General features: G+C 43.9%; 2 protein-coding genes across 7 annotated transcripts in view; one reads left to right on the plus strand and one right to left on the minus strand.

The window, feature by feature from the left end:
- Window positions 1–2,122: 2,122 nt before the first annotated feature.
- ccdc57 (coiled-coil domain containing 57) lies at window positions 2,123–101,767 on the minus strand. Of its 5 annotated transcripts, XM_055654178.1 has the most exons (21): window positions 101,609–101,767; window positions 83,423–83,838; window positions 83,052–83,160; window positions 73,514–73,615; window positions 70,544–70,701; window positions 66,382–66,456; window positions 62,939–63,139; window positions 53,156–53,314; window positions 50,474–50,636; window positions 46,739–46,873; window positions 38,506–38,734; window positions 37,250–37,432; window positions 35,593–35,693; window positions 31,330–31,530; window positions 30,967–31,023; window positions 24,679–24,907; window positions 24,346–24,470; window positions 23,580–23,705; window positions 16,424–16,452; window positions 16,203–16,384; window positions 2,124–4,298 (listed from the first exon to the last, which is right to left on the minus strand). In XM_055654178.1, exons 2-21 carry the CDS (start codon window positions 83,821–83,823, stop codon window positions 4,231–4,233), a joined length of 3,033 nt encoding a protein of 1,010 aa, XP_055510153.1. In that variant the 5' UTR covers window positions 83,824–83,838; window positions 101,609–101,767; the 3' UTR covers window positions 2,124–4,230. The 5 variants fall into 5 exon arrangements, with proteins under 5 accessions (XP_055510151.1, XP_055510150.1, XP_055510153.1 ...); XM_055654176.1 differs by having other exon boundaries at window positions 2,123–4,298; window positions 16,203–16,452; window positions 24,346–24,449; XM_055654175.1 differs by lacking the exon at window positions 101,609–101,767 and adding an exon at window positions 87,115–90,130 and having other exon boundaries at window positions 2,123–4,298; window positions 16,203–16,452.
- A 33,591-nt stretch (window positions 101,768–135,358) lies between these two features.
- The window catches only part of LOC129708431 (monocarboxylate transporter 4-like), a 26,828-nt gene continuing 18,007 nt past the window's right edge, over window positions 135,359–144,179 (plus strand). The window contains exon 1 of one of the 2 annotated variants that reach the window (XM_055654180.1): window positions 135,359–135,384. The gene's annotated coding sequence lies outside the window, so the exon portion shown is untranslated. Of the gene's footprint in view, window positions 135,385–137,188; window positions 137,218–144,179 lie in introns of those variants that run through there. The other variant, XM_055654181.1, reaches the window with a different exon arrangement.

The raw sequence follows: 144,179 nt of genomic DNA on the forward strand, positions 1-144,179 counted from the left end.
TTTAACATTGTTCGGTCTAAATACGACAATCTATTTAAGAATGAAACAAAAATCCCAATGTTATTTTAAAATACATGAATGCTATTCTAGATACATTAAATATTGTTGCATAAATATTTCTCCCTCCAACACGACAATTATATAAATCCAACAGTTATAATTAAAAACCCATTTAAAAAAGTTATTCATATGATAACATTTAAATATTAAGACAGGGTCACATGCTCATGTTGATACTGCCTGATTCACCTCCACTCCATTGTGGACAATGGACTTTGTCTGTAGAATTGATGCGGCATAATGCTGAGCACTAGATTTTACACTCTATCTTTCCCATTGCCCTATCTATTACATTTGTGTTTGACTTGTCTTTATGTATAGTATTATCTGATCTGTTTGGATCGCATTCAAAGCATGTGATCCGTACACGTGACAATAATAAACCTAAGCCCTTAGGGGGCAAAGAGTTTAGGTTTAGCTTCTCCAATACCACAGGGCGGAGAGAAGCACCGAGTGAAAATGAGGAACTTGAGTTGGAAGAGGGGCAGGTGGATGTAGGCAGACAAGGATAAATGATCATCCTTGCCTAGATCAGATCCACCCTCACACAGCGCAATGGTTTGAAGTGAGCTGATTGTTGCAATCACAGGACATTCTCACAAAACAATTCTGAGGATTGATCAATAAAATGCATCTTAGTTTGCTGGTGATGGCGAGGAATGTTTGCTGCAGAACGGGGAGAATTCCTACCTTTCTTCTAAAGTAATTTGAATCTTTAATCCTCATCAGAGTCATTAGAAGAACCTTCACTAACCCCCCCCCCCCCCCCAATGACGGGGAGTGTTTGTCATTAGTACGTGGAAATAGATTTTGAATTCACAAACCTCTGACACAAAAGGTGTTCTGACCCTGATTTTGCAGCAGCCAATAGCAGTGTAATGGTGAGGCAAGGAACTGCAGATGCAGGTTTACAAAGAAAGATAGTACCCTTTGACTCCATCTAAGGACCCAAGCAGTCTTTCCAGGTGAGGCAGAGGTTCACCTGCACCTCCTCCAACCTCATCTATTGCATCCACTGCTCTAGGTGTCAGCTGCTCTACATTGGTGAGACCAAGCGCAGGCTTGGCGATCGCTTCGCTCAACGCCTCTGCTCGGTTCGTACTAACCAACCTGATCTCCCGGTAGCCCAGCACTTCAACTCCCCCGCCCATTCCGAATCAGACCTTTCTGTCCTGGGCCTCCTCCATGGCCAGAGCGAGCCCCATCGCAAATTGGAGGAGCAGCACCTCATATTTCGCTTGAGCAGTTTACACCCCAGCGGTATGAACAGTGACTTCTCTAATTTCAGGTAGTCCTTGCTTTCTCCCTCCATCCCCTCCCCTTCCCAGCTCTCCCACAGCCTACTGGCTCCGCCACTTCATTTCTTCTTCCCGCCCCCCCCCATTCCCACATCAGTCTGAAGAAGGGTCTTGACCCAAAACGTCACCTATTCCTTCACTCCATAGATGCTGCCTCACCCGCTGAGTTTCTCCAGCAATTTTGTCTACCTTCCATTTTTCCAGCATCTGCAGTTCTTTCTTAAACAGTGCTGGAGTAACTCAGTGGGCCAGGCAGAATCTTTGGGGAAGATGGATAGGTGACATTTCAAGAAGGATCCCAACCTGAAATGTCAACTATCCATGTTCACCAGAGATGCTGCCTGACCCACTGAGTTACTTTAGCATTTTGTGTCTTTTTCTTTTAGCAGTGCCAAGTGTCAATCTTGAAGATATCTGTTCAGAAACATCTGATAATTGTTCTATGGGCTCTAAAGTTTCTTGTTGTTATTGCTTTGGACAGTACAAGGGGTTCTTTGACAGTTAGTTTAGAGATACAGTGTGGAAGTCCGCACCGATCACCCGTACAGTCGTTCTATTCTACACACTAGGGACAATTTCCAGAAGCCAATAAACCTACAAACCTGCACGTCTTTGGAATGCGTGGGAAAACTGGAGCACCAGGAGGAATCCCAAACTCTGTACATACACCTGTGTTCGGGATTGAACCCAGGTCTTTGGCGCTGTAAGGGCAGCAACGCTACCACTGTACCAAACCAGCAATGTAAAAGCATAGTTTTTAACAAACACTTTAGTCTACACATCTCAAAGATTTAGCATGAACAAAATTAAAGTACATTCTGAAATATTAACACTTTAATATATAAATCTCAAGGTCCATTTCTTTGAAATATTTATCAAAGGGAAGTACAATTCACAAACAATTATTTCTGTCAGACTGAACAGCAGATTGAAGAAGAGTCCCGATCCGAAACATCGCCCTTCCATGTCCTCAAGGATTCTGTCTGATCCGCTGAGTTACTCCAGCAATTTGTATTCTATGTTAGATTCCAGCAGCTGCAGTTACTTGTGCCTATTTTCTGTTAGATTGAGCAGTTTATCGACATTATCATGCTTAGTTGAATTATAAAAGCCCACACGAGTACACACCTAGTTTCAACAATTTGGAACATTTTTTAAGGGTTTTTAAACCGTGAGAATATCGTAAAAGAGAAACTGCTGGAAACATGCAGCAGGTCAGGTGGCATGTCTGGAAAAAGAAAACAGGCTAACATTACAATTCAAAGCCGCTTCTCTGTAAATGGCAACACAGAGAAGGTGGGGCCGAGAGAGAGAGAGAGAGAGAGAGAGGGAGATGGGTAGGATAAGGGGAACACTTCTGATAGCCAGAGGCCAAGCTTGCTCAAATGATCCCTACACAGTCTAGTTAACAGATCAACATTGGCATTGCATTGACCACCCAGTCAGTTGGTGAGGCCACACGTGGAGTTTGGATTTGGTCACCCTGTTGCAGGAAGGATACCATTAAGCTGGAAAGAGTGCAGAGACAATTTATGAGGTAGTTGTCGGAACCTAAGGGCCTGAACTGTAGGGAGAGGTTGGGCTGGCTGGGACTTTATTCCTTTGAGTGCAGGAGGCTGAGGGATGATCTTATAGTGGTGTATAAAATAATGAGGGTGAATAGGGTGAATAAACAGTTGTTTTTCCCAGGGTTGGGGAAATCAAGACCTATAGGGCACAGGTTTAAGGTGAGGGGAAGGTTTAATACAACGCAACGAGCAGCTTTCCCACACAGAGGGTGGTGGGTATGTGGGACGACCTGTTGAAGAGGTAGTTGAGGCAGGTACAATTACAACATATAAAATACATTATTCAGGTACATGGATAGGAAATGCATGCAAATGGGACTAACGTAAATGGGGCATCTTGGTTGCTATGGACGAGTTGGGCCGAACGGCCTGTTTCGGTACTGCGTTTCTCTGTCAGATATTTCCTTGGTCCTTTCCGTCCTTTGCCCAACCGCTCTGCACCGTAAAATTCATTTGTTGTCCCATTTTGTCAGTTCTAATGAAGGGTCTGCAAACTGCAATGTTAAACCGTTTCTCTTCCCACAGACGTGGCCTAGAATACTCTCATCGACTGAGCTCCTCATCCTTACAAAGAGGCTCAGGGTGATTAGCTGTCCTACAGGTAATATAAATACCAATATAATTATAATTAGAGACTTTTTTTCTGCACAAAGGAAAGCAGTGAGAATTTTTTAATGTTTAGGAAGGAACTGCAGATGCTGGTTTACACCGAAAATAGACACAAAATACTGAAGTAACTCAGTGGGTCAGGCAGCATCTCTGGGGAAAAGGAAAAGGCGACGTTTCGGTTCGGAACCCTTCTTCAGACTTCAGACTCTCTCATTCTGAAGAAGGGTTTTGACCCAAAACTTCACCTATTCCTTCTCTCCAGAGCTGCTGAGTAACTGCACAATTTTGTGAGAATCCTTCTCTGTTCAGAAATACATCATGTTTGTGGTGGGCTGATATTTTTGCAATCTCGATGTGCTTGTTCTCACTGATTCATTCAGCATGTGCCTCACCTCTAAAACTGTCTTTCTAAACACACATCCTCAGTTACTGATGCTGGAAACATTATAAAATGTTCAGCATGGGAAAACTATCCATTCTGTTAGTTAGAAATCTTATATTGTTTGCTTCAGGTTTTAGTTTCACACAGTTTTTAGTCATGGAGATTATAGTTTCTAATCTTTGCAGTTTTTGTTGAATGTTTCAGTTTTGTTACTTGACCCGTGGGATGATAGGTTTTTGTCTTGCTCTGTATGCCAGCTTTAGCTCCCTGTAGGGTGAACCTTGAGTCCATTCCAATTTTGTTCATGGCAACATTATCCTGTATTGACAGCACTGATCCCATGTTTTTTGCCAGGATTTACGCCACCGGCATCATTGACATCTAGGAGAAAACAAAACACACTATTTCAAAATGAACAATTTTAAGTTTAGATTGGTTCAGTTATAGCCACAGAGTTATAGAGTGATACAGTGTGGAAACAGGCCCTTCAGCCCAACTTGTCCACACCGGCCAACATATCCGAGCTACACTAGTCGCACCTGCCTGTGCTTGGTCCATATCCCTCCAAACTTGTCCTATCCATGTACCTGTCAGTTCAGTTTAGTTATACTGTGTGGAAAAGGACCCTTCGCCACACCGAGTGGGCAGATCAGCGATCAGCCCGTACACTAGCATTATCCTACACACACTAGGGACAATTTACAATCTTTACCGAAGCCAATTAACTCTACAAACTTGTACGTCTTTGGAGTATGGAAGGAAACTAGGGCACCCGGGAAAACCCACACGGTCACAGGTAGAAGGCAAAAACTCTGTAAATTCTTAAATAGTTCTATCCTACACACTAGCGACAATTTACAAAAGTCAATTAAACTACAAACCTGCGAGTCTTTGGAATGTGGGAGGAACCCGGTAGAAAAAACCCATGTAGTCACAGGGAGAATGTACAAACTCCATACAGACAGCACCCATAGTCAGGACATAGTCATGTGCTTGCTAAACTGGCAGCTAGGTCAGTGGCAAACTGAAACCCCCCAAATGTGTTTTTACAGCGAGAAAACAATGTGACTTTAATTCCAGATCTGAGCATAGAAACTTTCAAATTGCCATGACAATCTAAATTCATTTAGAGAATCACAGAATCGTATGGTCATACAGCAGGGCAACAGGCCCTTTGGCTCAACTCCTCCATGCCGCCCCATTTAAGCTAGTCCCATTTGCCCACATCTGCCCCATATCCCTCTAAACCTTTCCTACCCATATACCTGTCCAAGTGTCTCTTAAATGCTGTTATAGTACCTGCCTCAACCACCTTCTCTGGCAGCTTGTTCTGTATACCCATCACCCTCTGTGCGAAAAGGTTGCCCCTCAGATTCCTATTAAATCTTCCCCCTATCTCCTTATACCTATATCCTCTGGTTCTTGATTTCTTACGATTAGATCTCCCCAATGTCTCCAGTAAACCAAGTCCCTGAAGTTAGTCAGATGTAAAAATTGTTCCCATCTGCTTATGCTACATCTTTCCTTTTTCCTAACTCTTCGGTCAAAGTTTCCCCAAAGATCCTACTGTGAAAAATGTAGGGTGGCACAGTGGTGCACGGGTAGAGCTGTTGCCTTACAGCGCCAGAGACCCAGGTTCAATCCTGACCTTAGTGTACAGCGATGAACTCGGTGAACCAAGGGGCCTGCTTCCTCGATGTATCTCTTTAAATAAATTGTCGTTTTAATATTTTTTATTATTTTATACAATTTTTTAACAAAACAGAACAAAACAAACAAAAAATAAAAATAAAAAATAAAAAACTGAAAAAGACAACAGGAAAAAAAAAGGAGGGAAAAAAAATAATTATAATTTAAAAAAATAATAATAATAAAACAAAGCCGCCAGACATAACAGTATTGGTACAATCCACATGGTGTTACACAGTCATGCATTGCAAAAGATCATGTATGTATAGCTATCATTTAATTGCGCATTTTTTCGAACAGGGGAGGTGTAGCATTACGTGGGTGGCCCGTCGGTCTTAACCTGTTGCTTGGTCTGAGTTGTGGTGGGGGGTGTAGTGATTTCCTGTATCGTTAGGATCTATTTTATTGGCCGCCACCATACAAGCCTCCAGCTGAATTTTGTTCTTCAGACGTGAAAGTTACAAGAAGGACCCCTCAGTCTCGGAGCATCACCAAAAAGTTCGCCAACTCCATAGTTTCTGGCATCAGAGAATATCTATTCTCCATAGACCGCAGCAAACCCACTTAACTATTTCCTTAGCACCTCCGCCTATCTTTGTCTTGAGGATAAGAGCCAGAACCACCACATATGGTTAACAGAACCATCTGCAGGACGAGGTTTAAATGTTTAATCACATCAAATGTCATCTCTACGTTTTTTCCAAACTCATACCGCTGAAGTCAATTTGCCATGATATGGAACACCGCTTAGGTTTTTTGGCACCTTCATGCTTTAATGACAATTGTTGATCAACCAATTGCTCGATTTACTCTCAGATATAACATCTAGTATCACGAGATGGAAACAATGGTCTTTGGACCCTATTGAGTTCCTGACGGAAAGCTGTGATTGACCACTTGTTTACACTAGTTCTGTGTTTTCACTTTCTCAATCCATCCTCATATATTAAGGGACAATATGACATTATGAGGCCAAAATTAACCACCAGGAAATCAGGTATCGGCAGTGGAAAACCCATGTGGTCACAAGGGTAGAAGTTTGTAACCGGCATCCACACAGGGACAGCATCCGAAGTACGGGTTGAGGAATTGTGACTCGGACGCATGCTCTCTAACGTTGCTCGGTGCCGACACCGTGTCTGGTCGTTGTGACAACTCACCCCGGTTTAGGAGTATTTAATCCGTGTATGTACTAGGGACCATAACCCACCCTTGCAACTCGTCATGTCTTGCACTGGAGTCACGCGTGCCTATGCTGTTATACCCCAGTACTGCCTCAACTTAGACCACAATAGGTACTGATAATAATGAAATCCGTTGTCACTGCTTCTTGCCAGTAACACTAAAAAAGGTAAATTACACCTCTTTGATTAAAAACTTCCCTATTCCTTAATTTAGAAACAACCACGTGAAAGCCATCTCAGCAGCTCCATAACACATCGCTATTGGCCTTATATTACCCTGCACTTAGATTTACAGAGAAGCTTTTTATTCGTCAAATAAGGATCCAACCACAATAGATCAGAATCACAGTTACAAATTATATAATGTGCTTTTTAAGGAGATGTAAGTTTCCACTAGCTCAATTTCTGCAGAGTATGAGAGGGAAGTAAAGTACAAATTTCTCCATTAACTTTTTAGGTAATACAGTCCCAGGGGAAATGTGATTAATTTATATTGGAAACAATCTCAAAAACGCCCCCCCCCCAATGACAAGGACTTGGAGCACAGGCCATAGATCGGTCTATTCTGCTTTTGAAAAATGGCATGCTATGCACTTGCCAAATGATAAAGGTCGCCTTGACTGAGCTATCAACATTCGATAGTATTGGTCCCTGAATTGTACACTAGGTGAAGTTCCATCTCCTCTTCAGGGCGCAGGTAAAAAAAACTGTCTCTCCTATCACAGACTTGGACAGTTCTAATAAGCATAGAGGATGTAAATCGTTAATAAAGTCCTAAGAATTATTTAAATAAGTAAATACGATCGTAGCAGGGAAGTGGCACGAATTGGCTGTTCAGCTCCTCATGTCACTGCGGGATATTCAATTAGGCGGATCTTTACCTTAGTTAGCGTCTAGATAAATTGTTACGTAATCCAGTATACAGTAAAAAGCCTTTTTGGTTGCGCTGCCGATCGCCAGTCAAAGCAGAATGTTACTAGACTTCCAACCAACGCCGGTCTTCACATTGTATGCAAGCGAAAGTCAATGATTAAATGATAGATTGGACAGGCCACGGCCATTGTGGGCCGAGTATGGTCTGTCAGGTGAGCTAATTGTTATTAATTGGTTATATGGAGTTAGATGGTGACTGCAAAATGATGTAAGTTGGGTGACGGTCAGGAACGGCAGCCAGCTGGGGTTGTGTGAGGACCGTTCTAGTTGCTTTAAGAACAGCCTGGAAAGAAATACTGTAACTGCGAATCTGGAGGTATATGCCATTTCAAACTTATGTTTAATCTGTACCTGATGGGAGGGAAGAAGGAGGGAGTGGGACTGGGGTGAGGGAGGTGAGGTGAATGGTCCTTGATTATGCTGGCTGATTGCGTGTGTTAGATGGAATCAATGGAAGGGGATGGTTGCGTGATGGTCGGGCTACGTCAGTCAATCCCCCCCTTGCAATGTCTTTAATCGTTGGATGGAGTTTTCACAAACCAGGCGTGATGCCTTCCCAACAACAGGTTTCAGCACTTGTCCTGTGATAATGTTTTTGAATCCGCTTAAGATTTTTTTTTAAATCTGTTTTTATGTCGGGAAGAGGGGCGAGAGAGAGGCAGGCAAGGGAGGAGGAGAAGGGAGGGGAGGGGAGAGGAAGGAGGAGGAGGAGGAGGGAGAGGGAGAGGGAGAGGAAGGGAAGGAAGAGGAAGGGGAGGAGGAGAAAGAGGGGGGAAGGGGGGGGAGAGGGGAGAGGAAGGGGAGGAGAGGGGAGGGGCGGGGAGAGAGGGGAGGAGAGGGGGGAGGGAGGAGGGGAAGGAGGAGAGGGAGAGGGGAAGGGAGGAGAGGGAGGAGCAGGAAGGACGAGGGGGGAGAGAGAGGAGAGGAGGGGAGGAGAGGAGGGGAGAGGAGAGGAGGAGGAGAGGAGGAGGGGAGGGGAGAGGGGGAGAGGAAGGGAGAGAGGGAGAGGAGAGAGAGGAGAGGAAGAGAAGGGGGAGAGAGAGAAGAGGGAGGGCAGGGAAGGGGGGGGAGAGGGGAGGGAGGAGAGGGAAGGGAAGAGGGAGAGAGGGGAGGGGGGCAGGGAGGGAGGGAAGGAGAGAGAGGAGAGAGGGAGAGGGGGGAGAGGAGAGGGAGAGGAGAGGAGGGGAGGAGAGAGGGAGGGGGAGGGGGGGAGGAGAGAGAGGGGGGGGGGAGAGAGGAGAGGGGAGAGAGAGAGAATGGAGGGGGAGGGAGAGGAGAGAGGAGAGGGAGAGGGAGAGGGAGGGGGAGGAGAGAGAGAGAGGGGGAGGAGAGGAGAGGGGAGGGGAGGAGAGAAGGGGAGAGGGAGGAGAGAGGGAGAGAAGAGAAGAGAGAGAGAGAGAGGGAGAGGGAAGAGGGGGGAGGAGAGGGGAAGAGAGAGAGAGGAGGGAGGGGGGGAGAGAGGAAAAGAGGAGGAGGGAGAGGAAGGGAAGGAGAAGAGGAGGGGGAGGGGCGAGGGAGAGGAGGGAGAAGGAGGAGGGGGGGGAGGAGGAGAGGGAGAGGGAGGAGAGGGGGGGAGAGGAGGGGAGGGAGGAGAGGAGAGAGAGAGGGAGGGGGAGAGAGAGAGGAGAGGAGAGGAGAGGAGAGGAAGGAGAGGAGCGGAGAGGAGAGGAGAGAGGGGAGAGAGGGAGGGAGAGGAGAGAGAGAGGAGAGGAGACAGAGGGAGGGGAGAGGAGAGGAGGAGGAGAGGAGAGGAGGGGAAGGAGAGAAGAGGAGAGGGGGAGGAGGAGGGAGAGGAGAGGGGAGGAGAGGGGAGGAGAGAGGAGAGGGAGAGAGGAGAGAGAGGAGGGAGGGAGGGAGAGGGGGAGAGAGAGAGAGGGGGGGGAGAGGGGGGGAGGGGGAGGAGGAGGAGAGAGAGAGGAGAGGAGGAGGAGAGGAGAGGAGAGAGAGGAGGAGAGGAGGGAAGAGAGGAGGAGAGAAGAGAGAGAGGAGAGAGAGGGGAGGGAGGAGAGGAGAGGGGAGAGGGAGAGTGAGAGGAGAGGAGAGGGGAGAGAGAGAGGAGGGGAGGAGAGAGAGGAGAGGAGGGGAGGGAAGGGAGGGAGGGAGAGCGTGAGGGAGGAGAGGAGAGGAGAGGGGAGGAGAGGGGAGGAGAGGAGAGGAGAAGAGAGGAGGAGAGGAATTAAGAGTGGGAGGAAGGAGAGGAGAGGAGAGGAGAGGAGAGGAGAGGAGAGGCAGAGGAGAGCCCCTGAGAGGGAGGAGAGGAGAGAGAAGAGGAGAGGAGAGGAGAGGGGAGGGGAGGAGAGATTCAGATTCAAATTCAGATTCAATTTAATTGAGGGAAAGAGGGAGAGGGAGAGGGGAGGAGAGGGGGGAGAGGAGAGGAGAGATGAGATTAGAGGGGGAGGAAAGGAGAGGAGAGGAGAGGAGAGGGGAGGGGAGGGAGAGGAGAGGAGAGGAGAGGAGAGGAGGGGAGAGGGGAGGGGAGGACACGCTCGCCTGAAGATTGAGGAAGAGAGAGAGGAGACGCAAGGAAGTAACGATCACAGAGAGAGGGGAGGAGAGGATTGAGGGGGAGGTGGAGGGGGAGGTAGAGAGAGAGGGAGAGAGAGGGGGAGGAGAGGGGAGGAGAGAGAGGACAGAGAAAGGAGGAGGGGGAGAGAGGGGAGGAGGAGAGGGGGGAGAGAAAAGGAGGAGAGAGGGCAGGGAGAGTGAGGACACGCGGACGAGGAGAGGGGAGGGGAGAGAGTGAGGAGAGGGAGGAGAGGAGAGGGGGAGGACAGGCGGTGAGGGGGGGGAGGAGAGGGAGGAGAGGAGAGAGGAGGAGGGGGGAGGGGAGGAGAGGAGGGGGAGAGGGGGCAGGAGGGGAGAGGAGGGGGAAAAGAGTTCCCGAGACCTTCGGACCAGGAGGGAGAAGCGGGAGTGAGGAAGAGGGGAAAATGAGGGAGGGGCTACAGGAGGAGGGAAAGGGGAGGGGAGGATCCAGCGCAGTGGAGGGGAAGGGGGAGAGAAAACCAATAGATTACGATGAGGAGAGGGGCTGGGGGAATTTTAAAGTTATGCAGGGCAACCTTACACAGAGGGTCCCTGAACATGCTGCCGGGGATGGTGTGGAGACAGATATGATGGTTGCATTTAAGAGGGTTTTAGATAGGGACATGGATACGCAGAGAATGGAAGGATATGGATCACATGCAGGTACAACTGTTTAACCTGGCATCACATGCTCAGCATGGATATCAAGTCAAATTAAGAAAGTTTTATTGTCATATGTCCCAAAGAGAACAATAACATTCTTACTTGCAGCAACACAACAGATATAATAAATGCAGTTTACACACACTGCAAAAAGACAACTCCAATGCCAGCAAGTCCATAGGTCAGACCATCGGTCAGTGTCGTAGGTTGCCGAACCCTGTCCTAGATGTTTGGCCTCATTGTGGTCCTCCCCATGTTTTACAACCGATTCACCTGGTTAGTTTTATCTCCGGCTGCTTCATGTTGTCGGCGGCTGCACATCCAACCAAGAAAGAAGAGAAGAGAAGAGATGTGACGTCACTCACAGCCGCCAACTGACGCCCTTACCAGACCGCACAGATCGTTGTGATATGGCGCAAAAAGACAAACTGTGCAGGGACTGAAGACAGCGTGAGAATTCTGTCATCAGCGTGAGAATTGGCTGAAATGCGTGACTCTCACGCTCAAAGCGTGGGAATTGGCAGCCCTGTCTAAGGCCAGGATGTGACAACAGACAGGGAGACACAGGGAGACACATACACAAAGGAAGACAGACACACACACACAGGAGACACACACACACACACACACACAGACACACACACACAGGGAGACACACACACACACACACACACAGACACACACACACACACACACACACACAGACAAACACACACACACACACACACACACACACACACACACACACACACACACACACACACACACACAGACACACACACACACACACACACAGACACACACACACACACATACACACACACACACACACACACACACAGACACACACACACACACACACACACAGGAAGACACACACACAGGAGACACACACACACACACACACAGGGAGACACACACACACACAGGGAGACACACACACACAGGGAGACACACACAGGGAGACACACACACAGGGAGACACACACACACAGGGAGACACACACACACACACAGAGACACACACACAGGGGGAGACACACACACAGGGACACACACACACACACACGGAGACACACACACACACAGGGACACACACACACAGGGAGACACACACACAGACACACACAGACACACACACACAGGGAGAGACACACACACACAGGGACACACACACACACACAGGGACACACAGACACACACAGGGAGACACACACACACACAGGGAGACACACACACACAGGGAGACACACGCACACAGGAGAGACACACGCACACAGGGAGACACACGCACACAGGGAGACACGCACACACACACACACACAGGGAGACACACACAAAACAGGGAGACACACACACACAGGGATACACACGCACACAGGGATACACACACACCTTTCCTTCCCCCCTCCCTCCCTTTCCTCCCCTCCCTCCTCCTCCTCACGCTTCCTCTTTCTCCCATTCCTTCATCCCCTTTCTACATTCCCTCCCCCGTCTCTCTTTGCCTCCATCCCTCCCTTTTTTTCTCTCTCTCTCTCTCTTTTCTCCCCTCCCTCTCTTTCCCCGGCTGCCCCGTCTGGCGGGTACGGTGTAGCGTGGATTGGCGGTGCTGGCGCTGCCGTGTGAGCTGAAGGGCAGGAGGGAGGGAGGGAGGGAGGGAGGGAGCGAGGTTGCCGCGGCAGCCGGAAGCGCAGCGCTCGCAGACGGCTCACAAAAGCGCTGACACCCGCTGCCCAGGACCGACGCGCTTCCCCAATCCGTGCAGATCGCTGTCATGCGGCGCAAACTTGAGACAAACTGTGCAGCAAAGATCCTATAGCTCCACTATAGCACAGGGAGCAGCTATAGGATCTTTGCTGTGCAGGGACTGAAGACAGCCTGTCAGCGTGAGAATTCTGTCTTCAGCGTGAAGGCTTGAGAATTGGCTGAAATGCGTGAGTGTCACGCTCAAAGCGTGAGAGTTGGCAGCCCTGTTATAGGTGAAGGGCTTATTCCTGTGTTGTATTGTTCTGTTTATAATCTTACAGTCTGTCATTTATTACATAATCTACCCAGTGTAAAGAAGGATCGATCAGGTTATGGACATCTCGGGTACTGAACTCAAATTCTGCTCATCCCATTTTTTGCTTAATCATTTATTCATTCAGGATGTCTGCTGATATGACAATGCAAATTGCTTCCTAATAATTTCAAGTAGTTTACAACGTAGATAACCTTTTTAGCCAGACAAGGGAGATTACCATGCAATCAAACTGTTCCAAAGATAAGAGTCGCTGCAGACCAAACACAAGCCAGTGAAACAAAGTAAAATTCAATCCCATTCCCAGGAATACAGCTGGGGGGGGGGGGGGGGGAGAGAAATGTGAAGTTTATTGTGCAGAAACTACAGAGGGCTATAATAAAGGTACAAGAGTGGTCATATAAATGGGGATTCAAATTTTCTGTGGAAAAAACAAAGATAATGTTTTTTACTAGGAAGAAAATTGGTAGTGAGGTAAAACTAAAATTATATAACCAGGAATTGGAGAGAGTAAAATACTATAAATTTTCAGGTTTATGGTTTGATGAGAGGATTACATGGATGGTTCATATTCAGAAAGTAGTGGACAAATGTAAGAAGATACTTAATGTAATGAGATGTTTAGTTGGATGTGATTGGGGAGCAGATAGAACAGCTTTGAAGGCTATATACAGTGGGTTAATTAGATCTGTGTTAGATTATGGTTGTGTGGTGTATGGGTCCGCATCAAGTACTTCTCTTAAGAAAATAGACAACATTCAATATCGGGCATTGAGAATATGTACAGGTGCAATAAAAACAACTCCAACAGCAGCATTACAGGTTGAAAATGGGGGAGATGCTTCTAGAGATGAGAAGGATACAGCTTTCATTGAATTATTGGATTAACCTACAGGGCCACAGTCAAGAACACCCAGCACAAGTTGCTGTCAAACCATGCTGGGAAAAGGAGAGAAGGGAAACAAAACGTTTTGGATGGACAGTGACCCAGAGAGCATTACAAATCAGCATAGCACAATTAAATGTGGTTCCAACGGTTCCATTACCTTCAATTCCACCTTGGATACTTCCAGATGCAACAGTAGACTTTACAATATTAGAACAGAAAAACAAGGATAAACAACGTATGTATAATTCATTCATCATACAGGAATACATTGACAGATACTACAGTTTTGTCCAAATTTATACAGATGCATCAAAAGATTCAGTAGATAAAGTAGGAGTAGCATTTATTGTACCAGAATTTCACATCAAAGTAGGGAAGAGGATCAATAATGAGGTCTCAGTATACACAGGTGAAATGATTGCAATATTGTTAGCGGTGCAGTGGGTCGAGGATACTAGGCCTTTAAGGACAATTATTTGTTCAGATTGAAGTTTAGCAATAAAGAGTTTACAGCACAGCCATTCAGACAGTAGACCAGACATTTTGATTGAAATACAACAAACACTATTCAGAATTCAAATGATGGGGCTTACAGTCATATTTTTATGGGTACCAGCACATATTGGCATTAGAGGAAACAAAATGGCAGGTAAGGTGGCAAAAGAGGTAACAAAAAGAAGTAAGATTGATTTAAGTATTAACATAGGTAAAACTGAAATTAAAGACATTATTAAGCAAAGACTGAAGGAAAGATGGCAAAAGCAATGGGAGGAAGAGCAGAAAGGATGGTGGTTCTACAGAGTCCAGAGGAAAGTGGGAGAAATGAGATGTGCAGGAAAAAACAGAAAAGAGGAGACAGCAATTTCAAGAATCAGATTTGGACACACTGGTGTGAACAGGACACTTTTTATAATAGGCAAGCATAACATAGGGAGATGTGAATACTGTGGGCAAGAAGAGACAATAGAGCATGTCATTATACATTGTGAGAGGTATGAGGAAGAAAGAAGACAAATGAGTGAACGATTCAGAAAAGAAAAAGTACAATTTGATTTAATAGATATTTTACAAAAGAATTCATATAAGTGCTATCAAATCCTATTGCTTTTTCTCAGGGTAACCAATTTGTTCGGAAAGATATAGGTTATTAGTATATAAGTTATAATGTTATTTGATCCACACTCCATACCAGTTGGTGGTGGTAATGCACTAAAAAGTTGTTTGCCAACCGCCAAAAAAAACTACATAGAAGAAGAAGGAATACAGCTGCAATTTTGTTGCTGGTTTCTCATGAATTGCTCTGCACATTTATTGGTGGAAGGTCCAGTGAATTACCGCACCTTTCAGTGGGGTAATGAAGCAAGAAGGACCAAGAAGGATGAGTGCCTTGCAATAGGTAGATTATCTTGGCCAGGAATTCTGTTAGATTCCACCAACAATCTGTTAATTAGAACCTTAGAATTAGCAACAATTACCACTCCTGGGCTGCTGTGTGCGGTTGCTAACACCAGCAAAACTCGTGTATAACAACCTTGGCAGTCAAACAATCCAGTTACATTGTGCGCACTCATATAGCTGGGTTAGTGAGAGAGAATCGTGTGCACCTTTACACCATTACTAGAAGTAATGGAAACTAGCAAACTGGGAATAGAAACTAGCAAACTGTCAACAAACCCATCTAGTTCACCTAGAAACAAGGAACTGCAGATGCTAGTTTACAAAGAAGGACACAAACTGCTGGAGTAATTCAGCCAGTCAGACAACACCCCAGGAAAACATGGATATGTGACATTTCAGGACTGAAGAAGGGTCCTGACCCGAAATGGCATCTATCCATCTATCCAACGGCATCGATGCTGTCTGTCCGGCTGAGTTATGATTTGACCTGATAGCGTGCAAACAAAGTTGTTTAGTTTGGAGATACAGCATGAAAACCTCAGCACAAAACAAGTCGGATCATTGAAAACAGAAGAATATAACTACAATTCAACTAAGTTACACTGAGTTAATCCAGTATTAAGTGTCCTCCAGAGATGCTGCCTGTTCCGCTGAGTCACTCCAGCATTTTGTGTATACTTAAGCTTAGAATACACAGTGTCTGATATAACATAGAACAGACATATCAAACTCTACCCAAAGTCCAAACGTGTACAACATCCTAGCGATGACCTGAATAACCATGTAAACAAATTGGCTGCGGTTATATTTGCAAAAGCAAACATCACTGAGTTTCATGAAGACCGCACCAGAGAGTAAATAGTCTTTCTGTGTATTCCATTATTGTGCCAATGTTTTCTATTGAAAGAATATTGTTTTTCACATTCACAATGTTCACAGAATTAAACTAATTCTCCAAGCATTTATTCTTCACTCCTCACCTGGCTCAGTGTTGCTGTGTGGAGTGGATAGAGGAGGACTGGGTCCCGTCTCCAACATCTTCCAGATCCCTAGAATAGAACTGTCTGCTCCACAGGATGACATGAGATGCTCAGACTGAGTGGGTGGACTATGCATCATGGGCAGTGACTGGCTGGATTCTGGTCTGAATGGATGTGATTGACCAGTTTCTAAGAATTCACATTCCTTAGTTTTGTTGAGTCCAGTTTTCACGGCGGCCACTGCATGGTCCTGTGGACAAAAACAGAAACATTGGACTTGCAAATCCAGCTGAAAATGTCAACCTCTCCTTTTTATACCTGATCCCTGTGTGTCTCCTGTGCTATTTCTTTCCACTGAATATGGTGTCTACTTCCCATGAGCAACAAGAACTTTGTTTGACCCGAAACATCACCTAACCTTTTTCTCCAGAGATGCTGCCTGACCTGTTACTCCAGCAGTTTGTGTTTATCTTTGGTATTAACCAGTATCTGCAGTTCTTTGTTTTTACACAAGGACTTTGTTCGAATAGCTACCAAGTAGATGTGGCAGGATATCTGATTATTGCAAATATTAAAACCAGGTCTTTTTTTCCCTCATGGAAAGACACAAAGTGCTGAAGTAACTCAGCTGGTCGGACAGAATCCCTGGAGAATGTGGATAGGTGATGTTTCGGGTCAGAACCCTTCTTCAGACCCGAACTGAAATGTCCCCTCTCCATGATGTTCAAGCATGCTGCCTGACCCGCTAAGTTACTCCAGCATTTTGTGTCTTTCCTTAGTAAACCAGCATCTGCAATTCTTTGTTTCTACAATTTTTTCCCAATCCTATGGGACAGTTGTGTAGTTTCACATAAAACAATGGAAGTTAACTAACAAATGTGTGGACAGATATATTGGTAGGAAGGGGTCAGAAGGCTGTGAGCCAAATGCAGACAAAATGGGACTATGTTGCTAGGGACTAGGTGGGCGAAGGGCCAGTTTCTGTGCTGTATAACTAGTTAGATAGAGCTAGAGTTAGATAGAGCTCTCGGGGCTAGCAGAATCAATTTTACTGCCTGTGCCACGCGACAGTGAGAGTAGGAATGGAGTGAGGTGGAGGATAAATGCGTGGATGAGGGACTGGTGCAGTGGGTATGGATTCAAGTTTCTGGATCATTGGGACCTCTTTTGGGGAAGGTGCGACCTGTACAGAAAGGACGGGTTGCACTTGAACTCAAGGGGGACCAATATCCTGGCGGGGAGATTTGCAAAGGCTACTGGGGAGACTTTAAACTAGTATGGTTGGGGGGAGGGACTCAAATTGGGAAAGCTAGCAGTCAGTGTGTGAAGCAGGGGGCAGAGAATGGTAGCACTCTGACCCAAAATGTAGGGGAGAGAGAAGAAAAAGAAAATAATCAGAGAATAAGAGAGGGTGGGTTTCTTAAATGTGTATATTTTAATGCTAGGAGCATTGTAAGAAAAATGGATGAACTTAGAGCCTGGATTGACACCTGGAAGTATGATGTTGTGGCGATCAGTGAAACGTGGTTGCAGGAGGGCTGTGATTGGAAATTAAATATTCCAGGATTTCGTTGCTTCAGGTGTGATAGAATTGGAGGGGCAAGAGGTGGAGGTGTTGCATTGCTTATCAGGGAAGATATTACAGCAGTGCTTTGGCAGGATAGATTAGAGGGCTCGTCTAGGGAGGCTATTTCGGTGGAACTGAGAAATGGGAAAGGGGTAGCAACACTTATAGGGGTGTATTATAGACCGCCAAATGGGGAGCGAGAATTGGAAGAACAAATATGTAAGGAGATTGCAGATATTAGTAGTAAGCACAAGGTAGTGATTGTGGGAGATTTCAATTTTCCACACATAGACTGGGAAACACATTCTGTAAATGGGCTGGATGGTTTGGAGTTTGTAAAATGTGTGCAGGATAGTTTTTTGCAACAATACATAGAAGTACCTACTAGAGAAGGGGCAGTGCTGGACCTCCTGTTAGGAAATGAGATGGGTCAGGTGGCAGAGGTATGCGTTGGGGAACAGTTCGGGTCCAGTGATCACAATACCATTAGTTTCAATATAATTATGGAGAGGGACAAAACTGGACCTAGGGTTGAGATTTTTGATTGGAGAAAGGCTAACTTTGAGGAGATGCGAAAGGATTTAAAAGGAGTAAATTGGGACAGTTTGTTTTATGGGAAAGATGTGGAAGAGAAATGGCGTACATTTAAAGGTGAAATTTTAAGAGTACAGAATCTTTATGTCCCTGTTCGGTTGAAAGGAAATCGTAAAAATTGTAAAGAGCCATGGTTTTCAAGGGAAATTGGACACTTGGTTCGGAAAAAGAGGGAGATCTACAATAATTATAGGCAGCATGGAGTAAATGAGGTGCTTGAGGAGTATAAAGAATGTAAAAAGAATCTTAAGAAAGAAATTAGAAAAGCTAAAAGAAGATATGAGGTTGCTTTGGCAAGTAAGGTAAAAGTAAATCCGAAGGGTTTCTACCGCTATATTAATAGCAAAAGGATAACGAGGGATAAAATTGGTCCATTAGAGAGTCAGAGTGGACAAATATCTGCAGAGCCAAAAGAGATGGGGGAGATATTGAACAGTTTCTTTTCTTCGGTATTCACCAAGGAGAAGGATATTGAATTATGTGAGGTAAGGGAAACAAGTAGAGTAGCTATGGAAACTATGAGGATCAAAGAAGAGGAAGTACTGACACTTTTGAGAAATATAAAAGTGGATAAGTCTCCAGGTCCGGACAGGATATTCCCTAGGACATTGAGGGAAGTTAGTGTAGAAATAGCAGGGGCTATGGCAGAAATATTTCAAATGTCATTAGAAACGGGAATAGTGCCGGAGGATTGGCGTACTGCGCATATTGTTCCATTGTTTAAAAAGGGGTCTAAGAGTAAACCTAGCAATTATAGACCTGTTAGTTTGACGTCAGTGGTGGGCAAATTAATGGAAAGAATACTTAGAGATAATATATATAAGCATCTGGATAAACAGGGTCTGATTAGGAACAGTCAACATGGATTTGTGCCTGGAAGGGTCTTGTTTAACTAATCTTCTTGAATTTTTTGAAGATGTTACACGGGAAATTGATGAGGGTAACGCAGTGGATGTTGTGTATATGGACTTCAGTAAGGCCTTTGACAAGGTTCCTCATGGAAGGTTGGTTAAGAAGGTTCAATGGTTGGGTATTAATGGTGGAGTAGCAAGATGGATTCAACAGTGGCTGAATGGGAGATGCCAGAGAGTAATGGTGGATGGTTGTTTGTCAGGTTGGAGGCCTGTGACGAGTGGGGTGCCACAGGGATCTGTGTTGGGTCCACTGTTGTTTGTCATGTACATCAATGATCTGGATGATGGTGTGGTAAATTGGATTAGTAAGTATGCAGATGATACTAAGATAGGTGGGGTTGCGGGTAATGAAGTAGAGTTTCAAAGTCTACAGAGAGATTTATGCCAGTTGGAAGAGTGGGCTGAAAGATGGCAGATGGAGTTTAATGCTGATAAGTGTGAGGTGCTACATCTTGGCAGGACAAATCAAAATAGGACGTACATGGTAAATGGTAGGGAATTGAAGAATGTAGGTGAACAGAGCGATCTGGGAATAACTGTGCACAGTTCCCTGAAAGTGGAATCTCATGTAGATAGGGTGGTAAAGAAAGCTTTTGGTGTGCTGGCCTTTATAAATCAGAGCATTGAGTATAGAAGTTGGGATGTAATGTTAAAATTGTACAAGGCATTGGTGAGGCCAATTCTGGAGTATGGTGTACAGTTTTGGTCGCCTAATTATAGGAAGGATATCAACAAAATAGAGAGAGTACAGAGGAGATTTACTAGAATGTTGCCTGGGTTTCAGCAACTAAGTTACAGAGAAAGGTTGAACAAGTTAGGGCTTTATTCTTTGGAGCGCAGAAGGTTAAGGGGGGACTTGATAGAGGTTTTTAAAATGATGAGAGGGATAGACAGAGTTGACGTGGAAAAGCTTTTCCCACTGAGAGTAGGGAAGATTCAAACAAGGGGACATGACATGAGAATTAAGGGACTGAAGTTTAGGGGTAACATGAGGGGGAACTTCTTTACTCAGAGAGTGGTAGCTGTGTGGAATGAGCTTCCAGTGAAGGTGGTGGAGGCAGGTTCGTTTTTATCATTTAAAAATAAATTGGATAGTTATATGGATGGGAAGGGAATGGAGGGTTATGGTCTGAGCGCAGGCATATGGGACTAGGGGAGATTATGTGTTCGGCACGGACTAGAAGGGTCGAGATGGCCTGTTTCCGTGCTGAAATTGTTATATGGTTATATGATATGGGGAGAAGGCAGGCACGGGTTACTGATTGTGGATGATCAGCCTTGATCACAATGAATGGCGGTGTAGGCTCGAAGGGCCAAATGGCCTCCTCCTGCACCTATTTTCTATATTTCTATGTAACTCTATCACTCTAAGACCGGATTGAATTTGATCTCTTATTGAGATACTGATGTCTTTGAACCTAGATCTAAGACCACGTAACTCAGCAGACATCAGAATTGGAACGGGGGAACTTTTCGAATCCAAATGCTTCAGCTGCTCATTGATGAAATTTGGTGTCAAACAGTCTTACAAATGCATCCTTCCCAAGGCATCTGATTTACAGATGATGGAACAGGTAACCCCTTCTCCATATGAAGCCACTCGCCCATGATGGTGCAGCTACAACATTCAATCACTCCTTTGTATATCCAGAGTTTCCAATTCATTATACCTGTAGTTGTTTTTAAAACTATGCTAATTTCCCCAACTTTCTCAAGTCAAGTCAACTTTGTCACATACACATACAAGATGTGCAGTGAAATGAAAATGGCAATGCCTGTGGATTGTTCAAAAACTACAGAACAGAATCAGTATTTACATGTTTGAAAATTTTTTTTTTACAAAAGACACAACACAACAGTAAATTACACAAAAAAGCTGGAGAAACTCAGCGGGTACAGCAGCATCTATGGAGCCCTGAAGAAGGGTTTCGGCCCGAAACGTTGCCTATTTCCTTCCTGAAGAAGGGTTTCGGCCCGAAACGTTGCCTATTTCCTTCCTGAAGAAGGGTTTCGGCCCGAAACGTTGCCTATTTCCTTCCTGAAGAAGGGTTTCGGCCCGAAACGTTGCCTATTTCCTTCGCTCCATAGATGCTGCTGCACCCGCTGAGTTTCTCCAGCTTTTTTGTGTAACCTTCGATTCTCCAGCATCTGCAGTTCCCTCTTAAACACAAACAGTAAATTAGTCCCTGGTGAGATAAGAGTTTACAGTCCTGATGGCCTGTGGGAAGAAACTCTGTCTCATCCTCTCTGTTTTCACAGCATGACAGCGGAGGCGTTTGCCTGACCGTAGCAGCTGGAACAGTCCACTGCTGGGGTGGTAGAGGTCCCCCATAATGTTGCTGGCTCTGGATCTGCACCTGCTGGTGTACAGGTCCTGCAGGGGGGTGAGTGTAGTTCCCATAGTGCGTTCGGCTGAACGCACTACTCTCAATAGTCAATAGTCAATTTAATTGTCATTTGGACCCCTGGAGGTCCAAACGAAATGCCGTTTCTGCAGCCATACATTACAAACAAATAGACCCCAGACACAACATAATTTACATTTTACATAAACATCCATCACATTGCTGTGATGGAAGGCCAAAAAAAACTTATCTCTCCACTGCACTCTCTCCCCCCCGATGTCAGAGTCAAAGTCAAAGCCCCCGGCTGGCGATGGCGATTGTCCCGCGGCCATTAAAGCCACGCCGGGTGATGCGAGGTCGCACACCGGGTCTTGGTGTTAGAGCCCCTGGCGTGCGCTCGCAGAGTCCCGCGGCCATTCCAAGCCGCGCGGGGTGGTGATGTTAGGCCCCGCTCCAGGAGCTCTTCGACCCCGCAACTCGGGCGGGAGAAGTCGCCGTTGCAGGAGCCCTGAAAAGCGGTCTCCCTCCCGGGACCCGCGGGCTCCCGGTGCCGCCGTCCGCAGACCCGCAATTGCAGCCTCCGCATCAGCAGCAGCAGCGGCAGCAGCGGCAGCAGCAGCAGCAGCGCTCCACCACCACCCCACCCGCTCTGGAATCGGCCAGCTCCGCGACGGTGAGGTGAGTCGGCACCAGAGTCCCCGGCTTCTTCTGTTGGAGGCCGCTCCTCATTGCAGCCCCAACGACAACTGAGACCCGACAAGAAAAGGTCGGGTCTCCAGTGCAGGGAGAGATTTAAAAGTTTCCCCCTCCCTCCCACCCCACCCCCACCCCCCCCACCCCACACACACCCCCAAAAAAAATAACAAAAAACTACATATAAACATAGACAAAAAAAATTATAAAAACGCGGACAGGCTGCAGAGGCCGCTGCTGACGAGAGTCGCGCCGTCTACTCTCTGCAGAGCCTTCCTGTCCTGGGCAGAGCTGTTCCCAAACCAGTTTGTGATGTTGCCGGACAAGATGCTTTCTACAGTCCCAGAGTAGAAGCACTGAAGGATCCTCAGAGAGACTCTGAATTCTCAGAGGAAATTTTTCATTTCCATTCTTCCGATGGGAAATCCTGCCCATTTGCGATACACAGTGGGAATCACAGGGAATGCTGCACATAGTCTTCTCATTTAAAAGGTGCGCTGCCAAATTTGAATAGAGATACCTTTGCTCCTTTGGAGCAGAATTCAGAAACAGTGCCTGGAAATCACCAATTTCAAACACTGCCAGATAAGACCATTTGCCACCACCTGTTGGCTACAGTGGTAACTACATCTGCGAAACTGCAACGATCAAGAGATTTAGAGACAGACACAAGAGACTGCAGATGCTGCCATCTTGTGCACAAAACAGTGCTGGAGGAACTCAGCCAGTCAGTGGAAGGAAATGGATAGACAACGTTTCGGTTTGGGATCTGTCTTCAGCCTGAAGTACAGAGTGGCCGTGCTCTCATTTCACTCCTACCATGTACCGAAAAGTGAAAAGTGGGACCTCCAAGTTCAAGAACAGCTACTTCTCAACAACCATCAGGCTTTGGAAAACCTCAGCAACTATGGACAGTGTCTTTGGTTGCACTATGGTTTCGGCACTATTATATTTACTACAATATTAATATATTGTATTTTTGCTTATCACCCATTATCCATCTGTTACTGTGTTTACAGGTCTGTAAAGCTGCAGCAAGTAAGAATTTCATCATTCCGTTTTCAGTACATATGACAATCAAACACTCTTGACTCTTTCTCTCTTGAATTAGTCATATAACAAAAACTACCTTCATTAACAAAATGGTCCCAGTGGAGCATTTACATTCAGCAAAATACTTGTTATATCGATTCTTTAAAGCATCGTCTAGCTGTTGAAAAATAACCTTTTTGCCAATCTTATTTTGCAGTTAATTGAGCATGACCTTATCTGTGATGTGTTCTCCTGTTGGGGTTTTCCCGTTATCAGTATTCTGGCCGTTTTCACTCCCTGATGAAATCTGCTGCATGGGAACTTGTTTAAAATGTTTCAGCTGTGCATATTGCAATTCCTGAAATCAAACATTTTATTTTGATCAGATGCGGTGAACGGATTATGTGTATAACTAAATGCCAAACTAGATTCAAATGCCAAACAGAGCATTTCCCCGAAGGAGGAACAATTAATTGCAAAGGTACTTGAGAAAGGTAATCATGGGATGACTAAAGGCTAAACAAAAACTACAGTAAGAAAGTAAACAAAACAATGTTTATAACTGCAAAGTACTAGGTGCTGGAGGAACTCAGCCAGTCAGGCAGCATCTGTGGAGGGAATAGTCAGGCAACGTTTCTTCAGACTCATGTCTAGCTTAATTCCACCATCTGCCGATCATCCCCACCTGTATCCACCCAGCACTTGCCAGGCTTTGTCCCACCCCATCTCTCTTTTCCAGCTTTCTCTCCTCTTCCTTCAATCAGCCCAAAGAAGGGTCCAGACTCACAACGTGTCCATTCCCTCCACAGATGCTGCTGACCCACTGACTTCTTCCATTACTTTGTGATTTGCTCAAGATTGCAGCCTCTAAAGTTTATAACTGAGCAGAATTTTAATAAAATATAATTTTATATTATATTATTATAATATAATAATACAGGATTTTGGAAAGGAAATTTTAGAATATGATATAATGCATACACAAAGAACATTATCACCTGGGTAGTGAGTTGGTACTGCAAACGTTCCAAAGCAGACAGCCGATTCTGTGCTTCCTCTGCCAGCTCTCTTGGTGACTGAGAAGGTAGGTCTGAAAGGCTCACTGTGACAGAGGGGCGGCAAGCTGTGAGACAGGGTCATGGTTATTGATGGTATGACAATATCTGGGAGTAGTAGATCACAATACATGCACAGCGGAGAAGAAGAGAAAGTATAATGCCAAGGGAAGTGGAGATTGGTTGTGGACTTCATGTCGTGTGTGGTGACTGAATTGCATATGCATTACTTTATTTTTAATTTAAAGAGCATTTGTAATGTGACTGGTGACGTACCTGGTAATCCAGGTTTAACCAGCTCTGCGCGGAGTCTGTTGCCGATCTCGATCAACTGCTGTTTGTCGCGGGACAGCTGACTGATGTAACGGGCAGCCTGCTTTAGTTTGGCTTGTAAAACCAATACGGTCGGGTTTTGCCATTGCAAAGGGTTGTTATTCGATTTTGAATGAATCAGCTGTTTCCGCAGTTGAAGAATTTCTCCTTGAAGCTCCTTGACAAGTTCATCCTGGAATGAGGAGCAACGAGCAAGGAATCACCACACACTTCCTGAAGATACTGTGCCCTCCATAATGTTTGGGACAAAGACCCATCATTTATTTATTTGCCTCTGTACTCCACAATTTGAGATTTGCAATAGAAAAAAATCACGTGTTTAAAGTGCACATTGTCAGATACAAAAATAAAGGCCATTTTTATACATTTTGATTTCACCATGTAGAAATTACAGCAGTGTTTATGCATGGTCCTCCCATTTCAGGGCACCATAATGTGATGCTCTGCCAGGCCTGTATTGCAGCCATCTTTAGCTTATGCTTGTTTTGGGGGCTAGTCCCCTTCAGTTTTCTCTTCAGCATAAAAAAGGCATGCTCAATTGGGTTCACGTCGGGTGATTGACTTGGCCACTCAAGAATTGACCATTTTTGAGCTTTAAAAAACGCTTTCGTAGGAAGTATGTTTGGGATCATTGTCTTGCTGTAGAATGAACCGCCGGCCAAAGAGTTTTGAGGCATTTAGACTGGGTATTGAGTAATGAGGAAGGGTTAGTTAGCAGTCTTGTTGTGCGTGGCCCCTTGAGCAAGAGTGACCATAATATGGTTGAGTTCTTCATTAGGATGGAGAGTGACATTGTTAATTCAGAAACAATGTTTCTGAACTTAAAGAAAGGTAACTTTGAGGGTATGAGACGTGAATTGGCCAAGATTGACTGGCAATTAATTCTAAAAGGGTTGACGGTGGATATGCAATGGAAGTCATTTAAAGGCTGCATGGAAGAACTACAAAAATTGTTCATTCCAGTCAGAGACCAGCAGAGGAGGACAAAAGGCTTAATTAGGAAAGGAAAATGGATTATGAAAGAAAACTGGCAGGGAACATAAAAACTGACTGCAAAAGTTTTTATAGATATGTGAAAAGAAAGAGATTAGTTAAAACAAATGTAGGTCCCTTGCAGTCAGATTCAGGTGAATTGATCATGGGGAACAAGGATATGGCGGACCAATTGAATAACTACTTTGGTTCCGTCTTCACAAAGGAAGACATAAATAATCTGCCGGAAATAGCAGGGGACCGCGGGTCAAAGGAGTTGGAGGAATTGAGTGAAATCCAGGTTAGTCGGGAAGTGGTGTTGGGTAAATTGAATGGATTAAAGGCCGATAAATCCCCAGGGCCAGATAGGCTGCATCCCAGAGTACTTAAGGAAGTAGCTCCAGAAATAGTGGATGCATTAGTAATAATCTTTCAAAACTCTTTAGATTCTGGAGTAGTTCCAGAGGATTGGCGGGTAGCAAACGTAACCCCACTTTTTAAGAAGGGAGGGAGAGAGAAAACGGGGAATTACAGACCAGTTAGTCTAACATCGGTAGTGGGGAAACTGCTAGAGTCAGTTATTAAAGATAGGATAGCAGCACATTTGGCAAGTGGTGAAATCATTGGACAAAGTCAGCATGGATTTACGAAAGGTAAATCATGTCTGACGAATCTTATAGAATTTTTCGAGGATGTAACTAGTAGCGTGGATAGGGGAGAACCAGTGGATGTGGTGTATCTGGACTTCCAGAAGGCTTTCGACAAGGTCCCACATAAGAGATTAGTATACAAACTTAAAGCACACGGCATTGGGGGTTCAGTATTGATGTGGATAGAGAACTGGCTGGCAAACAGGAAGCAAAGAGTAGGAGTAAACGGGTCCTTTTCACAATGGCAGGCAGTGACTAGTGGGGTACCGCAAGGCTCAGTGCTGGGACCCCAGCTATTTACAATATATATTAATGATCTGGATGAGGGAATTGAAGGCAATATCTCCAAGTTTGCGGATGACACTAAGCTGGGGGGCAGTGTTAGCTGAGAGGAGGATGCTAGGAGACTGCAAGGTGACTTGGATAGGCTGGGTGAGTGGGCAAATGTTTGGCAGATGCAGTATAATGTGGATAAATGTGAGGTTATCCATTTTGGTGGCAAAAAGGGAAAGCCTATTATCTAAATGATGGCCGATTGGGAAAGGGGAAGATGCAGCGAGACCTGGGTGTCATGGTACACCAGTCATTGAAGGTAGGCATGCAGGTGCAGCAGGCAGTAAAGAAAGCGAATGGTATGTTGGCTTTCATAGCAAAAGGATTTGAGTATAGGAGCAGGGAGGTTCTACTGCAGTTGTACAGGGTCTTGGTGAGACCACACCTGAAGTATTGCGTACAGTTTTGGTCTCGAAATCTGAGGAAGGACATTATTGCCATAGAGGGAGTGCAGAGAAGGTTCACCAGACTGATTCCTGGGATGTCAGGACTGTCTTATGAAGAAAGACTGGATAGACTTGGTTTATACTCTCTAGCATTTAGGAGATTGAGAGAGGATCTTATAGAAACTTACAAAATTCTTAAGGGGTTGGACAGGCTAGATGCAGGAAGATTGCTCACGATGTAGGGGAAGTCCAGGACAAGGGGTCACAGCTTAAGGATAAGGGGGAAATCCTTTAAAAACCGAGATGAGAAGAACTTTTTTCACACAGAGAGTGGTGAATCTCTGGAACTCTCTGCCACAGAGGGTAGTTGAGGCCAGTTCATTGGCTATATTTAAGAGGGAGTTAGATGTGGCCCTTGTGGCTAAGGGGATCAGAGGGTTAGGAGAGAAGGCAGGTATGGGATACTGAGTTAGATGATCAGCCATGATCATATTGAATGGCGGTGCAGGCTCGAAGGGCCGAATGGCCTACTCCTGCACCTAATTTCTATGTTTCTATTTGTTTGAACTGATAGAATGTGTCTATACACTTCAGAATTCATTATGCTACTACCATCAGCAGTTGTATCATCAATGAAGATAAATGAGCCAGTACATTCAGCAGCCGTACATGCCCAAGCCTTAACATCCCCACCACCGTGTTTCACAGATGAGGTGGTATGCTTTGGATCTTGGGCAGTTTCTTCTCTCCTCCATACTTTGCTCTTGCCATCACTCTGATATGTTAATCTTCGTCTCATCTGTCCATAAGTCCTTTTTCCAGAACTGTGGTCGCTCTTTTAAGTACTTCTTGACAAACTGTAACCTGGCCATCCTATTTTTGCGGCTAACCAGTGGTTTGCATCTTGCAGTGTAGCCTCTGTATTTCTGTTCATGAAGTCTTTTGCAGACAGTGGTCATTGACAAATCCACACCTAACTCCTGAAGAGTGTTTCTGATCTGTCGGACAGGTGTTTGGGGACTTTTCTTTATTTTAGAGCTAATTATTCTGTCATCAGCTGTGGAGGTCTTCCTTGGCCTGCCAGTCCCTTTGCAATTAGTAAGCTCACCAGTGCTCCTTTTCTTCTTAATGATGTTCCAAACAGTTGACTTTGGTAAGCCTAAGGTTTGGCTGATGTCTCTAACAGTTGTATTCTTGTTTCTCAGTCTCATAATGGCTTCTTTGACTTTCATTGGCACAACTTTGGTCCTCATGTTGATAAACGGCAATAAAAGTTTCCAAAGGTAATGGAAAGACTGGAGGAAAGACTAGGTGCTGAGAGCTCTCTTATACCTGCATTAAGGAGGCAATTAAACACACATGAGCAATTATATTCGGTAGGCGGCGCGACTCTGGCCAGCAGCGGCCTCTGCAGCCTGTCCGCGTTTTTATTATTTTTTGTCTGTGTTTTTATGTAGTTTTTGTTATTTTATGGTTGCCCTGTGTGTGTGGGGGGGGGTGGGGGGGGGGGGGGGGGGGTGGGGAAACTTTTGAATCTCTCCCTGCACTGGAGACCCGACCTTTTCTCGTCGGGTCTCAGTTGTCGTTGGGGCCGCAACGAGGAGCGGCCTCCAACGGGAAGAAGCCGGGGACTCTGGTGCCGACTCACCTCGCCGTCGCGGAGCTGGCCGAGACCGGAGCGGTGGAGGAGCGCTGCCGCTGCCGCTGCTGCTGCCGATGCCGCTGCTGAGTCGGGGGCTGCTGCTGCGGGTCTGCGGACGGCGGCACCGGGAGCCCGCGGGTCCCTGGAGGCAGACCGCTTTTCGGGGCTCCTGCAACGGCGACTTCTCCCGCCCGAGTTGCGGGGTTGAAGAGCTCCTGGAGCGGGGCCTACATCACTGCCCCGCGCGGCTTGGAATGGCCGCGGGACTTTGCGAGCGCACGCCGGGGGCTCTAACACCAAGACCCGGTGTGCGACATTGCATCACCCGGCGTGGCTTTAATGGCCGCGGGACAATCGCCATCGCCAGCCGGGGGCTTTGACTTTGACTCTGACATCGGGGGGGGGGGGGGGGGGGGGGGGGGGGAGTGCAGTGGAGAGATAAGTTTTTTTGGCCTTCAATCACAGCTATGTGATGGATGTTTATGTAAAATGTAAATTATGTTGTGTCTGGGGTCTATTTGTGTGTAATGTATGGCTGCAGAAACGGCATTTCATTTGGACCTCCAGGGGTCCAAATGACAAATAAATAGACTATTGACTATTGACAAACACCCATGAAGCCATGTGTCCCAAACATTATGGTGCCCTGAAACGGGGGACTATGTATAAACACAGCTGTAATTTCTACATGGTGAAACCAAAATGTATAAAAATGGTCTTTAATGAAATCTGACAAAGTGTACTTCAACCACATGTGATTTTTTTCTATTGCAAATCTCAAATTGTGGAGTACAGAGGCAAGTAAATAAATGATGGGTCTTTGTCCCAAACATTGTGGAGGGCACTGTAACTCTATTAGCAGTTGATAGAACAAGACTAGTCACACACTTCACCCAAAGACAGGCACAACAATGCTGGAGTAACTCAGCAGGTCAGGCAGCATTCCTGGAGAAAATGGATAGGTGACGTTTCAAAAGGAAACCAAAAGGTATCCACCCGATACCTTTGACTGGACATGGATGCTTCCACCTTCTGTTTAGCACTCATGTTGGGCCCTGATGTAACTAAGGATGAGTTTTTTTCTTGAAGCCACTTCCTCTCATTAGTTGTTTCATTATCCACCACCATTCATGATTGAATGTGGCAGAGCTTTGACCAGATCCACGTGTTGTGACATTGCTAACTCAGTCTACTGCATGGTATACATTTCCTAGATGACATGCATGTAGCTCTATGTTTCAGATTCACAGGCTGGCACCTTGTTTCTAGGTATTCCCACTGTCCTCCGCCCTCCCCACAAACTAGGGCCCTGATAATCAGGAATAGTGGCAGTGTGGCGTCAGCTGATACACAGACCACTTATGGTCGAACCCTCGTCAGTAGTTTCGAAGGCTGTCAGATGACGTCAGGGGCTAAGGGGAGTGTCCTGCTACATAAGCATATCTCACCTTGAGATCACCCCAGTCAACAGGTAGCTGAGCTCAAGCCAACACCCTCGCTCAGCTACAGCAGCAATGAAAATTATGTTAGTGGACCAAACTTGCATGTAACAGCTGAATAAAGCAACTGTTTATTCATCACGTTTGATGCCGCTACAGCAGGATTTAGTCATAGAGAGTCACACAGCATGGAAACAGGTCCTTCAGCCCAACTTGCCCATGCCGAACAAGATATCCCTCTAAACTTTTCCTATCCATGTACCTATCCAAATGACTTTTAAATGTTGTTATAGTACCTGCCTCAGCTACCTCCTCTGGAAGCTAGTTCCATATACCCACTACCATCTGTGTGAAAAAATTGCCCCTCAGGTTCCTATTCAATCTTTCCCCTGTCTATTTAAACCTATCTCCTCTGGTTCTTGATTTCCCTAGTCTGGGTAAAAAATACTGTGCTTCTACCCTATCATATACACCTCTATAAGATCATCCCACCTCATAATCTTGTACATCTCGATAAGATCAGCCCACATTCTCCAAGGGATAAAGTGCAACTACATTTAACCAATGTAGTTAACACAAAAGCCCATGGGTTCTCAAGGCCATATCAAGCCTGGCATGTTGAAATTGCGTTATTGTACATTCTGAAGGTACAGAGAATTCATCCTCTTACAATGATGTGCCTCTACTCACCAAAACATCAAGACTGTTGAAGTAAATAATCTGTGTGCAGATGACAAGGGCATATTGAGAGGGAAAAGCTCTACTTTTTCAACCGTGTGTTAATTTATAGCGGTGAAATAACCATGTACCTGTTCGACAACCACTGGGACATGGCCACTCATCAAGTCCAGCTTCAGAGCCGATACCTGCAAAAATGATTCAATTTTTAAAATGTACTCTTCGTTTTATCCTTCCAGATTTCAGAAAAGAAATGTGGCAAGCAAACCTCGTTTTCTTTTGCTTTCAAGTGGCATAACGTGCCGTGGTTCAACATCCTTGAGGAAACAAATCATGGTCAATTTCCACTCAAGACAAGAAACTTGCCCAGAGGGGAACTGCTCATGCAGTTGAACCACAGAGGAGTCACACGATTCATAAAACAAAATTTTAAATGCCTAGAGAAAAATATATTTACTCTGGGGATTATCCAAAGCAGTGGGTAACAAACTTACCTCATTGCCTAAAGCAACAGTTTCCAGGTTTTGCTGAAGGTTACCCTTGAAGTACTCATCTGCCTCTCTGCGTGTTTCCGTCAATTGTAACTCCAATTCAGCAATTCGTTCATTTAGTCTTAACATCTCGGACCCGGTCCTCTGTTGCTGACTGGTTAATTCATATCGTAGTTGGTCGATTTCAACTTGCTTCTGACGTGTCTGTGGAGGAGGAGGGACATAACATGTCCACGTTTAAATGGGAACATTTTAGAATTCCTCTTGTGGAACATCTGGTACTGAAGAAGCCCAGCGGCTCCTTGCCAGGCCCACTGCGTTTCTTCAGCGCTTTGTGTTTTGCTCAAGATTTCCACATCTGCAGTTCCTTGTTTAATTTGTTAGTTTTAGTTCAGAGATACAGCACGGAAACAGGCCCCCTTCGGCCCACCGAGACCGCGCAAACCAGCGATTCCCGTACATTAGCCCTATCCTACACATTGTCCTGTACGTATATCTTTGGAATGTGGGAGGGAACCCGAGAGCCCAGGGAAAAATCTATGCGATCACGGCGAGAATGGACAAACTCCGTACAGACAGCACCTGTAGTCAGGATCGAACCTGGGTCTCTGGTGCTGTAAGGCAGCAACTCTACCACTGCGCCACCCCATTTTCTTTGCATCTGAATGGCAATAGAAACAAGAGTACACCAGTTGGTGCTTTTTCCTGGTCTATCATTCAGGAAGGTGAACTCTGCATCAGTGGAGTTCCTTAATGTCTAAAATATTCTTGGCTTAATTATATTTAATGAAAGAGCCCCACACCTTCTTTGGTGGAGGAAATTTAAGAAGTCACTCTGTGGGTGAAGAAATACTGCTGAATGGGTGGAGCAGAGACGAGAAACTAAATGGCCTAGCTATTTCATACATTCTGGGTGAGTCATAGAGTGATACAGCGTGGAAACGGGCCCTTTGGCCCTGTAGAAGAAAAAGTAAAATCTCCAGATGTTTAAATAAGGAAACGACAGGGTGTGCGGCTGTGGCATTTTCGTATAATTGTATCTAACAAAAAGTAGTTGTTTACTGCATTGTATAACTGTCGGCTAAATCTGCTGCAAAGACAGAGAACTGGTGAGCAGTTAACAGCTGCCATCTCTCCATGATATCATGCAATAATGCCTCTTGAAGTGAAACTCAAGGTCTCTGTTTTTCCTGTAATTTTCTTCTGTCAATTTCCTCGACAAGCCTAAATTGCCCACACCGGCCAACATGTCCCAGCTACACTAAACTCATCTCCTCGCGTTTGGTCCATATCCCTCCAAACCTGTCCTATCCATATACCTGTCTGTTTCTTAAATGTTGGGACAGTCCCAGCCTCAACTACCTCCTCTGGCAGCTTGTTCCATACACCCACCACCCTGAGGGAAGGAGAAATTAATCAACCAATTGTTGGCGCAGCGGTAGAGTTGCAGCCTTACAGCGCCAGAGACCCGAGTTCGATCCTGATTACGGGTGATGTCTTTACGAAGTTTGTACATTGTTCCCTTGACCTGCGTGGGTTTTCTTCCAGGTACTCCGATCTTAAGTTCAAGTTTACATTTGTTGTCACTGTACCAACTGGTTGGGTTGCCATACAGCCATACAAAATAAAAAGAACACAACACACGATAAAATTTAATATGAACATCCCCACACAGCGGAATCAACGTTTCCCACTGTGGGGAAGGCAATAAAAGTTCAGTCATCTGCTTCCATGTTCATCCGTGGTCGGGGCCTATTAAGGTCTCCGCAATCGCCGCAACAGCGGCCTGATGTTTCAGGCCTTCTCGCCGGTTGATGGAACTCCGGCGTCAGAAGAACACTCTCAGCGTCTTGGAGTTCCGAATCGCCGCTTCCTACCGGAGACCGCAACTCCCGAAGTCCACAGGCCGAGCTGGGTGGAGCTCCACACGGCAATCCTCAGCGAAGGATCCCAGGGCTCGGCGTTGTTAAAGTCAGCGACGCCCGCAGCTGTAAGCGCCGCAGACCACAGCTCCACGGTGTTGAAGTCGGCAGTCTCAGCACTCCGGAGCTCCAACACGGTGACCTCGGAAAGGCATTGCACGGTTCCGCGATGGTACTTCAGTGCTGCGCCGCTGCAGAAGCTGAAGCTCTGGCCGGTCTTCGGCAGGAAAGGCCGCGCCAATCCAAATGGTAGGCCGCAAGGAGGGGCGAAGATGTGACTTGGAGGACAGATGCATTTCTCGACCAGGTAGTGACTAAGAAAACAGTTTCCCCCTTCCCCCCTCCCATCCCCCACATAAAAAGAGCAAAAGACCTCCAAAACAAAACTTTATGACGGACTAAAAATAAAAAAAAGGATGAAAGAACAAACAGTTGTAGGCGGGGCAGCCATACTCAACGGCGCCACCCACTGGAATTCCTCCAAAGACGTACTGGTTTGTAGGCAAATTAGCTTGGTAAAATTGTAAAATTGTTCCTGGTGTGGGCAGCATAGTGTTAGTGTACGGAGCGATCGCTGGTCTCTCGGTGGGCCGAAGGGCCTGTTTCCTCACTGTATCTCTAAAACTAAAACAAAGATCTTATTAATACGTTATGCTGGAAATATAATCAGCTAAGGACAGTGTCACACTGAGATCTTACATCTGCGTGGCCTGCCAACAAGGATGGGATTTACAGGAGGCTCTGCCTCAAACCGTAGCCAGCATCAAAGACCCACGTCACCTTGCACTCATATTGGGGTTAGTAAATGTTTTATTTTTTTGTTTATTATGTATTATCTAAGTGTATTATGTTACGGGCCAGTTATGCTGCTGCAAGTAATGCCCCTGTCCCACTTAGGAAACCTGAACGGAAACCTCTGGAGACCTTGCGCCCCACCCAAGGTTTCCGTGAGGTTCCCGGAGGTCACTCTCCCTAATGGTGGAAAGTAGTTTCCGCGTAGTCGAGGCTTCTTCTATGTTCCTGTGATTATTTCAAAATAACCAAAACCGGCCTCGACTAAAAATAGGTTGCCGTTTGGTCGAAGCCAGTGGAGTGGGGTCGCTGTTTACTTACAGGCAGTCAAAGGCAATCTCCTTCGCTGACTGGCCATTTTGATTGGCTCATTGGAGTTTTCAGCAAATGTCCGCTAACTTTATTAAACTTTTTAAAACTGTCTCCATTCCATCTCCCCCCCCCTCTTTCCCCTTCGCCACCTTCTCTGTCCTTCTCTCCCCCCCCCTCTAAAGGACTTACCGTGCTCTCTAAAGGACTTACCGTGCTCTGTGGCATCCATTTACCTCTAAAGGACTTCATGCTGTGTGGCATATATATACCTGTGTGTGTGTGCACAGTGTGTGTGTGTGGCAGTGTGTGTGCCCCCACCTTCTGTGTGTGTGTGTGTGTGTGTGTGTGTGTGTAAGTGTGTGTGTGTGTGTGTGTGTGTGTGTGTGTGTGTGGTCAGTATCAAAGATCCTGCAGGATCTTTGGTCAGTAGATGCAGCTCACGCTTCGGTCGAGGCTTTCCAGGCGAGTGACCAAAACCTCTGGCTACTCATGGAAACCTTGGGTGGGGCGCAAGGTCACCAGAGGTTTCCGTTCAGGTTTCCCAAGTGTGACAGGGGCATAAGAATTTCACCGTTTCATTGACGGTACAATTAAATACTCGTGACTCTTTTAATTTGACAATCATCAAGACTATGAAATGAATACTGGCCAATTGGCTTTGGAACTACACCCAAGTAAGTGTTGAAAGTGAAAGACAAATCGACTTTACCCAGGTGTGTGTTATCCAAATAATGGTAAAAAAATTGAGGAATAAAGATCAGAAATGTATTCGCTGTTGTTAAACCACAATGGACGTAGCAATTTCTGAAGTATCAACATGCACAATTGAAATTGGAAATAAGGTTGTTGCGTTCAATAATTCCCTGCCCCGCCAGAGGGTGCAGTGTTTACAACATTCACAAGCATACGCTTCAGAATCAGTGACCTACTGGGAACGCCAGATATGTAGGAATCATTCTTTCCATAAATACCCAGAAAATTGTGCTGTGATATTAAGAATTTCCGAGTTCTTGAAGGTCTTCCAAGTCCAACTATAATTACTATTTAACAAATTTTGTGACTCCAGAAAAGTAATTATCTAAGTGTGGATTCTTTATAAATTCAGGGATGTTTTTACTTGTTGTGATTTGGAGTTGTCAATAATTTTGAAACCATGACCCAGCTGATAGGAAATTCTATGAATATGTTTGTACATGGGTTCACTCCCATAAAACATGTCATTTATTCCAAAGGACATTACCTGTTGTGTGAGCTGTGTTACCATGGAATCTAAATGCACAATCCTGGCTTCATACTTCTTAGCCGTAGCAGCTATTGAGATCTTTTCAGCACGAAGGCCACCTAGTAGTAAGGCAAGGAAGTGACAGATAGATGAAATACTCTGCAAAACACCATCTACGCCTCTCATCATTCATATACTTCTAGGGCTGGTGAATCTGCATTGCACTCCCTCCATACCAGATCAGTGCAACAATGTGGACACGGTGCTCCAGGTCCTGCCTCACTGCAATAAAACATCTTGGCTCCTCTACTAAAAACCTCTTATAAAGAAGGTCAACACGCTATTTATCTGGTGGGGCTGCTGCCTCACAGTGCTAGAGACATGGTTCAATCTTGGCTTCAGGTGCTGTCGGTGTGGAATTTGCACCTTCTCCCAGTAGCTGCATGGGTTTCCTCTGGGTGCTCCGGTTTTCTCCCAGGTCCCAAAGACGTGCGGGCTTATGGGTTGATTGGCAGGTTTGTGGGTTGCCACTTGTGGTGTGTGATGAATGGATACAAGGATGGGGTGACATGGGGCTGGTGTGGGTGAGTGATCAATTGTCGTCGTGGACTTGGTAGACTGAGGGGCCCGTTTCCAGGATGTATTTTTCAATCCAAAACTAGAAGAAACAGTATTTTTTAAGGTACGTTGAAGAAACAACATATTGTTAAGGTACATTCATGCTGTTGTGGTCGCTGAGTGAAAGATATGAATATGTAATATTTGATGTGAATATATGATTCTGTTCCATTCTGTTTGTAGTTTGTTTGTTTGTTTTTTTTTGCACAATCCGCGAGCATTGCCACTTTTCATTTCACTGCACATCTTGTATGTGTAGGTGACGAATAAACTTGACTCGACTTGAATTGATTACGGCCTTAAATTCCACCATTAAGATTTTGAGTGAAAGTCATTATTAACACCTCAATAAGTATCAGAAGACAGAATGTCCGATCTTAAGAAATCAATTGCAGTTCTTCAAAAAGAGAACTATATCTTTATTTTTGAAGCAGATGTTTCAAGTGTGTAAAAGGGCAAATAATTGATAAAAAATATAATAATAATCATGGTGAAAATAATAATTCCTGGTAATTGGTTAACAATATCACAGAACATTACAGTGTGCTAATCTCTGGCTTACATCTAAAATATACTAATATACTTATTAATGCTACAATGTGAACCAGCAGAATGCAGCATTTTTGTCACTGAAAATTGAGAAAAACGCATGATTTATGACCTAAACAATAAGTGCTGGAGAAACTCAGCAGGTCAGGCAGCATCTGGGGAGGGAATGGACAGACGATGTTTTAGGTTAGGACCTTTCCTCGGACTCTCAGTCAGTCCATTCCCTTCACAGGTGCTGCCTGACCCACTGAGTTCCCCCAGTAGTTTGTCTTTTGCTCAAGATTCTAGCATCTGCAATTCCTTGTGTGTATTATACACAACCTAATGGGGAAGTAATTAAACTTTAGACTTTAGAGAGAATATTAGCACTGCTGCATCCCTCTGAACATTGGGTTCCACCTTGAATGTGCAAAGACGATGATTGATATATTTGCATGGCAACCACAGGTGAATCTTTGACCCAAATTTTCCAAAAACACAAATGTTCCCAACGTTAGAGCATTCTCACCTATAGTCTCGTTTAAAGTGCGTGTGTGGTTTTGGAGATAGGCATTGTCTGCAGTAACTGGGAGGCCTGAAGGCTGACTCTTGATCTTGCCTGAAGCTCTTGAAGTGTCCTCCAGTTGTTCTTCCAACTTTCTGCACTTCTGCTTCAGTTCATGAACTTCACCTTCCAGAGATTTTGTATATTCTGGAACAAAACACTTACATTTTAGTTTGCAAATACGCAGCAACTTCCCTTTTCAAAAGAATATTGCATCACTTTATGAAAATACTATAAAGAACCACAGAGTATGTTGAAAATGGTCAGGATGCAGCTGGGAAGAGAAGCAGAGTTAACGGATTTGGCCACTGATTTTTCTTAATAGTCATGATGAGGCATGACCCGAGTATCTCTAGTATTTTGTGTGTCCATTTTGCATTCATTTTGCTTAGGTTCAGGTTACTGTAAGATGTGAATGTGAGCTGTGCTTGTCGTAAAAGCCCCATGTTCAATACCGGATCCATACAGTTTTAAACAGATGAGAGAAAGAACGATTCAGTGGATTTCTGAAATTATAAAATGCCCGATATGACTTTGATTCCAGCTACGCTAGGCGGCACATAATCTGGCTTCTTCCATCATCGACAGGCAATGAAGACAATGAAGAGGATGGCTGATGTTTCCTTGCCCCAAAAGAGCTTCAGGAAATTTGCAACACCATCAGTCTGGTTAAAACCATTTAGATTCATAGAGCATGGAAGCAGGCCCTTCAGTCCAATTCATTCACACTACCAAAGATGCCCCATGCAAGCTAGCATCTCCTGCCTGGGTTTGGGCCATATCCCTCAAAACCTTTTGATATACCCGTCCAGTGACTTTTAAATGTTGTTATAGTACCTGCCTCAGCTACCTCCTCTGGAGCTTGTTTCATGTACTGTACCCACCACCCTCTGTGTAAAGTTGCTCCTTGGATTTCCACTAAATCTTTTCCCTCTCACCTTAAACTAATGTCCTCTAGTTCTCGATTCCCCTACCATGGGGAAAAAAAAGATCAGCCTATCTATTCCACTCATGATCACTCCTTTATAAGATCACTCCTTAACCTCCTGCACTCCAATGAATAAACTCCGAGCCTGCCCAACTTCAGACCAAGAACCTCAGACCAAGAATCAAAGTTGGTCTTTCCAATTAGTGCCATTGGGCCTATTAATTTAATTTGAAGACACTTTGATTTATTTTTCGCTATTGCAGGAAGAAAGGTTTAAATGATGTTTGATTACCTGGGGTTATGACAGCTTTAGGTGATTCTTTGGGGCTCCTGAGTGATCCCGAGTCATCAAGTAGTTTGCCTGTGGATTGACTGGCAGGGATTTGCTCGCTCAGGTTTTCCATCTCCTTCCTCATCTGGGTGATGACTGTTCGCAGGTTTAAGTTCTGCTGTTGGAGGTTCTGAATGATATCCGAGGGGAAACCATCATCATCTCTGTCTCGTCTCACAGGTTCTGCAACCTGATAATTGAAGACAAAAGGTGGTGATTGCAACATTAGATAACCCCAATACAGTTATTGCTTGAGCACAACACAAAGTGCTGGAGTAACTCAACAAGTCAGGCAGCATCTCCAGAGGACATGGATAGGCAACATTTTGGGTCAGTGAGGGGTGGGGCAAGGAGAGAGGGGAAAGAAAGCTTGAAAAGGGGTGGGTGCAGTCAAAAGCCGGGCAAATGATAGGTGGAATGTGTAGGAAGGAAATGCAGATGGTGGTTTAAACCAAAGATAGACACCAAAGGTGGATATTGGTGAGGAGGCAGATGGATGGACAAAAGCTACCTTTAAAAAGGTGCCTGATAAACTTACTTACACTTAGCTTTTGCACAAGCCGTTTTAAAAACTTGAATCGCTCCCCATTAAAGACCTGTGCCAGCAGCCTCTATCTGAAAGGATCTCTCACTTATACCCCACTGTGACCTTTGTATCTGCCAGTGCACTTTATTATCAGTGCACTAAGGCATTTGCGTCTTATCATACATCATAGTTACTGATGGTAACGTGACCCTTCTGATGCTTTTGCATCCGAGTCATAGGACAAAGGCTCAACTCACATTCCTGGACGAGCATATCATCTTCTGCACTAACATTTCAGTGCAGTAGCTCGGGGCTGGGGTTGGTGCAGGAACGCATGTGATAATTGCTCATTTCTAAGCTTCCCTCCAGTCTAGTTTCAGTAAAAACACTGAATCAAGCACTTGAAACTCAATTTTATTTTACCAAAAGCGTGTCACAGATCACACACTGTACCTATCCCACCGCGGGTTCGATCCTCGCGTCTGCCTGTTCAAGCCCTCTAGGCCTCGCTCAGACAGAGGCACTCCAGAAGTTTACGTGGTCCCAAACGCTCTTCCAGAAGATCGATGCTGAGCCTCGTGATCACAGACTTTTATGTCCCGGGACCTCGAGGGGCTGAACCACATGGTTGTGGTCTCTCAATAACCCAATTACAGATATCGATTAACCCCATACATAACAGGCATTTCCCTAACCCAATGATACAACAGTATTCAACAATACAATACATTGTATTCACAACGGACATCGAGATGAAGTCAACTTGGAAACATTTATCCTGATTAACAGAAAACACAGACAAGGCTCAACACCTCATCCAATCAACACTTGGCAAAGTCAGACTCTGCAACATTATTTACAACTATTTACAAGGTGTATGTCTGGTTTGCAGCCATCCAATTCATTTTATGCATTTTGCACCAGATTGACAGGGTTTGCAGAGATTCCCATTCTTTGCTTGTAAATTGTATCTAACTCCAGACACCCTGGCACGTCTTTGCAGCCTGTCCCAGCTCTGCAGAGAGTAATTCCAATTTGACTAAATCTCCCAGCAACCCTGAAACATAACCCCATTTTGAAGTCCTAGCTAGTCCAATTTAGCCAGGATTAACACAAGGAGCACTTAAGGGAGCGGCAGATCGTAAAGTCATCAGTCATCGAGGCAGAAGGCGGCCTTAGTCATTAATTAGCCACCCAGAAATGCGCTTTTGATTTATGAATAGCTTTGACATTCGGGACCGTCATAAAACAAAAGACTAACAGCAGCTGTCTGAATATTATGCATAATGAAATGTTTGGCATCTGAAACCAGCAGTGCGCGGAGAGAATTACATTTTCTTTGGCAAGATGGCAGCGTACTCAAAATGGCAAAAGTGTGTTATGTGGGTCTTGTTAATGACATCTGCTGATAAAAAGAGTAAATCAAATAAGGTGGGCAGCTCAGACGAGTTGCATCACGTGGTAGTGAAAACTGATTCAAAATGCAACCACCTTTGATGTTGTTTCCAAACATAGGATATGGTAAATAATGTTGCAATGACTGTTAAAGCCATGGTAATTCTGAGCTTCCGATGGCATGTGGCTTCAAAGATCCCTGGTGAGCTTTTCTTCTCAGAGGTGCTTCACATCTTCCACGTTCCACACACATTAAAATCCAGGTGTTCTCTCCAGTAAAAAAAAAAATTACGGGTGAAATAAGCTGCCTACCAAATGCTGCACGCAAAGACTGGGATTTAGGGATTTTGGCAAACCTGCACAGTAAAATTCCCAGATATATCTCAAATATTTCTTAGTTGCAAAGTGTTTAGTGACACAGGAACGCATGAGGCTGCAGAGAGTGGTGGATTCAGCCTGGTCCACCACAGGCACAGCCCTCCCCACCATCAAAAGCATCTACACCAGGCACGGTCTCAAGAAGGTGGCTTCTATCATCAAGGATCCCCACCATTAGGCTGGGCCCTCTTCTCACTGCTACCATCGGGCAGGAGGTGCAGAAGCCTGAAGTCCCACACCAGGTCCAGGAACAGCTTACATTCCTACAGCCATCAGGTTCTTCAACTGACCTGCACAACCCTAATCCTATATCAGTAACGGAACATGACGGATTATTTTTTGCACTAGCATGGAATTGTTTTCTAATTGTGTTTTGCACTAATGCCTTGTTTCTGCACAATAATTTACTTTTTCATAACTTGTATAATATAAGTTTCATGACTTGTCCGAGTCTATGTGTCTGTGATGCTGCTGCAAGCTAGATTTTCATAACTATCTAATAACCCTCCTCACCTGTGTCGGCCTATTACCTGCCAGGCATGGATCATGACAGAAGCCTCCCCGTGGCCATCCCCGGAAACGATGACACGATGCCCTCTGTGATGCATCGGGCGACCAATTCTGTCAACATGTTGGACGACGACAGAAGCCAACAGCGAGCTACACGTTGTCTGACACACGAATGAACGAACCTGCCAGGCATAATCCTGCCCTTCTTCTCTGCCAGCTTCCCCCTCCCGACTACAATCAGTCTGAAGAAGGGTCCCGACCCAAAACATTTTTATCATGGCTATCCCTCGAGGTCGAGGATGATGGTCTAGGTTCTGTTGTTTTTATGGACTCTCAGGTGGCTTACAAGTCCAATCCTGGCTTTGAAAGTTCTTCGGCATTCAGGACAGGTAATTCCAGGTGGCAGATCGGGCTTTGGTTGTTGCTGCCTCTCTTTCCGTTTTCTTCTCTTTTCTTCTAATTCTGCGCATCTGTTGGCTTCGAAGGTCACTGCTCCTTCTTGGATGATGGTTCGTCAGAGTTTCCGGTCCTTGGCATTGGTTTCCCAATTGTCGATGTCAATTTCACATTTCTTCATGCCGGCTGTTCAAGCATCATTGAATCTCTTCTTTTGTCCGTCCTATTTACGTTTGCATTCTTTAAGTTGGGAGTAGGAGGTTTGCTTTGGTAGACGCTCGATTTCCATCCGAACAACATGACCGACCCATCTTAGTTGGTGCTTGATTATGATGACGAATGCTTCGATGCTAGGTGTTTTTGCTTCATTCGGCATGATGACGTTGGTTCTTCTGTCTTCCCAGTTGATATTTAAGCTGCTTCGAAGACATCGTTGATAGAACTTTTCAAGTGTTTTCAGATGGCGTCGGTATGTTGTCCAGGTTTCAGATGCATACAGGAGCATTGGAATCATCACTGCTTTGTACACTAACAGTTTGATGTCTGTTCGGATGTCACGATTTTGAAAGACTCTCGTTCAAAGACGTCCAAAAGCTGTTCCAGCACACTTAATATGATGTTGGATCTCGTCATCAAGGTCGACAATTGGAGGAGAGGTGATTTCCAAGGTACGGAAAGTGATCCACATTTTCCAGGGTTGTTTTACAAGGTTGAATTGATGGTTCTTTCCGATTTATCTCAGTTGGTGACGATTGGTAGATAACCTGAGCCTTCTTGGAGTTGATGGTAAGTTCAAGTTTCGTGTATGCACTGTTGAAGGCAGTCAGGATCTGTCGCAGATGATTTTCTCAGAGAGCTGCAACACAGTTGTCGTCTGCTTATTGGAACTCGATGAGGGAGCTCATAGATGTCTTAGTTTTGGACTTGGGCAAGATTGAAAAGTCTGCCACCTGTTCTGTTCATTGTCGCAATGAAGATGGTGAACAGTGTTGGGGCAATCACGCAAGGATCTTCTCAACTAAAAGCTTGAGTCGATTGTTCATGATGCAGGCAAGTTCCTAACAGGGAAATTCCATGATTAGTTTCCGCAGTCAGATCGATCGCCTTTCCTTTTGTAGATGGTAACGATTGCCGAGTCTCTAAAGTCTCCTGGTACATCTTCAGATCTTGATGAGAAGTTGATGCAGTTGTAATGTAGCAGGTTACCTCCAATTTTGTCGACCTCGGCTGGTATTCCGTCAAGTCCAGCTGCCTTGTTGTTTTTCAAGGTTTTGATGGCTTCCTTGACTTCTTCAAGTGGTTGTATTCTGCTTAGGGAGTTATCCACACCTGTAGACAACTCCCTAAGCTTTGATCACCTTCCTGTCAAATGAGGCGGTTTGATTTAGATCTTCAAAGACTCTAGAATTGATGTCAGCATTGTTCTTCAAGATGGTTGACCCATCTTTGCTTTTGAGAGGGGCTTGACCACGAGTGGATGGACCAAAAATGGCTTTGGCTGCGTTGAAAAAGCCTTGGGCATCTACTACTTGTTGGATTTCCTGAGTTTTCTCCCTCCACCGTTGGTTTTTTAGGTTTCGGGTGCTCTCCTGGACTACAGCCTTGCATTCTTGATAGCACTTCCTTTTGGAAGCTGACTGTTAGTAATTTTGTAAGGAGATAAAAGTTTTTCTCTTTTCATCGATGAGTTGTTGGAGTTGTTTGTCATTATCATTGAACCAATCCTGATGGTTTTTTTACTTGAACCCAATTTCACCAAATACACTGGAGCATTTCAACAGCCAGCTGCTTGTGTCTCGCTTACTAACTAGTGCCCGAGCGAGAGAGAGAGAGTCTTTGTGTAGTACCATAATACCATGTAAAGGGTGGCATGCATATTTGTGTGGTGAAGTTATAAATGGCATGAATTAATAAGGGTTAATCTACAGAGTGTTCCATTGGCGTTGACCTTGCCAACTCCTTCCTTGCCGATTGTTCCGGTCCAGAACCTATGATCTTTCCCGACTCTGGCATTGAAGTCTCCTAAGAGAATGATCTTGTCATCATTGGGAACAGAGAAAAGGACGTCGTCAAGTTGGACGTAGAAGTTCTCCATTACTTTGTCTTCAGTGTCCAGGTTTGAAGCATTGGCGCTGATGATGGTGGTGTACTGGTTCTTGACGAGCTGGATTTGTGGTTCGTTGATTCCCAGTGGTTGCTCTGTCAACTTCTGAAGTAGGCCATTTCAGATGGTAAAACCCACTCCAGGGCCAGCCACAAATATAATCTCAAGAAGGGTGGATCTCTCTAATGGCCAATTTGTTTTGTTGCTGGGGAAGGTGTTTTAGGAAAACAAGTCTTTTGCAGATTTTTGATACAAGATAGATGCGAGGCAGCATTTCTGGAGAAAAAGAATAGGTGAGCTTTTGGGTCAGAACTGAAAGTAGGATGACTAGGGTGGGGGGGAGGGAGGGAGAGAGTCAGGGCCAGCCACAGAGATCTCAAGAGGGTGGAGCCCATAATGGCCAATTTGGGGTGTGTGAGGGGGGAGGGAGGGTAGGGACTAGGGGAGGGAGGGAGGGAGGGGAGGGAGGGGGAGGGAGGGGGGAGGGAAAGGGGAATGCGGGATTTACTTGAAATTAGAGAAATCCACATTCATACCAGTGGGTTGTAAACTGCCCAATTGTTTTGAATACTTAAACCCAATTTTCAGGCAGCAGTTAGGATATTGGTGGGTGTGAATGGAGTGGGATCCAATTTCCGCATAAAGATTGATCTTATCAATTCAAAAGCTTGCATACTCACAGTAGAGTTACTGTATTCATGTTGGTCTATTTTTCTCAAATGCTAATTTATCTCAGATGTACATCTGTGTTCAAATTAGTGGATAATTCTTTTTCTTTGTAAAAATCGCTCGATACTCAGAGAAAGAGTATGTTTCAAGGGATCAAGGGATATCAAGGGAATATTGATGAATAGAGTCGGCTAACATTTCCTCCCAGTTTCTCCATCTCATTACCCTGCAGTTCATGCACTTTAAAATAATAAAATAAAGGATAATGCTGACTTTAAATTTGGCCAAATGACACTATCTGCTCCTGATTTACCGTTCTCATCCTATCCAATTACACTCAAAAAGTAATATTTTTGTTTCCCCCCCCAACTCTTATCCATGTGTTGTTCTTATCAGTGTCTGCATCAATCAACAACAAACCACTTTACCTTCTGCTACATGAGCTACGTGCTAGACCTGTTAGACCAGACTATCCATTTTATTCCAGATTGGCAACCCTAACCTGGGGGTGTACTTAATGTCTGGCCAGCAACTCAGTCAGATTAGAACTTGGATATTTCAGATAACAGTTCTGAGTTTCAGCAGCTCTCGACTTTTTGAGCAAAAGACAAGCTGCTGGAGGGAGTCGGCAGGACAGGCACCATCTGTGGAGGGAATGGACAATGGACTTCTGGGAATGGACTGAATCTGAATCTCAGGTCAGGATTCTCCTTCATGACACAAGACCTGAAGCACAACCTGTCCATTTCCATCCACAGATGCTGCCTGAGTTCTTCCAGGAGTCTGTTTTTGCACAAGATTACAACATCTGCGCTCTCTTCTGTCTGTTGCTCCAGGCTTTTGTTACAGTACATTGTCTGATCACCTCTTCCAACATTTAATTTCTCCCTTTTTCCTCACATATCTGCAGAAATTACAGTACAAGTTGTCCTTTACACCCCGAGCTTTTCTCCCTTCTTTATTTGTGTCCAAAATCCTGTGCCCTGCCACCTATCCGTGGTTCTGATGAATCTTCACCTAATTCAATAATACAATACAGATACTGGGAATCTGAAATAAATACAGAAAATGCTGGCATTATTCAGCAAGTCTGAACAGAGCTAACTTTTCGGTTTTATGATCATTTTCCACAACTGCGGAATGTGAGAAACAATACAGGTGTTATACTCAAGTGAAAGTTCACGAGAAGGGAGAAAAGATTGGTATGTGGAAATCAGGAGAAACAAAATGACACAGCTCGTCATGGTGCCAGCTGAAAGAATTAGCAAAGGCAGGTCAGGATGCAAAGTAAATAGGAGATAAATTAAAATATCAAAAGAGGTGATAATTAACAATTGTGGAAATTTGCAGTAAAAGGTTGGAATGGCTGCATATCAAAAAGCATTGAGTTTATTGAGCTACAGTGATATTCATTTGTTGAGTCCTGGTCTGGAATGTGTCACGCTGCGAGATGTGGTGCTGTTCATTGAGCTACAGTGATATTCTGTACAGCGCAGTGGCTCAGAGGAAAGCGCTCCAGAGGGCCATTGACAACGCCCAGAGGATTGTCGGCTGCCCTCTCCTTACCTTGGAGGGAGGACTTACACAGTTCCCGCTGCATCAAAAAATCCCAGAGTATTATAAAGGACATTTCCCACCCCCGGACACTCCCTGTTTGAACTGTTGCCGTCAGGCAGACGGTACAGATCTACAAGGACAAGGACGAACAGACTAAAAAACAGTTTTTACCCCACTGCTATAAAAGCACTAAATGTAGCCGCCAAGGAACGCAGGGGTGATACATACTAAGGGACTGTGGTACACTGTGAAATCGACAGAAGGATGGAGGGTTGGGTGTTTATGCGTGCTATTTTCATGATATTTATTTTAGTTGTTTATCTTTTAATATTTTATCTTGTATGTATCGTTAGCTTTTAGAAATGTTTGAATGGTGCACTGACTGGCTGACATTTTTAAATTTCGTTGTACATGGTTCATGTTACAATGACAATAAAGAAACTATTCTATTCTATTCATTGACACAGAAGGCCAAACGCAGAAGTTAGAGTGCGGTAGGGAATCAAAGTAGAGGTTCATAGTCACCTTTGCAGGCCAAAATAGAGACATCCGACAGTGGTCACTCAATCTGTGTTTGGTTTCCTCAATGTTGAAGCAACCACAAAGCAGTGGGAAACCATCCGTGGTTTTATATTACATCAAAAATAAACAGTTTTTACCTGAGAATCCCGTTCTGGTAAAACACCATGCTTCTGCAGTACAGCTATTGCATGGTCTCTTTCTAGCGTCAGTGCCCGAACCAATGTCTCCACCTCCTGTAGTTTGCGCTCTTTTTCCTGGAGTTCTGCTGTAATCTAAAGAAAATGACATGACCAAACAATCACTGTTAAAGACTGAAAAAGTCACCCAGGAACTATCCTTCACAGAATGATAACGACATTTAGTGCTTGGTTATTTCCAAAAACGCTCCACTCTGGTTGACTAACCGGATATTTTACTTGTAGTATTTAAAGGATCATATACCAATCATTCGATGCCCCATTACCATTTCTAACTCCTTGTACCATTGTCCCTTTTGTCATTAAACCTCTCTTAATATCTTCCCGTTCTCAGGCCTTCTTCGCCAGTATTTCCTTCATTTCTTCTTCATGCGGTAGAGGAAGAGATGGACCAGGTACTGTGTCAGTACCTGGTCCATCACAGGTACTGACACAGGTGTCATCGAAGGGATCTACAGGATGTGGTGCCTCAAAAACACAGCCAACATCATCAAAGTCCCACACTACCCTGGCCACGCTCTCATCTTATTGCTGCTGTCAGGAAGAAGGTACAGGAGCCTGAAAACCATCACAGAACAGCTTCTTCCCAACAACCAGCAGGCTCTTGAACACTGCACAACACTAATTTCAGCAACTATCATTTTCTATGGTGCATTTCAGACTTTGGTTTGTCAACTATTATAACTATCTTGTATTATAGTTACTAATTTTTTGAACTTTTCTTATTATTACTTTTTATCTGTGTTTATGGGACTGTTAAGCTACTGCAAAGAGGAATTTCATTGCTTTGTCGTTGGTACATAAACAATTAAACACTCTCAATTCTTTATCACAAAAATTGTTTATCTCAAATTTTTCCCCGTTCTACTAAAACAGGGGTCTCCAATCTATGGCCCCGCGGGCCACATCCAGCCCGCCACGAGATTTTATCCGGCCTACAGCAAGCTCTTAACACGTTCCCGTGTGGTGAACTATTTAGCAGGTTCTGTGGTAGCGCAGCTTTAGAGATATAGTGCGGAAAGAGGCCCCTCGGCCCATCGAAGTGAGGCCCGCACACACTAGCACTATCCTACACACATTCGGGACAAATTCAATTAACCTGCAAAAGTGGAGTGTGGAAGGAAACCAGAGCAGGCGGGGAAAATCCACACAGGTACAAACTCAGTACAGACAGCACCCATAGTCAGGATGGAACGGCTGTGTGTGTGTGTGTGCCCGATGGGTGAGCATTATGAGTGTGTGGGTCTTTGTTAATATGCCTGAGGGGTCATCACAGCGTGTGTATGACACAGAGAGGGATAGAGATAGAGTGTGAGGGAGCTGTATGTGTGAGTGTGTGTGTCTGTCTGTGTGTATGCCTGTGTGTGTCCGTGTTTGTGTGTGTGTCGGTGTGCGGGTCTGTGTGTCTGTGTGTGTTTCGGTATGTGGGAGTCCACGTATGTCTGTGGGTGTGTGTGTGTGTGTGTGTGTGTGTGTGTGTGTGTGTGTGTGTGAGTGTGTGTGTGTGTCTGTGTGTGTGTGTGTGTGTCCGTGTGTGTGTGTGTGTGTGTGTATGTGTGAGTGTGTGTGTGTGTGATAGTGTGTGTGTGTGTGTGTGTGTGAGTGTGTTTGTGTGTCCGTGTGTGTGTGTGTCCGTGTGTGTATGTGTGTCCGTGTGTGTGTCCGTGTGTGTGTGTGTCCGTGTGTGTGTGTGTCCGTGTGTGTGTGTGTGTGTCCGTGTGTGTGTGTGTGTGTGTCCGTGTGTGTGTCCGTGTGTGTGTCCGTGAGTGTGTGTCCCTGTGTGTGTTCTTTATTTTTCCCTACGGCCCGCGAAAATGTGGCAAATATATAATGTGGCCCTCATGCTGAAAAGTTTGGAGGTCCCTGTAGTAAAACATTGGAATATGAAACGTAAATTCGATTTCTCCTTCCACAGGTGATGGTGCCTGACCCGCTGGGTAGTTCTAGGATTGTGTGTTGATAATGCAGATCCAGCATCCACTGTCATTTGCTTTGGCAAGTTGGATATTGTTGGATATTGTTGGGCACATTATTAAACTACCACTTGAAACTTTCCTTGCTAATCCATCTGCATATCCTGCTACACCAATACAAGATGACACATGCTGAATTAAGCTTTGTTAGATAAGAAATACAATTTTTGCTCAATGTAGCAGGGTACTAGTTTGAGAAGTTCACCAAGTTCAGCTGAATTCCCTGCAATGGTAATATTACAATCTTCATAAGAATCAGATTACATTCAATGTCTCTGAGTATGACTTTATTTCCTACACTGCCACAAGTCACCATAACATGAGTAGAGAACAAAACTTTAATCTTTATGAAGGGAATAATGTGTGGCCGATGGGAAGATCTATAAGCGGCAATAATTTACACAATGTAGGAGAGAAAACAATAGAAAAACTATCAGAAATGAAAAACAATCGTTAGGCAATTGCAGGTTGTACATTATTACAATGAATTCCAGGGACAATACACTGACACAACAATAGGTTTTGTATCTGCTATAAATTTCTCAGCACTTGTAAATGCTTGCACACTCCCTTGTTGTGTACGTGTTTAGTCAGTGATTGGTTGAGCCCTAGTAACTGGGCCAATCTCAGATTTAATCTCCAATTTGAGTAGAGTTACCTACCAGATTTCAACCAGAGCATAGGTTGCGTCAGTGGTTAAGGTTCCAGGTTGCACAGCTGAAATTTTGTGAGGGCTCTGACCCTGATTGTTATCAGCTAATCACTGCCGGTAGTGTGTGCACAATAACACAAACTGAAAACTATAACCACTGGGTCAAGTGTGATGCCTTCACATAAAAGCATCTGCCAAAGGTCACCAGAGAAATACAAATAGGGATATTTACAAGCAATCAGAGTAGACCTAGGGCTATCAGCAAAGGAGAGGAGAGTAAAATCATTACAATAAAATAGAACCCATGGTTAATATATATTTTCATAAAAGTTAAGCAAAACCAAGCAAATAAAATAACTTCTGGAGAACAGATTTTTTTATTTCACTGCCTTTGAGAATTCTTGTGGTCCCTTTCCTGAGTATGACTTAGTAGTATGACGTATTAATAAGGGGCATATTAATGAGTTGTGTCTTATTTATGCAGGAGCAACATTTTCCACACAGAGGTTGGTGGGTATATGAAAGGTGCTGCCAGAGGTGGTCGTTGAGGCAGGTACTATAACAGCATTTAAAAGTCACTTGGACAAGTTGGAAAGGTTTGGATTGGAAAGGTTTAGAGGGATATGGACCAAACACGGGTAGGTGGGACTTTCCTAGATGGGGCCTGGACGATTTGGACTGAAGAACCACTCTCCTTGCGGTAGGACTATGACTTTAATGACGTATCCCCTTTCGAACACCAACCCATTCTCAATTCTCAAACAACTAACAACCATGCCCCTTCCTTGAATATTTCTTCAATCTCCATTGGACCTCGTCTGTCCTCTCTGCATGCAGGATCATTATTCTGACCTAGGAACATTCTTCTCTTCCATTTGCTCTAGGTACATGCAGCATCACTTGAAATACTTACGTTGATAAACACTTTGTACTTTACACATAAAGAAATATCCCAGCAATAATCCTGAAACTGGGTTCAGACACTTCAAACAAAAAGGAAGTTTGATGTTAAAAATAATAATGTACTGAATTTTATTTTCATTGACTTACCTGGTTCCGTGCTTGGCTCAGGGTTTGGATAAGTTCTTCCGACTTCAAGTATTGACTTCTTTCTATCTCCTCACAGCGTTGCTGCCAATCTAGCTCTGCTTGTACTTTCATTTGCTCCAGACTCCGCTCCCTCTCTGCTGCTTGGACAAGTTGCTGCTTATACCTAAACAATAGCATTAGATATGGAAACTGGATGGGCTGCTCTGTAACTTCCCCCCCACACTGCTTCAATTCTGTAAATATCTAAAAATGTATTAATGTGAATGACTGACACCAATATAGTGGTTTAAAAGACCTTAAGGTATTCGCTGAAGGGGGATCCCAATCCGAAATGTCACCTATACATATTCATTAGAGATGCTGCCTGAGGGGTCATCACAGCGTGTGTATGACACAGAGAGGGATAGAGATAGAGTGTGAGGGAGCCTGTATGTGTGAGTGTGTGTGTGTGTGTGTGTGTGTGTGTGTGAGTCCGTGTTTGTGTGTGTGTCGTGTTTGTGTGTGTGTCAGTGTGCGGGATCCATGTTCATCAGAGATGCTGCCTGACCCGCTAAGTTACTCCAGCATTTTGTGTCTTTCTTTGATTAAAGTACTCAATTGGTCAGGCAGCATCTGTAGAGGGAACATTTCAGATTGGACCCTTCAGATTGATGGAACATGCGGTGGAAGGGGGAAAAAGAGAGGAGGGGACAGGACAAAGTCTGACAAGTGATAGGCGGATACAGGTGAGGGGGAGGGGTGATTGGCAGATAGGTGGAGTAAGTGACAAAGGGTAGAGGTGAAAAGGAGACAAGAGTGTGTCAGATAAGGAGACATAAGGGGAATGATAATAGCAAGCCACAATAGGCTGAATTGCATTCAAGAAGGAACTGCAGATGCTGGAAAATCGAAGGTACATAAAAATGCTGGAGAAACTCAGCGGGTGCAGCAGCATTTATGGAGCGAAGGAAATAGGTGACGTTTCGTGCCGAAACCCTTCTTCAGACTGATGGGGGGTGGGGGGGGGGGGGGGGGGAGAAGGAATGAAAAGGGGGAGGAGGAGGAGCCCGAGGACGGGGGGATGGGAGGAGACAGCTCGAGGGTTAAGGAAGGGGAGGAGACAGCAAGGGCTAGCAAAATTGGGAGAATTCAATGTTCATGCCCGCCGGCCGCAGGCTACGCAGGCGGAATATGAGGTAGCCGGTGAGACTAAGCGGAGGTTGGGCGATCGTTTCGCCGAACACCTCCGCTCAGTCCGCAAGAACCTACCTGAACTCCCGGTGGCTCAGCACTTCAACTCCCCCTCCCATTCCCAATCCGACCTCTCTGTCCTGGGTCTCTTCCATTGCCAGAGTGAGCAACACCGGAAATTGGAGGAACAGCACCTCATATTCCGCCTGGGTAGCCTGCGGCCGGCAGGCATGAACATTGAATTCTCCCCATTTTGCTAGCTCTTGCTGTCTCCTCCCCTTCCTTAACCCTCGAGCTGTCTCCTCCCATCCCCCCGTCCTCGGGCTCCCCCTTTTCATTCCTTCTCCCCCCCCACCCTCTATCAGTCTGAAGAAGGGTTTTGGCCCGAAACGTCACCTATTTCCTTCGCTCCATAGATGCTGCTGCACCCGCTGAGTTTCTCCAGCATTTATCTGTACCATAGGCTGAATGGCCTTCTATTTCATCATGAAATACAGGAAATAGAAAAGTTGAAGAGTTGATTTGTCTTTCTCCCACTACATTTTCACATCACTCTAGATTACGTGTTTAATTAGCAGCAGGATATTCCCACAATTGTAGACTTCCATCATTGTCTCACAAGCACAGGAGAAAGGGTGTTCACATTGTCCCTGTCTGTGGCACTCAATCATGTAGACCGGGAGTTCTATAAAATAGAGTTTACAATCATGCTAGGTGTAAAGGGTGCAGAGAATTGCTGAAGTGAGTCTGTTTGAAACTGCTGACTCCTTGAAAAGAACAGCTTGTGAACTCAAGGTTAGAACTGACTAATACTAGGTCAGATCTGTGAACAAATTTCTATTTGAGCAAAGGTAATGAGGTAATGCCAAATGACCCCTTGGACCAGAATAATAATGAGCTCAGTTTAGCTTAGTTTACTATTTTCACGTGTACTGGAGTACAATCACGCTGTCCACAGGGCACAGATAAATGACAGAAGCTATAACATTTAGTGCAAAGATATAACATAAGTCCAATACACTTCCATTAAAGATAATTCAAAGGTCTCCAATGAGGCAGATGGGAGGGGGAGGGGGAGGGGGAAGGGGGGGGGGGGGGGGGGGGGGGGGGGAGAGGGGGAGGGGGAGGGGGAGAGGGGGAGGGGGAGAGGGAGAGGGAGAGGGAAAAAAAAATCAGGTAAGATAGTCAAATAAGTGTGTGGTTAAAATAAGCTTGTACAACACTGTAGTGTAGGATTTGTCGCTGCGTTTCTGAATATGTTACAAATGTAAACTGGGAATAAAGAAGCCTTAATGTCTACCACCGGACACTGTGCGTTATTAAAAAGCACGTTCTGTCAGTAGGTAAGCCGGTGTGATAACTTTGATTATTTATTATTTAGAATCAGTTTAATTTTACATTCTAATTAGTCCTTAATGTAACACTGATTCTAGTATTCCAGAAAGACTGAGTATGCCCCATTTTGAGTGAGGGAGACGTGCCATTTTGCAGCTGGTAGAACATGCAGCTTACTTTTCCACGTCCTCTTTGTGCCTTGCCATCTCAGCCCTCAGCTTGGAATCCTGGTCCTGCAACATTTTAATTTGTATGTCCTTGGCAACAGTCTCCTTGGAGATCTGTGCGATGTGACCATCCCAACCAACTTTCATTGTCGAAAGCTCTCCACGCAACCTAGAAAAACAAACAGACAAAAAGCAGAGAACTCTGCAGGCCTGTTACAAAATAAAACAATTAAGCCATCTTCATTGCATTGATAAATGTTCCACATTGTGCATTCAACGGCCATAATTATGGCAGCAAAAGATTTTTTTTTTTTTTTTTAAATGCTGTTCTGTCCTGATTTTGTTTTCATTCAAAATGTGCATTTAGGAGGGAGCCTAACTTGATTATAATTAATGAGTGCTCATTCCATTCTATTTCATCCTGTGAAAACATGGCCTCGTTTTATTAATAACCGAACAGTTCAGTTGTTCAGCAGCCTGTTCACTAATCTAAACAATTATTGTGTCTGTTATGGTGTGCTCTCTAAATGCAGAGTAGAACAAAGAGGCTTCAGAAGACTTACTTCTGCACGTGAAAAGTTACCGTTCCAAGTTAGTCTTAATGGTTTCCAACTAAAGCTGACATTTTAAGGAGTAGTACAGTGTTTGCATATTTATAGTGCGTGTGCGTGTGCAGGTGGAGCACGGCTAACTTTCGGCCCAACTCGTCCATGCTGATTAAGATACCTCATCTAAGCTACTCCCATTTGCCCACATGTGCCCCATATCCATCTAAACCTCTCATATCTATTGATCCATTACTTAAATGAAGAATGAAGTTTAAAAAAACCCAAATGTATCTAATTCAGTTTTGGTCCAAAATGACATTAAATGCTTGTTAAAATATTTAAAAAAACCTGTTTTTACATATTGTTTTTAACAGAATCAAGTTAAATGCAAAGGACCTGACAGTAAACCGCAAAGTGTCAAAGAGCACTGATTCAAGACATTAATGATAAATGAATGAATTGGATCTAAATTGTTTTAAATTTCTTCATACAGTATTGTCTTTGAAAATAGGGTGGGAGATTGCAACCTTCATGTGGTCCGCCCTGTTTCGACGAATGCAATCAACCTGGTGTGCACAATTAAAAAAGGTCAAATAGAACAAGTTGTCCTACAACTTAAGGCTGTGCACGCCATACGCAAGAAGAAGACGTCTTTGAAAATATATACGTAATCTTCAGCTAACATCTGCTCACTGTCACTTTCTGACTGAATTTCTTGTATACTAATCAGGATTGGGAATAGTCAACTCCAGCCATCCCCAAAAACACAGAGGATAAATGTTGTGTTGTTTATAGCAGCTTAAAGAAAGTCAAGTACCTTGCCACATAAATAGAAAATGGAGGAGGAATGGATAGGATAAAGAGATTATCTCTGCTCGGGTGAAGTCAGGATGTTGAAATGATTTCAATGTTTATGGAGTTTTCTGGTTAATAGATTATTGAAGGCACTTAGAGCGAGAAAGCAAATTGAGAGTTACGTTATGGTATAGCTGTGAAATGCATATTTAATCTGTTGCTGATCCTGAAACTAAAATGGTCAAAATGGCCAGCTCATCAAGCAGTGTCCGATTCAGAGAAAAAAAACAAGTCATCCAGAATTGATGAACCTTACAGTTATGTAGTGAACTTGTCCATCAGTAATATTTACTCTGTTTTTCTCATTCTGCAAACATTGCCTAATCTGCTGAGTTTTCTTTACCGTATTCTCCCTTTGAGGATACGATGCTGAAATCTTGAGTAAAACAAGTCACCATCGGAGAGATGTACAGAAACTGCCTCAAAAAAGCAGCCGATATCATCAAAGACCAATACCACCCTGGCCATGATCTGATTTTGTCATCGGGAAGAAGATACAGGAGCCTGAAAACCTTTACCTCCGCGTTCAAAAACAGCTTCCTCAACAATCTTCAGGATCTTGAACACGGCACAACACTAAACTCAGCAACTACAGTCTTCTGAGGATGTCTTTGGTTGCAACATGGACTTTGTTTTTTGCACAATTATGATTATTTCACATTACGGCTAATTAGTTATTATATTTTGATTATTATATATTATATATGAGTTATTGTATTTACAGGCCTATTATGCAGCAGTAAGTAAGAATGTCATTGTCCCTTGATGGCATATCTGACAAACAAACACTCCACACTCTTGACTAAAGCAATTGTGTTTGGTAGTGTTGCCCAACTATTAGCAAGACAGAAGGACAACCAGGCCCGGATCGTAAGGGCAGCAACCCAACTAAAAAACCCTTTGGCATTCTGCTAAACCATGTCAAAACTGTAGCTGCTCAAGTGATTCTCCACTGTAAGAGGAGAACTGTTAGTGAGCAGAGATAACAGCTGGAATTTCCAGACCATTATGTTTTGTTGCAGTGGACTGGAATTTCCAGATGAATGCTGGCATTGCCATGACAAAGTGCATACTCAGTAATTCTCCAGCATTTACTCTGGAGGATACACCACCTGGACCTGTACAGGGTGGGCCTGATAAAGGAACATCCAAACTAGTAATTTGAATGGAGAGCAGCAGCTCCAAGGGATAAAAATTTGGCACAAGGAATTACAGATGCTGGTTTACAAAAAAAGATACAAAGTGCTGGAGTAACTAAGCAGGTCCGGCAGCATCTCTCGATAACGTGGATAGGTGACGTTTCAGTTTGGGACCCCTCTTCAGGAGCTTGAACCCGAAACGTCACCCATCCATTTTCTCCAGAGATGCCGCCAGATATGCTGAGTTACTCCAGCACTCTGTATCTTTCTTAGAGATAAAGATTAGCTTCATTTCACAAAATGCTAGAGTAACTCAGCGAGTGAGGCAGCATCTCTGGAGAGAAGGAATGGGCGACGATTTGGGTCGAGACCCTTCTTCAGACTGATGTCAGGGGAGCGAGCGGGACAAAGATAGAATGTGGGCGGAGACAGTGTGAGAACTGAGATGGGGAAGGGGATGGAGAGAGAAAGCAAGGGCTATCTGAAGTTAGAGAAGTCAATGTTCATACCACTGGGGTATAAACTACCCAAGCCAAATATGAAGTGCTGTTCCTCCAATTTGCACTGGGCTTCTCCCTGACAATGGAGGAGGCCGAGGACAGAAAGATCAGATTGGGAATGGGAGGGGGAGTTGAAGTGCTGAGGCACCGGGAGATCAGGTAGGTTAAGACGGACTGAGCGGAGGTGTTCAGTGAAACGATCGCCGCGCCTGCGCTTGGTGTCGCCGATGTAGAGAAGTTGATACCTGGAACAGTGGATACAGTAGATGAGGTTGGAGGAGGTGCAAGTGAACCTCTGCCTCACCTGGAAAGACTGTTTGGGTCCTTGGATGGAGTCGAGGGGGGAGGTAAAGGGACAGGTGTTGCATCTCCTCCGGTTGGAGGGGAAAGTACCTGGGGAGGGGGTGGTTTGGGTGGGAAGGGACGAGTTGATCAGGGAGTTTCGGAGGGAATGGTCTCTGCAGAAAGCAGAAAGGGGTGGAGATGGGAAGATGTGGGATCCCGTTGGAGTTGGCGAAAATGTCGGAGGATTATATGCAGTATGTGACGGCTGATGAGGTAGAAGGTGAGGACACGGGGGACTGTCCTTGTTACGAATGGAGGGGGAGGGTACTAGTGAAGCTGCGGGATATCGAGGAGACTCTAGTGAGAGCCTCATCGAAAGAATGAGGACATCTACAATGCCCTGGTATGGAACACCTCTTCCTGGGCGCAGATGCGACATAGACGGAGGAATTGGGAGTAGAGGATAGAGTCTTTATAGGAAGCATGGTGGAAAGAAGTGTAGTCAAGAGAGCGATGGGGGTCAGTAGGTCAGTAGATGTCGGTCAATGGTCTGTTTCCTGTGATGGAGACGGTGAGATCTAGAAATGGTAGGGAGATGTCGGAGATAGTCCAAGAAAATTTGAGTGCAGGATGGAAATTAGCGGTGAAGTTAATGAAGTCAGTGAATTCTGCATGGGTGCAGGAGGTAGCACCAATGCAGTCGTCAAAGTAGCGGAGGTAGAGTTCGGGGATAGGGCCTGGAACAGGGATTGTTCAACGTACCCTACAAAGAGGCAGGCAGAGCTATGCCCATGCGAGTGCTCATAGCTACGCCTTGGATCTGGAGGAAGTGGGAGGAGTCGATGCAGAAGTTGTTGTTGGTAAGGACCAGTTCTGCTAGGCGGAGGAGAGCATTGGTAGACGGAAGTTGCCTGGTTCTGCGGTCGAGGACGAAACGGAGGGCTTTAAGACCCTCCTGGTGGGGGATGGAGGTGCACTTCTAACCAACTTCACTTTCAGATAGCCCTTGCTTTCTCTCTCCATCCCCTTTCCTTCCCAGTTCTCCCACTAGTCTTACTGTCTCCGCCTACATTCTATCTTTGACCCATCACCCCTCTGACATCAGTCTGAAGAAAGGTCTTGACCCGAAACGCCGCCCATTCCTTCTCTCCAGAGATGCTGCCTCACCCACTGAGTTACTCCAACATTTTGTGTCTACCTTTGATTTAAACCAGCATCTGCAGTTCTTTCTTACACAATTTCATTTCACATATTGATTTAACCCAATTGAGTTAGATTAAATAACTTTAACTCTTCTTAACTAATGACAAATGGATTGTTATGTTGGCAGATCTCCTTTCAACCTCAGAAGAAAAACACAGAATGGCTTCTGTGCAGAGAGGAGCTAGAAAATAGTTGAAATTTAAAGAGATTCACCTTTAATCCCAACCATTACAGAAGCTGGTCTTAATTAAATTCAATTTACACCACATGATATAAAAGTACACATGAGAGCTCTGCATACACTAAATTCTTGAACATCCTGGCTGTAGAATTGAGTACTTGCACTCCAGACCAGCTGCAATTCTGGCCAAGCTGATCCAATGTCATTTTCGCTGCTTTAGATTTAGCTTCTTTTTCGCACTTTCACCGAGATAGATCAATTGATCTACTTCAGTTTTTGAATATTTTTGAATGTCAAAGAAATAATTATGTTTAATTTTTTGACACATTTATTAGCTTGCCAAGTAAAAGGCATGGTTCAGCCAGTTAACAAGGATTCTGCATCTGACACTGGGAAGCACTTCCTCTCCCTCCAACCATTGGCTCCCACACACTCGAAGCCCACTGCCGTGCTGGGCCTTGGCATTTTGCATAATGACCGCTCCCAGTCAGAAAATCGACACCAATGAACACATAAGAAGTTCACGCTTACCGTGTGGGTCAGCAGCAAGCAAGGGCAGCTCCCTGCTGACGGAAAATTCTGAGCTGATGTGTCACAGGTTACAGTAAAGAGGACGAGGAAACCAAATTAATGTTTCCTGGACAACATTTAGATGCATTTACAAAAATATCAAAAAATACCTTTAGTGCAATTAATACACAGTATTAATCTTGGATATGAGAAATTAAAACAACTTAAATATTTAACTGCATTTAAAAATAACCCATAGTCATACAGTCAAACAACAGGGAAACAGTGGAAACACGGAACATCCCTTTGACCCAACTTATCCATGCTGATTAAGATGCCCTATCTACATTAGTACCACCTGCCTGCATTTGGCCCATATCCTTCTAAACTTTTCCTATCCATGTACCAGTCCAAATGTCTTTTAATGATGAAAACGGAAATAAAGGTACTATTTGAGGCATTTCGATGTGTAAAGCAGGGGTCAGCAACCTATGGCCCCCGGGCCGAATGCGGCCCGTAATCCAAGATCATCCGGCCCGCAGGCGGATTTTTTCCCCAGTAATTATCTGGCCCACAGACTTCTGTCATCTCTGGTACCTCCCAGGCCTGAGGCCGCGGTGACGCAAGGAGGCCTGCGCTGCGGCCGCAATGACGGAGCCGCCGAACAGCGCCGAACTCTGGCTGTACCGTATCCGGCACAGCCGCGCACCTTCTATGTCTGGGTTCACTGTCGGGATCGGGGTTGTCAATAGGCCGGGGACGAGTTAGTGTGAGTATTTGAGCCACCGCCTTCAGGACAGAGCCAAGGCAATGGTCCGTAGGTGCGCCATGTTCATGAGCGTCGGTAACCAGGGACCAGTGCTCTGGGTGGCGTCCTCCAAGGCGTGGGATCAATGTGAACATGTGATTTGATGCCTGCCATCCGGGGCGGGATCCATGTGTACACATGATAGATGTGGCCTGCCATCCACTCACAGACATGCGTCACAGGCCCCTATGCAGAACAAGGTTGCCAACCCCTGGTGTAAAGCATCGCTGATGCAGTGAAAATATTGTAAAACTTGGCTGAAAGACACTTACATTAGGCATAACAACAGAAATGATTTATTGGAAAATAATAAAATGTCCCTTCTATTCAAATCCCTTTTACAAAGCACTTTCAGCAGGTGCATGTAGAACTGAACCATTTTTGTCCAACCACTCCATTTAAACTGATGTTTCTAATAATAACATATCCACTAATAGGCTTCTACTGTATTTGGAAATATAAGCTGTATTCTAATTGGCACTACAATCTGTAGGTCACAGTCAAGGATACAGCTGAGGTAAAAGTGGCAGTGACTAGTTCAACAATTCCACCTGATAAAAATAACTCTAAATTACCATCTTTGTTGCTTAATGGAGCCAGTTTGAACTCATGCAATCTAAAACTTCAAAAGGCATTTTCTTTAGCTTTGAGAAACATTCCCCAAGATCCATCCTATCCACATGGTTATCTGCATTTCATACCACAAAAGTTGTCATTTAATGCTTTTGAATGAGTTTCCTTGATATTCAGAGGTTCAGTATGAAAGCAGCTATCAATTTAAGGGCCAGTCCCACTTTCAAGACCTAATTCACAACCTTTTTTACTCGTGGACATATTTCATCAGGCTAGAAAAACGCCCCGACCTACCTGAAGCCTCGAGTACCTACGACTAGCATCACAACCTACCCACAACCTCCTACGACCTCCTACGACCTCGTGACGACCATGCTGCGAATACGAGTCAAGGGCAAGCTCGGCAGAGGTCGTGAAAGTGGGACAGGCCCTTTAGTACTGGCACAGAAGGAAAAAAAACACAGCTGAGCATGTGATGTCAGTGAAGGCTTTGTGATGGCAGGGAATTTGCAATGTAATAATGGCAGAGCTATAAATTCAACTATTAACTATCCATGTAAAACTGATAGGAATTCTTGACTTTTGCTTGTGCCATTCCACATATAATTCTGTTGGTGGGTGTGCTGATAGCCTCTGCATCTACAGAAGGTCTGTTGCAGTCTTCAGCGATGTTTAACAGAACAGAATCAGTGATTTAATATCTTTCACCTTCAAAATTCCAAACCCAAACCCATTGAAAATGTGAAGCCAGTCAATGATGTCGAATTGAGTTTCTAATAGCATCCTAGATAAGAATTACCACTGAACAATCTCTCTGGCTTTGAAACATCAATTTTACAAATTATCCCATCAAAATAACATATAAAGATGCCATGATTTTAAAAATAATTTACCTTAAATTAAATTTTTGTAAAGTTTATGATCCTTCCACTTCTTGCTCAGTCTCATATTAATGATCAAATCTTTCCATTCTTTAGCTAATTCAATTGATTTTTTAACCTGGGGCTTTTAACTCCTGATTTGTTGCCTGCGAACTGTCCAATCTGATTGAAAGCTCAGCCTGCCGGGTGGCTTGCAGCAATGCTGGATTCATAGATTTGTTATGGCTATGGCCAGATTCAGTCACATCAACATGCTATAATGTACTAAATCCTTGTGACTGCTTTTATCTCCCAAGCATTCTCAATTAGTGCAAAATGTGGACCATTTAATCCTTTCTTAACGAGAGCTTTACTATTTGAAATAATGCTGTACCGCAATGTGAAACCACCATAAAATACTGCAAATCATTTCTTATCTTGCTGTTACCATTGGGAGGATTACAGGAGTTTAAAATCCATGACCTCAGCGTTCAAGAACAGCCTTTTCCTAATAACTATTAGACTCTTGAACACTAATTATTTTGCTTGCACTACGTACTTTGGTTTTGCACTATTATAATCTGGTATTACTAAATGTTAATCAATAATTTACTGATTCAACTAACTACTTTGGTTCTGTCTTCACTAAGGAAGACATAAATAATTTGCCGGAAATAGCAGGGGACCGCGGGTCAAAGGAGTTGGAGGAATTGAGTGAAATCCAGGTTAGCCGGGAAGTGGTGTTGGGTAAATTGAATGGATTAAAGGCCGATAAATCCCCAGGGCCAGATAGGCTGCATCCCAGAGTACTTAAGGAAGTAGCTCCAGAAATAGTGGATGCATTAGTAATAATCTTTCAAAACTCTTTAGATTCTGGAGTAGTTCCTGAGGATTGGCGGGTAGCAAACGTAACCCCACTTTTTAAGAAGGGAGGGAGAGAGAAAACGGGGAATTACATACCAGTTAGTCTAACATCGGTAGTGGGGAAACTGCTACAGTCAGTTATTAAAGATGGGATAGCAGCACATTTGGAAAGTGGTGAAATCATTGGACAAAGTCAGCATGGATTTATGAAAGGTAAATCATGTCTGACGAATCTTATAGAATTTTTCGAGGATGTAACTAGTAGCGTGGATAGGGGAGAACCAGTGGATGTGGTGTATCTGGACTTCCAGAAGGCTTTCAACAAGGTCCCACATAAGAGATTAGTATGCAAACTTAAAGCACACGGCATTGGGGGTTCAGTATTGATGTGGATAGAGAACTGGCTGGCAAACAGGAAGCAAAGAGTGGGAGTAAACGGGTCCTTTTCACAATGGCAGGCAGTGACTAGTGGGGTACCGCAAGGCTCAGTGCTAGGACCCCAGCTATTTACAATATATATAAATGATCTGGATGAGGGAATTGAAGGCAATATCTCCAAGTTTGTGGATGACACTAAGCTGGGGGGCAGTGTTAGCTGTGAGGAGGATGCTAGGAGACTGCAAGGTGACTTGGATAGGCTGGGTGAGTGGGCAAATGTTTGGCAGATGCAGTATAATGTGGATAAGTGTGAGGTTATGCATTTTGGTGGCAAAAACAGGAAAGCAGACTATTATCTAAATGGTGGCCGACTAGGAAAAGTGGAGATGCAGCGAGACCTGGGTGTCATGGTACACCAGTCATTGAAAATAGGCATGCAGGTGCAGCAGGCAGTGAAGAAAGCGAATGGTATGTTAGCTTTCATAGCAAAAGGATTTGAGTATAGGAGCAGGGAGGTTCTACTGCAGTTGTACAGGGTCTTGGTGAGACCACACCTGGAGTATTGCATACAGTTTTGGTCTCCAAATCTGAGGAAGGACATTCTTGCCATAGAGGGAGTGCAGGTTCACCAGAAGGTGTCACCTTAGACTAGATTCCTGGATTGAATCTGTCAGTATTTAGAGACTGTCTTATCAGAGGGTATGGAGAGAAGGCAGGTACGGGATACTGAGTTGGATGATCAGCCATGATCATATTGAATGGCGGTGCAGGCTCGAAGGGCCGAATGGCCTACTCCTGCACCTAATTTCTATGTTTCTATGTTACAAGCTGTATCTTTCAATCAATCAAATGATGGGTCTCCTGTCAGCTTTGCATTCTGTGTGGGACCATCGGGCTATTTGGAGAAGGGAGTTTTGTAGAAAGCTGCCCAGGGTCCAGTCACTGCTTAGACCAAGTTGGTAGACCTGAGAAAGCAGAGGATGAATGTGATATTCCTTCCACTTGCAGCACATATGTATACGTATACATTGTGGGTGATGATTCCAGGCAGGGATGCTGCCCTTTATGAGCCAGCTGAACCTTACTTACTTTTCAATTTCATCCTCCTTCTCCTTTGTGGCATCTGCATGGCTCCATTCCATTCGTCGTTTCTCCGCTTCAAACGTCTCTAAGCCTATCTGCAATTCCCGCATCTTGTGGTTCAGTTCCCTGATCTGTTCTGCGTGTACTAGCTTTGCAGTAGCGAGCTTTGCATCTCTCTCGCGAGCAAGGCGATCTAGTTCAGAATGTCTGAAGAAAAATGACATTTTGGAAAATATATAATAAAGCAATTATTAAACTCACTTAATTATGAACAATCTATCCACTAGCAGTGAAGGTATCTTCCATTTTGTCCAATGACATGAGGATTTCTGCATAGTTTAGTTTAGATACAGCACAGAAACAGGCCCTTTGGCCCGCCTATATCCCTGGACATGAACGCTGGTACGGCATGCTGGCATCTCATAAAATTTAAAATCTACATTGGTGTACAGCACCCAATAGCATTGTGTGGATTGTTATACTGTATGTGTACTGGCATTTTTTTGTCTACAAAAAAAAAAAATCACAAAACAAATCCCGTTTATAGGGTTCAAAATGCTGGAGGGGTCAGGCAGCATCTTTGGAAAAGATGGATAGGTGATGTTTCTGGTCATCAACTATGGAAATTAATATAAAACAACTTGGAATCACTACCCTATGCAGTTATATAATCCCGTATTCTACTTTATTTTATGTAGATTGCTTGCATTATTATCAATTTTACTCACTGATTGGTGTGAGTGTACATGAGAGTGTATTAAACACTTACACGTGGAGCTTACCCACTTACACAAGTGACTCAAACCAGCAGTTGTGTTTAAATCTCATTTCCACCTAAGATACAAAAATAGATCCTCATGGAAACTCTCTCCTCCTGTTTTCCGGTTTGTACAATAAGGCGTTACAATGCTTCAGAATGGTGGATCTCAAAGACGAGTAAACGTATGTTTCTGGAATGGCATTGGGAATTGCTTGTTTGATGTATAGCTGGAGTGTGAATTTAGTCCATTGGCATAGGATTGGCAACAGCCCTTCTACTGTTCCAGATTCTATATTCAGGTAGTTCATTTAACTGTAATGGCACGAGATGCATTAGAACTAGGACCTGAAGCAAATGAGAAGCCTACTATGCTTAGGTGGAAGGCCTGATGTTTGATTCAAAAAATGGATTGAAATACACATCATGGAAACAGGCCCTTTGGTCCACCGAGTCTATAGCAAACATCGATCATCCATACATAATAGTTCTATGTTATCCAAGGGGCAATTTCAGAGTCCAACTAACCTACAAATTCACATGTTTTTGATGTGGTGGGGAAACTGGAACAGCCGTAGGAAATCCATGTCATCACAGTGAGAACGTACAAACCACACAGACAGCACCTGAGGTCATGATTGAACTCAGGTCCCTGGCACTGTGAGCAGTAGCTCTACCAGCTGTGCCACTGTTAAATACATCTCATTTCTTTATGCACGCACATCCAGCCTTTCATTTTCTGATGGGTGTGTGCTGCTGCATGCATGGTATCCATTTTTAGAACCATTGTAAAACTGCTGCTCAGAAAAGCAGACCTTTAAGTTATTATAAGCGTGCCCCCCTGGGCATCATACCATTCCAATACATCCACTACTGTGAAAGGGTTGAACAAGTACATTGCTTAATATTTTAAATATAAACATTCTGGTCAGAATGTTAGTCCTTGTAGTCTTATAATGCTACTACAATGGCAGTTGCACAACAAACCTCACCAACCGAGGTATGGAAGAATTCCAAGTATCCATAAATAATGCTGTCATTAAGTTTAAGAATAGCAAGGGTCAATGAGTTTGTAACAGAAAACACTGTTCATGAGGGCGACGGATCTAATCTCTGCTGGGAAAGGAAAGTGTATGTAAAAATAGTTGGCTGTTATTAAGTTGGAATACAGAAATAATTGAAAAAGTAGGTAATAAATAATTTATTTAATTGTGATCAAATTGTTTTTCATAACTATAATCCAAACTTTAAAACTGTTTCATTTGCAAAGTATTATCGTTTGTTTACTTTACTTTAGCGATAGAGTGTGGAAACAGGCCCTTCGGCCCACCGAGTTCGTGCCGACTAGCGATCACCCTGTAAATTGACACTATCCTACACACTAGGGGCAATTTTACAATTTTACCAGAGCCAATTAACCCACAAACATGTCCATCTTTGGAATGTTGGAGGAGACCGGAGCACCCAGAGAAAACCCACGCAGTCACATGGAGAACGTACAAACAATAATTTGTAAGATAATAGTTTGTAAATGTTAATGTGCAAAGAATTTGGTTTTGCACGTACTTTGGGTTTGCACTATTGTGGTCTGAGTACTGAGTATTACTGGTTATTAATTGATTTTATTCCTGATTATTATTTATTTGTGTGATATTGTGTAATGGGCCTGCAAAGCTGCAGAAAGTGAGAATTTCATTGTTCATTGCCGTTACATATGACAATAAACACTTGGCATCCTTGAAGAGTTCATATAATATTTAATTTCTAATGCAAATGTCTACTTTCTACTTGCAAGAGAGAGGGAAGAAAGTTAATGAATGGGGAATTACTACACGTTAGATAATCTGAGCATTGTACTTGATAGCAGCTCACCAAGCACACATTCACCACTATAGTTTCTGCATTACAACACTGACTACAATTTAAAAGTATGCATTAACTTGCAATGTATTTTGATCTGTCCCATAACTATGAAAGGTGTGATAAAAAGTGGACTATTTTCCAGAACTTCAGCTCTTCCAGTTGACAACATTTCCTGCAGGTTGATTGACAAACCGTGAAAAATAGCCTAGGATATACACTCAGCGATCCTGTCTTTTTGTTCTGTCCTTACCGTGGTATTTTGCTAGATCTGTATGCCAAAGATAAAACCATTGTGACATTTCTCAGTACAAAATATATATATGGATAGTTATATGGATGGGAAGGGAATGGAGGGTTATGGTCTGAGCGCAGGTATATGGGACTAGCGGAGATTATGTGTTCGGCACGGACTAGAAGGGTCGAGATGGCCTGTTTCCGTGCTGTAATTGTTATATGGTTATATGGTTAAAATCTACCTGTGGAGTGGCCAGCCTATGATATTGCAAACAGCTAACAAAACTGACATTTGAAATTACTTTATGTACACCACTTGAACTTTCCCCCTAATAACGATAAATTGGATTTCTATGACAGATTGGCATCACAATTACCTACACCGTGGTGATATTTTTTCATTTCTCGGGAATGTATTTTATACTACACTTATTACAATTATTGATTGAAATCGAGAATGTCTCCAAAGAAGTCTGGCATTTTTAAATGTGCAGTCTTTTATCAGATCTCGTTTGAGCTGTTCTGCAAGTATTCTATACTTTACATAATGTACAAGTATGTTTTAGGAGTGTAAAGTTTTAATTAATTTACTTACTTGCGTTGGAACATTTCTTCTTCGTTTTTCAAGTTAATTTCCATGCAATTGACTTTGTCCTCGAGTTCTTTTATCCTGAAGGCCAGATAGTGAGAAACTCAGAATATACAATCTTACCTGTGCCTGTGAATGACACAGAGGTGTATCCAACATAGTTAAATAAGTAAATGGAACCTTTTATTGAAGGTAGACACAAAATGCTGCAACCTTTTATTGAGGAAAACATTTTTCACACAGAGAGTGATGTGTCTCTGGAATTCTCTGCCACAGAAGGCAGTTGAGGCCAGTTCATTGGCTATTTTTAAGAGGGAGTTAGATGTGGCCCTTGTGGCTAAATGGATCAGGGGGTATGGAGAGAAGGCAGGTACAGGATACTGAGTTGGATGATCAGCCATGATCATATTGAATGGCGGTACAGGCTCGAAGGGCCAAATGGCCTACTCCTGCACCTATTTTCTACTTTTCTATGAAGGTAGACATAAAATAATAAAACCTGGTTCATATCATCTGGGCCACTCCTTACAATGTATTCAGTTCTATGTACAGGAAACAGTGATTCACATTCTATCAAAGAAAAATACACGTAGTTAATCAAAGAGGTGTAATTGTAGGCACGCTTGCAGTAGGTAAATGTTTAATTGTGCCAACATTAACGGGCAGGATGCTGCACAGTAAAGGCAATTTTGTGATCTAAACAGACAAAGCTTACAGTCGCTGTTTGATTCAAAGATCCAAAGAGTTCTACAACAAATTTCTAAAGAGCAAGTTGTGAGCTGAATGCAGTTCAGGAGGAGCTGAAATGTATTTGCTCAAGTTTAATTGTCCAAATTATTTTTCTAAACCCTTATTGTTTAGCGGTGTAAAAACACTCAAAAAATGTATCTAATTTCACAAAATAATTTACAAACCAAGGGTTTCGGCCCGAAACGTTGCCTATATAATTCGCTCCATAGATGATGCCGCACCCGCTGAGTTTCTCCAGCATTTTTGTCTACCTAATTCTAACAGTTGTAATTAATAGGTATAGAAAAATTTCAAATAGAAGATTCTGCCTAATCGACCACCTTGTCATGATACTGTAAGTGAAATAATCAAAATCCTTAGTCATAATGGTGTGAAAATTCAGAAACTTCCCATTTTAGCTCTCTACCTATACAGTGTTAATAGCATGCACACAAATTGGGATAAGCAAGCCAGATTATTGAGTTCAGACGGCCTCATCACATAGATGCTGTGCAGTCAGAGTCCACATCCCAGTGCACTAACTTACCGACTAATGATAGGTTTAAATGGGGGAGAGAGGGGTATCACGGGGGAGGGGGCAGGAGCCAGCGAGGGGGACCACAGGGGAAGGGGCTGGAGCTGCGGGGCTCTGCGATGGCAGTGCGTTTGGGACTTACAGCGGGCGCTGGACACTCTCCACTTTCCGATTGGCGCCATCTCCCGGGCCGGGTCGGCCCAGGCACCTTCCGGTCCCTCTGAAAATCGTGCCCGGTTGGAAATCTCCGCCGGCCATCCTCAGCTCCAGTAAAGAAGCGTTGGCGCAGGAAGTGGTGGACTGTCCCGCGGAGTAACAGGACAAGGGACCAATCCGCGTGGCGTTGACTGGCTGGAGAGGAGATCGATCTGCGCACGCATGTTATTTACGATTTTCTAACCTCGCTAACTTTTACAATATGCCACCAATCGGAATGAAACTTGTTGCACTCGCAGCACAGGAGAATGGTGAGTGAGCCGACGAAAACTCGTAGCGCTATCGCGTACCATTGTTGTGCAAATGTTGCCGGAAGAGCACAGGATCAGAGTTTTAGTTATGTACTATAAGTGGGACCCGTTGGGTCCCATGTTCACACGGGAGGGCAGGTCCCCCAACGCAATATTCCACCTCTCTACCAATTCCAATATTGCTGGCCAGTGGGGGGGGGGGGGTTCTAGAGTGCTAGTATGGGTGTTGTGGGCCAATGGGACTGGTTTCCAGAGGGTTAGTATGGACATTGTGGCCAAATGGATTCTTGGGCTGGCAGCTCAGTCACTCAGGCCTGGTGGGATGGCAGCTCAGTCACTCAGGCCTGATGGGCTTGCAGCTCAGTCATACAAGCCTGGTGGGATGGCAGCTCAGAAACTGCCAGAAATTTTGCCCAAAACAGGTGAGAGACTCTGTGAGAGAGAAGGGGGAGAGGGCGGAGAATCAATTTTAGACATTTTTCATCTTTTTCTGCAGATCACGGCAATGATGGAGGACAGTCTATCCTGGCCTGAATCTCACAGGGCGCAACTGAAGGGAGGGAGAAAAATACTGCAGTGAGGTTTGCAGGGGGAATACTTACTGATGGGCCGAAGGGACTCCTGGGCCAGTACAGGCCTGATGGGCCGAAGGGGCTCTTTAAAAAAAATCTGAGTGAAATCTCAGTGAAAGGCACTTTTTCTGGACTTTTCCTGTCCTGGCACAGGCCTTTTGGGCCAAAATGCTCCTCCTGGGCTAATACGGGTATTTTGGGCAAAAGGGACGGGTTTCTCGGTGATTGACAGGATAGAGAAACTCAAGATTTTTAAAATGCTAATAAATATTTTATTTGTCATTGATGGGAAAAATCCTCAGGGCCTGCGCAGCGGAGGAGGACTCTGAGTACGTTGGCCAAAAAAATCACAGCCATATGTGGTAGCGTTATTTCTAATATCAAAGCGCAGTGGAAACAGGAAGTTGCCAAGATGAGACTTTTCAGATTCAGATTCAATTTTAATTGTCATTGTCAGTGTACAGTACAGAGACAACGAAATGCATTAAATTATTTAAATTAAGTTTTAATTATATAGACAGATAGATGTCCTAGCTAATTACATAGTTGAGCCATTAGACCATTATTGGTATAATTCATGGTGATTCACTAACATATTTTCATGGGCATTTAGGATTGGACAATAAATACAGGCCTTATCAGCAAGGTCCAGTTCTCAATAAATGAATTAGTCATAGTCATTTCTAAATTGATTCTCAGCATACCGACGAATTTCCCATTAATGTTATTTTTTTTGCTCTGCTTTTTGAGAGAGAAAATGTTATAAAAGCTTTAAGACAGAAGATTTTTAACAAAAATCAGCAAATTACATCAACTCTACTGCAGTATACATCAATAATACATCTCAAGATTACAAAAGTTATCTAAATTGCTATTGTCTAGAAATGTCAATGTCTGTACTACAAATCCATACATGGCAGTGGCTTTGATTTAAACAATGATTCTGACAACCTAGCTTTACTTTAATCGACAATGTGCTGGGGAAACTCAGCAGGTCAGGTAGCCTATGTTGAGGGAATGGTTAGGCAACCCTTCTTAAGATTCCAGCATCTGCAGTTCATTCATGGTGCTTTCATAGCAAGAGGAAGTACAGTATAGGATGGGCTTTTCTACTGCAGTGATGGGGTCTTGGTGAAACAAAAGTATTGCGTGCCCCCCCTCTCCAAATCTGAGGAAGGACCACCCCATCCTCAGCATCAGAGAAGGTTCACAACTGATACAAAATAAACAGGACTGTCACTGAATCAAGACTGGCTAGACTCTTTTATACTCTCTAGAATTTAGGAGATTGAGAGGGGATCTTATAGAAACTTACAAAATTCTTAAGGGGTTGGACAGGCTAGATGCAGGAAGATTGCTCCCGATGTTGGGGAAGTCCAGGACAAGGGGGTCACGCCTTAAGGATAAGGGGGAAATCCTTTGAAAACCGAATGAGGAGAACGTGTTTTCACACAGAGAGTGGTGAATCTCTGGAACTCTCTGCCACAGAGGGTCTTTGAGGCCAGTTCACAGGCTAATTTTAAGAGGGAGTTAGATGTGGCCCTTGTGGCCAAGGGGATCAGAGGGTATGGAGAGAAGGCAGGTACGGGATACTGAGTTGGATGATCAGCCATGATCATATTAAATGGCGGTGCAGGCTCGAAGGGCCGGATGGCCTACTCCTGCACCTAATTTCTATGTTTCTATGTTTCTATTCTTTCTATCTTGCATTTCAAGAAGTAAAGTACATTATATATGTGCTTTTAGCTGATGGGGTCAGAAATAAAATTCTCTCCCACCGCCACCCCACCCACACCTCAGCATCAGCTATCATATATAGAGGATTACACACAAACTACAAAAGAAACAATTTCACTGAATCATACCTGGCTTCTTTTAAGGCTTCTACATCTTTTAATTCAAATTCTTTTCTTTGAAGTTGTTTTGACATTTGATGGTTTGTTTTCTCTGCCACATGAAGTGATTCTGCAGCCTTTATCCCCGCCTCCCTCAGGAGTTCCAACTCTTTTGACAGAAGTTTCACCTGTAACAGTCAATTGCGGAAGTTAACACAAAAAATGCTCTTTAAGATAAGTCACAGCAATTTCTATGTGAAATACAAGTTTACTAAATAGAGTTATGCGTAGTTTAAATCCTCTTTGCTAAACCACCTCAACTTGGCTTCCAATTCCTGAACTTCTTCAGATATCAAGACCAACTCCACCATTGGACTCACCTTCAGTAGCCTAGAAAAATAAAGACACAATGTGCTGCAGTAACTCAGTGGCTCAAGCGGCATCTCTGGAGAAATTCATGGATAGATGATGGTTCGGGTCCAAGCCCTTCATCTGTTCCTATCCGAAATGTCACCTATCCATGTTCTCCAGAGATGTTGCCTGAGCTGCTGAGTTACTCCAGCACATTGTGTCCTGTTTTTTGTAAACCAGCATCCTTTTTTCTATATTCTGTGACCCTGGTCGGTTGCCCAGTTGCATCAGTTGTAAACTTTTCTTTCAGCTACACTCTGTTACTCACCAGAAATTACACATGCCCATGAACTACTATTGTCCTGCTTTCCGCATCCTATGAAAAACATCTCTGCACCTGATCTTCATTCCCATAGATGCATGTCTTTCTCTGATACACTAACTGCACTTTAACTGAGAATAATGGCTGTCTCGCCAACAATCTGTCTGTCCTTTCTTCTTTCTGGTTATTGTTAGTATGTGTTAAAAGTATGTTTTAGTATTCCTTGGTTTGCTTTATGTGGGGGTTGGGGGTGGAGGGGAGTTGGGGGAAACTTTTTTTTAATCTCATACCTCGACGGAAATGCGATTTTTATCCATATCACATCTCCATCTCCACTGCGGCCTAACATCGTGGAGTTGGCGGCCTTTCCTGGAGACTGACCCGGCGCTCCAAGCCGCGGGTGTCTGCTGAACTTTAACATCGGGGAGCTTGCGATCCCTTTGCCGGGGATCGAAACTCCAACCGCGGGGCCTGGGGACTTTAACATTGTGAGGCCCGCGGTCTCTGGTAAAACGAGGCTGATTCGGAAGCTCCAAGCCGTGGAGAGAGTTTCAACTGGCCCGATGCAGGACTATTTCGATCACGCCAATGGGGACTTCGATCGTCAGCTGCGGGGGCTTTGATCACCCCTAATGCGGATGGTTTAACTGCCCCGACCACGGGAGAACAAAGAGGAAGAAGATTTAAATGTATTGCCTTCCATCATAGTGAGGAATGTGGAATCCACTGTGTTGGATGTTTATGTTAACTTTTATGTTGTTGTGTGTCTTGTTGCTTTTCATTTAGTATGGCTGTATAATAATAATAAATTGTATTTATGGGCGCCTTTCAAGAGTCTCAAGGATACCTTACAAACATTTAGCAAGAAGAGGAAAAACATGTAAGCGGAATGAAATAAATAGTAGAGACATGACTAGTACACAAATTAAAGACAGAATTCAATTCAAAACACAATATGAGGTAATTCAAGCACAGATGAAAAGGGAGGGGGACGTGGGGCTAAGGATAGGCAGAGGTGAAGAGATGGGTCTTGAGGCGGGACTGGAAGATGGTGAGGGACACGGAATTGCGGATCAGTTGGGGGGGGGAGTTCCAGAGCCTGGGAGCTGCCCTGGAGAAGGCTCTGTCCCCAAAACTGCGGAGGTTGGACGTGGATGGAGAGGAGACCGGCTGATGTGGATCTGAGGGACCGTGAGGGTTCGTAGGGGGAGAGGAGGTCAGTGAGATATGGGGGGGGGGAGATGGTGGAGGGCTTTGTAGGTGAGGACCAGGATTTTGTAGGTGATCCGGTGGGAGATGGGAAGCCAGTGAAGTTGTTTGAGGACTGGAGTGATGCGATGCCAGGATTTGGTGTGGGTGATGAGTCGGGCGGCTGCGTTCTGGACCAGTTGGAGTCGGTTGATGTAGGTGGAGCTGATGCCAAGGAGAAGTGAGTTGCAGTAGTCCAGTCGGGAGGAGATAAAGGCATGGATGAGTCTTTCAGTCTGTATGGTAACTCAAATGTCACTGCACCTTAATTGGTACATGTGACAACAAACTGATCGTGAAACCTTGAAGCGTTGACTTTGTTTTTTGCAATATTGTGGCTAGTATCATGGTTATTATATATTTTGATTATTATATATTATTAATGTATAATTGCATTTAGGGCCGTTAAATTGCTGCAAGTAAGAATTTCTCTGTTCTGTTGTCGGGATATATGACAATTAAACACTTTTCACTACATTCCCTTTCCTGTCACACTCAACTCTTAACATGGGGAACAATTAAAAATCTTAAAAATAGCAGAGTCAGGGGATATGGGGAGAAGGCAGGAACTGATTGGGGATGATCAGCCATGATTACATTGATGGCGGTGCTGGCTCGATGGGCCGAATGGCCTACTCCTGCACCTATTGTCTATACCATGCTGAATCCTCCATGTTCACGTCAATTTGATCTACTATGCAACTTCATGTCATCTTTCATTTAACATGTTTATTGCTGATGGAATACCATGCTGCATCACAAATAATACTTTAGCTGGAACAACCTTTCTAGATCGGACACCATATCATGATTCTTTGACTGCTGCTGGTCCCGAAATCAATGCCATAAATGTACTCTTTCTCCAGATAAGCCAAGCTCACCGGTTGCACTGAAGAACAGTTTGATTACATCCTTTCAGGTTATTTTTTTAATACATTAATTTTGAATAAACATTAAATTACATTTGTGATGTAGAGATCATAAATGCTCAGTAAATTTCAAATAATTTCAAATTTAGTTTTAGTGCAGAATAAAAACTCAGAATACTGATGATATGACAAGGAAAATTCTTGACAAACCTTCAGCTTACTGCTGAGCACCAGGTTATTCATTTCATCTCTTCGAAGTGTGAAGTCATGCTCTCGATGTCTCATCTCGGCATCAAATTCTGCGAACAACTCCTGAAAGAAAACAGTACAGAGAGGCATTAAAATAAAGTAGATGAAAACCAAGAATGCAAAAGGCTTTTATTGCACAAGATTCCCCAAACAGTGAGACAGACATTTTTAATGTTATTTATTTTAACTTGTTGGATAGTGCATGTCGACTTTTCAAAACATGTACAGTGGCTTGCAAAAGTTTTCATACCCCTTGAACTTTTCCACATTTTGTCACGTTACAACCACAAACGTAAATGTATTTTATTGGGATTTTATGTGATAGACCAACACAAAGTGGTGCATAATTGTGAAGTGGAAGGAAAATGATACATGGTTTTCAAATTTTTTTTTCAAATAAAAAACTGAAAAGTGTGGCGTGCAAATGTATTCAGCCCCCCTGAGTCAATACTTAGTAGAACCACCTTTCGCTGCAATTACAGCTGCAAGTCTTTTGGGGTATGTCTCTACCAGCTTTGCACATCTAGAGACTGAAATTTTTGCCCATTCTTCTTTGCAAAATAGCTCAAGCTCAGTCAGATTGCGTGGAGAGCGTCTGTGAACAGCAATTTTCAAGTCTTGCCAGAGATTCTCAATTGGATTTAGGTCTGGACTTTGACTGGGCCATTCTAACACATGAATATGCTTTGATCTAAACCATTCCATTGTAGCTCTGGCTGTATGTTTAGGGTCGTTGTCCTGCTGGAAGGTGAACCTCTGCCCCAGTCTCAAGTCCTTTGCAGACTCTAACAGGTTTTCTTCCAAGATTGCCCTGTATTTGGCTCCATCCATCTTCCCATCAACTCTGACCAGCTTCCCTGCTGAAGAAAAGCATCCCCACAGCATGATGCTGCCACCACCATGTTTCACAGTGGGGATGGTGTGTTCAGGGTGATGTGCAGTGTTAGTTTTCCGCCACACATAGCGTTTTGCATTTAGGCTAAAAATTTCAATTTTGGTCTCATCTGACCAGAGCACCTTCCTCCACATGTTTGCTGTGTCCCCCACATGGCTTGTGGCAAACTGCAAACAGGACTTCTTATGGCTTTTTTTCAGCAATGGCTTTCTTCTTGCCACTCTTCCATAAAGGCCCGATTTGTGGAGTGCACGACTAATAGTTGTCCTGTGGACAGATTCTCCCACCTGAGCTGTGGATCTCTGCAGCTCCTCCAGAGTTACCATGGGCCTCTTGGCTGCTTCTCTGATCAATGCTCTCCTTGCCTGGCCTGTCAGTTTAGGTGGACGGCCATGTTTGCAGTTGTGCCATACGCTTTCCATTTTCGGATGATGGATTGAACAGTGCTCCGTGAGATGTTCAAAGCTTGGGATTTTTTTTATAACCTAACCCTGCTTTAAACTTCTCCACAACTTTATCCCTCCTATTCCGTTTGGGGCTTCTGCATCCCGGGGCAAACCTGAACATCGAATTCTCCCATTATTTTGTTTTAGTCCTTGCACTGTCTCCTCCCCTTCAGAGTCAGGGGGCTGCTGTCTCCTCCATCCCCCAGCCTTTCAGCTTTTTCCTACTTTTCCATGTATCTTTCTTGTCCCCTTCACAATTATGCACCCCCGCCCCCGATCAGTCTGAAGAAGGGTTTCGGCCCGAAACGTTGCCTATTTCCTTCACTCCATAGATGCTGCTGCACCCACTGAGTTTCTCCAGCTTTTTTGTGTAACCTTTATCCCTGACCTGTCTGGTGTGTTCCTTGGGCTTCATGATGCTGTTTGTTCACTAATGTTCTCTAACAAACCTCTGAGGCCTTCACAGAACAGCTGTATTTATACTGAGATTAGATTACACACAAGTGGACTCTATTTACTAATTAGGTGACTTCTGAAGGCAATTGGTTGCACTGGATTTTGGAGGTATCAGAGTAAAGGGGGCTGAATACTTTTGCATGCCACACTTTTCAGTTTTTTATTTGTAAAAAAATTTGAAAACCATGTATCATTTTCCTTCCACTTCACAATTATGCACCACTTTGTGTTGGTCTATCACATAAAATCCCAATAAAATACATTTACATTTGTGGTTGTAACGTGGCAAAATGTGGAAAAGTTCAAGGGGTATGAATACTTTTGCAAGCCACTGTATATGGAAAAAGATGCACACTTTTTAAATAAGATATTTTTAATCCTTTTGCAAATATATTTGGCTCTCCAAAACACATCACTTTTGTTCTCTCTGGTAAATACTTCAGTCATTTATACCAAAATAGCTCTAAGATTCAATGAGACCTTTGTATACTGAAGCAGATTATAAATCTTGACTGTCGTGTCAACTAAGATTAGCCAAGTCAGCAATTGTAGCCCAAGTCTTTAGGACTTCTACACCTAGGTCCATTGCAGGAGCTCAGTTTTGTAAAAAAATAGTTGAACAGTCAAAAGCACACATCGATAATGATACGCACATTTCTAGTGCTTTAATTAAGATCGTTCTACAAAAAGCTATTCGCTTGATTTATATCTACCAGAAGAGAACTAACTTAGATTAGTTGTAAGTAAATTATCACCACACAAAGCAAACTTTATCTTAGGTCTCATAATTAAAAGCTTGAAATGATGAAGTATTTTAGTTTTGATTTGGTAATATAACTATAAAAAACATTGATAAAACATATCATAAAGTATGTTTAAAGGTACAAAATGAATTGTTAAAATGCCAGAAGGGTCTGCTTTGATCTATTTTGATGAATACAGTTCAAACATTCCTGAATAAAGAGGACAAGATTAGATACAGCTATATCACCACCGCATAGCAAAGTCACAATGACATTCAAGGCTCACAAACCAAAAATATCGCTTTGGATGAGGAACTGAAGAAGGGCTTTCAAAAGCTGCACCTCATCAAGTGCAGCTTTTGAAATTATCTGAATGGTGTCAGATTAGGAGAAGGGGAGGTGCAACAAAACCTGGGTGTCACTGAAGAAAGCCAATCCTTCATTGTGAGAGGATTTGAGTTGATGAAAGAATGGGTCAACTGGGCTTGCATTTGCTGGAATTTAGAAGGATGAGATGATATCTTATAGAAACATATAAAATTCTTAGAGGATTGGACAGTGTAGATGCAGGAAAAATGTTCCTGAGTCCGGAACCAGGGGTCACAGTTTGATAATAAGGGGTAGACAAAAATGCTGGAGAAACTCAGCGGGTGAGGCAGCATCTATGGAGCGAAGGAAATAGGCAACGTTTCGGGTCGAGACCTTTCTTCAGACTGCTGTGAGGGTAGGCGTGAAGAAGAAAGGAAGAGGCGGAGACAGTGGGCTGAGGGAGAGCTGAGAAGGGGAGCAGAAGGCAGGGACTACCTGAAATTAGGTAAGTCAATGTTCATAGTGCAGGTGCAGGTGAACCTCTGCCACACCTGGAAAGACTGCTTGGGTCCTTGAATGGAGTCAAGGGGGGAGGTAAAGCGACAAGTGTAGCATTTCCTGTGGTTGCAAGGGAAAGTGTCAGGAGAGGGGGTGGTTTGGGTGGGAAGGGAAGAATTAACCAGGGAGTTATGGAGGGAGCAGTCTCTACGGAAAGCAGACAGGGGAGGAGATGGGAAGATGTGGCCGGTGGTGGGATCCCGTTGGAGGTGGCGAAAATATCGGAGGATTATTTGTTGTATGCGACGGCTGGTAGGGTGGAAGGTGAGGACAAGGGGGACTCTGCCCTTGTTACGAGTGGGGGGGGATGGGGAGTGAGAGCGGAGTTACGGGGTATAGAAGAGACCCTGGTGAGAGCCTCATCTATTGTACAAGAGGGGAACCCCCGTTCCCTGAAGAATGAGGACATCTCCGATGCCCTGGGTGCACCTCATCCTAGGTGCAGATGCGGCGTAGACGGAGGAATTGGGAGTAGGGGATGGAGTCCTTACAGGAAGCAGGGTGGGAAGAAGTGTCTGTAGTCTATCACCTGCGATGGAAATAGTGAGGTCTAGAAATGGTAGAGAAATGTCGGAAATGGTCCAGGTGTATTTGAGTGCCGGATGGAAGATAGTGGTGAAATGGATGAAGTCAGTAAGTTGTGTGTGCGTGCAGGAGGTAGCACCAATGCAGTCGTCGATGTAGCGGAAATAGAGTTTGGGGATAGGGCCCTGGTACGCCTCGAACAAAGATTGTTTGACGTACCCTACAAAGAGGCAGGCATAGCTAGGGCCCAACACGTGCCCATAGCTACGCCTTGTATTCGGAGTAAATGGGAGGAGCCAAACAAAAAGTTGTTAAGGGTAAGGACCAGCTCCACTAGGCGGAGGAGAGTATCAGTAGACGTGGATTGGATGGTTCTGCGGTCGAGGTAGAAACGGAGGGCTTTAAGACCCTCCTGGTGGGGAATGGAGGTGTAAAGTGACTGGACATCCATGATGAAGATGAGGGAATGGTGGTCTAGACAACAGAAGTCCTGGAGTAGACGAAGAGCGTGTGAGGTGTTTTGAACATAGGCAGGGAGGGATTTAACCAGGGGGGATAGGATGGAGTCAAGGTATGTGGAAATAAGTTTGGTAGGACACGGACAGGAAGAAACAATGGGTCTGCCAGGACAGTCAGGTTTGTGGATTTTGGGGAGAAGGTAAAATCGGGTCGTGCGGGGCTGGGGAACGATGAGGTTGGAGGCTTGGGAGGGCAGGGAGCCGGAAGTGATGAAGTCAGTGATAGTGCTAGAGATAGTGGCCTGGTGCTTGGCTGTGGGGTCATGGTCCAAGGGGTGCCATTTCGGACTGAAATGAAGAAAAACATTTTCACCCAGAGTGTTGTGAGTCTGTGGAATTCTCTGCCGCAGAAGGCAGTGGAGGCCAATTCTCTGGATATTGTCAAGAGAGAGTTAGATTTAGCTCTTCGGGCTAAGGGAATCAATGGATATGGTGAATAATCCGGAATGAGGTACTGATTTTGGATGATCAGCCACGATCATATTGAATGGTGGTGCTGGCTCGAAGGGCTGAATGGCCTACTCCTGAACCTATTTTCTATGTTTCCAAGTCTAAATCTTGAAGGACAGAAGAAAAAGAAAAAAAACAGAAGCTCTGGCTTAAATATCGAACCTGAAATTACATTACACTTCGACTTTCCCTTTCTATCGGCCGATAAAACCAGCTGGGAGAAATAATAGGAGACCTAACATGTTTGTGAATGATGGGGAGACGGAACCAGGTGAAGGAGGGAAGCGAGAACCTGAGTGGATCAGGAGAGAGAGGGAACACAGTGGATGAGAGTTACTGGAATTGGCAGATTCAGTGAAGTTATACATCTGGGTTCATGACACATTTTATATCGTATTAAAGTGAAGAGAATTATACACCTCGCACTCAAAGATATATTATAGCTTATAAATAGCTTATAAATGATAATCTACAACATTATTAGAATCAAATGTATTGAATGAGCTGCCAGAGGAAGTAGTTGAGGCAGGTACAATAATAATATTTAAGACATTTGGACAGATACATGGATAGGAAAAATATGGAGTCAAATGCAGGGAAATGAAATTAGTTTCGATAGGACTTCAAGGTCAGCATGGACGAATTGGACTGAAGGGACTGTATGAGGAGCAGCCATTTGGATGATTAAAATGTTGACTACTTGATTACCTCTAGTGGCCCTTTCTGTAAACTGTAGAAGAATTATATGCGATTTAAGGGATCTGAGGTTCATGCAATGTTTGTTGAAAATTAGATTGTTAAGACCATTTTTTTTAAGGTAACAAAGGCTATTAGCTACAACATTCTGCAACCTTTTCAACCATTTGTTCCACCTCCAGCTGAAGTACGAAGGGATGTCCATTTACATTATGCAGCCAATCATAAATGCGGAGATGTCAAATCAGAGGCAGGCAAAAATATTGTATTTCCGATGCCCGCTGGCATAATGTATTGAATGAGCTGCCAGAGGAAGTAGTTGAGGCAGGTACAATAATAATATTTAAGACATTTGGACAGATATATTAAATATATAATCTTATGCTGGCCTACATTAAAAGTAAAACATTGTATGTATATTCTTTTTGGGGGGGAGGGGGTGGAACCAAACAATCTTTACTATTTTCTTCTCTTCTCCATTTTCCTCATCATGCTAATTCTTGCTATCTGTCAAATGGTAACCATACCTCCACAGCATTACAATAAATGACATCAAAAGGACACTTTATGTCATGTTGTCACTTGCGGGCGGAGTACCAAGGCAAATTTCTTATATGTGAATATTTTCCCAATAAACGTATTCATTCATGACATACCATGACCCCACAGCCGAGCACCAGGCCACTATCTCTGGCACCATCACTGACTTCATCAACTCCGACTCCCTACCCTCCCAAGCCTCCAAACTCATCATTCCCCAGCCCCGCACGGCCCTATTTTACCTTCTCCCCAAAATCCACAAACCTGACTGTCCTGGCAGACCCATTGTTTCTGCCTGTTCGAGTCCTACAGAACTAATTTCCTCATACCTCGCTCTTCGTCTACTCCAGGACTTCCGTTGTCTAGAACACCATTCCTTCATCTTCACCATGGATGTCCAGTCACTCTACACCTCCATCCCCCACCAGGAGGGTCTCAAAGCCCTCGGTTTCTTCCTCGGCCCCAGAACCAACCAATGCCCGTCAACTGATACGTTCCTCTGCCTAGCGGAGCTGGTCCTTACCCTTAATAACTTTTTGTTTGACTCCTCCCATTTCCTCCAAATACAAGGCGTAGCTATGGGCACGCGCATGGGCCCCAGCTATGCCTGCCTTTTTGTTGGGTACGTCGAACAATCCTTGTTCGAGGCGTACCGTGGCCGTATCCCTGAATTCTACCTCCGCTACATTGGCGGTTGCATTGGTGCTACCAGAGGTGATTTTGTTTGGCCCCAATGGCTGCCGTGAACCTCCCTTTGTTGACTTGGGTCCACTGGCATTGTCCGTAAAGCCAACAGTTTTAAACCTGGGTTTTAGGATGGACGGTGATTTTAAACTATATAAACAAATAGGCGCGGTGGTTAAGTCCAGCTTCTTTCACCTAAGGAAGCTGGCAAAGGTGAAGCCCATTCTCGAGCGGCAGCATTTTGAAACAGTAATCCATGCCTTTATTACATCTAGGCTGGAACGCACTCTACTCTGGAGTCGCACGAGCTTCATTGGCTCGTCTCCAGCTGGTTCAAAATGCTGCCGCTCGCCTCTTAACCGGAACTCGAAAGAGGGAGCACATTACGCCAATTTTGGCCTCCCTTCACTGGCTCCCAGTGCACTTTCGAGTTCATTTTAAAATTCTTTTATTTGTTTTTAAAACGTTGAATGGGCTCGCCCCGCCTTACCTCTCTGAGCTGCTCCACCCATACGCTCCTGCCCGGTGCCTCAGGTCAGCTGCTCCTTGAGGTACCAAGGTCTAAGCGGAAGCTCAGAGGGGATAGAGCCTTTTCTGTTGCTGCTCCGGCACTCTGGAACACCTTGCCGTTGCACATCAGACAGGCCCCCTCACTGTCCATCTTCAAATCCACCTTAAAAACTCATTTTTATTCTCTGGCTTTCGACACTGGCTGAGACATTGCTCCTGTTTTTAGTGCTTTTAATGTCTTTTAATTTTTACTGTTTTATAGTCCTTTGTTTTACGGTTTTTAATGGTTTGTAATAACTTCTTGTCCATGAGTTCTCATGTACAGCACTTTGTGGCAACTGCAGTTGTTTAAAGTGCTTTATAAATAAAGTTATTATTATTATTACCTCCTGCACCCACACACAACTCACTGCTGACTTCATCCATTTCACCACTAACTTCCATCCGGCACTCAAATACACCTGGACCACTTCCGACATTTCCCTACCATTTCTTGACCTCTCTACTCCATCGCAGGTGATAGACTACTGACCGACATCCACTATAAACCCACTGACTCCCATGGCTATCTGGACTACACTTCTTCCCACCCTGCTTCCTGTAAGGACTCCATCCCCTACTCCCAATTCCTCTGTCTACGCCGCATCTGCACCCAGGATGAGGTGTTCCACACCAGGGTATCAGAGATGTCCTCATTCTTCAGGGAACGGGTGTTCCCCTCTTCTACTATAGATGAGGCTCTCACCAGGGTCTCTTCTATACCCCGTGACTCTGCTCTCATCCCCATCCCCCACTCATAACAAGGGCAGAGTCCCCCTTGACCTCACCTTCCACCATACCAGCCGTCACATACAACAAATAATCCTCCAACATTTTCGCCACCTCCAACATGATCCCACCACTTGCCACATCTTCCAATCTCCTCCCCTGTCTGCCTTCTGCAGAAACCGCTCCCTCCGGAACTCCCTGGTCAATTTGTCCCTTCCCACCCGAACCACCCCCTCTCTGGGCACTTTCCCTTGCAACCACAGGAAATGCTACACTTGTCGCTTTACCTCCCCCCTTTGACTCCATTCAAGGACCCAAGCAGTCTTTCCAGGTACGGCAGAGGTTCACCTGCGCCTCCTCCAACCTCATCTATTGCATCTGCTGCTCTAGATATCAGCTGCTCTACATCGGTGAGACCAAGCGTAGGCTTGGCGATCGCTTCGCCGAACACCTCCGCTCGGTTTGCAATAACCAACCTGATCTCCCGGTGGCTCAGCATTTCAACTCCCCCTCCCATTCCGAATCCGACCTTTCTGTCCTGGGCCTCCTCCATGGCCAGAGTGAGGACCACCATAAATTGGAGAAGCAGCACCTCATATTTCGCTTGGGCAATTTGCACCCCAGCGGTATGAACATTGACTTCTCTAATTTCAGGTAGTCCCTACTTTCTCCTCCCCTTCTTAGCTCTCCCTCAGCCCACTGGCTCCACCTCTTCCTTTCTTCTTCCCGCCCCACCCCACACTCAAGAGTCAAGAGTCAAGAGTCAAGAGAGTCAAGTCAAGAGTCAATTTAATTGTCATTTGGACCCCTGGGTGTATGCCGTTTCTGCAGCCATACATTACACACAAATAGACCCCAGACACAACATAATTACATTTAACATAAACATCCATCACATAACTGTGATGGAAGGCCAAAAAAACTTATCAGTCTGAAGAAGGGTTTCGACCCAAAACGTTGCCTATTTCTTCATTCCAAAGATGCTGCCTCACCCGCTGAGTTTCTCCAGCATTTTTGTCTACCTTTGTTTTTCCAGCATTCCTTCTCATTCATTCAAAAGTCCAGGAATGAACAATTATTAGAGAGGGAGAGAGAGAAGAAACTAATTCTGCCGTTTGTAGGAAGATACGTACAGACGACGGACGTTTTTTGAATTTACTGATATTGTAGGAACTCATTCACATGTAGAGGTGTCCATATGTTGGTCTTTCGTAACCCAAGGACAGCCTGTAAAGTATTCTTCCTACATTCCCATCAACAAAGCTCTGATTCTACCACTCACTGACGCACACCTTAGAGACAAATTACAGTGGCCAATGAATCATCCAACCTATAAATCAGTGTAACAATAAATGCACCAATCAATGTTTCAAGGCTTAATTGTAATGTTGCTTGTCATACCTGTTTTTGCAAAGCAAGCTGTCCCTCCACTTCTCGCACTTTGCGTTCGAGCTCCTGGGTTAGTTTCCTATACTTCTCCTGATGACCATTAATTTTGGAGTCTTTTGAACTCCATTGGGAATAGAACAAAAAGTTAAAAACCGCAAATTATCTGGGTATTTTATTTAAATGTAGCCTAATCCTATTAATAAACATGTTCTAAAAACTAATATAAAACACTCATGATTATATAATTGTGCCGGTAATTACATGCTTAAAACTGTCCATTAAATAACTTCATATTTTGATAAAGATTAAAAATTACATCATTTTCAACTTAAAATATCCAATCCACTGACATTACAACAAAATATCCAATCTGCTGACCATACCTGCGAATCTTCTCAATTTCCAGTTGATGTGTCTTTAATTGCCGCTGGTACTGAAACTGCAGTTCCTCCCGTGTCCTTGACTCATTCGCAACTATATTTTGCAACTTGTCAATCTGAATTTGCAGCTCACTGATTTCCGCTTGCTTACAACTTTCTGTTACCTTTAATTGAGCAAACATTGCATCGTACCGTTCCAAATCTTGGTCTCGCTCCTCCAGTACTTTTAGGTTGAACATAAAGTCCTCTTTCAGGATGTTAAACTTTTCTTTTTCTTCTTTGAATTTTGTTTGTGAATCTTGAAGTGCAGCAACCAATGATTGGATGCGTTGTGTTTGCAAGCCTTTCCATTCCTGCTCCTTCTGAGCAAGAAGTTCGTCAAGTCTATCATTTTCCTGAAGCATTTTCAGCCGTAGCACCTTGTAAATTCAACACAGCAGGTTATTCACATGCACTGTAAAACTGACTAATGCATGCTCCTTATGGTTTCCACTATACAAAATCAATAAGTCTCAAACAACAGGCTTCACTGACGAGGTATTATACCGTCCTATTTTTAGTATAGCATTGATTAACTGGCAGAATTTACCACGCTTTCAGAATTGATGCGCAACTAATAAGATGGATTAGTTAATTATTGATTGAGATGATAATTGATTAAAAACTCCATAGGCCACAATGGTTTGTGGTGCAGAAAGGACCAACTGCCTACAGCGATGTGTAGATCAGAATTACACAGTGGGAACAGGATGGAATACATACTTCTGTCTTCAACCTTCTGGTGTCTATATTTAAAAGAACTTGCTTTTTGATCATGGTGTTAAGATCATTAAGCATCAAGCAGCAACAATCAGGAAAGATAGGGTGGTAGCCATTACAAATCAGAACCAGTCTTCAAACTATTCAATCATAACCCCTACAAGCAGTAATCTATTTTGAAATTATAGAAACAGCTGCATGAATAAAAATATTGTTTGGAGACACAAGCGATGGCAGATGCTGGAATTATCAGCAGAAAAACAAACCAGCTGACTCGCTGAGGTATTAGTTGGAAATTGTCATCAACGTAAGACATTCACGTGCGCATTGATCATCGGTACAGACAATAGAGTTATGTTGGAAAGGGGACACAATAAACTGCTGGAAACTTGAGCAAAACACAAAGTGCTGAAGGAGTTAGCGGGTCAGGCTCTCCAGATGCTGCCTAACTGATGGAGTTATGTTAATTGGCCTACATTAACCAAGTGGTCGGATATCTTCAGCCAAGATATTTTGCCACTTTATGACAGAGATCAGGGAAGGTTCCAGCTGGCTATTTTGCCACCTAACACACCAGTGCACAGTGGTGCAGTAGCTGAGCAGGAGTCAGAGATCCAAATTTGATCCTGACCTTGGGTGCCATCTGTGTAGATTGTGTACATTCTCCCTGATGGGTTTCCTCTGTGTGCTCCAGTTTCCACCCACACCTCAAAGACATGTGGGTTTGTTGTTTATTGGCTTCTGTCAATTGCCCCTAGTGTGTAGGGAGTGGATGAGAAAGTGGGATAGCGTAGAACTAGCGTACAGGTGATTGATGGTCGTCGTGGATACTGTGGGCTGTTTCCATGCTGTATCCCTGAACTAAACTAAACATGGTCATGGCCTTATTTATTCTGTCATTCAGTATTTGGGGTGTTTGCATTTCCAGAAAGTCTGCCCTCAAAAATACTTTGATAAAAATAATGTATTTTGATTTCTGCTTTTTTCATTCACTTGTTTTAGGCCACTCATGTAAATTACTGTCTCAGCAAATGTGTTTGATGGTCCTGCAATTAAGATTGGTTCCCATCGTAAATATGTAATTTAGTTAAACGATTTGCCTGCACCCAAAATGTTGATATACAACGACAATGAGAAGACTTTCTTAGTAGCTTTTCATGCTATCCCCAAAGGCATTTAGCCAGCGAGAAGCGGAGGTATATAAATCAGGACAATGACTGATTTAATCTCCTTGGTATTCTTAGTTATAGAGAAAGAATTTAGACAGAGTGGTGGTGAAAACAGACAAGCTGTCCACATCAGATTTGGAAGCCAGCCAGAAACGTACGAGTCGTGGATCTCACGACCTTGATGACCCTCACAGTCAAATGTTTCCACAATAAAGACAGCACTCTGGGTAACGCTGCATAGGAGGCCTCCGACTCCAAACTGTTCCATAACAAGGCACTGATATTTAACGGAGCAGGAGTTAGTTAGCATGGGAAAAATAGCAGTTTTTATATTGTAGTCGAGAGGCTGCATATACTGGAATCGGAGCGGAAAACGAGTTGATTGAAGAACACAGCAGTTCAAGCAGCATCTGCAGAGGCAAAGGGATTGTTGACATTATGGGACAAAACCCTGCAATCAGGATAGTGTGTAAAAGGGGAAATGGACGGAATAAAGAGGTGAGGAGAAGGGGGCTGGCAGGATGTGGCAAACAATAGGTGGATCCAAGTGAAGGATTGTTGGGCAAATGGCGCCAAATGAAGAGGGATGATGACAGAGCAGGTGGGGGATGAGTGGAGACAACAAAGGATCCTGACCTTGGGTGGAATATGGAATCTGATACGAAAGAATGATGATGAATAGAAGCTGATAAGGGTGGTCAAATGGAAAAAGCAGGGGCTGGGGATTGGGGACCCAGTGGGTTGAGTGATAAGCAGCTGCTGGTAAATTGTTTTTTGAGCTTTATTTTCTGATTACTGTCTCATGTGACTGCTTTTATTTCATATCATTGATTCCAACACAAAAGGCCCTTTCAGCAATTAAACATTGTAATTTAGATGATCTCGTAATAAAACTGGTCATTTCATAATTTATCACAATTTATTAACACTAAAATAAATCAAGAAAATGAGCCATAAAGTTATATAACAAAGAAACAGGCTCTTCGGTCCAATTAATCCATGGCGACCAAGATGCCCCATCTAAGCTAGTCCCATTTGCTCTCCTTTTGTCATATCCCACTGAGCCAAGAGGAATATCACTTAGATTCTGTGTTAACGCCAGGCCTTTTTATCACAAAATATTCCAAATTTATCCCAAACTGAGAAAGACAAGGATTTAGTTATTGAAAGTGCTGATGATGTGGTAATTTCATTATCAATTTAGTATGGTGAACATATAAAACAAGTGATTCAGATTTTACACACATAATTAGAATGGCTCTGACCCAAAATGTCATCTGCCATTCCCTCCACATATGCTGCATGACCCGCTGAGTTCCTCCAGCACTTTATGAACCTAGATTCCAGTGATCAAGATTCTAGCATCTGCAGTTTCTTGTGTCTCCATCGAAATTAAAAATATTACTATAACCTAGCCATTACATTTCGTCTACACAAGTCACCATGCTTATGTTATGAGAGGTTGCTGTTATTTCTGCTTTATCTGCGGCTCAACTGTTTCATGGGTAATCAACCTTTGCTATACAATAGATTGTGAATGTCACTCCGCAGATACTTCCAACGCTTGCAATGAGTATTGTGTCAGCTAAAATAAGAGCAATGATGCAAGCTATATTTTCCCGACTGCCTTCCCAATACAGAGATAATGTGTTAATAATGACAAGGTCATTTTTGTACGCTTTGAACATGTATGCTCGCACAAAAGAACTCAGCCAAGTTTTTAGGAAGCCAATATTTTAAGTCTTAGGGCAACAAAACCCGACTCACTCAGGGTGTGTTCATAGGCTTATCTATCTTCAGCCTTTTTTCCATCATAAGGTCAGATGTAGGGATCCAAATGATTGTGTTCATGGTTCTTTAGATAAAGAACATGCTTGCATGCAGCGGGTAAAATCTAGGCTTGAACTGAAAAGTTGCAAGGGTCACTAGGCCAGAAAGTGCTCTCAAGACAGATACTAAACACATCCCTTGGTATTCAATGGCATTATCTGCACCAAATTTCCCACCAGAAATGTCTGGATGTTACCAAAAGCCAATATTGGCTATTGGAGCAGATCTAAGGGTGTATGGCATAATCATTTATTTTGTGATGGAGTAGATGAAAGGTTAGGATAGTGCATGGAATGCCAAACAAGCAGGTTGCTTTCTTCAGAATGTTGTTAAATGTTAAATGTAACATCTCCAGGTTGGCAGATGACACAAAGCTGGGTGGCAGGGTGAGCTGCGAGGAGGATGCTATGAGGCTGCAGGGTGACTTGGATACGTTGGATGAGTGGGCAGATGCATGGCATCTGAGGTTATCCACTTTGGTGGCAAGAACAAGAAGGCAGATTGTTATCTGAATGGTGTCAGATTAGGAAAAGGGAAAGTGCAGCAAGACTTGGGTGTCTTTGTACATCAGTCACAGAAAGTAAGCAAATGGCATGTTGGTCTTCATAGCGAGAGGATTTGAGTTTGGAGCAAGGAGGTCCTACTGCAGTCGTACAGGGCCCTGGTGAGGCCACAACTGGAGTATTGTGTGCAGTTTTGGTCTCCCAAATTCTTGCTATTGAGGGAGTGCAGTGTAGGTTCACCAGGTTAATTCCCAGGATGGCGGGACTGACATATGATGAAATAATGGATCTACTGGGCTTGTATTTGCTGGAATTTAGAAGGATGAGAGGTTATCTTATAGAAACATATAACATTCTAAAGGGATTGAACAGGCTAGATGCAGGAACAATGTTCCCAATGTTGGGGGAGTCCGGAACCAGAGGTTACAATGTATGAATAAGGGGTAGGCCATTTAAGATTCAAGATTCAAGATTCAATTCAAGATTCAATTTAATTGTCATTTGGACCCCTTGAGGTCCAAACGAAATGCCGTTTCTGCAGCCATACATTACAAACAAATAGACCCAAGACACAACATAATTTACATAAACATCCATCACATTGCTGTGATGGAAGGCCAAAAAAACTTATGCAAAGGCTTATGCAAAACTTATGCAAAAACAAAAAAATTTAGGCTGAGATGAGGAAAAACCTTTTCACCCAAAGAGTTGTGAATCTGTGAAATTCTCTGCCACAGAAGGCAGTGGAGGCCAATTCACTGGATGTTTTCAGGAGAGATTTAGATAGAGCTCTTAGGGCTAACAGAATCAAGGGATATGGGGAGAAAGCAGGAACGGGGTACTGATTTTGGATGATCGGCCATGACGGTGCTGGCTCGAAGGGCAGAATAGCTTCCTCCTGCACCTATTTTCTATGTTTCTATGTTAAGAAGACAAATGCAGACTATCCTGCTCCAACTTGTACCATACAATTTTATTTTAATTTCATAATTTACAGGAAGTACAAATCGGCACACTCCTTTCTTTCATTGAACTATAAAATAAACACATTTTGTATCACAATGTAGCAAATCACTCATATTTCCTCCTAAACAATATACCCATGAAGTGCCGTAGAGGCCGCTGTGAAGGACCCTGCCCCTCAGTGTCCAGGTGGCAGCAGGATCCTGGACTTTGGTCCAACCCCAAAAAGCCTTTGCATTTGTTGCACTGAACACCAGTATACCCCTCAGCATATTCATCCGCACCTGGGAATATCTGGTTGACAGCATTTACATGAAGGCTTCTCCTTACATTGTGCAACAAACAAGTTGCACGCACGGCAAGAGTGCATCTTTCATCAGGTAGATAGCCTCCCAGCACCAGTTGATGTTTATCTGAGGACGCCTGTGGGATCAGAGCAAAGATCACAGAGTTCTCTGATGGGCAGTTGCTTGGGAAGAATTGCCTTCTTGGCTTCACCCACAGTCATGAAGAGATTGACGATAACCTCATCCACACTGCGGCCATCTTGAGGGCAGCTTGTGTTAAGAGTGAAACTCTGGCTGTGCAGGAGTGATCTGCAGGGGAGCGAGCATTCCCTCACTGCCAGCCAAGCAAAGTCTTGCAGACCGTGTCAGGGGGCAAGTCACTTGCAGCAGGATGTCGAGCCTCTGACCTATTTCTGCAGCGACAGGATTTAAACAGCTGATCTGGTTGAACTATTGAGCACTGGTAATTCCTAGGATGTCAATAGTGGTGGGGAGGACATTTTGATGGTAATGCCTCCGACTGTCAAGGTAATGAGATTCTCTCTTGTTGAAGGATCAGAGAACTGGCACGTTTTGAACAGAAATGTTACCTAATATTTCCAGATCATGCCTGAATATTATCTTGCTACATGGAGATGTGGATTGGTTTACTGTCTGAGGCAATGTGAGCGGATCAATGGTGCAAGTGCCACAAAACATCTCATCTCTGACCTGATGATAGAAGGATGGTCATTGGTAAAGCAGCTGCATGATTAGACATAGCAAATTACCCCAAAGTACTACTGTCCTTTGCTCTACCTATTGTACTTGAGTTTGATGATGGTATTTATGTATAGTATTACCTGATGTGATTGAATAGCATGCAAAAACAAAGCTTTTTGCTGTACCTTAGCATGTGACAATAATAAACCTTAACAACTTATTTTCTCTCATAGTGACCTATGGTGGCACAACATTAGTGCTGCAAGTTCAATACTGACCTCATGCTGTCTACGTGGAGTTGGCAGCTTCTCCAAGTGGGTTTCTCTCGGTAACTCCAGATCATTCGACCAGATCACTCCCCCATCCCAAAGCCGGAATGGGGTACTGATTCTGGATGATCAGCCGTGATCATATTGAATGGCGGTGCTGGCTTGAAAGGCCGAATGGCCTGCTCCTGCACCTATTTTCTATGTTTCTATGTACTGGTAGATTCATTTCCTATTTAATTATTTCTTGATGTTGGAAATGGTGAAAATATAACGGAAAATAAACAATCTATTACAGTCTGAAGAAGAATCCAGACCCGAAATGTGGTCCATCCTCCACCCATTCCCTCCACAGTAGCTGCCTGAACATTGAGTTCCTCCACTGGAGCCCCAGGACGTTCCTGCTGGAGGCCGCTCCACGTTGCAACCCCAACGACAACGGAGACCCGACAGGGAAAAGGTCGGGTTCTCCGTGCAGGGGAAAGATTTTAAAAGTCCCCACCCCCCGCCCCCCCACACACACACACACACACCCCCCATCAAAAAAATAATAAAAACTACATTAAAACGGGACAAAAAATAACAAAAACACAAACGGACTGCAGAGGCCGCTGCGACGTGAGTCGCGCCGCCCACCTATGTTGATGCGTATGTGAGAGAGAATAGACTTATTCTTGATTATGGTGTTTGCATCAACACTAAAACTTATTCAATTTTCACAATAGATTGCACTGACCTATTTTTGACATTAGTTTTAATGACCTCCAGAAGAAATTTTGAGGATGCAACAGTCAGGTTTTCCAATCTATTCAGGTCACTCTTTAACATATACTTCTTTCCACACTATGCATGACAAGATAACAGCTGATAGTTTACAGATGGCAATGCTGCCGTGAGCAGGCCTTCTAAATATATACCATGAAAGTGTATTACATGGATTTCTCCCCCATCCCACCACCAGATTCTCTGGAGCAATCACCTCAAAACCAAATTGATTGACAAACTAACAGCCGCTAAGTGAATAAAACTTTTTTTGTTTCAATTACTACGTCAAGAAAGCAAATGTCATGTCATTTCACATATGACTTGTCAGGCTATGTCCAATCTTTCCTGCTTTCTATACCCCCCCCCCTCCCCCCCCAACAAAATTAGTTTGAAGAAGTGTCCTGACTCGAAATGCCACCTACAATACAATACAATACAATACAACGGTTTATTTGTCACATTGCACAAAAAGTGCAAGTGAAATGATTTGTCAGCAGCGATACAATGATAAAGGGCACACACAAAAACACAATAAAATTTTAACATAAACATCCACCACAGCATTCATCACTGTGGTGGAAGGCACACAATTTGGCCAGTCCTCCTCCATTTTCCCCCGTGGTCGGGAACCTCAACCCTCCGCAGCAGTCGCTGCGGGCGTCCAGATGGTAAGGACAAGGTACAAGTCCAGGTAAGTCCAGAGTCGGCTCATCCCCACCGGAGACCGCAGCTTTTAGTTGGTATAGGCCAGCGGCCGAAGATTTAAACATCTCTTCACAGATCTTAACATCTCTTCAACATCTTAACATCTTTTCACAGATGTTACCCGCCCCGCTGAGTTACTCTAGCATTTTCTGCTTTGTTCATGTATTTTGTTGGATTACCTGAAATTGGTACAATTGGGATAGGACCTGTGCAGTTTCAAAGTAGTTCACAAATTGACCCAAGTAAAATGCACTCCTTCACAATTACGCCAACAAGAAGAACAATACCTCACATTTTGGCTGGGTAGTAAACTACTCAATGGTATGTACGTTCCCACCCTCCGATCACCTCTGGTCCTTTCACTTATTTCCCTTCCCGTACCACTCACCCCACCCAGCACCCATTTTTCTCCCCTTCCCCTGCTGGTTCCATCCACTTGCTATCCACACATTTGAGAAGAGGGACTGAAGGAGGGAGAAGGTCCAAGGGAAAATAATATGGAGGAATTGTATGCTTGCATCTGTGTCCATGCATCCAATAACGTGCTTCCTGAACATGCAATCATGTGACAGTCGTGGACTTCCTTGCCTGTGCATGAAGTCTTTGCTCTACCAAGACAATGTAATACTACGTTAGAAGAACTCACACTGAGCAATCTTCCACTGGAGTGGAAACAAATTATCTCCATCCCAAGAGACTGCCTAAGAAGACGGAGCTACACAATTAAGTAATTAACAAAACAATTCATCCGTGCGACACCGGAAGGAGATCTGATGACAGGAACGTACATTTTAATGATAAAGCTTCTATTAATAAAATTATTTGAAACAACATTGACTGTGGTGGAACATAAGTTTCAAAAAGGTTTTTTTTATATAATCCAGCAATGTAACCCTTTTTTGATATGACTCTAATTATATTAGATGTCAAGGCACTGAGGAATGTTGATAAACACAAAGACCAAAGGGTGCTAGTCCATAGTGCCCTAAAAGTGACAATGCAGATCAGTTAATAAGGTGGTGAAGAAAACCTTTGCCAATCTTGCCTTCATAGGTTGGGGCATAGGATATGAGAATTAAGACATGTTACTAGGCTTTACACTGGTTAGGCCATTCTTGGCGTATTGTGTGCACCTTGTGGCTACACTATAGGAAGGATGTGAATGCAGAGAAGATTCACTAGGATGTTGCCTGGATTGGAGGATTTTAGTTTTAGAGAGAAATTCGACACACTGGGGTTCTTTTCTCAGAGAGAATGGGGTTAAGGGGTGACCTTAAACAAGATTATGAGGGACATAGAGAGAAAAGTCATAATCTTTTTCCAATTGTAGGGTTATCACAGAAAAAGGGGGATATGTTTAGGTAGGAGTAAGGAGTTTAAAAAGGAGGATCAGAGGGGGAAGCTTTTATTTTATTTTTTTTCACACAGAGAGTGGTGAATCTCTGGAACTCTCTGCCACAGAGGGTAGTTGAGGCCAGTTCATTGGCTATATTTAAGAGGGAGTTAGATGTGGCCCTTGTGGCTAAGGGGATCAGGGTGTATGGAGAGAAGGCAGGTACGGGATACTGAGTTGGATGATCAGCCATGATCATATTGAATGGCGGTGCAGGCTCGAAGGGCCGAATGGCCTACTCCTGCACCTAATTTCTATGTTTCTATGTTTCTATTTACAAAGAGAATAGTTGATATCTGGACCAAGCTGCCAGAGGAGGCAGATAAATCAGATACAATTACTATGCTTAAGAGGCATTTAGACTGGCACAAATAGATAAGGCATAAACAAATATGGTCCTCGTTCAGGCAAATAGGATGTGTAACAGGTCTATGTGGATGCATTTTGCCAAAGGGCTGTGCTGTACAGCTTTGTAAAACCAAGGTGACCAGTTTGCAAATAGTATCAAACTAAAATGAGCATAGAATGAAAGGAATCAGCCTTGCTCCATGGCAGCACTTAGGAAGCTTTTGAGTTTAAGTACCACTCCAAAGACTTGAGCAAATACAGTATTCTAAACAGGCACTTCAGTCCACTGAGAGAAGTGCCTTGCCCTGTTGGAGGTTCCAAGTTTCAGAAGACATTAAACTGTGTAGACAGATACAATCCAAGTGTCTGAAGTGCCAGGAGTTCTCTAAGGAATCCTTATCAATATTTATCCCTCAAACCATGTCACGGAAAGAAGGTTCCGTGGGAGCGTGTGCATGATTGCCTTCTTCATTCACCCCCACATTATCATAACGATTGCGTCTAAAGAAACTGAAATCTGTGATATGCGTCGGGATGTCCTCAGTTTATAAAATGTTCTATACGTGCAAATTCTCTCTTTAGATTTATAAAATGGTAAATAAATTGCAAAGCAATGAGCTATAAATTTACCAAAAGCAATCCTAAAGAAATACACAGATGAAAGGAGTCTAATGTAAACTGTACTTTCAGTACTGATGTACATTTGTACTCTCTGAATTATGCTGAAATAGCCAAGAATTAAGTTGCAAGAATCCAAGAATTCAACATGCTCAGCCAGTGCAAAAAAAATCCTAACAAACCCAAAGAATACAGTAGTATGCTGCCTTTAGTGTAGAATACGCCAGAAGTCACGACCAAACTGTTAAATATGCTTTAATTCAAACACATATATTTCTTGTATGATGATTCAGCCCAGGAATATACCAAAGAACCCAAATAAATTGAATTAGAGCAATCTCTCAAACTCCTAAAATTAGCAAAAGGAAATAAACCTCATGGATTAAGCTTTTAATGGGAAGGTTTGCGATTTATTTCAGGATAGTCGCAATGCAAAGTGATTTAAGTTCTGAGACCCACCCCCGACCCAGACACAAGGCTGTGTTTCATGGTACATATTGTTGAAACCTTCACAACCTACTTGCCTTTAGGTTTAGATAATAACCATTTCTCCACAGTGATTGAACAGTAGCTTTGTGAATGAAACCAGTTACAGCTCCTTCGCCATTTGGATGATGAAGTTTGAAAGAACATATCCTGCTGTTCTTAAGATGGATGGGTGATCTGGGTCACAGCAATAGACTCATTTCCAGCAGCTGTGAGTTGCACAAAATTATTCAGCTAGCTTCAACTAAAATCTGTTCTTAAAGCAAAAAACTAATGCAAAACCACTTTGTTTTCATGTACAACCTTAAAAAAAAGCAAGTAAAGAACTTAATCTCAAACATCCAATCTATACCAGGTACTGAATGTTAGTCCAGACGTCCGAATTAATAGAAGCATAAAGCGTCTTCATTCTTTTTGTAAGTTCTTTTTAACAAACAATTAAGTCTCTACAAAACAATTTACTGTAAGAGGAATGAGACTGCGAAGATTGTTTGGCATTGCTTTAATGTAAACCTTGTAATTTAAGTCATCTTTGCTCTGAAAACTATCAAACCTAACTCGCTGCAATAAGTCTAACTGACCATTGTTATGCAATTGCTGTTATGTTACTGGCCTCTTGATGCTGTACTGAAACCCTCAAACTATTGTTAATCAGACATTGCTGAACTTTATCTTGCTCTAAACGTTATTACCTTTATCCTGTATCTGTACACTACGGACGGCTTGATTGTAATCACATATAGTCTTTTCGCTGATAGGATAGCACGCAACAAAAAAGCTTTTCACTGTACCTTTGACAATATTAAACTAAACTAAAAAAAACGTTTTTGCCTTTGGTTTAAATATTGCCACAATTATGTTATATTTATGTGAATTAGCTTGATGTTTTTAATTAAACTGAGGAATTCATCTGTAGAAAAGTCTTCTTCATTCTTCAGTATTTGTAAGCATTCTGTGTGTTGAGTGAACTACCCTTATTAAACCCCAAAACAAAATCCTGGCAACAAAAGCCAATCTGACTTCCCATAACATCACTCAATATAGAGTAATTTAAAAAAAACTGAGATTGGGGGGTGGTTAGTGTGAGTGTGATGCCGCAGCTCCCCCCCCCCCACACAAACGCGCGTTGGGGGAAACAGACCCAACGGGTCTGCACTTGGTCTAGTATAATATAATAGTGCAATATTTAACCCAAAGGCAAAAACTTATTTTTGTCTTGTGTATCGAAGTACAGTGAAAAGCTTTTTTGTTGTGTGTTATCCAGTCAGCGAAAAGACTATACGTATTTACTAACATGCCATCCACAGTGTACATATAGAGGATAAAGGGAATAACGTTCAGAGCAACATAAAGTACAGTAAAGTCCGATTAAAGAAGTATAACGGTCTCAGTACAACATCAAGAGTCCAGTAACACAACAGTAGGTGTAATACCTACAGCATTATCACCCATCAAAATCGTCCAGCAATTTGTGGCAAGGAAGAATTACACTAGTTGCTACAAGTTAGATTACTGGAGAACCCATACTACAAGCAAAGGATGACTCTTCAATCCTAGTTTTTTTTTTACTGCATTTGCGAAACAATGGTGAGTTAAAATTATTGCAGAAAGTTAGGTTTGATAATTTTCAGAGCAAAGATGACTTCAATTACATGGTTTACATTAAAGCAATGCCAAACAATCTTTGCAAAATCTCATTCCTCTGACAGCAAATTGTTCCTAGAGACTAAATTGTTTGTTAAAAAGATCTTACATTTCCTTTTACTTCTATTTTGGAATTTCACAATGCATACATGATGCAATACCAATTCACTCTATTTCCTTCTATTTAATTATGTGTCTTTCTCAATCTCTAATACTTATTAGTTAAAGAAATGGACTGTCAGTTCCATTGGTCACCAAGCTTCTGAGTCCCACCCCCCAACGACTCTGGAAGTATCAGTTCGTATTTCCTCCAATTTGCACGTCAAAGATTTTGAGATGATTATCTTCTCTTCATTTTTAACTAATTATCAAACATTCTGTAGCAAATACTGGGCCAAAGTTTAGACACTCCTGTTAATCAAATCTCTGTGTGTTTCTGAGGACAAAGAGCAAGCACAGGATCAAGGCAAAACTAGTATCCCAGTCAATTTTCTTCCAATGCAGGAAGGGAAATTATGATCTAAATTAGTTGTATTACAAGCGCATAATAAAACTAATGCCGAGTAAAATTTTAATAATACAAGTACAGGTAACACATTTTTGGGTGTTTAGTATTAATAATGTGCCTGATTTTACTTTATTAATAATAGCCAGAGCCTCAGCCATTGGCATTATTGCAGGAATTATTAATATGCTTTCCAGATACACACAGCTAACTAGGGAAATCCAAATATTGACATCAGTAATACTGCAGGGGGAGTGCTGTTACAATTCTTATTGGTAGACTTGCTGCAGGTAGTACTGCTGTAATGCGATACAGCTGCATTCGTAAAAAATCTCGTACTATAGAAACTCATGTTAAGACTGTTGTATCCATTTGGAAAAGTGGTTTAGGGACTAGAAAGTTTTGAACTCACAATGACAAACTTATTTTTCCCTGCAGGATTATCGAAAATAAAGGCCTTTTCAATAGCAACGTTTAATTGTTACCGCATGCTAAAAATGCTAAAATCAGTGTGTAATAATTTTTAATTGAGTGTTGCTGGGCTAGTGCCAAATGAAGTGATTGTTTGTCATTTCAATGGCCACCTAACAGACTGTGTTCTCATGAGACAATGATATCTGGTTACTGCTGGGAGGTTATGTGCAAACAGGTTTTTTGCTCGCATACTGTTGAATCCAAGACAGCTTTTTTTTCTGATTGCCAATTTCCCAAGTAACCTTTAAATCGCTCTGATCGAAATTGTATTATAACCCATTTGGCACATGTAATGCACATAATGTTCCTTAATTCATACTCAGGTTATATCCAATTAAAGTTATCTAAACACGTATTATAGCAGAACTACCTGTACTGAAATGATTATGATGACACGAACAGGGGGTGCCTATTCATCAGAACAGTTCTAAAAACAGCTGAAAATAGTGACTGTTAAATTCAATAGTATAATGGCATAATTATTCAAAATTGCAGCTATACTACTTTTCTGGCACCAAAAATTATTTTTGCAAATGGTCTTATTTCCTTGAAAGTAAATGTTGGAAATTTAACAACATTTTTCAAAAGTTTTGTTGTTTGGACTATTATCAAAACCTTTTACATCCTCCTATATTTCGTTATCCTTACATCATTATCTGTTGACCATTTACATCTAATTTATTCACACTTTATCTATATTACTAAAATTCTGTTCTTGACCGCTTTTGACGATCTGTGCTGCGATTTCCGAGAGAACGGCGCCACCTACGGCCGTCATTTTTGGCCACCTCGCTCAGAGCCCCCCTCCGCCGCATGTATGCCGAGGATTTTTCCCGTCGATGAAATATGACAGAGATATAAATGTTTTTACAAAATTCCCCATTCTCTCTGCTGCCCCTGCTGGAGGGAGGGGGAGGGACTATAAAACCAGGAAGTGGTGTGCCTCAATCAGTGTCTGCAAGTGGTGTGCCTCAATCAGTCTCTGCAAGTGGTGTGCCTCAATCAGAGCTCTGAATGACACGGAACAAATGTCTAAAGCACTGTTAGGAGCCTTAATTTGGTTTGAAGATGAAACGATGGCTAGTTTGAGGTCAAAAAGCAGTGCCTGCAAATGGTTGTTTGGGTGTGGGCTGAAGTAAAAAGGCATTTATTTTCTTTTTCTCTCTCTCTCCCTCTCTCTCCCTTCTCTCTCTGCCCCCCCCCCCCCCCCTCCCTCTAGATGTGACTGCAAGTTGGGGGCTATGCGTCAGTAGATAGGGTGGTTAAGGGGTAAAAGGAGCAAATTAATAATATTAATATCATATCAAGGAGGTAATTAGCGTGAGTGCGGGGGGAAGGATAGTTAGTGTGTGTGACGCTGCGTGCCGCATCCCCCCCACAACCACACGTTGGGGGAACAGACCCAACGGGTCTGCACTTGGTCTAGTATTTTCTAGATTTGACTTTGCATGACTTTCATCTGATTGAAATAAGAAAAGCAAGGTTTTTAAAGCACCCTTTAGACACCTCACAGTATATTAGGCGTTATGTTTGTTCATGATATGTATTTATATTATTTCACCATAACATACTTGCCGGCATACAAGAAATCAATGTGTTTAAGTGTGCAAATGTCATTATTTATGAGAGCAAACTCTGAGTTAAAAAAAATGAAATACTTTATTTTGTTCACTTTAAATTTTTAGGTACATTTTTTGTTTGAAGATGCAAATGAGAGGAACACCCTCAGTAGATTTAAACATAGCAAACGTTATATAAAACAAATGCCCAAAATATGCAGCCGGTCAGGCAGCATCTAGACAGTGAAACAGATTTCAGTTCAATAGTCTTGCATTGAAACTGATTAAACATCAGTGCTCTGAAAAAATAATTTTGTTTTCTCTAAAGTCTCTATTCTCTAAATAATTTTGTTTTCGCCGTCTAATGCTTCTGGTCAAAGCCCTGCAGTCAAAACCCTGCACCAGTTGGATTTCACTTAGGCTAACATTTTCTTCCATTAATCCCTTGATGCAGGCTTGTGTTACCCAGCCAGGTTCACCTAACTAGGAATTATATGGGAAATATAATCCTTGGGTACCGATACAAAACAACATCTGCCCATTCCCTCCACTGATGCTGCCTGATCTAGACTTTCTCTCGCACTTTGTGTTTATATTCCTCTAAATAATCTCACTGTGAAATCCAACGTGTAATCTTACTTTACTTTGACCTTTTCCTGATTTCAATTGTCTACATTTCTCCAACCGTCTTGGAACCTGAATGGTGCTGTCTTCTTCCATTTAATGTTCTACTCATTACATTCTGATTGTTATGTCGAGGGCTGTATCCATTCAAATGGACTAATTTAGAGGTCAACAGGTAAGAAAATCAATCCAAAGCTTTAAATTCAGCTAAAGAATACAATATTTTAAAGTAAGATTCTAATTAACCTATATTATTTTATTTAAAAATTCTATTTGTTTATTGTCTATATAAAAGACTCCCCTGGTCCCAATTAACTTTTATTTACATCAAAAGTTATTTATGCCTAACTAGCCTTAGTTTATTAATCTTTAATTATGTGCCTAACTATATTTACTTCCTTGATCTAACTTTCTTCCTCAGCGCAAATCCCAACCAAACTCTTCTCTTCCCAATTTAAAAGGTGTTGATTTATAGTTATAGAGTCAAAGAGTGCTACAGGCCCTTTGGCCCAACTTGCCTACACCAGCCAACACTATCCCAGCTAAAGTCCAACTTGCTTGTGCTTGGTCCATATCCCTCCAAACCTGTCCTATTCATGTACCTGTCTAACAGTTTCTTAAATGATGGGATAGTCCCAGCCTCAACTACCTCCTCAGGCAGCTTGTTCCACACACCCACCACCCTTTATGTGAAAAAGTTACCCCTCGGATTCCTATTAAATCATTTCCCTTTCACCTTGAACCTATGTCCTCTGGTCCTCGATTCCCCTACTCTGGGCAAGACACTCTATGCATCTCCCCGATCTATTCCTCTCATGATTTTGTACACCTCTATACACCTCTATACATCCTCCATGGAATAAAGACCCAGCCTACTCACCCTTCTCCCTATGATTTACACCCTCTAGTCCTAGCAACATCTTTGTAAATCTTTTCTGAACCCTTTCAAGCTTGACAATACCTTTCCTATAACATGGTTACCATAACTGAATACAATATTCTAAATGCGGTCTCACCAACATCTTATACAACTGCAACATGACCTCCCAACTTCTATACTCAACACTCCGACTGATGAAGGCCAAAGTGCCAAAAGCCTTTTTGACCACCTTATCTACCTGCAACTCGACCTTCAAGGAACCATGCACCTGTACTCCTAGATCCCTCTGCTCTACAACACTACCCAGAGGCCTACCATTTACTGTGTAGGTCCTGCCCTTGTTCGACATCCCAACGTGCAACACTTCACACTTCTCTGTATCAAATTCTATCAACCATTCCTCTGCCCACCTGGCCAATCAATCCAGATCCTGCTGCAATCTTTCACAACCATCCACTATCTGCAAAATCTGTTAAAATACAGTTACAATAAACAATAGACGCAGGAGTAGGCCATTCGGCCCTTCAAGCCAGCACCACCATTCAATGTGATCATGGCTGATCATCCCCACAATGAATTGCAAATGCAGGACTCTTGAGTAAAACACAAAGTCCTGGAGGTACTCAGCAGGTTAAGCAGCATCTACGGAGGGAATGGAAGGAATTTAGGCAATCTAAAAAACATCCAGATGTTTTGAGTTTAGCCGTGAAACATCATCTGTCCATTCATTCCAGAGATGCTGCCTGACCCTTTGAGTTCCTCCAGGACATTTTGTTTTGACTTGGTTATAAAACCGTAAAAACCGTGACCTCCAGTTTCAAATATAGCTTCTTCCAAACAACCATGAGGCTTTTTGCAATATTCTTATATTGACTTACTTTTGATGAAATTCAGCGAGCAAACACGATAATTCCCGATATTTTGGACCTTTAAATCTCCACGGCAAATGTCCGCTGTTCACTTCCGCTGGATTGGCACCTTCAGCTCCCTCTTTAATTTACCTTAGTTTCTATCTTTTTTTTTTAAACTGTAAATCTAGGTAGCTGTGCCTCACGGTCACCCCGACTGGCACAATAAATTGCAGATCAAAACCTGGCCGTTTTCTATGTTTTTAACGGGTGGGAAAGTGCGTGTTTTCCCATCCACTAACATGTACCGGATGTCTAGCATGTCCTCCACTTGAGATTTTCGATCACGTGGGTGCGGATCTACGCTCCAGTGACCTTTCGTGAAATCACCCTATGGTTTTATATTTAATTATTTATTTTATTGTGTTACTTTAAGTACTGTGTTTACAGATCTATTGTGCTGCTACAAGTAAGAAATTCATAATTCCATATTGGGTACATTTGACAATTAAACACTGGAGACACTTTTGTTGAAGAAGTTCAAGATCAAGAATAATTGTAAGAAATTATGACAATTGAAGCCTTGACTCTTATGATCACGTTGATATCTTTGGTCTGGCTGAACGAAGATGAATCTTTCTGTGTTGCATTATCCCAATGTTCCAGCTAAGCACCATATTGTTCTTAAATACTTTTGGGGTCTTGAAGAAGACATGAGATTGAACTTATATATGGATACAAATCATGAACCTTTTGTAATTCAATAAACTGGCGCCTGTTCGGCGGCCTGGAAGATTTGCACCAAATCCCGCAGATTAATCCGATTTATGCAAACAGCGCTGTGCAAAATGACAACCTCACCTTTCACTGCCGTGTAGTTCCAATTGCAATTCCTCTCCTTCTTAACTCCAAGCCCGTTTAAACAGGCCGCCGCCGCCGCCGGCGCCGCCTCCTGCCGTTGCCATGGACACGGCGAAGCGTCGCAGTCAATGCCCTCCCCCTGTGCACAGAGCGCGGTCCGCCGGCCGCCGCGGCCGCGAAAGGCAGTACCAGCCCCCACCCACTCTCGTCACACCGTTATGTTGGGCCGAAGGGTCTTGTGCTGTATGACTCGATTATTAATCAAATTACTTAACATGATTAGAATGCGTTGCCTAAAATATAAGACAATTTAGACAGAAAGAAGCTTCAGCTTGAACTTTTCACACCAAGCCTTCGGGAATGGTTCTTAAGCTCAATGATTTGAATTAGAAGTGACATGTAAACAAACTGTAAAGATCTATAGTATAGGTTTTGCTCAAGATGCCAACATCTGCAGTCTCTTGTGTCTCCAGTGAATAAGATCTCATGGCAATATTCAATATAGATTCAGGAGTTCATCTGGCAATATAAGGGCTGCCAACTCACACGCATTGAGCGTGAGAATCAGGCATTTGGCCAAATTCTCACGCTCTTACGCTGATCACAAATTTCTCCAGCTCTGTCGAGAGAAATTCTCTGATCAACAAAAATTTAAAAACGCATAACAACTGCATGGGCCGCGGGTGTTGGAGAGACGGGGCTGAGGGAGTGATGGAACCAGAAGCAGCGACGGTGTCAGATGCGGACAGGGAGCCAGGGCTGGCAAGTGTTTGCCGGGCTGGCGGGTGTTTGCCGGACTTTCAGAAAGCATTTGATAAGTTCCCACACAGGAGATTAGTGGGCAAAATTAGTGCACATGGTATTGGGGGTAGGGTATTGACATGGATAGAAAATTGGTTGGCAGACAGGAAACAAAGAGTAGGGTTAACGGGTCACTTTCAGAATGGCAGGTAGTGACTAGTGGGGTGTCGCAAGGCTCAGTGCGGGGACCGCAGCTATTTACAATATATATTAATGATTTAGATGAAGGAATCAAAAGTAACGTTAGCAAATTTGTAGATGACACAAAGCTGAGTAGCAGTGTGAACTGTGAAGAGGATGCTATGAGGATGCAGAGTGACCTCTGCTGCTGGTGCTGTTGCTGCTGCTGGTACTGTTGCTGCTGCTGCTGCTGGTGCTGTTGCTGCTGCTGCCGCTGCTGCTGCCGGAGAGTCGGGGGCTCCAACGACAGGTCTGTGGACGACGGCGCCGAGCCCACGGCTCCCTGGGGGGGAGACCGCTTTTCGGGGCTTCTGCGGCGGCGACTTCTCCCGCCCGACTTGCGGGGTCGAAGAGCTCCTGGACCGGGGCCTGACACCGCTGCCCCGCGCGGCTGGAATGGCCGCGGACTCTGCAAGCGCACACCGGGGGCTCTAACACCAAGACCCGGTGTGCGACCTTGCACCACCCGGCGTGGCTTTAATGGCCACGGGACAATCGCCATCGCCAGCCGGGGGCTATGACTTTGACTCTGACATCGGGGGGGGAAGAGTGCAGTGGAGAGATACGTTTATTTGGCCTCCATCACAGTTATGTGATGGATGTTTATGTTAAGTGTAATTGTGTTGTGTCTGGGGTCTATTTGTGTGTTATGTATGGCTGCAGAAACGGCATTTCGTTTGGACCTCCAGGGGTCCAAATGACAAATAAATAAATTGATTCTGATTCTGATTCTGACTTGGACAGGTTGGGTGAGTGGGCAGATGCAGTACAATGTGGATAAATGTGAGGTAATCCACTTTGGAGGCATGAATGAGAAGGCAGATTATTATCTGAATGGTGTCAGGTTAGGAAAAGGGGAAGTACAACGAGACCTGGATGTCCTGATACATAAGTCACTGAAAGTAAGCATGCAGGTACAGCAGGTAGTGAAGAAAGCTAATGGTATGTTGGCCTTCATAACGAGAACAGTTGAGTATAGGAGCAAAGAGGTCCTTCTGCAGTTGTACAGGGCCCTGGTGAAACTTTTGAGGAAGGACATTCTTGCTATTGAGGGAGTGCAGCGTAGGTTCACGAGGTTAATTTCTGGGATGGCGGGAATGTCATGCGAATGAAGGGAATTGAGCAACTGGGCTTGTATTCACTGGAATTTAGAAGGATGAGAGGGATCCTATATAAACATTAAATTATTAAGGAATTGGACACGCAAGATGCAGGAAACATGTTCCCGATATTGGGGGAGTCCAGAACCAGGGGCCACAGTTTAAGAATAAGGAGTAGGCCATTTAGAATTGAGATGAGGATAATCTTTTTTCACACAGAGAGTGTGAATTTGTGGAATTCTCTGCCTCAGAAGGCAGTGGAGACCGATTCACTGGATGCATTCAAAAGAGAGTTAGACAGAGCTCTTATGGCTAACGGAATCAAGGGGTATAGGGAGAAGGCAGGAACGGGGTACTGATTGTGGATGATCAGACATGATCACATTGAATGGCGGTGCTGGCTTGAAGGGCCGAATGGCCTACTTCTGCACCTTTGTTTATGTATCTATGTAGCATTGCAACGCTGATTGGGTACAGGGTAAGGGGCCTTCCAGTTTTCAGGATTGCTTTACCATGTAAATTTGTAATATTGTATAATCCTGTTCATTATTACGGTTATATATATATGGTGAGATTATATATAACAAACCTTCAGCAACTGACTGGTTCCACCAAGATGCAGAACAGAATGCCACAGGAGTCTGAAGTAGGGTCTCGACCCAAAGCGGCGCCTGTTCGTTCTCTCCAGAGATACTGCCTGTCCTGCTGAGTTACTCCAGCTTTGTGTGTCTACCTTAGAACGCCACAGGAGATCCTTTTTCCCTATGGCTATCAAACTGTGCAATTCCTCCAACCTTCTATCGTGGGGTAGACAGACTCCCCTTTCCCCACCCCTCCCCAATCTTTGCACATCCCAATCCTGGACTTTTCACTCGTAACTTTAATTTCATTTTCCATGTATCTTGTTGTGTTTTATGACTGTTGACAGACCAATTTCCATATTGGGATAAATAAAGTTATATCGTATCATATCATATTAGCTGATACTAAGTGCTGGAGTAACTCAGCAGTGTGGGTCAGGCAGCATCTCTGGAGAACCTGGATAGGTGACATTGCAGGTCGGGACCCTTCTGACTGATTGTGTAGGGGGGGGGGGGGGAGAAGAAAGCTAAAAGAAAAGCAGGCCCTCCCATTTCCACACTGACCTTTCTGTCCTGGGCTTCCTCCATTGTCAGAGTGAGGCCCAGCGCAAATTGGAGAAACAGCACCTCACATTTCGCTTGGGCAGCTTACACCCCAGCGGTATGAACATTAACTTCCCTAACCTGATTACATTTTATCTCTGTTTGCTTTGTTGTTACATTCTCCCGGCTAACAATGATCTATTCTACATTTTCCTTGATCTCAATACCCTTTGCCCTACATTCACATCTTCACACTTCCTTATCTATCTCCCTTCCCCCAGACGTCAGTCTGAAGAAGGGTATTGACCCGAAACATCACACATTTCTTCTCTCCAGAGATGCTGCCGGTCCTGCTGAGTTACTCCAACATTTTGTATCTACAAAGTGTAGCAGATATTAGCTGAACCCAGGAAAGGGGGGGGGGGGGGTCAATCCTTTTGTTTCACACCTTTTCTTTCATTCTGGCCTTTGTCTAACACCTGGTTATCAAAAACACAATCGCCAGTGTTCACCTATTACCTGCCACACGTGTCCTGCACCTCATCTCTTCTTTTTTTCTATCCCCCTCCCTACAACCTGTCTGGAGAAGCATTCCAACCCAAAACATCACCCATCTATCCCTCTACGATCTTTGGTCAATACCTCTGACTCCGCCACTGCTTCGCTTCATCCGCCCGTTAAAAAAAAACCCTAAATTGACAGAGAAGAGTGTTGAGGATTCGGAACAGAAAGGAAAATAAATAGACTTGAGAGTATCTGGTGCCAAATTCCTGCTCTTATTGATAATTTTATTAATTGCACATTAGTTTCCCTTATGCTTTCTCATCAGCCCAGTATTGAGATAAATATTTGAGAAGGAGACACAAGAGGCTGCAGACGCTGGACTTGAGTGAAACACAACTCAGCAGGTCAGGCAGCATCTGTGGAGGTTGCGGAGTCTGTACTGAATGTCAACGTATAACTTGCTTACGCTGTATAGGGTGATTTCACTAAAGGTCACTGGAGCGTAGATCCGCACCCACGTGACCAAAATTCTCAAGTGGAGGACACTCAAGGGTTCAGTACATGTTAATGGATGGGAAAAAACGCATTTTCCCACCCGTTAAAAACATAGAAAATGGCGAGGTTGTGAGCTGCAATTTACTGTGCCAGTCGGGGTGACCGTGAGGCACAGCTACCTAGATTTACAGGGGGAAAAAAAGCAAGTAAGGTAAATTCAAGAGGGAACTGAAGGTGCCAATCCGGCGGAAGTGAACAGCCGACATTTGCCGTGGATATTTAAAGGTCCAAAATATCGGGAATTATCGCGTTTGCTCGCTGAATTTCATCAAAAGTAAGGCATTATTAACTTACTTTTGATGAAATTCAGCGAGCAAATGTGATAATTCCCGATATTTTGGACCTGTAAATATCCACGGCAAATGTCGGCTGTTCACTTCCGCCGGTTTGACACCTTCAGTTCCCTCTTGAATTTACCTTACTTGCTATCTTTTTTTTTTCCTGTAAATCTAGGTAGCTGTGCCTCACGGTCACCCCGACTGGCACAGTAAATTGCAGCTCACAACCTGGCCGTTTTCTATGTTTTTAACGGGTGGGAAAATGCATTTTTTCCCATCCACTAACATGTACCGGAACCCTCGAGTGTCCTCCACTTGAGAATTTTGGTCACGTGGGTGCGGATCTACGCTCCAGTGACCTTTAGTGAAATCACCCTATAGGAAGGGGAGTGATGATGCAATGCCTCTATTCCTCTCTCTGTCACCTCCTCAGTGCTCTGCCATGGACAGGGAGTTTCATGTCGGGGCTCTTCTTCAGACTCTTGTGTCTCCATTAGTTCATTATTAACACAATGCTAAAGCCAATTCTGCCTGGAAATTAAAATTAAAAGTACATTTGAATGACCAGAGAACATTCATTCAAATTCTCTGTGAACCATCTGTCTTTTACAAGATACAAGTTACAAGATACAACGTTATTTATTTTAACGTAAGACATGAAGCAAAATGAGCTGGAAATCCAGGGCAGGTACACACAACTGTTGAACTTGGAAATCATCCTGTTTAATTAATTTTTATTCATTTTTTACATGTGAGAAATTATGGGTGGCACAGCTTGTAGAGCTGCTGCCTCGCGGTTCCAGAGACTCAGGTTTGATCCTGACCTCAGCTGCTGTCAGTGTGGAATTTCCATGTTCTTCCTGTGACTGGTTTCTTCCCACATCCTGGAGCCGTGTGGGTTTATAGGTTAATTGGCCTCTTTAAATGACCTCTAATGTGGATGGGAAAGTGAGATAACATAGAACTAGTGTGAACGGGTGATCGAAGGTTGGTGTGGACTTGATAGGCCTCTTTCCATGAGGTATCTCTACACTAAACTATATGTGAGAAACATATACTGAAATGAAGGGACATCTAGTTTACAAGTTATCGCACCAGGGTCTCATCCATACCCCGCAACACTGCTCTCTCTCCCCATCCCCACACTCGCAACAAGGGCAGAGTCCCCCTGGTCCTCACCTTTCACCCCACTAGCCGGCAAATACAACACACAATCCTTCGCCATTTCCGCCACCTCCAACGTGACCCCACCACTCGCCACATCTTCCCATGTCCCCCCATGTCTGCCTTCCGCAAAGACCGCTCCCTCCGCAACTCCCTTGTCAATTCTTCCCATCCCTCCCGTACCACCCCCTCCCCGGGCACTTTCCGTTGCAACCGCAAGAAATGCAACACCTGTCCCTTCACCTCCCCCCTCGACTCCATTCAAGGTCCCAAGCAGTCGTTCCAGGTGCGACAAAGGTTCACCTGTATCTCCTCCAACCTCATCTACTGCATCCGCTGCTCTAGATGTCAGCTGATTTACATTGGGGAGACTAAGCGGCGGTTGGGCGATCGTTTCGCCGAACACCTCCGCTCAGTCCGCAATAACCTACCTGAACTCCCGGTGGCTCAGCACTTCAACTCCCCCTCCCATTCCGACTTCTCTGTCCTGGGTCTCCTCCATTGCCAGAGTGAGCAACACCGGAAATTGGAGGAACAGCACCTCATATTCTGCCTGGGCAGCTTGCATCCTGATGGTTCTCCCAATTTTGCTAGCCCTTGCTGTCTCCTCCCCTTCCTTAACCCTCGAGCTGTCTCCTCCCATCCCCCCGCCCTCGGGCTCCTCCTCCTCCCCTTTTTCCTTCCTTCTCCCCTCCCACCCCCCATCAGTCTGAAGAAGGGTTTCGGCCCGAAACGTCGCCTATTTTCTTCGCTCCATAGATGCTGCTGCATCCGCTGAGTTTCTCCAGCAATTTTGTGTACCTTCGGACATCTAGTTTAACTACTTTTTAACTTGTCTAAGCAATTTTGAAAGTGAAAGAGAGAAGCTTTAAATGAGCTTTAAATGGTGTTATTTATACTATAACAGAAAATCCGATATCATCTCTATCCATGGGGTAGTTCCTTCATTCCAGTTTTATGGATTTCTCACTGTCATGATAGTTTCACAGCATGTGGGAGGTGGAAATTAAGTAAGGATGGATTAGTAAATGTGTGAGAAAGGGAATGAATTTACATTCCAGTAGCAGATTCGAACTAACAAGATAGAGGGATTGAACAAAGGTGAGAAAGACCAAACTCTGACTAAAACATGCATACAAAGTTGTGGAGAAGTTGATATTTTAGTAAGGAAGAATTGATTTAAATGCAAGAAATATAGCTTCAGTGAATTATTTTTAAGCAGAATGGTTGAGTTTAATATTTGTCAACCGTGGAACTAACCACAGACCATCATACACAGGATTCCTAAATTAAAATCTTCTAATATTGAACCTACAGTTTTTTTTTGCCAGGATAGGGTAATCAAAAAATATAGAGCATAGGTTTAAAATGAGGGGGATGAGGGGGGGGGAAGATTTAATGGGAACCTGAGGAGAAACCTTTTTTTACACAAGTAATGAGCTGCCAGAGGAAGTAGTTCAAAGACAACATTTAAAAGTCTGAGGGTCCCAACCTGAAAAGTCACCTATCCATCCCTTCCAGAGATGTGCGTTCGGCCGAACGCACTGTGGGAACTTCACTTGCTCCCCTGCAGGAACTATACATCAGGAGGTACAACTCCAGAGCCAACAATATCATGAGAGACCCCTTCCACCCCTGCAACAGACTGTTCCAGCTGCTACGGTCAGGCAAACGCCTCCGTTGCCATGCGGTGAGAACGGAGAGGTTGAGAAGGAGTTTCTTCCCAGAGGCCATTCGGTCTGTAAACGCCTATCTCACCAGGGACTAACTCTACTGAACGTTTTTCCTTCCATTATTTATTATGTAAAAGAATATGTGTGTTTATGATTGTGTTTATAGTTTGTTTGGTTGTTTGTCTTTTTGCACAAAAGTCCACGAGCATTGCCACTTTCATTTCACTGCACATCTCGTATGTGTATGTGACAAATAAACTTGACTTGACTTGACTTGACCTAGCATGGAAAATGGAGGAGGACTGGCCAAGTTCTGTGCCTTCCACCACAGTGATGAATGCTGTGGTGGGTGTTTGTGTAAATTTTTTATTGTAGTTGTGTGTTCTTTATTACTGTACCGCTGCTGGCAACCCAAATTCCACCGACCTTGGTTGTGTGGCAATTAAATTATATCTATCTATCTATCTATCTATCTTTATGTTTTACCAAGATTCTAGCATTTGCTGTTCCTTGTGTATCCTGTCAACAGTTAAAAGGCATTTGCACATGTACATAGAAAGGAAAGATTGAGATATATGGGCCAAACGTGGGCAAATGTGACTAGCTTAGATGGGGCATCTTAGTCAGCATGGACGTGTTGGGCCGAAGGGTCTTGTGCTGTATGACTCGATTATTAATCAAATTACTTAACATGATTAGAATGCGTTGCCTAAAATATAAGACAATTTAGACAGAAAGAAGCTTCAGCTTGAACTTTTCACACCAGGCCTTCGGGAATGGTTCTTAAGCTCAATGTTTTGAATTAGAAGTGACATGTAAACAAACTATAAAGATCTATAGTATAAGTTTTGCTCAAGATGCTAACATCTGCAGTCTCTTGTGTCTCCAGTGAATAAGATCTCATGGCAATATTCAATATAGATTCAGGAGTTCATCTGGCAATATAAGGGCTGCCAACTCACACGCATTGAGCGTGAGAATCAGGCATTTGGCCAAATTCTCACGCTCTTACGCTGATCACAAATTTCTTCAGCTCTGTCGAGAGAAATTCTCTGATCAACAAAAATTTAAAAACGCATAACAACTGCATGGGCCGCGGGTGTTGGAGAGACTGGGCTGAGGGAGGGATGGAAAGGAGCAGCGGCGGGGTCAGATGCGGACAGGGAGCCAGAGCTGGCAAGTGTTTGCCGGGCTGGTGGGTGTTTGCCGGACTTTCAGAAAGCATTTGATAAGTTCCCACACAGGAGATTAGTGGGCAAAATTAGAGCACATGGTATTGGGGGTAGGGTATTGACATGGATAAAAAATTGGTTGGCAGACAGGAAACAAAGAGTAGGGTTAACGGGTCACTTTCAGAATGGCAGGTAGTGACTAGTGGGGTGTCGCAAGGCTCAGTGCGGGGACCGCAGCTATTTACAATATATATTAATGATTTAGATGAAGGAATCAAAAGTAACGTTAGCAAATTTGTAGATGACACAAAGCTGGGTAGCAGTGTGAACTGTGAAGAGGATGCTATGAGGATGCAGAGTGACTTGGACAGGTAGGGTGAGTGGGTAGATGCAATATAATGTGGATAAATGTGAGGTTATCCACTTTGGAGGCATGAACGAGAAGGCAGATTATTATCTGAATGGTGTCAGGTTAGGAAAAGAGGAAGTACAACGAGACCTGGATGTCCTGGTACATAAGTCACTGAAAGTAAGCATGCAGGTACAGCAGGTAGTGAAGAAAGCTAATGGTATGTTGGCCTTCATAACGAGAGCAGTTGAGTATAGGAGCAAAGAGGTCCTTCTGCAGTTGTACTGGGCCCTGGTGAAACTTTTGAGGAAGGACATTCTTGCTATTGAGGGAGTGCAGCGTAGGTTCACGAGGATCATTTCTGGGATGGCGGGAATGTCATGCGAATGAAGGGAAATGAGCAACTGGGCTTGTATTCACTGGAATTTAGAAGGATGAGAGGGGATCTTATATAAACATTAAATTATTAAGGAATTGGACACGCAAGATGCAGGAAACATGTTCCCGATATTGGGGGAGTCCAGAACCAGGGGCCACAGTTTAAGAATAAGGAGTAGGCCATTTAAAATTTAGATGAGGATAATCTTTTTTCACACAGAGAGTTGTGAGTTTGTGGAATTCTCTGCCTCAGAAGGCAGTGGAGACCGATTCACTGGATGCATTCAAAAGAGAGTTAGACAGAACTCTTAGGGCTAACGGAATCAAGGGGTATGGGGAGAAGGCAGGAACGGGGTACTGATTGTGGATGATCAGACATGATCACATTGAATGGCGGTGCTGGCTTGAAGGGCCGAATGGCCTACTTCTGCACCTTTGTTTATGTATCTATGTAGCATTGCAACGCTGATTGGGTACAGGGTAAGGGGCCTTCCAGTTTTCAGGATTGCTTTTGTTTTGTAATATTGTATAATCCTATTCATTATTACGGTTATATATATGATGAGATTATATATAACAAATCTTCAGCAACTGACTGGTTCCACCAAGATGCAGAACAGAATGCCACAGGAGTCTGAAGTAGGGTCTCGACCCAAAGCGTCGCCTGTTCGTTCTCTCCAGAGATGCTGCCTGTCCTGCTGAGTTACTCCAGCTTTGTGTGTCTACCTTAGAATGCCACAGGAGATCCTTTTTCCCTATGGCTATCAAACTGTACAATTCCTCCAACCTTCTATCGTGGGGTAGACAGACTCCCCTTTCCCCACCCCTCCCCAATCTTTGCACATCCCAATCCTGGACTTTTCACTTCAACTTTAATTTCATTTTCCATGTATCTTGTTGTGTTTTATGACTGTTGACAGACCAATTTCCCTATTGGGATAAATAAAGTTCTATCGTATCATATTATATTAGTTGATACTAAGTGCTGGAGTAACTCAGCAGTGTGGGTCAGGCAGCATCTCTGGAGAACCTGGATAGGTGACATTGCAGGTCGGGACCCTTCTGACTGATTGTGTGTGTGTGGGGGGAGGGGGGAAGAAGAAAGCTAAAAGAAAAGCAGGCCCTCCCATTTCCACACTGACCTTTCTGTCCTGGGCTTCCTCCATTGTCACAGTGAGGCCCAGCGCAAATTGGAGAAACAGCACCTCACATTTCGCTTGGGCAGCTTACACCCCAGCGGTATGAACATTAACTTCTCTAACCTGATTACATTTTATCTCTGTTTGCTTTGTTGTTACATTCTCCCGGCTAACAATGATCTATTCTACATTTTCCTTGATCTCAATACCCTTTGCCCTACAGTCACACCTTCACACTTCCTTATCTATCTCCCTTCCCCCTGACATCAGTCTGAAGAAGGGTATTGACCCGAAACATCACCCATTTCTTCTCTCCAGAGACGCTGCCGGTCCTGCTGAGTTACTCCAACATTTTGTGTCTACAAAGTGTAGCAGATATTAGGTGAACCCAGGAAAGGGGGGGGTCAATCCTTTTGTTTCACACCTTTTCTTTCATTCTGGCCTTTGTCTAACCATCTGGTTATCGAAAACACAATCGCCAGTGTTCACCTATTACCTGCCACACGTGTCCTGCACCTCATCTCTTCTTTTTTTCTATCCCCCTCCCTACAACCTGTCTGGAGAAGCATTCCAACCCAAAACATCACCATCTATATTCTCCAGGGATGCTGCCTGACCCACTGAGTTACTCCAGTCTTTTGTGTCTTGCTTTTGTTGATCTTGGGTTGACAGCATGAGGGCTGTCTTTCCATTCAGTGGGGAATGAGATAGCAAGGATGGCTTCTTAACTTCTCAACTGAATGGCAGTTCCTCCAGCTGTGTAGTCTATTCTTCAACAGATAGAAATAAAACAGAAAATGTTTCAAATGGCCAGCGTTTCAAGGGAGAAGCAGAGTAAATGTTACAGGAAGCGATCCCAGGTTTCGGTCACTTACAGGCATTTTTTGATGAAGCAATTGGTGTTTCAAAACAGGATATCATTTTGTTGGCGGGTCTTCCTCACATCTTTCCACCCATTAACACTCTTTGGCTTGTTTCTCACAACATTTTATTTGACAAATTTGCCCAGTCACGGAGTCGCAGAGCATGGGAACAGTCATCCACTGAATCCACTTTGACCATCAAGCACAATCTACAGTGCATTCAGTAAATATTCAGACCCCTTCACTTTTTCCACATTTTGTTACGTTACAGACTTATTCAAAAATGGATTAAATTCATTTTTTAAAAATCATCAATCTAAACACAATACCCCATAATAAAACAAGCTAAAACAGGTGTTTAGAAATTTTTGCAAAGTAATGTAAAATAAATAACTGAAATATCACATTTACATAAGTATTCAGGCCCTTTACTCAGTACATTGTTGAGGCACGTTTGGCAGCGATTACAGCCTCAAGTCTTCTTGGGTATGACGCTACAGGCTTGGTACACCTGTATTTGGGTAATTTCTCTCATTCTTCTCTCATTCTGCAGATCTTCTCAAGCTCTGTCAGGTTGGATGGGGAGCGTCGATGCACAGCTATTTTCAGGTCCCTCCAGAGATATTCAATCGGGTTCCAAGTCCGGGCTCTGGCTGGGCCACTCAAGGACATTCACAGACTTGCCACAATGCCACTTGCGTTGTCTTGGTCTGTCTTGGGTCGTTGTCCTGTTGGAAGGTTAGGGTCGAGGACCACTCTGGAGCTCTGTCTCTGTACTTTGCTCCCTGATCAAGTCTCCCAGTTCCCTGCCGCTGCAAAACATCCCCACAGCATGATGCTGCCACCACCATGTTTCACTGTAGGTATGGTATTGGCCAGCAGTCCCTGGTTGGTATTCAGGTCAAAGAGGACAATCTTGGTTCATCAAAGTCTTCCATTTAAGAAGTGACGGCCTTTTGAGGCTTCCTGGCCACTTACCATAAAGGCCTGACCTGGTGGAGTGCTGCAGAATAGTTGTCCTTCTGGAAGGTTCTCCTTCCCACAGAGGAACTCTGGAGCTCTGTTATCGACATCAAGACCCTCCTGTTGCTCGTTTGAGGTCTTCTATGAAGAGTCCTGGTGGTTCAAAGTTCTTCCATTGACAGGCCACTGTGCTCTTCGGGACCTGCAATGCTGCAGAAATTGTTTTATACCCTTCCCCAGATCTGTGTCTCGACACAATCCTGTCTCGGAGGTCTATGGACAATTCCTTCGTCTTCATGGCTTGGTTTTTGCTCTGACAACTGTGGGACCTTATATAGACAGGTGTGTGCCTTTCCAAATCATGTCCAATCAATTTAATTTACCACTGGTGGACTCTAATCATGTTGTAGAAACATCTCAAGGATAATCAATGGAAACAGGATGAACCTAATCTCAATTTTGAGTGTCATAGCAAAGGATCTGAATACTTATGTAAATGTGATATTTCAGTTATTTATTTTTAATTACTTTGCAAAAATTTCTAAACACCTGTTTTCGCTTCTTCATTCTGGGGTATTGTGTGTAGACTGATGATAAAAAAATGAATTTAATCCATTTTAAAATAAGGCTGTAACGTAACAAAATGTGGAAATAGTGCAGTGGTCTGAATACTTTCTGAATGCACTGTACAATAATCCTACACTCATCTCATTCATTCTCCCCATATTCCCATCAACTACGCCCAGATTCTCGCTAAAGTACTTGAGATTGCCTATGAAACTTCACTTCAAGTGGGCAGTACAGTAGCGCAGCTGGTAGAGTTGCTGCTACCCAGCGCCAGAGACCCAGATTTGATTCTGACCTCGGGTGCTGTCTGTGTGAGTTTGCATGTTCTCCCAGTCACAGCGTGGGTTTCCTCTGGGTGCTCCGGTTTCTTCCCACATCCCAAAGACGTGCGGGTTTGTATGTTAATTGTCCCTAAGTGCTTAGGGTGTGGATGCAAATGTGGGATAACATAGAACTTGCGTGAATGGGTGATTGGTGGTCGGCGTGGACTCGGTGGGCCGAAAAGCCTGTTTAATGCTGTATCTATAAACTATCTTTAAACGAAACTAAATAATTCAAGGCTTCAAGTAAATAGAACAGCTTGTCGGAAATCAATCAGCAGAATGTATATTAGTGTAAGAACTTACTTATGCCACATATAGCAAAATGAATTAACTTTGTTAATCTGTAAAATTCTTACTCAGATGTCATCAGTGGCACTGAATCTAAAACAGAATTAATGATCCATACAGATTGATTTATAGAAGGTTAGCTCTGTAGTGTTTACGTTCACCAAATAAATAAATAATTCTACATTGAAATACTGCCAATGCACTATACACATTTGTAAACCATCCAGCTGCCTTGCTAATAGACTGATCAAAAATACATCAATTCAGGGAAAGGAAATAAGTAAAAGTTCCGTATAATTTTAATGGTTTAATCATTCCGTTGCAATATCATTTGTGATGCAATAATACAGTAGCTCAAAGAATGGTGACATGTGGCCTGGATCCAAGTTTTTCTAATGTAAACTGTGTTGTGAAGCAAAAGCCAAACAGAAACCAGATGTTATCTGATACTGAGAGGATATCAAAAGTGATGCTAGCGTAGATCACAGCACTTGGCTCCAGTGCAGTATAAAGCAACACTTCAGACATATAGACACTGCTAAATTACGTGGAACACCTATTAATGCAGAATATTAAATGGGAAAGGACGTCGATAGTGCATTATTATTATTAAAGCTTTATTTCAGACACAGGTCCATATACACATCAAACAGTACAAAGAATTGCAAAGATACATTAAGAAATTGCATATTTTGCATTGTGGACGAAGACAGAAACAGCATATTGTTGAGCTGGGGAAATACATTTTTATAAAACCCGCACCTTTAATGGGCATAGTGGGATTTATTGACTACACAAACATGTGATTTAGGAGCAAGGATAGGTCGCCCAGTCTCTCAAGCCAGCCGTGTTATTTAACGTGGTCACGGTTGATTGATTGTAATGTCAAATTCCCATCTATATATAGCAACGCTTGTAAATTGTTAAAGACGTCATCACTGAGAAGGCCTTGAGACAAACTTAAACTGATAAAATTTACTGCAGCAGGGTAGAGAAAATGAAATCGATAATAGAAAAATCATAAAAATTTCAGTAATGTGCACTGTGACATTCGTGAGGATATTGAGGGAATGATTTGTATGGTGATGGTTCTCTGGCATTATTCTCTCTGTTGTTGATGACAAGAGTAGGAATTGATTTTCTTGAAGTGTTTGGAATTATGAATGCCTGATGCCAACGTATATTACAGCTGTTAAATTATTTTTGAACCTCTGAAAGAGTCCCTTTCCCTCATCCTCTTCCACCTCTATCAATTCCTCTGGCTTCACGTTTCACTTCTCTCCTTATTTTACATCCTTTTGTCTCCTTTTCATCTCTAGCTTTTGTCCACCCATCTGCCAGTAACCCCCCACCCCTCACTTGTATTTACCCATCACTTGTGGCTTTGTTCCATCCTCCCACCCCACTTCCCCAGCCTCCCCCCCCCCCCCCCCCCCCCCCCCCCCCCCCCCCCCCCCACCCCCCCCGCACAATAGTCTGAAGAAGGGTCCCGACCCGAAACTATCCATGTCCTCCAGACATGCTGCCTGACCTGCTGAGTTACTCCAGCAGTTTGTGGTTTTATTTGTAAACCAGCATCTGTGGTTTCTTGATTCTCCATCCGAAACAGTTGTTACATAGGAAAACAACCGCATAAACAACAAATATAAGACCAACCAATCTGTGCTTTTGATAGCATATTTGTAGAAGGAATATTAGATGAGCATAGGAAAGCTGCCTAATTCTATTTGACACCATTTTGTCTCCTTGTCACCTGTAGCCTGTCACTTACTCCTCCCATTTGCCAGTCAACCCCCCCAATCTGTATTCACCTGTACTCACCTGACCTCTACGACCAACACCCACCAAAGCAGTGATAAAAAGAGCTCAGCAGCGGCTCCACCCTCTCCGGAGACTAAGGAAAGCAGGTCTCCCTACTGTTCATCTAAGGACCTTCTACAGGGGCACCATCGAGAGTATATTGACCTACGGCATCACTTCCTGGTTTGGGAGCTGCAAGGCTTATGAACAAAACCAACTCAACAGGATAGTGAAGACAGCCAGCAGGATCATTGGTGCCCCACTCCCTTTCCTGTTGGAGATCTATAAGAAGCGGAGCATCAGCAGAGCCATCTCCATTATCAAGGACCCCCACCATCCATCACACCACATCTTCTCCATTCTGCCATCTGGGAAGAGGTACAGGAGCATCAGCTGCAAAACCAAAAGGATGCTACACAGCTTCTTCCCACAGGCAATAAGACTGGTCAACGGACTGTATCCCCTCCCCATATATCATACACCAACATATCTAACCTCGCCCATACTTTGACAACTTGGCACCTGGCAAAGTAAAGCCACTGTTCGGTCTGAATGTCTGTTTTTATTTCAATATTTAGGCCTATTTTTAGATATGGTAATTTAAAAAAAAATTTAAGCTATATGTATTTATTCTGTTTTTATTTTTTCGTTTCATCTGCGTATGTAAGTACTGAGTTAAAATGACATTAAAGTAAATACGGAATACTGAATACCTATCACTTGCCTGGCTTTGTCCCATCCTCACCTCTCTTTTCTAGTTTTCTTCCCCCTACTCCAATCAATCTGAAGAAGGGACCCAAACAGAAACGGAGAATCTGTCTATTCCCTCCACTGATGTTGCCGGACCTGTTGAGTCCCTCCAGCACTTTGTGTTTTACTCAAGATTCCAGCATCTGCAGTTCTTTGTACCTCTCCAAGACTGGCAGTCATTTGCGTAAATTGTAATTCCTTAGATATAATCTTGCAGCTAAAGCTATGCATTCCTCCTCAGTGATTGCCGATGAAGATTAGTTCAGAGTGCTTCTCTACTCCATAGGCCCTGGCACCATGCCAGGCTGTACACAAAACTTGATAAGCGCATAGGTTAGAAATAGCTTCTTGTTCGCTATGTAAAGGGTGTAAGATGGGTGCAGAGGCTGAAAAATTACCAAGATTAGATCATGCTACTCTTTCTGACATCTGCTTAACATATGGCATTGTGGATGACATTAACAGGTCCTCGAGAAGATGGTGATGAATTATTTTAGGGTTATGACATACTGCTTTTGCTGCTACTAAAGGTCTCATGGGCCAGAACAATCAAATTTCTTCTCTAAGAAAACGGATACCAACCCAAAATAACATCTATCCATCTTCTCCAGAGATGCAGCCTGACCCGCTGAGTTACTCCAGCACTTTGTGTCTTTTTTTGTAAGCCAGCATCTGCAGTTCTTTGTGTCAATACATTTTTCCTCTAACTTCCAGGTTTTAAGCTTTGCTGTAGAAGTGTGTGTGTGTGTGTGTGTGTGTGTGTGTGTGTGTGTGTGTGTGTGTGTGTGTGTGTGTGAAGCTAGTGATTTTTGTGGATGTGTGTTTACATGTGTTAAACCAGAGCAAAAGTAGGGAAAGAAAGAACTGTTGATAGCAGATGGTGAGAAATCTGATGTGATTTGATCACGAAAGGTTCCATGTGTGGAACATGCACAAAATTAAACACAGAGAAGATACATGAAGGTTTAGAATAAGGCCATTCCCAGGTTTTAGACAACACTTGAGGATTAACCATTGACATTTGACGTGATTAGTGTGTCTAGTTTGCTCTTAATTTAATTGTAATTAATTTGTACATCTCCCACAACATATTTCTTAGAACATATTATAGCCTCAAAATTAATCTCCCTGTTCTATTCAGACATTGTTCCCTGTTAAATATCAGGGGGCAGAAATTATTGCTGCTTTTTCCTGATGTTTTAGATAGTTTCAAGTCTAGGAGTTAATTTTGTTAATCAATGAAAATGGAGACACACTAATCCTCTGGAATAACTATACAAACTGAGTGAATGGCAAAGAGGGGTCATGTAATCCTCTGAAGCAACATTAAACGGACAAAGCCAAGTGTTTACTTAGTATGCTATGAAAATTACAACAGAGAGACGTTACCACTCTACAGCTGTAAACACTTTTATTTAATCAAAAAAATTGTTTGATTATTAAAAATAATATTTACAATACAATAAAACAAAACAGAACCCACCACCACAATACAAAACAAACAAATTAACTACTATACAACTCTGTTACAATCCTTGTCAAGGATGCATTCAACCACACGCGGTGCCCAGCGGACAGCGAGTAGTCCCTCTCTACCACCCCCCGGGCGCGGATGGAACCACGGAAAAGGGGCAGGCAGCTGGCACGGGCAGTCTGCAAACCCTTAGGTGAGCCTTGGCAAGGCCACCAACATAATCAAGGACCAGTCTTACCCCCATCTCCCTTCTGTTTTTTGTTTTTTCTGTTTCTTGTTTTTTGTGCTAAATTGTATGTACGCACTGAGTACGAGCAGCTTTCAGTTTCACTGTACATGTATAGTGACAATAAATGGCATATCTATCTAGCATATCTATATCTAAAACACATACCTCTAGATTCAGGGACAGTTTCTTTCCAGCTATGATCAGGCAACTGAACCATCCTCTCACCAACTGGAGAGCGGTCCTGACCTCCCATCTACTCCATTGGAGATCTTCAAACTGTCTTTAATCAGACATTATTTTGCAGCAAACATTAAACCCGTTATCTTGTATCTGTATGCTGTGGACAGTTTGATTGTAATCAGATATAGTATTTTCACTGACTGGGTAGCATGCAATAAAAACACTTTTCACTAAACGCTCAAGTAGAGAAAAGGTTCACTCAATGGGCACTTGTGCGTACCTCCCATTCACACAAATATATCAGGCAGTGCAGGAATTGAAATTAGCCTCCATTCCACATTGTACCAGATGTGATTGACTCAGAAAGTTCTTCTGACACCAAGATGTTCAAAACCACCAGGATTCCAAAATACTTTCAATCAAACTTTACAACCAGGTTGGACATACACTTCTACATCAACAGTAGAGATGCTCACCTTGCAATTAGAGAAATCAATACTCATACCATTGGGTTGTAAGCTGCCCAAGCGAAATATGAGGTGCTGTTCCTCCAATTTACATGTGGCCTCAGTCTGACAATAGAGGAGGCCCAGGACAGAAAGGTCAGTATGGGAATCAGGGGAATAAAATGTTTGTCCTGTCAACCGAGTGATTGAATTAAAACATTAGCTCAACTTAGGTATATATTTGTGATTAGATAGCACACTATCACAGAAGCATACAACACAGAACAGGGTCCTTTCCACACATACAATACAATACCATTTATTTGTCATTTGAACCTCACACGAGTGGCATAGCGGTAACGCCAGTGACTCGGGTTCGATCCTGTTTGTACGGAGTTTGTACGTTCTCCCTGTGACCTGCGTGGGTTTTCTCCGAGATCTTTGCTTTCCTCCCACACTCCAAAGATGTACGGGTTTGTGGGTTAATTGGCTTGGTATACGTGTATAAATGTAAAATTGTCCGTAGTGTGTGTAGGGTAGTTAGTGTGTGGGGATCGGTGCAGACTCTGTGGGCCGAAGAGCTTGTTTCCGCGCTGTATCTCTAAACTAATTTAAAAATCTCATCCATGCCGACAGTGATTCTGTAGTAAAATATTGATCGTGAAGAAGGAAATAGAGGTCAGAATGGGTAGAGATTTTCTGACCCAGTTTCCATGGCATATGTAGTAAAGATCATTTGTTAAATGGATATTGTAAGCACAGTTAAGTGTATCATATACATATGGTGAGTCGGACTTCCATACTGAATGCTTCTGGAATCATTGTATGCGGTGTGGAGTTTGCACGTTCTCCCTGTGATGCCATGGGTTTCCTCCTCGTGAGCCAGTTTCCTCCCACATCCCAAAGATATGTGGGGTTTGCAGCTTAATTGGCCTCTGCATATTGTCCGTAGTTTGTAGGGAGCGAATGAGAAAGAGGCATAACATAGAACTAGTGTGAAATGAATGAACGATGGTCGACCAGGACTCGATGGGTTGAAGGGCAGATTACATGCTGTATCTTTCAATCACTCGGTCAGTTCCTCATTTTTATGACACCTACTTAGAACACACACTTAGAACATTATTTGGATTCTGAGCCGCTTCCTCCGTGGATGCAGCTCAACATTGTGAACCATGCAGCACAGGATAATGGTCTTCAAAACTGATTCTTGGTCTGTAATAACAATACCACCTAGATTACATTAATAGACTGTGTTGTGCTTTGTGTGGCCTTGAGATCTATCTTCAAGATAAAGGGTGGAGCCAGCACTTTGTGTGGTAGTTCTCTTTTAATAGTACAGGTCTCTATGGGCTTCTCATTCTGCAACTGTTTGCACTATATAGATCACACGACTTAACTACATCATGCATTTAATTTGCATGTTACAACCCAGTTTCAATTGTAACAATATACCATTCCCCCTTAAAAAAAAATTTACATTTATAACAATCAGTGTAAGACATAACAGTAATAAGACATAACAGCTCTGTTAGTTCAATTCTGTGTATCCAGGTTTGCTTTGTTAGCTCTGCATTAATCTGGATCACGGTATCATTCTGGTGGTTTTATGGTCTTTCTGGTTCTTGTAGATTTGGAATTTGTGTCATTACAATTTATGTTTTTTGTCTTTTAATTCATTTGTCTTGACTTCTGGTGACATTACAGATTGTGTGTTTTGTGGTGATGTTGGTGTTGTGCTCCATGTTGTTGTTGTTGATGTGGTTGTAGGTGTGGTGGGTGTGGATGGCAAACTCTTCTGGCCAGATGTTGGTCAGATGTGACCCCCTGTTTCTCCTTAACTGCATCCCAGTCTCCGTCTCAAAGGTGTATGATCTGGGAGTCTCAGCTCTTCCCACAACTTTTGCAGGTGTCCATATTTTCAGAACAGGATCCTGGGCACGAACATGCTATCCTCTCAGCTGTTCTGGCAATATTTTGGCATGTCTGTTTTTTGTTTCGTTTTAGTTATATTTAGAGATACAGCACGGAAACAGGCCCTTCGGCCCACCTTTCGTTATTGGCGTATCTTGTTTTGGCTGGTGTTAGAGCTTTTGAAGCAAATGCAATTAGTCTACCATCTTGAAGTAAAGTAGTACCTACACCCTCTGAGATGCATCTACTTGAAACTCTAGTAAAATATTGATCGTGAAGAAGAAATAGAGGTCAGAATGGGTAGAGATTTTCTGACCCAGTTTCCATGGCATATGTAGTAAAGATCATTTGTTAAATGGATATTGTAAGCACAGTTAAGTGTATCATATACATATGGTGAGTCGGACTTCCATACTGAATGCTTCTGGAATCACTGTATGCGGTGTGGAGTTTGCACGTTCTCCCTGTGACGCCATGGGTTTCCTCCTCGTGAGCCAGTTTCCTCCCACATCCCAAAGATATGTGGGGTTTGCAGCTTAATTGGCCTCTGCATATTGTCCGTAGTTTGTAGGGAGCGAATGAGAAAGAGGCATAACATAGAACTAGTGTGAAATGAATGAACGATGGTCGACCAGGACTCGATGGGTTGAAGGGCAGATTACATGCTGTATCTTTCAATCACTCGGTCAATTCCTCATTTTTATGACACCTACTTAGAACACACACTTAGAACATTATTTGGATTCTGAGCCGCTTCCTCTGTGGATGCAGCTCAACATTGTGAACCATGCAGCACAGGATAATGGTCTTCAAAACTGATTCTTAGTCTGTAATAACAATACCACCTAGATTACATTAATAGACTGTGTTGTGCTTTGTGTGGCCTTGAGATCTATCTTCAAGATAAAGGGTGGAGCCAGCACTTTGTGTGGTAGTTCTCTTTTTATAGTACAGGTCTCTATGGGCTTCTCATTCTGCAACTGTTTGCACTATATAGATCACACGACTTAACTACATCATGCATTTAATTTGCATGTTACAACCCAGTTTCAATTGTAACAATATACCATTCCCCCTTAAAAAAATGTTTACATTTATAACAATCAGTGTAAGACATAACAGTAATAAGACATAACAGCTCTGTTAGTTCAATTCTGTGTATCCAGGTTTGCTTTGTTAGCTCTGCATTAATCTGGATCACGGTATCATTCTGGTGGTTTTATGTTCTTTCTGGTTCTTGTAGATTTGGAATTTATGTCATTACAATTTATGTTCTTTGTCTTTTAATTCATTGTCTAGACTTCCGGTGACATTACAGATTGTGTGTTTTGTGGTGATGTTGGTGTTGTGCTCCATGTTGTTGATGTGGTTGTAGGTGTGGTGGGTGTGGATGGCAAACTCTTCTGGCCAGATGTTGGTCAGATGTGACCCCCTGTTTCTCCTTAACTGCATCCCAGTCTCCGTCTCAAAGGTGTATGATCTGGGCGTCTCAGCTCTTCCCACAACTTTTGCAGGTGTCCATATTTTCAGAACAGGATCCTGGGCACGAACATGCTATCCTCTCAGCTGTTCTGGCAATGTTTTGGCATGTCTGTTTTTTGTTTCGTTTTAGTTATATTTAGAGATACAGCACGGAAACAGGCCCTTTGGCCCACCTTTCGATATTGGCGTATCTTGTTTTGGCTGGTGTTAGAGCTTTTGAAGCAAATGCAATTAGTCTACCATCTTGAAGTAAAGTAGTACCTACACCCTCTGAGATGCATCTACTTGTAGTGACAGACTTTCCTCTATTGTGGCCTCATTTGCAATCAATTGTTTGAGTCTGTTGAAATCTTGTTCATGGGAGGTAGTCCATTAGAAATCAACATCCTCTTTTTCAGCCCGAAACGTTACCTATTTCCTTCGCGCCATAAATGCTCCCTCACCCGCTGAGTTTCTCCAGCATTTTTGTTTTCTCCTCTTTTTACATCTCAGGTTGAATGTGTGGCCTGCAAGTTTGGGGTGAAGGAACCCATGTATTGTATTAGTCCTAGAAAGTTTCGGAGTTCTTTCTTGTTGAGTTGGTGCCTTAATTTCACCGATGACCCTCAACCTTATCCTCACTTGGCTTTATTCCGTCTGTGGTATGGTTCAAACCAAAGAATTGACATTCTGATACTTTAACGGTGCACTTCTCAGCATTCAATTTTATTCCAGCCCTTCTGGTTTTCTCCATTGTCTCATGGATGTTGTGGTCATGGACTTAGTCATCTTGTCCAAAGACGTGGATGTCATCCACTATCCCAACTGCTCCTTTGCTGCTGCACCCGCTGAGTTTCTCCAGACTTTTTGTGTACCTTCGATTTTCCAGCATCTGCAGTTCCTTCTTAAACACTCAAGAGTCAAGAGTGTTTTATTGTCATATGTTCCAGATAGGACAATTAAATTCTTGCTTGCTGCAGCACAACAGAATATGTAAAGATAGTACATAAACGAGAGAGAAAAAAGTTCAGTGTGTATGTGTATATATATATATATCTATATATATACACACATACACACATACTCAATAAATAAACAAATATAGCGAAATAATAATAATAATAATAATAATAATAGTCTATTGTAATTCAGAGCTTATTTGTTGCCGTGTTTAATAGCCCGATGGTCACTGAACACATGTGATCTGCCACAATTCCTGCATATTTGAAGTGTAGTTTTGGTTGGGGATTGGGACATCTTCCCAGACCTTGGATGTTTGGGTCTATACTGTGCAAGTTACAGCCAGCTTCAATTGTAACAATATAACAGGCAATGATTTTTTGGTGACACTAATTATTATTGAGTTCATATCCTTTGGCTGCTTTGGTCTTCTAGAATTTCCTATAATCTCCTGATCAAATAGAATTGGTAGAATTATTGGTGTTAACTGGAAGCTGCTGGTAAATTGTGCATTGACTAGCAACGATTTGAGAAGGCAATCACTGACCAGTTAGGCGGTGGGTGAGCAGAACATGCTTAGTTTAGTTTGGTTTAGTTTATTTTAGTTTAGTTTAGAGATCCAGAGTGGAACAGGCCCTTTGGCCCACCAAGTCCACGCCGACCATCGATCATCCGCGCACTTGTTCAATGTCCTACACACTAGGGGGCAATTTACAGAAGCCAATTAACCTACAAACCTGCACGTCTTTGGAATGTAGGTGGAAGCTGAATCACCCGAAAACCCACGCGGGCACAGTCAAAATGTACAAACTCCACACAGACAGCAGCTGTAGTCATAAATGAACCCGGGTCTCTGGCACTGTGAGGCAGCAGATCTACTGCTGCACCACTGTGCTGTCCCTGTTCTTTTTACCTAGGTCACCGCATTATGATTAAAGATCATAGTGGCTGCATGGGGATATATTTAATTGCCCTTTGTACTCTCTCTCTCCAACAGAGTTGCAGTTATCTCATGCTCCATTGGCTTAATGGTGAATATCACCAAAGTAATGGCTGTGCAAATAATCACATGAATCACTTCCTGGAGCAGAAAAAATACTAAGTGCTGGAGTAACTCAGGGAGTCAGGCACATCTGTGCAGAGAACAGACAAGCAATGTTTTGGTTCAGCCTGAAGAAGGGTCCTGACTCGCTGAGTTCCTCCAGCAGGTTGTTTTTTTGCTTAAGATTCCAGCATCTGCAATTTCTTGTGACTCCATTAATCACTTGTAGAATCAAGGAACTGGCAAATGCTGGTTTACAAATTTAACAAATGACACGGAGTGCTGGAGTAACCCAGCAGGTCAAGCAGCATCCCTGGAGAACAAGGATAGGTGAAGGTTCAGGTCAGGACTCTTCTGACGAATGCTGTCTGACCTGCTGAGTTACTCCAGCACTTTGTACCATTTTTTCCCCCATTAATCACTTCCTTCCTTTTGGGAGGAAGCAAATTTAGAGAGATGAATATTGTAATGAAAACAGAAAATGCTGGAAATACTTGTACAATCAGGCAGCATCTGTGGGGAGAGAAATAGATTGGATTGATGGCCTTTTGTGAGAAATGTGGACCTTTTCGAGAACAGAAATGTTTTAAGTTGCAAAGAAGGGCTCTATAGAAAATGACATAAATGGGTGTCAACTGAGAAAGTGAAGAAAACGTTAATCTCAGCTGCTCATCGGGAAAGAGTGCAAATGGACTGGGAACAAAGGAGAGGAACACAAACAGAAACAGTGCTTATAAGGTGTGACAGAACTTCATCATGTTGAAGCTTTGAATTAAAGGAGAATGCTGGCAAACCCAGCAGCATCTGTGGAGACTGAGACCATGAAGACACAAGGAACTGCAGATGCTGCAAGAACTCAGTGTGTCAGGCAGCATCTGTGGAGGGAATGGGCAGGCAACGTTTTGTGTCAGAGTCTAAGGAATGGTTCCAGCCTGAAACGTTGCCTGTCCATTCCCTCCACGGATGCTGCCCGACCCTCTGAGTTACTCCAGCACTTTGTTTGTTCAGCCAAAGAAAACATGATGTCAGAAATATCTAGGCAGAAATCTAGTGGAAATTAGAAACAATCCTTACCAGGTGGTGAATCTGGAATTCATTGCCACAGAGGGCTGCAAGAAGACAGGAGAATAGGGTTAGGAGGAAGAGGTAGATCAGCCATGATTGAATGGCAGAGTAGACGATGGGCCTAATGGCCTAATTCTACTCCTATCACATGATCTTAGCTCCCAGTTTAGTTCTCAGCTAATGACTTTTCGTCAGTTTGGAAGGGCTTGCAAGAAATCACCAGCTACAAGAGGAAAATTCCCCCGTTCCTTGGACAATCGTCACCTGACCAATGACCTGACCAAGTTCTACTACAGGTTCGATAAACAGAAACATAACCGTGGTACCCTCTCCACCCCCTCATCACTTCACACCTACTCACAGCTGGACTCCAGTCTGCAAAGACTGGGCCCTGGTCCACAACAACCTGGCCACTTCTCCATCAGCAACAATAGAAATCGCGGCGGTCGAGAGGATATTCAGAAGGCAAAAAAGCCGGAAATCTCCAGGATCGGACAATGTTTCCCCCTCTACCCTCAAGCTCTGTGCTAAACAACGGGCACAGGTCTACACAGACACAATTAACTAGTCCCTGCAAACCTGTACTGTCCCTGCCTGCTTAAAAGTCCCCAGTATTGTCCCTGTACCCAAAAAGACAAGGATTACTGGTCTTAATGACTACAGACCTGTCGCACTAACCTCTGTAGTCATGAAGACCCTTGAAAGACTTGTGCTGGCCCAGCTGAAAAATATCACAAACCCCCTGCTGGACCCTCTGCAGTTTGCATACCAGGCCAATAGATCAGTGGATGACACAGTCAACCGAGGCCTGCACTTCATCCTCCAGCACCTAGACTGCCAAGGGACCTATGCAAGGACCTTGTTTGTTGATTTTAGTTCTGCATTCAACACCATTGTGCCAGAGCTACTACACTCCAAACTCTCCCAGTTGACTGTGCCTGAACCCCTCTGTCAGTGGATCACCAACTTCCTGACAAGACAGGAAGCAGCATGTGAGGTTGAGAAAACACATTTCGGACGCGCAGACCCTGGCTGCGTACTCTCCCCTCTCCTTTACTCTCTCCACATCAATGACTGCACCTCCACAGACTCCTCTTTCAAGCTTCTCAAGTTTGTTGTTGGCTGCAACGTTCCCTCCATTGATGAACTATACACTGCAAGGAAAGATCACCTCTGACCGCTCTCACCCTGGCCACAAACTCTTTGAATCACTTCCCTCTGTAAGGCGACTCCGGACTGTCAAAGCCGTCACAGCCAGACATAAAAACAGATTTTTTCCACAAGTAGTAGCTCTACTCAATAACCAAAAGTCTGTAGCCTCGTTCTGCTCTGGTATTTTATTTCATTCACATGTTTAAACTATAATGTTTTATTCATAATGTTTTAATGTTTTATGTTTTATTCTTAATTGTACAATATGTCATGTTGTTCCTTGCGAGCGGAGCACCAAGGCAAATTCCTTGTATGTGTACATACTTGGCCAATAAACTTATTAATTCATTATGCCACCAGGATCGGGAACAGAAAGTCATTCAGTGTGGGTCTGAGGAAACAGATGAGATCCCACTTGACTGCTTTGAGACAGTGAACTGGACTATATTCCTTAAATTTAGCCAACCTGAATGAATATACTGTCTGAAGAAGGGTTTCGGCCCGAAGCGTTGCCTATTTCCTTCGCTCCATAGATGCTGCCTCACCCGCTGAGTTTCTCCAGCATTTTTGTCTAACCTGAATGAATATACTACTAGCTTCTCAGGCTTCATTACTAAGTGTGTAAAGGACCCTGTGCCAAAAAAGACAATCCCAGTGCTCCCAACCAGAAACCGTGTGTGAATATGAGATCCACTCTCCAGTGGTTGCCAAGTCTGTCACATTCAAGATCAATGTGGAGTTTAATCCAGGGTCAGCTAGGAGCAAGAGCACAGCAGAACTGGGTACCAGATAAGATGCAGTTGGATTCCAAGTTGCTGACAAAGATGGATTGATTGCATGGTTTAAACTTAGCAAGGATGCATTCTCACCCCTTGCTATCCTTTCCGTACACTCCCGCCTATCCAAATTCTGGTCTAACTCCACGTACAAGTCTGCAGATGCATTGAAATGCAAACACCATAATCAAGGACCACCCTTCTTCATGTCCAAAATGTTGCCTATTTATGTTCTTCAGAGATGTTGCCTGACTCGCTGAGTTACACCACTACTTAATGTCTTTTTTGGTAAACCAGCATCTATATTTTCAGTGTATCTTGCTACATGTGACAATAATAATAAACCAAACTAAATAAGGAAATACTGGCAGCACTCTCATCCAGCTTTCACCTCCCGCCCTCCCCCTCCCCCCACTACAGTCAGTCTGAAGAAAAGTCCTGACTCGAAACGTTGCCCATCCATGTTCATGTTCTTGGAGCAGAATTAGGCCATTTGGCCCATCAAGTCCACTCCGCCATTCAATCATGGCTGATCTATCTTTTCCTCTCAACCCCATTTTCCTGCCTTTGCCCCATAACCCCCGATACCCTTATTAATCAAGAATTTTGTCAATCTCCACCTTAAAAATATCCATTGATTTGGCCTCCACAGCTGTGTGTGGCAATGAATTCCACAGATTCACCACATGTTTTCCGGATTTGCTGAGTTACTCCAGCACTTTGTGGGTTTTTTCTGGAAACACTCAGCGGGTCAGGCAGTGTCCACAGAGTCCTCCGTCGTCTCCGCGCATTCAATTCTCTAGGCCCTCACCCCCTCATCTTCACCATGGACGTCCAATCACTATACACCTCCATCCCCCACCACGATGGTCTCACAGCCCTCTGGTTCTTCCTCGACCAGAGAAGCAACCCATACCCAGCCACTGACACTCTCCTCCGCCTAGCGGAGCTGGTCCTTACCCTCAATAACTTCACGTTCGACTCCTCCCACTTCCTCCAAATACAAGGCGTAGCTATGGGCACACGCATGGGCCCCAGCTATGCCTGCCTATTTGTAGGTTACGTCGAGCAATCCTTGTTCAATACATACCAGGGCCCCATCCCCGACCTCTACCTCCACTACATCGACGACTGCTTTGGTGCCACCTCCTGCACCCGCACACAACTGACTGACTTCATCCACTTCACCACTAACTTCCATCCGGCACTCAAATACACCTGGACCATTTCCGACACTTCCCTACCATTCCTTGACCTCACTATCTCCATTGCAGGTGATAGACTTCTAACCGACATACACTACAAACCCACTGACTCCCATGGCTATCTGGACTACACTTCTTCCCACCCTGCTTCCTGTAAGGACTCCATCCCCTACTCCCAATTCCTCCGTCTACGCCGCATCTGCTCCACGGATGAGGCGTTCCACACCAGGACATCTGAAATGTCCTCACTATTCAGGGAACGGGGGTTCCCCTCCTCCACCATAAATGAGGCTCGCACCAGGGTCTCTTCCATACCCCGCAACACTGCTCTCTCCCCCCATCCCCGCACTCGCAACAGGGGCCGAGGCCCCCTAGTCCTCACCTTTTGCCCCAACAGCCGTCACATTCAATAAGTAATCCTCCGTCAGTTTTGCCACCTCCAACGTGAAACTACTCGCCACATCTTCCAGTGATCTCCCCCCATATCTGCCTTCCGCAAAGACCGCTCCCTCCATGACTCCCTTGTCAATTCTTCCCTTCCCTCTCGTACTACCCCCTCCCCGGGCACTTTCCCTTGCAACCGCAAGAGATGCAACACTTGTCCCTTTACCTCCCCCCTCGACTCCGTTCAAGGACCCAAGCAATCGTTCCAGGTGCGACAGAGGTTTACCTGCATCTTCTCCAACCTCATCTATTGCGTCCGTTGCTCTAGATGTCAGCAGATCTATATCGGTGAGACCAAGCGGAGGTTGGGCGATCGTTTCGCCGAACACCTCCGCCAAGTCCGCAATAACCAAGCTGACCTCCCGGTGGCTCAGCACTTCAACTCCCCCTCCCACTCCGTCTCCGACCTCTCTGTCCTGGGTCTCCTCCATAAGATGCAGCGAGGCACCGGAAATTGGAGGAACAACACCTCATATTCCGTTTGGGGAGTCTGCACCCCGGGGGCATGAACATCGAATTCTCCCAATTTTGTTAGTCCTTGCTGTCTCCTCCCCTTCCTCAGCCCCCCTGCTGTCTCCTCCCATCCCCCAGCCTTCTGGCTACTCCTCCTTTTCCCTTTCTTGTCCCCACCCACCCCCGCCCCCGATCCTTCTCATGAAGGGTTTTGGCCCGAAACGTTGCCTATTTCCTTCGCTCCATAGATGCTGCTGCACCCGCTGAGTTTCTCCTTAGCTTTTTTGTGTAACCTCCACAGAGTGAGAAATAGAATCAATGGTCAGGTTGATGACCCCTGACTATGAAAGGCCATCAAACAATAAGTGGACTCAATGGGCTTGTTAACCTAATTTTACTCCTCTGCCTTCTGGTCTTCCTCCCCCACGGACACGGCCCAACTGGTTGAACAACCTGAGCAATTTTTGCTCTCACAGTAGAAATGGCCAGTCGGATACAGACTTGAAAGGCAGGTTATCCTGCCCTGAGGGATATAATGTGCTTAGAGCAAAATGGGATATAGGTTGAAGATAGACACAAATGCTGGAGTAACTCAGCGGGATAGGCAGCATCCTCTGGATATTCCTTCTACCCAGAGATGCTGCCTGTCCCACTGAGTTACTCCAGCATTTTGTGTCTATATTTGGTTTAAACCAGCATCTGCAGTTCATTCCTACAATATGAGACATAGGTTCCTGGCCAACATTGATCTTTGGAACAGTGTGGAGACTAGAGAGAGAGAGAGAGCTCAGAGTGAGAATTAGACAGAGAATGAACGTGACAGACAACAGGAACGCAGAGTGTCCGGATCAGTCCTAATGCAGGGCCCCAAACTGAAACTCTGCCTCCACAGATACTGCTTGACCTGCTGAATTCCTCCTCCAGTTAGTTTTTTGCTCTGGATCCCAACATTTGCAGTCTAAATGTAGAAACAAGGCGATGTGGTTTACATAAAAGGAAACAAAGTGCTGGCGTAACTCAATGGGTCAGACAGCATCTCTGGAGAACATGGACAGGTAACATGTTGGGTCAGGACCCGTCTTCCCTTGTGATCTGAGTATCACTGTTGTGGACTGAATGGAAGTGTTGTGCATAGTGATTAGTGAAGATGTGTTTGGAGATGTAGAGGAGACTGCATAGCGACAGTCAGGAATGTTGCTGACTGGCCCACTGCAAACTGCAGGAATACGTGCTGAGGGACACACTGAAGCTCAGTGCAGCCACTGAAGCTCAGTGCAGGACCACAGTCCACGGTTCTTACACTGCTGGACATTGGAGGCTTGAGTCTGGTGAGGACACCCCTCAATCAAGGGAAGGGCTTCCACCCCAGGGGGGCCCACAGGAGTGACAATGGTCAGGGGTATTTAATTGGCAGATGTGTGGGCAAAAGCCAGAGGCTGGGAAATAAGGAGAGAAGAGTCGTGAAATATGATGCCAGTGGAAGGGATATAGGTGGAAGGGGATGGGATGTATAACACTAGCGATATTGAACATATAAAGACATAAGAACGTATTGAGTTTTGTGCATTTTTTTTGTGCAGTGTACCTGGTTTATTACAACTAAACATTTTGAGCTGTGGTCGAGTGCCATGGTGACTTTAATAATGCATTTTATGAAGGCTCTGTGTAGGAGATTAAAAATATTATAAATATTGATCAGGCATACATTCGAGATCCAAATTAGATTCTTCAATAAAATTCAGACCCGAGGGTATGTGTGTTATTTCTAAAATTAAGCATAGCAGTGGATATTGAAAGTTTACTTGGGTGTCACGGTTTTTATCTCTACCTTTTCACACAAGCAAGGAAGAGATAAGACTTGTTTTACCTTTCATCACAGTGAAGAGGTGCCTGGAGAGGTCAATGTGATGGATGTTTATGTTAAATTGTGTAATTGTGTGTTTTGGTCGTTTTTTTTATTGTTATGACTGTACGGTAACAACATTTTGTTCAAATTTATTTTGAATGACAAATAAATTCAATTCAATTTTCTCAGCCAAGTGGACCTTCGGACCTTCAACAATGTTGACGCACTGTGTAAACATCTATTGTCTTTAGACTTTATACTTTATACTTTCGAGACACAATGTGAAAACAGGGCCTTCGGCCACCCATCATTATGGTGCCGAAGAAAAGCAAGGCCTCATGCCTAAACGATTACCATACAGTGACCTTGACATCCACCATCATGAAATGTTTTGAGAGGCTAGTTATGGAATCCAATCTACCAAGCAGCCTAACCCAGTTCGCCTACCGCCACAACAGGTCCACAAACTATGCCGTCTCCCATACCCAACATTCATCCCTGGAACACTGGGATATGAGACACAACTATGCCAGACTCCTATTCATAGACTACCGCTCTGCCTTTAATACCATTACACCATCCAAGCTCATCACCAAACTCGCAGCACTTGGAGTCAGCACTCAGCTCTGCAACTGGTTCCTCGACTTCCTGACCAAAAGGCACTCAATCAGTGAGGAGAGGGGACAAATCATCCCCTATGATAATCCTCAACTCCAGGACTCCACAAGGATGCATCTTTAGCCCCCTTCTTTACACCTTGTATACCCGCCACTGTGTAGCCATGTACAAATCTATTTCAATTTACAAATTTGCAGACGATACCACCATTGTGGGGCGGGTATCAAATTATGTTGAGATTATGAGAGTGTAGGAAAGAGATTGAGAAACGCGTGTCCTAGAGTCGAGACAACAATCTTTCTCTCAACGTCAGCAAGGCAGAGGAAATAGTGATCGAATTGAGGAAGCGAAGCGGTACACATCCCCCGGTTTGTATTGATAACATCAAAGCAGAGATGGTTTAAAACTTGAAATTCTTAGGAGTAAATATCAGTTTAGTTTATTGTCACATGTAGTGAGGAGAGACATTACATGATTACAACAAGCCATTCACAGTGTACAGATACATGATGTTTAGTGCAAGATAAAGCCAGTGAAGTCCGATCAAAGATAGCCGAGAGTTACCAATGAGGTAGGTAGTAGCTCAGGGCTGCTCGCTAGACCCGCAGCAGCAACAACTTCTACTGGACCACCCATATTGAAGGCCAAGATAACACACCAACACCTCTACTTTCTTAGAAGGCTTAGGAAGTTCGGCATGTCCCCAACCCCTCTCATCAAACTCTACAGATGCACCGTAGAAAGCATTTTTATCGGAATGTATCACAACATGGTTTGGGAACAGCTCCATACAAGACTGTAAGAAATTGCAGAGAATTGTGGACGCAGCCCAGACCATCACGTAAACCAACCTGCCTTCCATTGACTCCATTTATACCTCACGCTGTCTTGGCAAGGCCACCAGCAAAGATCCTATAGCGGATCACTATAGGATCTTTGGCCACCAGGATATCAAGGACGAGTCACACCCTGTGCGTTTACACACTTCCATAGGGGGGTTGCACGTAAGGTCACTGGGTCATACGGCTTGACGCACGGAGACGCTCAATCCATCTGGAGGACATCCGTAACTTCCGGTATAGGGAGGTTTCACGGCAGTCGGGTCACGACCCATGACCCATACTGTTGCTACGCTACTCCAAATCGATTACACGCGATGTACTGCAGGGAGGCACTGACCATTGTTTCCAGCGTAGCGGGCCCCGTTAAAACCCGCTGAAATTGTCAATTTTTGCGCTGTAAATAATTATGGAAATCAGGATAAGCGTGAGAGACATTTAGCCTACTTCAGAATTCCAAAGGTGAGGAGAAATGACGGTAGATAGAAATGAGAGCTGAAGGGACAACAACAGACAGAGTGCTTGGCGAACATTGGCCGTTTGCTCACTGCATTTCATCAACTGGCATTATTTGTGTTTTTTCTTGATTCCTTTGGCATCTAAAAAGTTTCAGAATTGATAAATCTGGCTGTAAATTTTTTAAATCACCCATGGTTCTCAAGTGGGTTTTTACATACAAAATGAAAACGCATCTGAAGAAAAACGGGCCCGCTACGCTGGAAACAATGGTCAGTGCCTACCTGCAGTACATTGCGTGTACTCCATTTGGAGTAGCGTAGCAACAGTACGGGTCATGGGTCGTGACCCGACTGCCGTGAAACCTCCCTATACCGGAAGTTACGGATGTCCTCCAGATGGATTGAGCGGCTCCGTGCGTCAAGCCCTATGACCCAGTGACCTTACGTGCAACCCCCCCCCCCCCCCCACTATAGAAGTGTGAAAACGCACACCTCCAGATTCAGGAACTGTTTTTTCCCAGCTGTTATTAGGCAACTGAACCATCCCATCACAACTAGAGAGCAGTCCTGAACTATCTACCTCACTGGAGACCCTCGGATCTTTGATTGGATTTTACTGGCTTATCTTGCACTAAACATCATTCTCGTTATTCCCATTATCGTGTATCTATACACAGTGAATGGCTCCATTGTAATCATGTATTGTCTTTCTGCTGACTGGTTTAACACGCAACAAAAGCTTTTCACTGTAACTCGGTACACGTGACAATAAAATACACTAAAGCTAAAACGTATTTGAGGTGCAGGAGAATGTGCAAACTCCACACAGAGCGCCCGCGGTCTGGATCGAACCGTGGTCTCCGGCAATCCGAGGTAGCAACTCTGCGGTTTTCGCACTGTGCCGCCCTAGTTCTAAACACCTTCTTCATTTCTGAAGAAGGGTGTCGACCCTTCGCCCCATAGATGCAGCCTCACCCGCTGAGTTTCTCCAGCATTTGTGTCTACCTTAAAAACACATTTATTTATTTACTTTTTGTTTTGGTTCGTTTATCAGCAAATCCCAATTTCAATGCAAGGACTTGGATATCCACAAAGAGCGGAGGAGCAGTCGGCATCCGGTCTTTAGGACCAGGCGGAGCCGGCTGGGAGGACCAAGGGTGACGCATATGCAGCGGTCAGATTAAAAGCGCAGCATCTCCAAAGCCTCGGGGTTCAACTCGAGTGACCAGGGATTCCAGTCAAGGTAAGGATCACAGCACAAGAGCTGGCCCGGCCAGGCCAGGCCAAAATCAACACCTATTTTATAATTCAGAGCAGCATAGGAGATATACATTTAAGGAGATGTACTGAATATACAAATTTAAAGAGATATCACTTTTGCAACTATATCTGGAATATATTGGTGGGGATGTTGAATATTCTCAGTTTAATCGTATAATCTGAGTTTGCTTGGGGCACTTATTGGCAGAGAATTAGATTACATGCCTGTTTCAGGCACGAGTTTAAGGCTGGCTGTGGGTTCAGGAAATAAAGATACCCAAACTAAATGTCTGCTGCTGCCGCTTGTGTTCAGAGTACGTATGTGTGCCTTTTTCAAATGTGAAAGCGTGTGTTTATTTGGGAGGGAGGACGGTGACAAAGCGTAGAGCGTACGTGCGAGCGGCAAATGACGATGGAGGCGAGGGTTGAGAGCGATCTGCCCGTGTTCGGGGGGTTAGTGATGGGGAGAAATACAAGCGGCGTGGAAAGGGACATTCCCTGCAGCGCTCATTTACTTCATTGAATTTCGTCATCTCCACCATAACCCCCTTCGCCTTCATGGATTTCCCCGCTTTGAACCTTGCTCGACTAACTGACTCACCTACTCTCTACGTGCACCTATCGTTCGTTCCTCATGCGCTGAATTATCCATTAGCAGAACACCCGGACCCGGCCGCCCTTCAACGCAAATCAAGTGTTGTAGTTGAAATGCATAAATTGCTTAACCTTCATTTAAATAACGTCTGCTCCATTTTGCGCCAGAAAATGCACTGCCTTGCCATTACTTCTGGGCATCTGGTGTCCAACTGATACTAACTAAATTAGATGCTAGAATATGTAGCCCCCTAATATTTTATCCGGTCAAACAATGTATTCTTGCCCCCAGAATGTAGCGTCCCGGGACGGGAATTTCTATTTGGCTAAATTCCAGGAATGGTAATTTGCGTTAAAGAAACTTAGTAGTCAACTTCTGCCTTGAAACGTTGCTTGTTTTTAGGACAGATTAAGATCGGGCTGTGTGTCTGTGTGTGTTTGCGTGCTGGAGATAGATGGCCACTTTTATTTAATGAGTTGAAATATTCCAGGTTGTTGGCTAGAGGGATGTTCCGTGCGCGGTTGTAGGGGGGCCCACTCCCTATGGACATCCGGTGACCATCCCCATTGTGTGGCCGGCTGCACCCAGGCGTGGACTTGAATCACGTCTCTCACGTCCTCCTGCAGTGGAGCGATGTTGTGTTTCACCTACTTCCCCTCCCACTGTGTCTTTCTCCCCCATCCCCACCTCACCAGATATCTGATCACTGGGGCCCAACACTGCATTCCAAAAGCGCCCAGGACTCAACAATTAACACCCACCGAAATAATTTCGCCCTACACGTTGTTGTGGGGCTGTTGGTTTCAGTCATACCTGGGGGGGAAAGTGGGGGGGCCAGGGGAGTGTTTCAGTGGCTAAAGAATGGGTAAGGAGATAGGGTAAGGAGAGGAGTGGAATACAGTGCCTTTTCTAAAGCGACTTGCTTTTATATACACACACAGTCAAATGTTTCCGCTCTCTCCCGCCCCCTTTCAAGATGAATTGACTACGTTTTCTATTTAAAATTATACCAGTACAACCTGTTGATCAAACGTGAAGAAAACGGGGATTTACACCAATCGGGCGACATTCGCATCACGAGGTCTAATTAGTTGGAAGGATTGACTGAGACGGGGCTTGTGGTTTCCCTGTATAAACTGTGTCTACTATGCGGATGTGGCTTGGTTTCATTGTATTGCAGTCGTGGAGTACGTGCATGCAGCCTAGTCAGTTGTGGATTAGGTAATTTACATTCTTGACCTTTTTTCCCTGTCACTCTGTCTAAATCTCTCCGTGCCGTTAGCCGACACTCTGAGCCAAGGAGATTTAAATATTTTGCTCCCATTTTTTTTTTTTGCTCCATTTGGCAACAGTACAAACCTGGTTGGATGTTGGGCTTGAAGTGGCACCGACTAGTTTACAGTTTAATACGAAGTATTTCTGTCGCAGTTTATCACAGATTTAAAATCTTAGTGCAACTGGTGTTTAAAAAAAATGTTTGAGGTGATTAACATAAGTAATAAACTGGCACCGTTGTATTTAATCAGACCCCCCACCCCTCCCCCAAGAACTTATTTATCAGACCATTTTATTTGTCTGGTTGTTAAAGTCTATTTTTTACATGAAATGTTTAATGTGACTTGGTGTTGAAACTGGATGATTTCTGCTGGAAGATTGTCCTTAAATGGTCAGGTTTGTCATGAATGCATCAAGCTTGTTATTTCAGTCGGACACCATAGCTCTGTGGGGAGGGTGCAAAAAGAGAGATTGATTTTCAAACTAGTGTCTGAGATTGGGAAATCTGGTTTGCATACGAGGTAAACTGGTTGAATTTATGTTGCTTTTTCAATTGGTTTGGTAACAGCATCTTAGCAGTGGTAAAACTAACACATGAAGATACTTCAAGTGTTACGGAAGAGCAAGAAGCTTGCAAATGCTAGCCTGTGTCAGAATTCTCTTCGAACTTGGTGCTGACAGAAACATGGTTATCTTGAAAATGCTTATTCCTGTCATGGAAAAACAAGGAGCGCAAACAGGATTTCAGAAGAGAAGATGGTGGAAATAATCTGGTTGTGCTTGATTTGGCTGGAGGGGGGGAAAATAGAGAAAGCATTTCAAATCTACTGCCCTCACTTGCAACATTTGTGATGAGGATGTCAAAGACTGTAAGGGCATAGCTTTATAGTAAGAGGGGCAAAGCTTAAGGGAAACGTGTGGGGATGTTTTATTACAGAGGGTAATGAGCACCTGGAACACATTGCCAGAGGTGGAGGCAGATACAATAGATGCTTTTGAGGCCTTTAGTTCGGCACATGGATATGCAGGGAATAGAGAGATATGGATCACGTGCAGGCAGAGGAGATTAGTTTAACTTGCCTTTATGTTTGGCACAAACAAGAGGAGGGGGGGGGTTGCATTTTTGGTTAAGGAGGATATCACGGCTGTGTTCAGAGGTGACATTACGGACAGTTTGTCCAGTGAGGCTATATGGGTGGAGCTGAAGAACAAGAAAGGGATGATCACCTTGTTAGGGGTGTACCACAGACCCCCAAATAGTCAATGGGAATTAGAAGAGCAAATGTGCTGGGAGATTGCAGAGAGCTGCAGGTCAAATAAGGTTAGTAGGGGATTTCAACTTTCCCAATATAGACTGGAAAAATCAAAGCATGAAGGGTTTAGATGGGGTGCAATTCCTCAAAAGTGTTCAAGAGAGTTTTCTTAAACAGTATGTGGAGGACCCCACACGTTTAAAGTACAACGCTGGATCTAGTATTCAGAAATTGGGAAAGGTGTTAATGAAGTGTGTGTGAAGTGTGTTTTGGGACCAGTGACCACAGTTCGATTAGGTTTAAGATGGATATGGATCGGGACGGAGAGGGTCCATGTGTTGAGGCCACTGGCTTTTGGTCTGTGGGGGCCAGCAGCATGTTTGTCATTTCTACTTTTTTTGTGTTTTTATTTTTAATATAGTGTGTCCAAATGTGTGTTTTAATGTCCCTTGGTGTGTCTTGTAAGGGGGAACCGCTTTTGGTCGCCTCCTCTGCGGAGAGGCGACTTTTTCCATGTCTCCTCCCTCGCGGCCTAACACCATGGATTGGTGCGGCCTTTCCCGGAGTCGGGCCCGGATTTTCAGCAGCGGGCGCAGCGTGGATTTCTCATCGCGGAGCAGGCGAGCCCTTGCCGGGGTCGCCAGGAGGGAGTGCTCTGATCGCTGGCCCCCGGCTTATAACATCCTGAAGCTGTGGTCTGCAGAGCTTCTAGCCGCGGGCGCGGAATCTAAAGCCTGGGACCCCTCGCTAGGGATCGTTGGAGAAGAGCTCCGACCGCAGGCCCGTGGCCGATAACATCCTGAAGGCGCGGCGTGGACTTGACATCTGGAGCCTGGGTTCCCTTGCTGGGGACAGCCAGAGAAGAGCTCCAGCCTGCAGCCTACAACATCCTGAAGCTGTGGTCTCCGGTAAGGAAGCACCGATTTGGGACTTACCATCCCAATGAGAGGGCCTGTACATCCGGCTGCCCGCAGCGGTGAGGTTTATGGCCCTGACCACGGGAGAGCAATGGAGGAGGACTGACTGTAGTTTGTGCCTTCCACTACAGTGAAGAATGCTGTGGTGGATGTTTGTGTTAAATTTTATTGTCTATTGTGTGTTCTTTTTTGATTGTACCACTGCTGGCAAATTCATTTCACTCCACTTTGTTGTGTATGTGATGAATAAAACTGATTAATTGATTGACTTTGAGGGTATGAGAGAAGGTCTCACTCAAGTTGACTGGAGCAGGTTATTTGAGGGAAAAGGAACATCGGCAAGGTGGGATGTTTTTAAAACTACAGAAGAGAGCTCGGGATGTGTACGTCCCCGTTAGAGTGAAGGGCAAAGCAGACAAACGTAAGGAGGCTTGGCTGACGAGGGAAATTGAGACATTTGTCAAAAACTAGGATGCATGGAACAGGCATAGATAGCTGGGATGAAATGTATCCCTGGAGGAGTTTTGGGAACCAAGGAGCAAACTAAAAAAACAGATCAGATGGGCAAAAAGGGGCCAGGAGATAGCATAAAAGACAATCCCAAAAGATTTTATTAATAGTAATAGTAGGCCCCCTTCGGTCATGACTGACCATGGGTGATGCACCCTGGTCGGATGCAAACCTGGGCGAGGCTAGGCATATGGAGGACGGGCTGTTGCCCATGCAGCAAGTCGCCCCTCTCCATGTCACTGATCGATCCAAAGGAACAGCAGGGCCGTTACAGTTTGACACCAGCGCCGTTGCAGGAGCTGCCAGAGCGAGGTTGTAGACAACGACGAACTGCCTTAGGGGCTCCGACTCCGGATTTTCTTGAGGTTTACTCCAGGAGCCTTTTCCATGACTGGGTATGGCCACAAGGCAGTGGAGGTTTTAAATCAGTTTTCCCTCTCCTCGATGGACCCGCCTTCCCAGGCCTACGAGCCCCATCTGCCCGAGACTCGTGGGGGCGGGAGCGTCTACCTTCCCGTGCAGGTCTATAGCACCTGCCCACTGCAAATACATTAAGGGGAAAAGGGTAACTAGAGAGAGAGAGAGAGTGGGACTTCTCAGGAATAAAAGCGGTCACCTCTGTGTGGAGCCACAGGAGTTGGGCAAGGTCCTCAACGAGTAGTATTTATCGAGGAGAAAGAAAGTAGGACGGATATTGGAGCAATAACTGGAAGTGTCACGAGAGCAGTCAGGGTTACCATTGAGGAAATACTGAAGGTACTGTCGTGTTTTAAGGTTGACAAACCTCCGGGGCCTGGCCAGATACATCTGAGGACGTTGCAGGAAACTAGAGAGGAAATTGCGTGAGCCCTGGTTGAAATTTATGAGTCGTCCTTAAATACAGGAGAGGTGCCGGAGGATTGTTGGGTGGCAAATGTTGTGCCTCTTTTCAAGAAGGGCTGCAGGGAAAATGCTGGGAACTATAGGCCGATGAGCTTAAGATCTGTAGTTGGTAAGTTACTGGAGAGTATTCCGAGGGATAGGATATAAACAGGCATTTGGATGGGCAAGGGCTGATTAGGGACAGTCAGCACGGTTGTGTGTGTGTGGGAGGTCATGTCTCACAAATTTTTAAAACATTTTTTTGAAGGCGTGATCGAAAATGTTGATGAAGGCAGAGCTGTAGATGTTGTGTACGGCAAGGTGCTGCATGGTAGACTGTTATGGAAGGTTAGATCGTATAGGATCCAAGGAGAGATAGCTGAATAGATTGCAAATTGGCTCCATGGAAGGAAGCGGAGGGTAATGGTGGAAGGTTGCTGTGCCAACTGGATGCCGGTGACTAGTGAGCCACAGGGTTCGGTGCTGGGCCCATTGCTGTTTGTCATCTACATCGATGATTTGGATGAGAACATACAGGGCAAGATTATGCTGATGATGCAAAAGTGAGTGGTTTTGCAGACAGTGAAGATGGTTGTGAACGATTGCAGCAGGATCGGGATCGATTGACCAGGTGGGCGAAGGAATGGTTGATGGAATTTAATGCAGAGAAGTGTGCATTTGGGGAAGTGGAACAAGGACAGGACCCAGACAGTAAATGGGTAGTGTTGTAGAGCAGGTTACACAAAAAAGCTGGAGAAACTCAGCGGGTGCAGCAGCATCTATGGAGCGAAGGAAATAGGCAACGTTTCGGGCCGAAACCCTTGTAGAGCAGATGGATCTAGGAGTACAAGTGCATGGTTCCATGAAGGTAGAGTCGCAGGTAGATAAGGTGGTCAAAAAGGCTTATGGCACGTGGGCCTTCAGTAAGAGTATTGAGTATAGAAGTTGGGAGGTCATGTTGCAGTTGTATAAGATGTTGGTGAGACCGCATTAGAATATTGTGTTCAGTTCTGGGCACCATGTTCTAGGAAAGATATTGTCAAGCTTGAAAGGGTTCAGAAAAGATGTTGCCAGGACTAAAGGGTGTGAGCTATAGAGAGAGATTGAGTAGGCTGGGTCTCTATTCCATGGAGTGTAGGAGGTTGAGGGGAGATCTTATAGAGGTATATAAAATCAGGCAAAGAATAGATCGGGTAGATGTACCCGATCGTAGGGGAAGGGGAAAAGACTTAATAGGAATCAGAGGGGTAACTTTTTCACACAGAGGGTGGTGAGTGTATGGAACAAGCTGCCAGAGGGGGTAATTGAGGCTGGGGCTATCCCATTGTTTAAGAAACAGTTGGACAGGTACATGGATAAGATGGGTTTGAAGGGTTATGGACAAAGCACAAGCAAGTGGTACATTGTTACCCGGTGTGAGCGAGTTGGGCTGAAGGGCCTGTTCCCACGCTGTATGACTATGACATTGTGGGCTGAAGGACCTGTGCTGTTCTGTGCTACACTGAATGCAATTGGCAATTTGGGTGAGATTTGTTCAACATTGCTGTTGATTTGAGTGAATTTGGTATAGGTTGACAATATTGATTGAATGAGCCCTGTTTCTAATGCTTTGTTTTTCAGAATTCAAAACATTTTGCAGTTAAAGGTTTCAGCATATTGTGTACGGTTGTTAATGCGTGAATTGCTGCTAAAAAGGGGAACTGAGCACAAAAGCATTCTGGTCACACTAAGGCTTTGTTTACCCTAGTAAATAGATTACTTTCCAGCTGGGGCCCCATTTTAATGATGGTGGTACATCTCACTATGGATACGTATTGTTAGTTTAATCAAAGTTAAAGTGCAGTCACATCAATGTTGAAAGCTTAAGTGCCAATTCCTTAATTGGGTGCTTCTCTGAAGAAACTATGTCAGGCAGAGCAAGAATTGGATATTACTGGCCCACCGACCTTAGTTTTGTGAAAATTAAATAAAGGATAGATGTTAAAAGTTACTCGGTGTTGGGTAGCTTCTGTGGAAAGAGTGATAATGTTTCCGATCTGAATGGGGATGGATGGAAAATCAAAGGGAATGTCTCAATAGGAGAGAGGCAACAACATAAGCAATGAAATGGTAAAATACAAAGTGCTGGAGTAACTCAGCGGGTTAGGCAGCACTTGTAGAAGACTGTTTTGTGTTCGGACTAGGGTCCGGACCTGAAACATCAGCTATCCGTGTTGTCCAGAGATGCAGCCATGAGTTACTCCAGCACTTTTTTTTTGTAAACCACATCAGCAGTTCCTTGTGTCAATGAAATTAAGGCAGTTAGATAGTGAGCACACTTGAGGAAAATGGTTTGCGACACATGTGAGGTGTAAAGGGACCTGACCTTTGATAGCTGGCGTGAGCAATCTGAAAGTGGGGGAGCTGGAGGGTGATGCTATTTGGCCAGAGACTTTAAAATCGACTTGGAAACATTGCAAGAGCTTGGCATATCTTGTGCTTGTGTCGGGCAGTATAAGCTGATGCTTTGGGGATTTTATGGTTTGCGGTCCTAGGTCACAGGGCAGTAAAATCAGGACAAAGGATGAAGTCAAAAGGCAGCTGGTAGAAGATAAATTGAAGGAAGGCTATGGGAATAAAAGGTCCCTGTGCTTCGTCCTTTCCCCCTCCCCCTCCCCAATAAAATAACATCGCTGGTGAGTTTCAATTAGTGAAACACAATTCAAAATCTCATCCTCTTATTGCAGCGCACAGCTCACGGGTATTGAAAACTGGTGAAATGTTTGTGTGAGATGAAATTTGAGGCATAAAGAAATTTCTTATTGTATAAGAAATACACAAGTGCTAATTTATCAGTAGATCATTTTCCAGTCCGAATGCATCAAGTATATGATTAAAGTTGCATCATATATATATGTGTCATTTACTGAAATTGTTTTGCACCGTGATTTGTAGTTGCCCATAAAATCTATAATTAATGCCAGTGCCAAATAAATTTGCAGGCCTCGCTCCACAGCTCATGGCTAACTTTGATGACCCCTGGCAACCAGCAGTGGGATTGTGATGCATAATTAATGAAGCCCACCATTTGCAGATGCTATGCATTTCATCAATGTGCTGTTATCAACATTGTAGCGTCTATGTCAGCCGCAGTAGTAGAGTGTTACACTTGCGTTAAAGCTGCCCTATGCTGAACCCACCCCACCTCCTTAAAGGAGAGGTACACTGTGGTTGGAACAGCAATAGGGCGAGAAGTCAAATTGATCTAACAAGCAGTAAGGCATGTGATGATGTTGGGAATAAGTGTGGTGGGGGGGTTGTCAAGGATTTCAGATCTTGCACGAGGGGATGTGGAGGAAGAGATGGAAAGTACAAGAGGGATTTCTGT

The sequence above is a fragment of the Leucoraja erinacea genome, chromosome 23 (assembly GCF_028641065.1).
Source record: "Leucoraja erinacea ecotype New England chromosome 23, Leri_hhj_1, whole genome shotgun sequence".
NCBI lineage: Eukaryota > Metazoa > Chordata > Chondrichthyes > Rajiformes > Rajidae > Leucoraja > Leucoraja erinaceus.

Coding starts and splice junctions, on each gene's coding strand:
- ccdc57 (XM_055654175.1), bottom strand. CDS start 83,823: ATGCTTCAGGAAAATGATAGACTTGACGAACTTCTTGCTCAGAAGGAG. Junction 70,702..73,513: donor TGCTCAGCAGTAAGCTGAAG/GTTTGTCAAGAA, acceptor TGACTGTTACAG/GTGAAACTTCTGTCAAAAGA. Junction 35,694..37,249: donor CACTTTAAACGAGACTATAG/GTGAGAATGCTC, acceptor CCTTACTACTAG/GTGGCCTTCGTGCTGAAAAG.